The 143301-nt window shown below is 43.7% G+C and overlaps 7 protein-coding genes and 1 long non-coding RNA gene across 16 annotated transcripts; 3 read left to right on the forward strand and 5 right to left on the reverse strand.

Moving 5' to 3' along the window:
* Positions 1–8118: 8118 nt before the first annotated feature.
* LOC111857308 (uncharacterized) lies at positions 8119–21401 on the reverse strand. 4 transcript variants are annotated; one of them, XM_072714690.1, is made up of 15 exons: positions 21282–21383; positions 19012–19594; positions 18112–18138; positions 17356–17568; positions 16252–16329; positions 15784–15933; positions 14714–15016; positions 13978–14055; positions 13026–13181; positions 12158–12460; positions 11230–11307; positions 10240–10395; positions 9374–9676; positions 8643–8720; positions 8119–8409 (listed from the first exon to the last, which is right to left on the reverse strand). In XM_072714690.1, exons 3-15 carry the CDS (start codon positions 18128–18130, stop codon positions 8237–8239), a joined length of 2088 nt encoding a protein of 695 aa, XP_072570791.1. In that variant the 5' UTR covers positions 18131–18138; positions 19012–19594; positions 21282–21383; the 3' UTR covers positions 8119–8236. The 4 variants fall into 4 exon arrangements, with proteins under 4 accessions (XP_072570791.1, XP_072570789.1, XP_072570790.1 ...); XM_072714688.1 differs by lacking the exon at positions 19012–19594 and having other exon boundaries at positions 21282–21401; XM_072714689.1 differs by lacking the exons at positions 19012–19594; positions 21282–21383 and adding an exon at positions 18320–18968.
* Positions 21402–24201: 2800 nt separating this feature from the next.
* LOC111857337 (tubulin beta-4B chain-like) lies at positions 24202–26381 on the reverse strand. Its single transcript, XM_023838068.2, has 4 exons — positions 26198–26381; positions 25725–25833; positions 25510–25620; positions 24202–25381 (listed from the first exon to the last, which is right to left on the reverse strand). Exons 1-4 carry the CDS (start codon positions 26252–26254, stop codon positions 24321–24323), a joined length of 1338 nt encoding a protein of 445 aa, XP_023693836.1. The 5' UTR covers positions 26255–26381; the 3' UTR covers positions 24202–24320.
* Positions 26382–32724: 6343 nt separating this feature from the next.
* On the reverse strand, positions 32725–37607 carry cdk9 (cyclin-dependent kinase 9 (CDC2-related kinase)). The gene is made up of 8 exons (XM_023838011.2): positions 37518–37607; positions 37225–37338; positions 36881–36962; positions 36588–36678; positions 36328–36494; positions 35162–35333; positions 34094–34242; positions 32725–33761 (listed from the first exon to the last, which is right to left on the reverse strand). The coding sequence occupies exons 1-8, from the start codon at positions 37556–37558 to the stop codon at positions 33396–33398; spliced, it is 1182 nt and encodes a 393-aa protein (XP_023693779.1). The 5' UTR covers positions 37559–37607; the 3' UTR covers positions 32725–33395.
* A 437-nt stretch (positions 37608–38044) lies between these two features.
* On the reverse strand, positions 38045–50744 carry fpgs (folylpolyglutamate synthase). Of its 2 annotated transcripts, none has more exons than XM_023838075.2 (15): positions 50720–50744; positions 45249–45377; positions 44066–44119; positions 43910–43974; positions 43264–43378; positions 43099–43176; positions 42495–42556; positions 41954–42056; positions 41768–41845; positions 41504–41651; positions 41343–41426; positions 41000–41150; positions 40791–40866; positions 40537–40603; positions 38045–40436 (listed from the first exon to the last, which is right to left on the reverse strand). In XM_023838075.2, the coding sequence occupies exons 1-15, from the start codon at positions 50726–50728 to the stop codon at positions 40057–40059; spliced, it is 1599 nt and encodes a 532-aa protein (XP_023693843.1). In that variant the 5' UTR covers positions 50729–50744; the 3' UTR covers positions 38045–40056. The 2 variants fall into 2 exon arrangements, with proteins under 2 accessions (XP_023693843.1, XP_023693842.1); XM_023838074.2 differs by lacking the exon at positions 50720–50744 and adding an exon at positions 45967–46157.
* A 31-nt stretch (positions 50745–50775) lies between these two features.
* LOC140592138 (uncharacterized) lies at positions 50776–81007 on the forward strand. 4 transcript variants are annotated; one of them, XM_072714692.1, is made up of 25 exons: positions 50776–50891; positions 56958–57402; positions 57975–59284; positions 59466–59492; positions 60112–60324; positions 61354–61431; positions 61750–61899; positions 62649–62951; positions 64428–64505; positions 66961–67116; positions 67708–68010; positions 68401–68478; positions 69551–69769; positions 70188–70490; positions 70881–70958; positions 72062–72280; positions 72806–73108; positions 73499–73576; positions 74672–74890; positions 75415–75717; positions 76104–76181; positions 76756–76911; positions 78812–79114; positions 79754–79831; positions 80483–81007. In XM_072714692.1, the coding sequence occupies exons 4-25, from the start codon at positions 59486–59488 to the stop codon at positions 80653–80655; spliced, it is 3876 nt and encodes a 1291-aa protein (XP_072570793.1). In that variant the 5' UTR covers positions 50776–50891; positions 56958–57402; positions 57975–59284; positions 59466–59485; the 3' UTR covers positions 80656–81007. The 4 variants fall into 4 exon arrangements, with proteins under 4 accessions (XP_072570793.1, XP_072570795.1, XP_072570796.1 ...); XM_072714694.1 differs by having other exon boundaries at positions 75418–75717; XM_072714695.1 differs by having other exon boundaries at positions 70191–70490.
* Positions 81008–98423: 17416 nt separating this feature from the next.
* Positions 98424–110986, forward strand: LOC111836265 (uncharacterized). The gene is made up of 15 exons (XM_072714696.1): positions 98424–98496; positions 98678–98704; positions 99312–99524; positions 101590–101667; positions 101985–102134; positions 102564–102866; positions 103259–103336; positions 103952–104107; positions 104699–105001; positions 105392–105469; positions 106095–106250; positions 106842–107144; positions 107797–107874; positions 109204–109359; positions 110866–110986. The coding sequence occupies exons 2-15, from the start codon at positions 98698–98700 to the stop codon at positions 110949–110951; spliced, it is 2145 nt and encodes a 714-aa protein (XP_072570797.1). The 5' UTR covers positions 98424–98496; positions 98678–98697; the 3' UTR covers positions 110952–110986.
* Positions 110987–117414: 6428 nt separating this feature from the next.
* LOC111836269 (uncharacterized) lies at positions 117415–123406 on the reverse strand. 2 transcript variants are annotated; one of them, XR_011992260.1, is made up of 5 exons: positions 123243–123406; positions 120068–120123; positions 117746–117832; positions 117538–117576; positions 117415–117453 (listed from the first exon to the last, which is right to left on the reverse strand). It is a non-coding gene; the product is annotated as an uncharacterized lncRNA (long non-coding RNA). The 2 variants fall into 2 exon arrangements; XR_011992259.1 differs by lacking the exon at positions 120068–120123.
* A 1170-nt stretch (positions 123407–124576) lies between these two features.
* On the forward strand, positions 124577–127639 carry zgc:55461 (beta-tubulin family protein). Its single transcript, XM_023797375.2, has 4 exons — positions 124577–124743; positions 125117–125225; positions 125330–125440; positions 126463–127639. The coding sequence occupies exons 1-4, from the start codon at positions 124687–124689 to the stop codon at positions 127521–127523; spliced, it is 1338 nt and encodes a 445-aa protein (XP_023653143.1). The 5' UTR covers positions 124577–124686; the 3' UTR covers positions 127524–127639.
* Positions 127640–143301: the final 15662 nt, after the last annotated feature.

A 143301-nucleotide genomic window follows, 5' to 3' on the forward strand; every position in this document is an offset into this window, starting at 1 on the left:
CCGTGTGTACCATGTATGCCCCGTGTGTACCATGTATACCCCGTGTGTACCATGTATAGCACATATGTACCATGTATACCCCGTGTGTACCATATATGTTTTGTGTATACAGTAAAACCTCCAGATTGAGGAACAACTTCCCAGAAGCTGCGAGTCTGATAAACTCTGCATCTCAGAAAATCAATTATTAATAGGACTGCAATCATATTACTCACCAGGGCATCACTGCAATTGTTAAATTCTGCCATTTGGCACTTTCTGTGAGTTCTGTGAATTCTCATCCGTGGTACAACACACTGCTACAAATCATCAATTTCACATGCCAGGGCATTGCTGCAATAGTTAGCTTCACTGCTGCACTTTATTACTGTGAATTTCTACGCTCGCGTTGCTGCTTCCACAGCCAGTGTTACTCACCACAGCACTGACTTTGCACAGACCTCAATACTTTCTTCTACAATCACGCTGTTCACTTTATATTCATAGTTGGAGATATTCTCCAAATGTTATTATTTATCCTAATGTTACTGTTTTATTTGTTTTGTCTATTTTATTCACTGTATTATTATTTTGGATTTTATTTCTGATTTATCATTGCTACCTATACTGGCACCTGAGCACCTGATTTTGTTCCCATCATGTACAACGTTTTGCAATGACAATGAAACAACCTTTATCCTTCACGTACTTTTTTAATGACAATTTGATCCTGGTGGATATACCTGCTACCTCGGAAGTCCAGGATTGTTTGTTCAAGTCCATCCCAGCAATGTCATTGCAGAATCACTGTTTTTGTTGGGTCAACCTCCATACTTCAGTTTCTTCCACAGTTAAATAGACATGCAGTTTAAGTGAACTGACGGTCGTCACATTAATATTACATTTGTAAATCTAGGTGTGTGCAAGAACCTTATGAGAGGTGTCCGGTCCTAATGTTCCACTCTTCCTGGAATAAGGTACTGGATGGTAAAACACTGATCGGCTCATGGATGGATCATCTGACAGGATACAGGGTAGGATTTAGGTGCCACACACTATGTTGGAAGAGCCCAAATGTGTGTGTGTGTGTGTGTGAGGGGTGTTTGCTGAATACAGCAAAGTCTTTCTTGTGGTGTGTAACAGTTTTATTGCTCAGCAGAATGTTGTGGAACCTACACGGGTCAAATGATGGTGTCTTCTTCTGGGAAACCAGCTCTAGGTGGGAGCTCTGTTTGTAGCACACACTAAATAGGGAATCCACAGGTGGGGGAAAGTTCTGGGGTTTTTGAGCCGCTCCAAGTCAACCTGATTCCTTTGGGCTGGACTTGTTTGTCTCTCAGAAAGGAAAGTCCAGGCCAGGTTTTGGAAGGATTGCCATAAGGCCTCTTAACGGCTTGTTGAGCCTTTTGTGAGCCCAAGACTTCGCATCCCAGCCACACAGCACCTAGTGTCGCTGCTGTGCTCCACCTGTGTCCTACGCCCACCCCAGCTACCCCACCCAGCCTCAGCCCACGGATCAGGTTTGGAAGGAGTTTAATTAAACTCCTAAGCACTGCCAGCGCAGCAGGGGGGCCCAGGATTGGACGGCCAGTGCGTCCGTCCAGATGGCAGGGATAAGCCCTCAAGGTGCTTGGATCACCAGTCCTGCAGAGCCTCTGAACACGAGGGAGGGGTCAGCGCTGGGGAGGAAGGACAAGATAACTGGAACGTTGTTTTCTTAAACTTGCCAGGTGCTGACGCGCACGACTGGACACGCTGGAACATAGATCAAAGAAGAGCACTCCTGTCATCAGCCATACTACCTGCAGTTCAGACCAGGTAACTCACTGGAAGCAGGTTTTGGCCTGGCCAGTACCTGGATGGGAGACTAGCAAGGAAAGCTGGAGTGCTGCTGGGAGAGGTGTTGGTGTGGCCACCACACGTCAGTGTGGATCCCAGTGCAGTGATAAGGACACGATGCTGTAAAAATGGTGCCGTCTTCCAGATGAGATGTAAAACTGAGGTTCTGATTGTCTGACATCATGTAAGATCCCTGGTGGCTCCCTGTTGCTCCTGTAAAGTGCTTTGGGTGTTGAGAAAAGTGCAACATTCATTCATCCTGGACTAGTACACAGTCGTCATCATCTGCAGCTGCATTTGCCACAGGAAGTCAGACACTGAATCCTTGGTTCATCCAGCTCCTGGGAGTGAGAGAGAAGAGACCAGCATCACACATGAACTACAGATGACAAAATATCTATTTTCAATTTTACCCAAATAGTTTTACAATTAAACTCTTTATCACTTTAAGAGTACATCAGTGTTAGTTACATCTCTTGGGGTATACAATAAATGTTTGGTCTCTCCTGGGAACAAGTAAATTTGATTACTGGAGCAGCTGAATCCCATCATGAATTGAAACTACAATTAACTATTAGGCACAAAACAGTTCAGCTGTGTCCTGATGAGAGAGAGAGAGGTTACCTGGAATTATGGGAGGAGCTTAAAGGGGTGTGTGTTATAGCAACACTATAGCTGATGGGCTGGGAAACAAATGCACATGAGAGCTTTTAACAAATTCATTATAATACATTTGTATCCTGCTCTGTGCGAATGCCGTTTCCCCATTTACAAACCAGCATGGGAAAGAGCCCCAGAGGTTCAGGGAGGAGGAGAGAGAAGCAGGAATCGATGTCAGGCAAAGATACTGTAGCTAACCAACCTTCATTTGAATCCCAAGTTTGTCTGCTCTGGTACAAAGCTTGAAACTGATTCTGTAATCGTATGAGTCAATGGGATTTTGGAACAGAATTCCATCTGTGTTTAAAGTTAAAGAAAAACAGCCGACAGTCATGACAATGACCATGCAGATGAAAAGTGATTAAGATGGAAGATACCCCAAGGCAGATCTAGGGAGCTTCAGAAGGATCTGCTTTGCTCTAGCTGGGTGGATGGATGAACATGGTGTGCATCAATCTGAACATAGCAGTCTGGTGATTTTTGGACCAGAAGTTTGCAGGTTGACATGCAACAAGGGAGCGGCTATCATGCCCTCTAAAGGAAATTAGATACAATAAACTCTGAAGAACAATTCAGCTAAATAAGTGGGTAAAATTACAAGTTTAGATGACCTGCGTTTAGATGATGTTTTTCAAAGGGTGACTGTAATTTAAATAATGAGATGTTGTTGAGAAGGCTGTTCCCCAATTTACCCGCAATTTCCATTGCAGCAATTAAAATCGCACAGAGCCCCCACATAAACGCTCAATGGGTGGGTAATCACGCGTACCTAGCGGGATATGGGCAGAGGGTCGGGTCAGTGACGGCCTTTCACACACCAATAAGGTCCTAATGACCATTCAGTCTGAGCTGCCAAGCCATTTTATGGCTGCGATTAGGACCGGTTTCTGATTCTTCTGGCACCGATGACCGTACGGGTCCGGACGGCTTGTGTCAGCATGGGACCGGACTGAGTTACGACGCACTGTGTGCATCGGAAGAGCCGGCTCCCACGTAACAGGGTGGGGTCGGGGGGGGGGGTAATGCAGGGCAGGGCATTTGTGACCTGGAATCCTCTTAACAATGACGTGAAACCACTGGCAGGATTTACGAACACCGGGGCAAACGGCCTCAGGAGGCTTTCGTCACGCCATCTGTACGGCCCGCGGCCTTCAGCATCAGACTGGATCTCAATTCTGGCTGCTGAGGACCAGAAAGCTCTGCTGAAGGCAGCAAAGACAATGTACAGCAGAGGGCTGATCTCAAAGGAGCTCCACCAAAGCACTACATCAAGTGAACATCCTCAAAAACACACATACCTGGTGAGACTGGATATAACATTTACATTTATTTATCCAACGTTTTAGTCCAAAGTGATGTGCAAGTGAGACAAATAGCAGATTACAAACATACGGCTGTCAGGGAGGCGACCAGGCCTGAGTGCAGCTCGCTGAGCTTCCAGTGGAAGCCCAGGTACATGTGTAAGCAGTATGGGAGCAGGAGCTACACAACAACTTCTAACCAAGCAAGAACATAATAAGACTATTCACTGAGCCGGAAGTGTAACATAAAAGAGTATTCTGGGAACATGGATCGGAATGGGACGAGTAGAAGTATTCTTGGAACAGATGGGTCTTCAGGTGTTTCTTGAAAGTCTGACTGCTTCTGTCACACTAACACCCTACACAAAAGGAGTAAATATGATTTACTCAAGGGCTGGGCTGAGTTGTGGTGGAACAGGGTGAGCCTGACAAGTAGACGGGTTGGTAATTTAGTAAATAATACTAACATGCCATGTGCAGTGAACAGATTCCTTTTTGGAGGAATTCTGAGATTAACAAGAGAACAAAGGAGGCTTCTACTTTCAGTAGTCAAATTTACTTCAAAAATTCTCACAGTCGTCCATTAACTGACATATCGAAATTACTAAAGATGATCAAAAAATGAATTTGAATCATTAACGAAGAAATCTACTGAAGATGTAGGTCCAAGAGACAATAATAACGAAAAGACTATTATTAAAATATCAATAGTAAAGACAAGTCCTCTGCTAGGACTAAGGCTAAGTCCACTGTCTCCCAAAAAATAACGGGACACCAGGCAGCGTGGCTATGCCGCCCCCTAGCTGACAGGGGTGGGAACGCCGACAAGCGGTACTGTGCGACTCACACATTAAAAAGTCATACTTGGGAATGCACAGTAGACGTTCAAGAATTGTAATAAATAATATTATTGGATATTAAATTTGTGTGTGGAGTTTGCATGTTCTCCCCATGTCGTCATGGGGTTTCCTCCGGGTACTCCGGTTTCCCCCCACAGTCCAAAGACGTGCTGAGGCTAATTAGAGTTACTAAATTGCCCATAGGTGTGCATGTGTAAGTGAATGGTGTGTGAGAGTGCCCTGCGATGGGCTGGCCCTCCATCCTGGGTTGTTTCCTGCCTCGTGCCCATAGCTTCCGGGATAGGCTCCGCACCCCCCACGACCCAGACGGATAAGCGGGTTGGACAATGAATGGATGAATATTAAATTTTACAAGTTACAATATTCAGAGGTGGAAATTTCAGGTCCAGAAAGTACAAATCCAGACCGTGATTTAGTTTCAACCAACCAGTTAAGCATAAAGAGTCACAGTTACAGAGTACTCCACTGGTTGGTTGAAACAAAATCCTGGTCTGGATTTGTACTTTCTGGACCTGAAATTTCCACCTCTGATAATATTAGAGTAATTGAAGAGGCAAAGGGTATTAAAATTTGCCAGATAAATGAACATTTTTAATGCAGTTTATATGTTTAACGTAGTTCATTTGCACCGTTCTTAATATCGGTGTGGGAATCAGCTGAAACCTAAACTTTTGACGTTAATGTCTATGTGGGCTGCATGCAGAGAAGCGATACCTATTTAGCACTGCGCTTCTCACCTGTGAGGATATAATGATTCGTTCTAAACATCTCTCACAAAGCCTTACCTTGTCCCATTCATACAGTTACATTATAGTATAATAAAAAACAGAAAGAGTATTGCAGTACAGAATAGGACTATATCACCTCTACTTCTTACCAATAGAAGCACAGAGGCATGTCAAAACTTAGCATTATGGCGCCACCTGGTGGACAACAACGGGTTGTTTAACTGAAGCCGCCAGATAGATTTTTAAACTGAAAAATCCATAGGGTGAGAAATTAATGTAAGTAGTTGGTACTGCACGTAAAATGTGTATTTGTTGCCAAGGGTTTTGTTTAGTAGTCAGTAATGACACATAGGCTAAAAAATGATTTCGGTTAGAAATCACGCCTGGTTCGTCCATCCAGCACATGTTTAGACCTCTGTCATTACCTAATTTAAACACTAGTTAACTGAAGAATAGCCGAACTGTCATTTGGTGATTTTTCTCCTGCGATTCTAAGTCATCATTCATCAGTTAGTGATAGTGAGCGTTCCTATACCCTTCAGTACCCCTGTGTTCATTCCCAGCTTCATGGGTGCGAGAATCGGGCTCTGTAACTCCCGACTCCGGCATTCCACGTTAGCGAGTTTTAATTTAGCCTATATTTTGTAGTTCGTTATTCTAGTTTCCTTTTAGGTTTCATACCTTTATTTTCATGTTAACTTTTTATTACTCTCGGAGTAGTTCTGTGTTTTGGCAAGCTCGTGTCAAGTAGTTTCTCGACATATCTCGAGAAAACCATAACTCACAGACTAACAGTCACAGTAATCCATATTGGGGTCCGGAGTTGCTGTCTGTTTGTTTTAGCTGCAGAACCAAATATCCTGGATGTCAGGAAATGTTTTCCCCTTATATTTTGGCGAAGAAGCATTTGAGATGGCTGAAAATCATCTGGATACACAATCATATGCGCATAAACTAGTGTTATTACTATTGAGGTGACGTCATCGTTTCAAATCAGCGCGCGACAGGGAACATGGGGGAACTGAATTTGCCGTAACACCCATTACGCCAGTTAAGCGCCTTTGGCGCAGTAGAATGAAGTGTTTGGCTCATTTTGTAAGTGTGTTTTTTTAAGTCTGTTTATTTACACAAGTCATGAAGTGTTTGCACTTGAAAAAAAAAAAGTACTTTTATTTTCTAAAGCATTTCTGGTATTTGGTGACGGACACGCATCCCTGTGTACATTTTTTTTTGTCGTTGACGGTTAACGAGTGTCGACTATGGTTGACAAAAAATACGAAATGGACATCCCTAGCTAAATGTGCGATCATTCAGAATACCATTTCATATCTGGACGTGATTACACGGATACATTTCCAGTGGTGTCCGAGCGCCAAGGGGCAAAGACTGCCCGTAGATTCAGCGGCGGGTTCTTGCTCTGAAGAGTTTGAGTGAGCGCGAGCCCCTGTAGTCACAGAAGAACCCCCCGGTGAAAATGCATCCCTTATAAATACCACCCAAAAACAATGAACTTCACCGCAGCCAAAAAAAAACATTCGTTAGTTGAAGAACGGTACTGGCTTTCATATTTTTAGTTTTATTGGGAAGTGCTGCCTGATGTCCATGTTAAAAATGTAAAAATAGCACGTAAAATGTCAAGCTTTCTAAGTTATCAAGTTCCATGACAGCTTTGATTGAAAACCTGAATTTGTGCAGAATTCAGAGAAATGTAACACTTCGTGTTTGTTTTTAATATATTTTGTGTGATACACTTGGACATATGTAACATAAACAGAAAGACTATTCTTGTTTTATTTTTGCTTGAATTAACTTTTACTAATTACGTAGAAATTCTAAATGTGTGTGTTGTGCATAATAATGAATAACATTTATCTTCTTTATTAATTTGTTAAATAGACCTTAAGAGCAGTGGGTGCGAGGGCATCGTCTTACCTGCCAATGCGGCACTGAGCACCTGGCATCTGCAGGCCCATAAAATGGCAGCTTTTGAAGACAAAGCTCTTCTACACTCCAAGGCATCTGGTGCACATAGCTTGATTAATACTGCTTCAACCGAGAGAGCAGAATAGGACGACCCAGTGCCACCCCACCTCAAGTGAAGTGGAGACCAGTGCCCAAGGCTCCCCCTGAGATCGGCTTTAGCCACTGGGAGCCACTGGGAGCCGCTGGGCCCGGCTCAGCAAAGCCAGAAATGCCAACAGATGCCGTGATGCAGCGAGTGTAAGAAAAGCAAAGTGCACCTGCATGCAGAGCCCTGAGCCTCGACCCCTGGGTGCTTTTTCCAAATTTCCCAGAAATAGAAGAGGATTAAAACTCTTGGGATTTTCTTATTTTGAATTCATTGGAAGAGCTGTTTGCATTATTTTAAGTTGTGATGTATATTAATTTAGATTTTCTTGTGACTATTTTTATACAGTTTGATATTTTGTTGACTAATAAATATAGTATCATTAAAAGTAACAATGAAATGACCAGTACGCTGTTTATATTTGAATTGTCATTCCTTTTCAGTGTATTGATTGTGGTGTACTGAATACAATTTCAATTTATATATTTGATTGTCATTGTGTTTATTTCATTGGTAAATTTATCTATTATTGTAGTAATACAGTGTTGCCATTAGTATTGTAATGTTGCAAATGCCTGCTGTCCACTAGAGTGGGCATCTGAATGACTTCTAAAATATTACACATAGAGTTAGAAAAATATTAAAATATGTTCTTTTTCCATGCAGATAAATATCACTCATAATTCAAGCATGAAAGAGTTCATTCTTTTCACCTGGGAAGTAATAACACATATCAGAAGTTATCAAGTCGAGAGACGACAGGTTGTAGGCAGTGGTTTACTAAGAGAGGGGCTGAGTATGTTAGTATGTCCCCTTACTCTGTGATGGGAGGACATTTCGCTCATAGTAGCCAGGGTTGGTGATGTTCCCCGCTGGCCGGTACCGGGCCACAACGAAAACCTTCCCCTTGCCGTCCGTCGCCAAGCCAATGCCCATTTCCTGAGAGTCCTTCCAGACCACCTGAGTGAAGTGACCTGTGAGACAGAGAGCGCCAGCATCATCTCCTGAATCTGCACACAGAGTCACAGAGGACCTGCTCCTTCTCTGTCTGTGGTTCCCATTCCTGATTTGGGCAGCAGTTGAGGATTCATGTGACTGCATGATGATACATTTGCATAAACTCAAAAATCTCAGCCTTGATTTCATCAATAAGTGTCTGTATGTGTGTGTGTGTGTGTGTGTGTGTGTATGCGTGTGTGTCCTTCACCTGTTTTCTTCTGATATCCAGGCTCGCTGAAATCATAGTCCTTGATCTCGCTGTACCAGGACTCCACTGCGTCTTTTCCTGTCAAAATGCCAAAATGGTGCCATTAAAATACCCCTAAACCATCAGCTTCTGTACATTCCCAGCTCTCTGAAATTGCATCTCACCATTTCCCTCAATAATAAATTAAATAATAAGAAATTAAGTATTTCTAATTCATTTCTTATTAAAACATAATGGAAATCCGTGACTAACAGGCAAACCGATAGCAATAAATGAATGAAATATGCAGCATCTGTTTTCTTTTACTGAAATTCATATTTTGCAGATTGTGCTACAGCCAAGGCTAACAGATGCTATATAAAGTGATAATAAATTAGGGTCACCATTCATTCTGGGTTCATTAGGTTCTTGTTTAATCTCGCAGAGACCAAGAACACTGCAGTTTATCCTGCTGTCAGCATGCAGAAGTTGATTTTTGTTTTAGTTCTTTTTCAGTTAAGGATTCCATAAAGGGACCACTAACTAGATTTCTTTATTCAGTGGACTTTATTCCATGTTACCCAATCAGGCTTTAAATCTCTTATGAAAGTCAATGTGACACACTAGCCTAACAATCCTACCCAAAGCCACGTCCTCATCCCCCACAAACTTCCCAACCCCCATAACCACACCCACTGTATCAAAACAGCCCCACCCCCAAGAGCACAGTCCCGCCCCCAAGCCCATCTCACCTGATACTGCAGCTTTATTGGATGACCACTTATAATAGATGTTCTCGCCCAGGTCAGTGTCGCTATGCTGCAAAGCGTTTTGCTGTACCAGGTGTTCGGCCCACTTCTGCGTCTCCCGGCACAGGTCCAGGTCCAGGCTGAGTGGGGGTGCTCCGTGTTGCTGCCGCCGAGCATTGTGGGCCTCCAGCGCCTCCTTCTGGAAGTTGCTGGTGTTTGCAGACAGTCCAGCCGTGCGGATTTGGCTGGTGGTGTCCTTGGTGGTAAAGGTGGGGGGCTTTCTGTCACTTTCACTCACTTTTCCCCCTAAAACCCAAGGACACATTCCTTCATTTAGTAAGGACTTGTGGTGGGGGGCAGGTGGGGACCCCGTGACAGGTTTGTTATAACACACCCCATAACCGCATGACTCCATGTTCTGCTGCATTTGCCCACATTTCCAAATCACATCCACATCACATCATGGTCATACAATGTTTAACAACTTGTCTCGTGTTTTTCTCTGTGTGTAAATAAATATACTTTTAATCATTTATCTACTTTTCAATGACTGGTATTTAGTAAGTCAGAGTAATTTTTTATTCACTCATTCAGTGACAGGAGTTATTTATTTATTTGTTCATTTATCATGCAGTATTATATTCAACTTGTAATATTTTCCACTTATGATGGGTTCATCAGAACATAACCCCATCCTATTTTGAAGAACATGTATATAAAGTTGTGTCTTAAATAACTGCTGGTTAAAATGCATTAATGGACCAATGTAGATGTGCAGATAAGAGAGTAAAACAAGAGCCATTTACGGCTGTCACTGATGACCCCCTTGTTTGGTTCAGTGCACGCTTGCTGCACACTTATCCCCTTACTCTGTGGTGGGAGGACATTTCGCTCATAGTAGCCAGCGTTGGTGATATTTCCCGCTGGCCGGTACTGGGCCACCACAAACACCTTCCCCTTGCCGTCCGTCGCCATGCCAATGCCCATTTCCTGAGAGTCCTTCCAGACCACCTGAGTGAAGTGACCTGTGAGACAGAGAGCGCCAGCATCACCTCCTGAATCTGCACAGAGTCACAGAGGACCTGCTCCTTCTCTGTCTGTTGTTCCCATTCCTGATTTAGGCAGCAGTTGAGGAATCATGTAACTGCATGATGATATATCTGCATAAACTCATAAATCTCAGCCTTGATTTCATCAGTAAATAGGACTGTTTTATTCCAGTGATCCAGTGTGAAATGCTAGTATGCCTTAGCCCATGGCAAAACTCGGATCAAATGAAAAAATTCCCAGATATTCAAAGTGGTCTCACATTCGCTCAAGCACAAATTCCCAGTAACAAATCATGGCAATAAAATTTTTTTTCTGTTTGCTCATATGGTAAAATGTGTATTATATAGTTTTCTTTATTTTGCTTAAATGTGACTTGTAAATAACCATGGCTATTCGTACGCAATGTAGCTTAAGCTATTGCAAAAGATGACTGCATATGAACACAAACCCCACATCTATTACTGTACTGCGATGGGTACAGATTAGTAATTAGGCCATTTGTGCTGAAAGTATTGTTTACCATGTTGAAATAGATATGTGAGTTATTAGGGGTACATGTGTGTATGTAAAGTCTGGATAAAGGTGGGAGGGGGGGTCGCCATGGTGGTACTTAAACCTGCCCACCCCCCATGGCACTGAACTTTATTACCTGGGGACCCCAAACAGGCAAGGATTTGGTTTCTGCTACCAAATCATAATAAGATGGATCAGTGCTACCAGTGAGAGACTGAAGACTGTGTGTGTGTGTGCGTGTGTGTGTGTGTGCGTGTGTGTGTGTGTGTCCGTGTGTGTGTGTATCTGTCCTTCACCTGTGTTCTTCTGATGTCCAGACTTGCTGAAATCATAGTCCTTGATCTCACTGTACCAGGACTCCACTGCGTCTTTTCCTGTCAAAATGCCAAAATGGTACCATTAAAATATACCTAAACCATCAGCTTCTGTACATTCCCAGCTCTCTGAAATTGCATCTCACCATTTCCCTCAATAATAAATTAAATAATAAGAAATTAAGTATTTCTAGTTCATTTCTTATTAAAACATAATGGAAATCCGTGACTTACAGGCAAACCGATAGCAATAAATGAATGAAATATGCAGCATCTGTTTTCTTTTACTGAAATTCATATTTTGCTGATTATGCTACAGCCAAGGCTAACAGATGCTATATAAAGTGATAACAAATTAGGGTCACCATTCATTCTGGGTTCATTAGCTTCTTGTTTAATCTCGCAGAGACCAAGAACACTGCAGTTTATCCTGCTGTCAGTATGCAGAAGTTGATTTTTGTTTTAGTTTTTTTTCAGTTAAGGATTCCATAAAGGGAGCACTGACTAGATTTCTTTATTCAGTGGACTTTATTACATGTTACCCAATCAGGCTTTAAATCTCTTATGAAAGTCAATGTGACACATTAGCCTAACAATCCTACCCAAAGCCACGTCCTCATCCCCCACAAACTTGAGAAGGGTCCAGCTGCAAACGCCTGTAGAGTGGAGCTCCACCGGAAATACGTGGCCTCAACTCTGTGTCACAGCGAATAAACCCTAACCTTAACCTTAACCCTAACCGGAGCTCCACTTTACGTCCTTAAAGATCACGTATTTCCGGTGGAGCTCCACTCTACAGGCGTCTGCAGCTAGACCCTCTTGACAAACTTCCCAACCCCCATAACCACACCCACTGCATCAGAACAGCCCCACCCCCAAGAGCACAGTCCCGCCCCCAAGCCCATCTCACCTGATGCTGGAGCTTTATTGGATGACCACTTATAATAGATGTTCTCGCCCAAGTCAGTGTTGCTATGCTGCAAAGCGTTTTGCTGTACCAGGTGTTCGGCCCACTTCTGTGTCTCCCGGCACAGGTCCAGGTCCAGGCTGAGTGGGGGTGCTCCGTGTTGCTGCCGCCGAGCATTGTGGGCCTCCAGCGCCTCCTTCTGGAAGTTGCTGGTGTTTGCAGACAGTCCAGCCTTGCGGATTTGGCTGGTGGTGTCCTTGGTGGTAAAGGTGGGGGGTTTTCTGTCACTTTCACTCACTTTTCCCCCTAAAACCCAAGGACACATTCCTTCATTTAGTAAGGACTTGTGGTGGGGGGCAGGTGGGGACCCCGTGACAGGTTTGTTATAAAACATCCCATAACTGCATGACTGCACGTTTTCCCGCATTTGTCCACATTTCCAAATCACATCCACATCATATCATGGTCATACAATGTTTAACAACTTATCGTGTGGTGTTTGTTTCTGTGTTTAACCTAATATACTTTTATTCGTTTATCTACTTTTCAGTGACTGGAATTTAGTAAGTTACAGTAATTGTTTATTCACTCATTCAGTGACAGGAGTTATTTATTTACTTGTTTATTTATCATGCAGTATTATATTCAACTTGCAATATTTTTCCACTTATGATGGGTTAATCAGAACGTAATCCCATCCTATTTTGAGGAACATCTATATAAAGTTGTGTCAAATAACTGCTGGATAAAATGCATTAATGGACCAATGTAGATGTGCAGATAGGAGAGTAAAACAAGAGCCATTTACGGCTGTCACTGATGACCCCCTTGTCTGGTTCAGTGCACGCTTGCTGCACACTTATCCCCTTACTCTGTGGTGGGAGGACATTTCGCTCATAGTAGCCAGCGTTGGTGATGTTCCCCGCTGGCCGGTACTGGGCCACAACGAACACCTTCCCCTTGCCGTCCGTCGCCATGCCAATGCCCATTTCCTGAGAGTCCTTCCAGACCACCTGAGTGAAGTGACCTGTGAGACAGAGAGCGCCAGCATCACCTCCTGAATCTGCACACAGAGTCACAGAGGACCTGCTCCTTCTCTGTCTGTTGTTCCCATTCCTGATTTGGGCAGCAGTTGTGGAATCATATGACTGCAGGATACATTTGCATAAACTCATAAATCTCAGCATTGATTTCATCAGTAAATAGGACTGTTTTATTCCAGTGATCCAGTGTGAAATGCTAGTATGCCTTAGCCCATGGCAAAACTCGGATCAAATGAAAAAATTCCCAGATTTTCAAAGTGGTCTCACATTCGCCCAAGCACAAATTCCCAGTAACAAATCATGACAATAACATATTTTTCTGTTTGCTCATATGGTAAAATGTGTATTATATAGTTTTCTTTATTTTGCTTAAATGTGACTTTTAAATAACCATGGCTATTCATACACAATGTAGTTTAAGCTATTGCAAAAGATGACTGCATATGAACACAAACCCCACATCTATTACTGTACTGCGATGGGTACAGATTAGTAATTAGGCCATTTGTGCTGAAAGTATTGTTTACCATGTTGAAATAGATATGTGAGTTATTAGGGGTACATGTGTGTATGTAAAGTCTGGATAAAGGTGGGAGGGGGGGTCGCCATGGTGGTACTTAAACCTGCCCACCCCCCATGGCACTGAACTTTATTACCTGGGGACCCCAAACAGCCAAGGATTTGGTTTCTGCTACCAAATCATAATAAGATGGATCAGTGCTATTAGTGAGAGACCGAAGACTGTGTGTGTGTGTGTGTGTATGCGTGTGTGTCCTTCACCTGTGTTCTTCTGATATCCAGGCTTGCTGAAATCATAGTCCTTGATCTCGCTGTACCAGGACTCCACTGCGTCTTTTCCTGTCAAAATGCCAAAATGGTGCCATTAAAATGCACCTAAACCATCAGCTTCTGTACATTCCCAGTGCTGTGCAATAACATGTCACAATTTCCCTCAATAATAAAGTAAATAATAAGAAATTAAGTAATACTAATTTATTCCCTATTAAAACGTAATGGAAATCTGTGACTATCAGGCAAACCGATGGCAATAAATGAATGAAATATGCAGCATCTGTTTTCTTTTACTGAAATTCAGATTTTGCAGATTGTGCTACAGCCAAGGCTAACAAATGCTATACTGTATAATAACAATTTAGGGTCACCATTCATTCTGGGTTCATTAGCTTCTTTTTTAATCGGGCAGAGACCAAGAACACTGCAGTTTATCCTGCTGTCAGTATGCAGAAGTTGATTTTTGTTTTAGTTCTTTTTCAGTTAAGGATTCCATAAAGGGAGCACTGACTAGATTTCTTTATTCAGTGGACTTTATTCCATGTAACCCAATCAGGCTTTAATTAAATCTCTTATGAATGTCAATGTGACACATTAGCCTAACAATCCTACCCAAAGCCACGTCCTCATCCCCCCCAAACTTCCCAACCGCCATAACCACACCCACTGCATCAGAACAGCCCCACCCCCAAGAGCACAGTCCTGCCCCCCAAGCCCATCTCACCTGATACTGGAGCTTTATCAGATGTCCACTTATAATAGATATTCTCGCCCAGGTCAGTGTCGCTATGCTGCAAAGCGTTTTGCTGTACCAGGTGTTCGGCCCACTTCTGTGTCTCTCGGCACAGGTCCAGGTCCAGGCTGAGTGGCGGTGCTCCGTGTTGCTGTCGCCGAGCATTGTGGGCCTCCAGCGACTCCTTCTGGAAGTTGCTGGTGTTTGCAGACAGTCCACCCGTGCGGATTTGGCTGGTGGTGTCCTTGGTGGTAAAGGTGGGGGGTTTTCTGTCACTTCCGCTCAGTTTTCCCCCTGAAACCCAAGGACACATTCCTTCATTTAGTAAGGACTTATGGTGGGGGGCAGGTGGGGACCCCGTGACAGATTTATTATAAAACACCCCATAACTGCATATGCAGGCAGGCACTCTGACTCTTGGCCGGACACTTGGTTGCGTCCTAATCTCCTCCAATTCATGTTCGCAGTCATAATGCACATTCCTTTATGAATTACCAGCATGGCTACAGTTACATAAACCAATCAGCGCCTTAATTTAAATAATAAATACTGCAGTTATTTCTAGGGGTGGATAGTTCAGGTCCAGAAAGTAAAAATCCAGACCAAGACTTTGGTTCAACCAGCAAGCTGAGTATATGTGGTTTAAATCTCTTATCTCAATGTGGGGCAGTATGTAAGCAGTAGTGTCTTAATGGTTAGGGAAGCGCACTTGTAATTGATAGATCGTAGGTTTGAATCCCTGACCTGCAAGGCACCACTGAGGTACCCTGAGCAGCGGACCACCCCCAAGCACTGCTCCCTCGGCGCTGAATTAGCCGCCACCTACGATGTCACATATGGGTTAAATGCAGAGGACACATTTCATTGTTGTGTGCTGTGGTGCATCAACAATCATAACTGAATTCTAAATAAAGAGTCATAGTCATAGAGTACTCAACTGGTTGGTTGAAATAAAATCTTGGCCTGGATTTTTACTTTCTGGACCTGAACTATCCACCTCTGGTTATTTCTCTGTGTAAATATAAGCCAGGACCCCCCCCCCCCCCGCTTTGTAGAGCTACCTGGTGGTAAGACATTCCTCTCAAAATAGCTTTGGACGTTCATGTTCCCTGGAGGCACATACTGGCCAACCACGAAGATGGTCGTCCCGTCGGTTGCAATGCCCACCCCCAGCTCCTTAGTATCCTTCCACACCACCTGGGTGAAATGACCTACAGGGGGTAACAGGGGCAGTTACAGTACTGGGCAAAAGTCAAAGTCAGAGAAAGTGATGTTTGAATGATCTTCATGTTACTGTAAAATTATGATTTTATTTCTGTCAAAGTGTGTCAGCTAAAACATTTCAAAACCTCTCTGAAAGTCACCCCAGGCTTTGGAGCAACCTTCCAATACACCCATGTATTTTTTGACTGAATCAATAACTGACTGAGTTAATGAAGTAATTATGTTAATTATGTCATTTGGTGAGAGCTCCCCCAGCTCCCCCAGACCCGTCCTGTTCAGACTGGGACATTCAGGCTGAGCGGTACCTGTGTTGGGGGTAAATCCAGGCCTGCTGAAGTTGTAGTCTTTGATCTCATTGTACCAATTTTCCACTGGCTGCTTCCCTGCAGATGCAAATATTAAAGTTAAATCGCTGATAAATAATCGCCAGGAACCGTCCAGGAAGTTCCTGCCTTATTGCATGGACCCCTTTGACTGAGCTGATACAATTTCTCTTTGGTTGATTTTTTCATGTTTCTCAGGGGTGGAACGTAAATTGTTTTGCTAATAGCCAACTAGGCCATTTAAGTAGTGAATGGTGTGATTGTGTGTGTGTGTGTGTGTGTCTGTCTGTGTGTGTGTGTGTGTGTGTGTGTGTGTGTGTGTGTGTGTGAAGGGTATGAGTGTGCCCTGTGATGGGTTGGCACCCCATCCTGGGTTGTTCCCTGCCTTGCACCTGTAGGCCCCAGACCCCCCGTGACCCTGAATAGGACAAGTGGTTTCAGAAAACTGATGGATAGTTGATTGGATGGATTGATGGTATTTGAGTAAAAAAAAACATATTCAACATGTATGCACATACTATGTATATTATGTTTGATGTACCAGTTGCACTAAAGAAAATGATATTTGTGGACATAAACATTTGAATAATTATCTGAGGGGTTCAGAATCTTGGAAATGTGGATCTGAATCTCAGTGTATCGCAGGCTGATTCCCCTCTTGGGTTTGAAACAGTTTCTTGTCCCGGATAGACCTAAGTATGCTGCTAACTGCTGCCCCCTACTGGAGGTGTCCTTCATAGCATGTTGGAGGATAAGAAAACTAAAAAAAGAATCAAGCGCCTGTTAAACTGGTGGCCTGCGAGTTTACTGGTTTCTACTTTAACCCATTAATCACTGGATTAAATGGCTCCATTACTTCTTCACTACCTGATTTGCGTTGCTAAGAATGTGTATTCAAGATACTGTCAAGATACTACAAGACACTCATTTTTGCTAATGATCATTATTAGTATTAATCAGTATTGTATTATTGTACAGTTATAATTATAAAAAAAATAGTTTTTTTGCCAAATAGTGGTGTTTAGCTCAGCATCATCATGTGCCCTTTCCTTGCCCGTCCCCTCCCCCAAAAAGTGGAAGTGTCACCTGAGATCTTCATGGGCCTGGAGCTCTGCATACAGAAGATGTTCTCTCCCTTGTCTGACTGGGGGCTGTGCTTCAGCATCCGGATGGCGAGCAGGTGATCGGCCCAGCTCTGCGCGGAGACACTCAGCTCCCTGCTCAGCGTCAGTGGTGGTGCCCCGTGATCCTGCCGGTACGCGTTGTGGGCCTCCAGAAACTCCCGCTCAAAGTCAGTGTCTGAGGAGAAGGGGAGTGTGACCAGGGGGCGGGGCACTGAGTCCCAGTGCTGCCACACTCAAGCACCACTTCATCGCTCTCACCCAGATGGATGTTTCAAACCTCAGCACATATTTTTAACTTGCAAACAGTGAAGGACAATGCTTGCTGGACCTCACCTTTCATATGTGCCAGTTAAATTAATTCTGAACAAAACAGAAGTGCTTTTTTTATGAAGGAAAGATCATTTATGGAATCATATTTTCTGGGATGATTTTGAAATATCTTTCAGATTTGTATTTTATAATTCTTTTTAAATCTTTTCAGACTTTTATAGATCTTCTGAACTTCTCTTGAAGTCTTTTATAGATCTTCTAAGACACCTTTTGCAGTCTGAGATCTTCCTGAATGGGATGATTAGACATCAAGTGAGCAGGTGACTGATGCATCTGCATTTTGGCAGCGGATGAAAACAGAAAGCTGAGAATTCAGATGCTAAGAGATGAACACAGAAGAGCAGAAGAGAGCGAGTAAGAAATGTAAGGGGGAAGGGAAAGAACTCACCTGCCATATTCTTCCTCATCTTTGTAACTAGAAAACAAACAAAATACATACTTTTACTGAACTTTCACTTCTGGAAATCTTCTGCCTGCCAGTTTGAGGCATTATTTTTAAAAACTCAAGCTTAAGCAGTGGCTGACAGGGAAGCAGCAGATCCTGCACTGCTGTCATCTTCCTGAAACGCTGTCTAACTGCTCCGTGTGATACACACCTGCCCGCCTGTCCGAATGGCTGCCCGTCCAGCGCTATGCACCCCTGATCTGTTGCCGTTCCTCTTTGTCTCGCTGCCACAAAGTTATTTATCGAGGCCCAGGAAGCCCCTCCCTGGGGGGCTGTTTGTGACTCGCTTCAGCCCCATCCCACCTTTCTCCCTATCTCTCTCTCACACACATGTGCAGACTGACACACCCCTGTGCATGTGCTCAGAGAATGGCCCAGTGGGCGTCCCCTCCTCAAAACCAGTTCAGCTTCTGAAATTCCAAAGAATCTGGATATTTTTGTTTTCAATATTTTTTCTCCATGAACCATTGTGACAGCGGCAAACATATGTGTCACTCATCAGACAGTCAGGAATATGCTGACAATGGTGATATGAACAAGGAGCTGTAGCGGTATGGAGCAGAAAGGCCCAGTCAGGTGATTTTATTTATGACATGGGCCTAGTGTGCAGCTTAGAGCATCACCTACCAACACCATAGTAGTAAAAAAGTGATGGTGTAAAGTCTACAGGGTGTGAACTACTGTGTTACTACTGAGTCTGTACAGAACTTAATGGAAAGAAAAGTCAGCCAACACAGAATGTGACTGGTAACTAATGTAAGTAAGCGATTGTGTCACACCTGTCCCCGGTTTGCTAATCAGTGAAGTGAGGATGCTCTGGGCTGGGTTCAATTATAGCCCAACCTTATCATCATTGCAGCATAGGGCTCAGTTGCTTCCTGTTCAGAGGTTTGTCTTATGGGGCTTGCTGGTGTCCTGTCTTCTGGCTTTCCTACATGTGTAGTCCTGTTTCCTCTGTGCCTGTCAGTAGTCAGCAGGTACTGGCTTGGTGGGGCCAGTGGCTTGGGCTTCATGGTGCTTGTTGACTGACATTTTGCCATGGGGCTTCTGGTTAACCAGTTTCTGTGTTGGGGATCCATGATTCCAAGTGGCCAGCATCCCACAGCTGATGTGCTGTGCTGCTGGTGTCCTTCTTTGTGGGTTTTTAGTGTGTCGTCGGGTTTTGTGGTTTTGCCCCTTTTAGGTTCCCAGGTTCCTGGTCTGGGTTCTGCAGTCTTCTGTGCTTGAGTCTACCTTCTGCGTTACCTCATCCTGGAGGCTGTCCATCCAGTTAGCAGCCCAAGTCCCCCAGCTTTCCTGTTTCCAGCAGTGTTGGGACTGTTGGTCTTGGGTGTCAGGGGGCTGAGACCTGGCATGATTGATTTGGCAGCCCAGGTTGAGCCCTGGGGCTGCTGTTAAGTGGCTGCAAACTTTGACACACAGCCACCTGCCAAACAAGAACACAGTAAACGGACACTCCTCAATGATCACTGGCTTCTGTGATTGCATCCTGCCCACGCAGACTGACTTTGGCTTAGCCTGGCTCATGGTGATTACAGCTTTTCTCGATTGCTTTTGAGCATTTCTTAAATGACAATTAGAAATTGCAAAACAACAAGTGTAATCCCCACTCCATAATGACATTTATGCACACAGCACATCATTTCTCATTGCTTCACAAAAATTTCCAAATGTTTCAGTTCATATAAGCAAATGGATTTGTACTAATGTCATCATTTGTCAAAGTTTTCAGTTGCATCCGTCTTGATTGTTAAAATAGATTATGTAGTTTAATAATTTTACACCCTAAACTATATATGTGTGTGGTCATGGGCTTGGTCACCACATGCACACTAGTCAACGAAACTTTCAAAAAGATTTAAAAATACATTCTATAAACTGCAGTGATACAGCATTGTTGTGCTTTTGGTTCACACAGTACATGTGTTTGTTTTCATTTTGTTGTTCTTGTATTGCTGGTTTACTATTTTTGTATTTTGCTGTGTGACTAATTTGCTATTGTACTGTGTCTTGAGATCTTAAAACGTTACATGCACAAGCGAGTGCTTTCTCTGGCCAGTGAACTTTACTTACTGTAATGTAGAGCCTTGCAATATTGAAACCAGTGTCTTTGACATGAAGAAGTATCAGTTTGCTAAAGAAAAATGATCAGTCAATGACAATGAGAATGTGGGAACTGACTATTATTCAGCATTGTGGAGCTCAGGAGCAGACTTACACTGACATGCTGACAATATATCTAAGCATTTTGACTCTCATAGTTAAAACAATGCTGATTGTACTTTTCATTTTGGTGTCACTGACTAATTCATTGGTGGAATTATTTGCTATTCAGACATCAGTTAATTGTTTTGGGTGAGTTATAGGCTTTTGCAGCTAAACCATAGTGTTGTGCTAAATGCATGAACTGTTTTGAGAAATGCTCTTATAGTTTTGAGAATGTTTCATGAAATGTGCCAAAGTAATCGAGAAACAACGTATTATCCTTCAAGAACACTAAATGACTGCAAAGTTACTACGACAATCCGTTAGCTAGTTTTACTTACACATCTATCCCTCATCATCCTCAATGTGAATCGGGTTGGTAATTTCGATGCCAAGTTGATGGCTTTTGTAAGGTTTGCAAAACATTATGAAAGATGTCTTGCTGAATAGCTGTGGCAGAACTGTAGCAAACAGTACAGCGAAAGCAGCTGCAACACGGCTCATAGTACATTAGCAGTGGCTGGAAATGCTGCCCCCCTTTAAAACGTGGACTCCACCTGACTTTAAAGGAACCTTTAGCAATAATGGCATTTGCCTCAACAGCTGAAAATACTATGACAAGGGCCATAGATAGATAGATAAATGGATGCATACTTAAAAAACTTAAATATAACTTTGTCATTGGACAAATACATCTACAAGAATAGCATAATCTGGTTTAGCATCTACTGGAAGTGCAAAGAGTAACACAGTAAGATGAGCTGAAACCATTCATGCCATTTGGGTTTTTTTCTTCTTCTGAGGTTCATGCTGTTTCCTTCTATACCGCTTTGATCAGACCTGAGAAATATGATTTCAAACGATCGTGGTCTGAGGCATGCAGGGCGACGACTCTCTCTACCACTCACCTGAAATGTGAAAGGCCATGTTGTCACTCCGGTGTGAGAAATGCGCCACAGGACCAGTTTTTCATGAATGTCAATAAAGCTGTCACACAGGAAGTAAACTCTGTGGCGAGTTCCTGTCTGCAGCCCCAGATATAGAACCCAGAAGCATGAGAAACAAGAAAAAACAGAACTACTGCCTGCAGGGAGGCATTGCGCAAGTATAGCGCATGCAGCGTCGTGTCAAGATTTAATGAATAATATCATTGCTAACCCTAACCCTTACCTGGCAGCACGGGGGCTCAGTGAGTCATGCAACTCCAGGGCTATGGGTTTCAATCCCAGATCCAATCTATATGTGTGTGTGTCGAGTGCTCTGTATTCCACTAATATGTCTAAGAACATGTATTTTATGCAAGCTAGTGTCTCAATATTGGTCAGTGTGTGACTACGTGTGTGTGAGTTTACGCCTTGGAATCCCATCCAGGGGTGTCCCCTGTCTTAAAAGATATTTGGAATTAGGTATTAAGTCACATGTCTGTGGGACCGTGAGCAAAGCCCTCAACCCCCAGTTCCAGGGCTGCTGTACACTGGCTGCCCCAGTGCTGTGATCCCCAAGCTTGCTCTCACCTGCATATGTGTCTGTGTCTCATGGAGAGCAAGAGGGGGTCGGCGAAGGGACAAATTCCAATGTACTTGTGCAAATGAAGCATCATTTCATGTTGTGTAGCTCCTGCCCCAATACTTCTTACACTGGTACCTGAGCATTCATTGGAGCAAAACTCCAATTGGAGCTCAGCCTAGTCAACTCGCTGACAGCCATGTCTTTGTAACATACTATTTGCCTCTCATGTGTATCGCTTTGGACAGACGTGTCCAATAAATAAAAGTAAATGTCCTCTGCCTTGCTTGCTGGCAGAGGATTCAGGTTCAGGTTCCAGATGTTCACAAAAAAATTAAACAAATCAACCAAACAGAGCACCACATATATATAAGATATAGACACACTTCCATTAAAAGGATTAGATGGTGAAGGAGTGAACTGAACCTTTAAAGATGCAAACCAAATTTGGGTGTTCTTGGGTTTGACTTCACAGACCTGGATTTGAGCATTTTCTGCCACTCTTCTCTGCAGATCCTCTCATGCTCTGTCAGTTTGGATGGAGACTGTCAGTGGCAATTTTCAGGTCTCTCTGGAGATGTTTCAGTTTGGGCTCTAACTGAGTCACTCAAGGACATTCAGAGTGGTCCCAAAGCCACTCCTGCATTATCTCTGCTTTGTGCTTCCTGTCATTTCCCTGTTGGAAGGTAAACCTTTAGCCCAGTCTGAGGTCCAGAGCAGGTGTTCATTAAGGATGTCTCTGTACTTTGTTCTGTTCATCTTTCCCTGAACCCTTAATAGTGTCTAAGTCCCTGCCACTGAAAAATGTCCCCAAAGCATGATGCTGCCACCCCCATAATTCATCACTGGGAAACTGTTTGGAATCTTCACCTGATGTGTATGTGTCTGTTATTAGCTGCTTTTGCATTGTGCCTGGTGATCTATAGTAAATTAGTGGAAGAACTGAGGAGTTTCTGTTTCAGGAGCAGCAATTAGCATCTCTGTTCAGGTGTCATTTGTGTTGATTTTCTGATACTCTGAGGGTGTACTCACATTTGGCCCAGTTGCCCTGTACTCTACCTGAACATGATTGCCCCTCTCCCCATTCCCTTGCTGGTCTGCACTCACATTGCACTTAATGATCCTGGCCCAAGCATGCTTTCATCATCAATGTGTGACTTTTTGTGTTAAAGAAAACAGGAAGGAAATTGCTATTTCACAGCAGAATGGATTTCATGATTAATGTCCTTATTTCGGGGCTTATTTGCAGTCGCTTTAGGCATGGTGAAACACATAGATTTATCACAATTATACAGCACCCCCACACCGAGGAAGGCGGGTCCAGGGCCAAAGGGCCCCATCAACCGGGACCACCAACCCAGCGGACGGCCCCCCACACACCGGAGGGGCCCTAGCCCCCCCAGCCCATCCCCCGGCAGGACAGACCGCTGCCCCCCCCCCCCCCCGACACTGCAGGATGATCTAAGGGGAGACATTTAAGAACAGAACACAGGTGGTCTTTCTTGCGATCAATTTCTCTTATAGCTTCCTCAAAAAACATGTTAAAATCTCTATCATTCACTAAATTAAATATTAGCTTACAAACAGCTAAACTGTCATTGTGCAATTTTCTTCTTGCTAGTCATCAGTTAATGACTGAGACCGATTGTTTCCATTTAAAACAAAACACACTAAAGTATTTTACCAGTAGCTTTGCAACCAAAAACAACTTACCAAGCATTTTAATTACAGAACAAGAATCAGTGCAACTACTTAAATCGGGTATTAATAATGTGCGGTTGGGAAACTGCGGCATAGTATTTCAGCAATTTTACACTTTCTACTACTAGTTGACATATATCCCATTCAGCCAGATGCAAGACTGAAGGATACTCATTGATAATCATTGATACTGGATTGAACTGACTTCACCATGACTGTACGGTAGCAAACACTTAAAATTTCAGCTTCCACAAACTACTCATCACTGGATGAGGAAAATGTAGCAGCTGCCCAAAACAAGGTTAAAAACATTTTTTCCAGGAAAAAAAAAGCATTACCCATAGCCTAATCAGCCAAGAGGATAAGGAGGCAAGGGAATTCAGGGCACTTGTCCTTAAAAAGAAAGTGTGTGCAAGAATTTAACCAGTGACATGAACCTTCTGTCATGAAGAGAATCTAGGACCATATACCAGATTCCTGCACAACCTCATCCATTACAAGCAAATGCTTTTATGTTGAAAGGAAGAACTATGAGCAGTATGAAAGAGACTCAAGCCCAGCTGCCAGTTTTACTCATGGCTGATCTTAATCAAAGGAAACGAATCACTACACAGTAACCAATTACGAATTAATTCACATCTATTTTATTTAACTTTTTGAAAGATTTAAGGTTGACAGCATATAAAGAAAAAAAAAATTGAAAGAGAAAAACCCAACCAACACTCAGAAGCCAGATTCCTTCATGCCAGCTCCTCCTCACCCTCCTCCTCAAACTCCACATCCTCCTCAGCAGTGGCATCCTGATACTGCTGATACTCAGATACCAGGTCATTCATGTTGCTCTCCGCCTCAGTGAACTCCATCTCATCCATTCCCTCGCCGGTGTACCAGTGCAAGAAGGCTTTGCGCCTGAACATGGCGGTGAACTGCTCGGAGATGCGCTTGAAGAGCTCCTGGATGGCCGTGCTGTTGCCGATGAAGGTGGCAGCCATCTTTAGGCCACGAGGTGGGATGTCGCAGACAGCCGTCTTCACGTTATTGGGGATCCACTCCACAAAGTAGCTGCTGTTCTTGTTCTGCACATTCAGCATCTGCTCATCCACCTCCTTCATGGACATGCGTCCACGGAAGACCGCGGCCACAGTCAGGTACCGACCGTGACGTGGGTCACAGGCCGCCATCATGTTCTTGGTATCGAACATCTGCTGGGTGAGCTCAGGTACGGTGAGGGCACGGTACTGCTGGCTCCCCCTGCTGGTGAGGGGCGCAAACCCAGGCATGAAGAAATGCAAACGGGGGAATGGGACCATATTGACAGCAAGCTTCCGCAAGTCAGCGTTCAGCTGGCCAGGGAAACGCAGGCAGGTGGTGACGCCACTCATGGTGGCCGACACCAGGTGGTTGAGATCCCCATAGGTGGGCGTGGTCAGCTTCAGTGTGCGGAAGCAGATGTCGTAGAGCGCCTCGTTGTCGATGCAGTAGGTCTCGTCAGTGTTCTCCACTAGCTGGTGCACGGACAGAGTGGCATTGTAGGGCTCGACGACAGTGTCCGACACTTTGGGGGAGGGCACCACGCTGAAGGTGTTCATGATGCGGTCGGGGTACTCCTCACGGATCTTGCTGATCAGCAGCGTTCCCATGCCGGAGCCTGTGCCCCCACCCAGGGAGTGGGTGAGCTGGAAGCCCTGGAGACAATCGCAGCTCTCTGCCTCCTTCCTCACCACATCCAGAACTGAATCCACCAGTTCTGCTCCCTCAGTGTAGTGACCCTTGGCCCAGTTGTTGCCGGCACCACTCTGACCTGTTAAGCAGCAGGTACAGGATAACTTAACGGTGTTAAGCTTCTCAAATACATGCACGTTGAAAGACTTAAGATACTTGTAGGAAAGACAAGAAATACTTGTAACTCCATGACCATGTTCTACTCACCGAAGACGAAGTTGTCAGGTCTGAATACCTGCCCAAAGGGTCCAGACCGAACAGAATCCATTGTGCCCGGCTCCAGATCCACAAGGACGGCACGGGGGACATACTTTCCCCCTGAAACATAAGGGCAGGCGATGGGCAATACAGACAGGCAAAGTAATGCCAGAAATCCCCCTCCACTTGCCCCAGTAAAGAGCAGCGGCGCGGCGGCCACTCACCGGTGGCCTCGTTGTAATACACATTGATCCTCTCTAGCTGGAGATCGCTGTCGCCGTGGTAAGTGCCGGTGGGGTCTATGCCGTGCTCATCGCTGATCACCTCCCAAAACTGCGGACAAATAATAGCCACTTCATCAGTCCGACACGGCAACGGAGCGACCCGGGCTCATCCCGGCTAAAGGGCAAAGCCGCGCTCCGGTCGCCATGACAGCCAGCAACAAGCGGCTGAACAGCCCAGTACACAGCGGTCACCCAACTGCCCGGCGAGATTAAAGCGCTTTAATAAGCGCCCGAACTAGTGCTTCACAAGCATCCTACTTACGCGAGCAGACACGCCAGCAATGAAGGAAACTGCTGCACGGCCAATAAACAATTAACTTCAGTCTTTTGACTTTTTGTAATCAGGTTGAAACCCGATTAAGGGAGATAAAACTCATATTATTCAACTGTTTTCGCGGGCTTTATCAACAAACCTTGGCTCCAATTTGGTTTCCACACTGACCAGCCTGCAGATGGACAATCTCCCTCATTTTCAATAGAAAACGGAATTAAGCTTCACTTTAAACTCGCGTTACACAGACCACCGGCTCAGCCACAAGCCCGTTCACAGTGAAGCGAATGTACTTCTATAACGGACTAAAAGCCGGGACTCATATACCGATCTCGTGAGATTGCCGGTGACGACGGCAAAATATAACTGGTTCATTATTCTGTCAATCACACAGCTTCAAATATCACTGGCTACGCACACTGCCTGTTTTGGACACTCCACACTGGAGTTGAAAGAATTGATGCTGTTGGTGTTGCCTCGGCAGCGCCAGTAGACAACATTGGCAGAGACATGAAACGTTCACCGGTATTCCTGAAACCTTATACGCACGCTAAATTACTGTGCTACATGCAAACATCTATCGGTCTTTGACAGTTGGCGTCACACTCGCTATAGCCGCAGTGTATTGTGGGTCGAATCGCCATTGTGGGTGTATACAACTCAAGTGCCAGCATTTCCGTGCAGCATTATCTTTGGTAAGATGGGACACTCGTACTGTGTGAAAGGCTGTCATACTAAATCACATGGTAGAAATGGCAGAAAGGTGGACCACAACATGAGATTTTTTCGGTTTCCCTCTTGGAAAAGAGGATATGGACAGCAGGCAGAGGAGGTAACGAAGAGGCCTCGGGTGGCCTGGGTCGCAGCGGTGAGACGGAAGGAGATCTCTGTCAACAAGATATATCCCTTAATGCGTGTTTGCTCTCGGCATTTTCATAAAGGCAAGTAAGATGTTTTTTGTTTAAGTAGTATTACTGAATGTGCATTTTTTTTGTCTTCTAAAGTTGGTATTTTCACATTGGTTAACCTACGCTAGCAAGCTAGCCTCATTACGGAGAGTAGCAGAAATTGGTTAATCTGTTCGTGTTAAACTAGCGTTACAGAGTCGAGTGAATGCTTTTTAAAGACAAAAGTAAACAGCAAAACTGTAATGACACGTTTATCAGTGCATGTATGTGTATATTCGCGTGCATGGATTATAAGCCACAATGCTGGATAAGGCTGTCACTGTGTGCTGTGCCCTGACAAACCAATGGCCAACTATTGTTTAAGTTTAGAAACATTTGCAAGTATTGTTTCTAACGTTTCACATGATGTCTGGAAGGACCTGTATAAACTCATTGTATACTGAGCCTGTATTCTGCTTGCCACTTAACTTTATTGGTCATATTTAAAATAAAATATATGTCCATGTAATTACATTTTTTGTGGTGTTCCTTTTCCTTTCTTAAACACCTAAATTACTAGTGTGTTTTGGTAATGAAAATTGATTATTAGTGTTTAAATAAAACATTACATTTTTGTGGAGGAAAAAAAACACCGAATATGAAATATTAAGTTTGTTAACCAAATGTGTTTAGGTCGGCGATACACTCAAAATGGCGAATGGGGGCGTGTCAGACAGTGCAGCCTCGTTACTGACAAAGACCGACCGATGACTTCTTTTCATCGCACTTCACACAATTGCTTCCTGGCGTTGCGTAGTTGCCTAGAAATACTGGTAATGTCCTGTTGAGACTTGCCTGGTTCAAGCCGCTTGAAAGTAGATAGGATCTTCGAAATTATAGTACACTTTTGTTAGGCTAACATGACTATATAATCATACAATAATAGATATTGGTGCTACTACATTTTCCTACAATCTTATTGACCAAACAGCCAACTGTCACTGTGCTCTGACATCATTCTGGCACTTTAAGGAAGGACTGTCAATGTGATCAGTTTTTCTTATTGGACAAATTCACCCCAATACAGTTTGGCCCTGAAAGGCTGGAACCTCACTAAGGGCAGCTCCTCAGCCTCTTTTCAGCTGTGCAGCCCCAGACTCCAAACTCTGTTTTGGCATCTTTGGTAACGTCCCATATAGTACACAACACTTCACATGCTACAATGCTGTATTTGACATGGGTGGCTGTTTGTAGCAGTGTGTGTGTGTGTGTGTGTGTGTGTGTGTGTGGGGGGGGGGGGGGCGGGGGGGTGCAGTGAAACAGTACCAGAAACAGACCCATCACTCAATCCATTTAAATCAATCAACCCTGCCTGACCCTGATTCTCCACCAATAGTCTGCCTTTTGGCCCTTGCTTAAACTCACCATCCTATACAACAGGTGTGTACACATTTCTTTAAATTAGCAGAATAGTGGGAGTCTGGGTATTGACATGCCATTGGCTCTTCTCTACATTCCCTAGGCAGCTGCTTTATGATACAAAAATGCTCAGTTGACATACTCCTATTTTAACATGTAGGAAAACATATTCAAGGCTTAGATTGGACTGCTAATATTCCTTTAAGAAAGCATAAAATTCAAGCATGATAATGGCTACAATTTGTTGACTACGTTTTAAGTAATCCATGAAACAACAGTGTGTTGATCTTTGTCTGAGGTGCACCTACATTCTGAAACACCTTCAAAAATGTTCCAGATTTCACAGCACAGTGCAGAATGACGTTCTGCCTGTGCATGTTTGTGCATATGCACGTTTGGGCTGGAATCTAGCCATCCCACTCTACCCAGGACCAGACAGCCCCAGTGCCGCGAGGCGTGATTGATGAGACCATTCTCCGAATGTTTTTACAGAATTCAGTGGGAGTTTAGGCGCCTTGCGCATTTTAATACCAAACAAAACATTAGTCTCTCAGTCCCGGGGCTCCGTGGTTCTCAGAGGAATCCATTAGTCATCCCTCCACAGCACAGCAGCCTGCTGCGAGGCTTCAGGACACGGAGGGATGGGGGGCGGAACTGTTGTCTAATGACTCCATTCTGAGGTTCATCATAACTCAATTGAACTCAACCCCTTAGATGATCAAACACAGCACAACGTACAGCTACTCAGTACTGTATTCTTTCCCCATTGTTTGTGTTTCTTTCACTAGCTGATTTATCCACATTGAGGATCTGAATGCACGTGTTCCAGAGGCGGACATCTGTGTTGCTGTTCGCATGCAAAAGAAACAGTACAGATAATGTGGTCTGTTACTTCTGGGTGCATGAAGTCAGGAAAGAATTTTGGGTGCAATCGAGAGGGAATTTTATGAAGACCAATATTGTGAAGAATGACCTCTATTCATGTGACTTAAGTGCTGCTTTCCTCTCTGAAATTGATCGCTTGTGAATAGCTGCATCGTTATTTTTCCCATTGAAAAAAATCACAGTTGTCCCTGATGCTGCTCAGACAAAAGCTTGGCCCATTTCACATCACTTCTTCGTTATTTTACACAGACAGGGTTTGAATTCAGGGGCTTCATCCATTTAAGGCTGCATTCAAAGACGGAATGCATCACAGCGGTGCGACAAGGCTGTCCCATTTCGAAGACTCCTTCAAATGCAGTCTAGAAATGCGTCCTTCTATTCTCACTCCGCAAAGGATGCACCTGATGGATCCTTCACAGCCTAAATTGTCCCAAGACTCATTGAGGTAAAGAGTGTGTCCCAGGTAGGCAATGGAAGCTGCGCTTTGCCAGTCTAGGGAAAGGACAAGAACAGCTGGTGATGCAAATAGGAAATTATCCATGGGCCAGGCCATCCCATTTGCAATGCTTTCTGTTTGGTCTTCAAACAACGCAGCCTACAAAGGCCACATCCTCATAGATCACATGCTTTGAAGGTTGCAGCCCCTGAATTGAGATACAGCCGATGTGTGTTATTTTGCCTTGGTGGAAAGAAGCTGGTTGCTGGTATGCAGCAGACATAGTTACCATTATTGTTCATTACCCATGCAGTAACATCCCCATACCTGTAGGGGATGCTCTCTCCCCACCTGCAGATTGCAAAACTCATGATTACACTCATATCGGCATGCTAGGTGCTTGAATACGTGGCTATGGGGCACAGTTGTCACCAGTAGGGATGGAAGTGGTGAGAGATGCTTAATGTTTGTTATGGGGGAAACAGAGGATCGTGGTGAGAGAATATGAGACAGTAAGAAAGATGACTTACATTTCTGGTTTCCCTCTCAGATCGCATCAGCTGTCACAAGCATGATCCATTTAGGGAACATGAGCATTTTATTGCTATGGGAATTCTGTGTAAATTAAATCAATCTTCATCTATTGAATTAATCATATCAGCTGACTGCTCTGTCTTATCCATTCTCTCTCATTTTAGCTCTCCATAACTGCTAAGTATATCAGTTGTGGGTTGAATTTTTAATTAATGAGCTGTTGGGCGCAAGGTGGCGGGTAGGAGGGGGTCATCAGTTGCAGTTTCCCAGAGTCCTCTGCCCCAGAACCCCCTGGCAAATTTAAAACCTCTCTTCCTCAAAACGATGTTATGATTGCAATTTCCAGGGTGTAAAAAGTGAGCTGGTAATCAGAATCTTGCAGGCTGCGACTCCCACACAGGGCACTACAGCTGTAACCTTGAGCAGTAAGTGGGCTTCGCAGAGCTGCTTAAATGTAGATAATGAGGTCAGGGAAGCTACATGGTTCGCAAATGATTGTCGGAAGCCGGTGTGCCATGTTACAGCTGCCGTTTACACTGGGGGTTCCCAGCCCTCAGGCCGTGGACCGGTACCTGGCCATGGACAGAGCCCAACTGAGCTGTGGAAACCCTTAGAAAGCAAGGGGAAAGGTAAATGTAGGCCAACTGCATTGTGTTTGTTTTTTATTTTCCTGGAAATATCAAACTACATTACATAATCACAAGGAAACTTATATTAATGTAGAAGTTAAATGTTCAACAAACCAAATTCCTCTTATTAAAAATTTTAAAATTAAATATACAATGGAAACATTTTACTTGTGTCATAACCTGCAAGGTCCGCGGTCGTTTTTAGATGAAAAGCTAACTCGCTAGTGAGAGAAAAAATGAATGCGAAAATGAAGAAACAAACAACTTTAACTTTTTCACCTGGGCTGCTGAAAAAAGATCCACGGTCAGTGAAGATAATGTTCCTATCCACACACTTATGTGAGGCTGGATTTTCTGCTTCGACAAACACCAAAGCAAGGCTCCGCAGCAGACCGGACCTTAAAATCACGCTACACCTGTCACCCTAACCCTAATGCTATGATCACCTTCCCTCCAGAAAACAGGCTTGCATTGATTAGTATTGATTAGTTGGTTAGTATTGATTTTTGTGTGTGTTATACAGTATACTGCTTAAGGTTGAATTTTGCTCTTACTAGGCCAGGGTTTCTGCAGGTTTTCTAAGAGTAAATTTAAGACTTTTTAAAGACCTTTTTAAGACCAAATAAAGAAAATTTAAGGAAAAAAAAAATATCGTAGGGAAATTCATACGAATATATTATAATCATAAGAATTATGATATCATATTATAATCATAAGAATCATAAGAATATACGTATTCTTCGGCCTTCCAATCGCACTACATGTCTAAATAGCGCGCTTTAGAAGAAAGGGTTCATCTGCGCATGCTTGTCAAGTTCTTCTTCGGGTTACTGACAGATGAAGCAGCACATAACGCCATCTACCGTTCAATGAATATTGAGCGATCTAAGCCATGTAGCACAGAAATTACGCTTTCGCTTCTCTTTAAAATCAAAACACACGAGGAAACAATCCCTCACAAAAATTAATGCCATGATCATATGAATTTAAGACTTGCTGGTCTGATTTAAGACCTTTTCAAGGCCTTAATTCACGGAAAAGTGATTTAAGACTTTTTAAGACTTTTTTAAGACCCGCGGAAACCCTGTACTAGGCTTTACATAGCTTAACATGACAGTAGTCGTAGATTACTATCAGTTCTGTTGCACTCCTCCTTCTCTCCCCCCCCATGTCAGTCAGCAGTATGACAACTACTGTCTCGTCTGTGTAGTCAAAAAGGTTGGGGACCCCTGCCATACACATACATCCAGGCGATTAACCTTGCAGACGCTCACGCCCTCAAACACAAACTCAAAGTAAAAACATCGAAAGGGCCAGCGACAGGCTTTACACCAATTAACGTGAATTATTTGTGAACATCCAAGTCGAAAAAGACAGAACATACCTGACAGGACAAAGCATTAACATTGACACCATTATAACTACATAACTGGTAAGCAATACTAACAACTTTAAACTGGTGGGTGAAGACGTCCATCTGTTACCACTTTGTAGGCTCAAGCGGTGGGATAGTGGGATTACCTTGGTTTACCGGATGGTGCCACTCGGACCGGGCCGATGGCAGTATGGGATCGCCGGGCCCTTAAAATTGCAGCAAATAAGGCCAAAATGACTCCAGGGACTGGATTCAAGGGAGTCCATATGTCAGCCTCCTAGATGTTTAGTCATTTCCATATTCTTAAATACATTACAGCTTTAAACCATCTAGATACGTGGATCTAAATTCTATAACTGTTAAACTCACAAGTGACATTTAGCCACAATAAACCACTGTTGGATTGGCTGATATAGATTTGTTGCAACCTGAATTTACCTTTTGACAAATGTTAGAGAACACACACACATGAACGCACACAAAGAAAAACCCAGAACAGCAGGGTGCACTTCTCAAGCTTCTTTTTGCATATTTTATTTGCATGCTGGAATCCATCTTCCATTTCAAAACAATTCTTTTTTTCCCCCCACACATGGACAAGTTTCACCTGCTTCACAACAGGCGATCATTGCATGCACAGTCAATGTCAAATGGTCTCCAACTACAGTTTTTCTACACATTTTAAAATGTAAAAAAAAAAAAAAAAAAAAGATAAATTATGTGTCAAAGCACCCAGGGTTGGTAACAAAGGGTAATGGTTTTCACAAAAAACCAGGAGATGGGAATGTTCTTGGATCAACAAGGGCTGACTTCAGCCTGGCCGGCCATAAAATCCAGCCGGCTTGGTTTTCTTTCTCTCGACCAGACGCTCGACAATCCGTTCCATTGAGATGCTTTGTCTCCAAGCCTAGCAGGGGGCTGTCACTGGATCACAAAGGTCATGACAGAACACTGCCACTCAAATGATGCTTCACAGTTCATGCCAATGATGCCCCTAAACACTAAACGGGAGGCCCAGGTGGGTACGATTTGGGGAACACAAGAGACACCATACTGACTGCTTCAGTTTCACCTGCAATAACTGCCACCTGATAGAGGACGGTTCTACAAAACTATCCGACAGATACCCACATTTATGCTTCCCTCCAAATTGAGTCTGCTAGGGGACTGCCCAATCAAAAAACCCGATCAAACTCAGACTGACTGGTGGTGGCAGGGTTGCGGTTCTGATTGGCTGGCTGCTGGGGCATGTGGCCCCGCCTCCGGGGCGGAGCTAGGTATTCAAACATGGATGTGTTGTGAGTGGAGAGCATGTTCTTCAGGTCGGAGGGCATGGGATCGGTCCAGAAGAAGTCGTGGTTGAGGGCGTCATCGCTGTCTGTGCGTTGAGCGGGGTCAAGAACGAGGAGTTTATCGATGAGGTCAAGCGCGTAGGGGTCCTTCACATAGGCCTTTAATCTCTCCTTCACCTTTCTTTTCTGCCCTTTAGGCAATTCCATTTTTTGGTACAGTTCGTATTTTTTGTCCACGCTCGGCCAGACCTAGGAGGAAGATGGTACAACCCGGTAAATCGTAATTCTGTATTTCCAACAACAAATACATCATGAATATTGATTTGTATAGGTTCCAAAATGCCTCTATGATTCTAAAACACACACAGCTACACCTTCGACCCAATTGAGCAGCACTAGAACATGACAGAAACCTTGAACACACTGAGCCCACTGAGGCGAAGGTACTGAGGACTCCAGCAGCACTGAGCACTTACACCCTATATATCAGTAAAATCACCCACACCTTCAAAGGGTTTAAATACTACTTGCTATGTAATGCAAAGCAGTAAGTAGCATGCAACAAACGGCTTTAGTAGGACCTCTGCAGTGATGGAGCCACACAGCTGGCTGATGAGTGTGAGCTGGTGCTGCTCCGTGTTGCCCTGCATGATGGGACTGCGTGTCCACATCTCAGCCATGATACAGCCGCCACCCCACAGGTCGATGGGGGGGCCATAGTCTCGTTCCCCTGATGGAGAGAACAATACAGGTGGAGGGAGATGGACAGACCATTTACTTAATGATAGTTACTGGTGTTTCAGGAACAAACCTGACATGTTCAGTGTCATTAACAATGCCATAGGAAAGACTTGACATATTTTTAGTTTTTTGCAAAGGGCACAAATGTAAAGGTCACATTTCACCATTAAAATATTTTATATTATACTTTGCTAGGATAACAATAAAACTGACACTTTATTGATTCTTTTTTTTGGCTACCCCATCTTGCTCTCCACGACACAAAGACCCATATGTAGGTGAGAGCAAGCCGGGTAGCAAAGGACAACCACCTGCAGTGGTGCCCATGGAGCTGGGCAAAATCTGGGCAAAGACAAATGGAGTGTAGGACTGGACGATATGGCAAAAATTTATATCACGGTATATTTCTTAATTTTGGTCGATACGATATAATTCCGATATCGATATGGACAATATTAAAAAGCCTCAGGAAAAAACTGCCGAGGACACACACAATGGATGTCTGCAAACTGAATTTGCAAAGTCTATAATACCTCCAGGCTCCTCCTATTAAAATTATATAATTTTTTTAAATAAAAACAGTACAAAAAAAAATAAGGTTCACTTTTTATTTGTATTTAGCCTTTACAAACAAGAAATGTGAAATAAACTATCAAATAAATAAAACTCTCAGACTCAGCTTATTAACAATAATATATTTCCATTTAAACTAAAACAGGCTGATTATTCATATACTGTATATTATATGATACAGTATATATGTATATCGAAATATCGGAAATGTGTTTAAAAATCGTATCACCGTTATTGAAAAAAATTATATCGCGATATATATTGATATCGAATTATTGTCCAGCCCTAATGGAGTGACATTAAAATGCAGGACGGGGGCGCCCGGGGCCACTTACCCAGCAGCAGCTCCGGGGGGCGGTACCAGAGCGTGACCACGCGGTTGGTGTAGCGATTGCCTTGGCTGTTCTTGGCCAGGCTGAAGGCTCGCGCCAGGCCGAAATCGGCCAGCTTCAGCACCCCGTCACGTGTGATCAGCACGTTGGCAGCTTTCATGTCACGGTGCAGGATCTGAGGGAGAAGAGCATGGGTTACGCTGAAGCTGTGGTGGACGTGTCCATAAAACACAAAGCACTCCATTTGCCATCTGTGCGAATATCCACGTAAAAACACAGTAATTCTTACATACATTAACCTCGTGTGGGATCCCCATGTGATCAGCTGTTTCTGGTTGTTGTCATTAGTCCTCTGTATTAAGTCCGCGTTTCACTTTGTTTCCCCAGTCCGGTCATTGTAACGTCATTGTGTTTTTCTGCCTGTTCTCAATTAAACCCTGTGTTTCCCGATCGCTTGAGTCCTGTCCCTGCTTCCCCAGTCCAGGCTCGGGAGATCGTGACACCCCCAAGCCACGCCCCAACACTGCACCAAGGCTAGACTATGCCATGCGGTCCATTGTTTATTTTTATTATTACTCTGTATTCGTTAATTTGTTCGTGAATAGCAAACTTTTAGGTTGTAACATTTGTACAACTTTTACGTAACTTTTTGGTGAGCAATGGCTAACAAAATGATATAAAGTACAGTGTATTACCTGATACAGTATTTTCAATAAAATAGCATTATCACCAACAAGCACTGCGACTACAGCAAATGCGAGGCTGACACTGAAGCGTTACCTTCTGTTTCCGCTCAGAGACGTGCCGTGTGACTCATTTCCTGGCGCGTACAATTTATATTAGGTCAGCGTTCACGGTTCGACTTCTGATATTCAAATCGAGTTCTACGTCAAACTGGTGTGTTCGACTTTCAAGAAATTCGAGTTCTAGTGAGTTCGAGAACCGAGGTACCACTGTACTTCATGTCAAAATGGCTGCTATGAAAAAAGGCCCTTTGGTGATATGAAACAATGTGATGCCACCTATGACTTCTAGGCAGCAACTCATGGTTTCAAATTAACAATGAAAAAAATATCTTGCTTCTTCACTCCAGAGGAGCAGAACCCCATAAGTGTGTGTGGTCAGACATCTTTTTAAATAAAGCTTTTTTTGAATGGACAGTTCCCAACCTTGTTCCTGTGGATGTAGTACAGTCCGTTGAGAAGCATCTGCATGACCTTCTTGATCTCGGCCAAGGTGAACTTGACGTTGGCGTTGCTCAGCAGCCCCGCCAGGTCATGCTCGCAAAAGTCGAACACCAAGTAGATGCTGCCCTTGTACCGATTGAACTGGGTGGCTGGAGGGGCGGGGGAGCACCGGCCGTGTGAGGGTACGGGCGACAGCGACACACGGAGACAGCACATCTTTGCCAGACAATGCGCGGACTCACCTTTGGTCCTGCAGATCTCAATGAGGTTGACGACATTCTCGTGTTTGAGAAGCTGCAGTATCTTTATCTCTCTCAGCGCGGTGATGGGAAACTGGACAAAGAGCAGAACAAACAGTGTTATAAGAACCCATGAAGGTATCAATACTGGGGGGGGGGGGCAAACTGAACACTGTCAACATCAATAGATTGCAATATCAAGCATGTTCTAAGGCTAGAGTGATGATAGGGGGGGGGGCGTTGCCCAGATAAATAAATTTTTAAAAATCCATCATCAAAAATTTGTCATCACTCACCCCTTCTTTCTCGTTCTCCATCAGGACTTTTTTCAAAGCCACCTTTTTCCCGGTCTGCCTATGCTTAGCTTTAAACACCTCCCTAAGGGACAAAGAAAAGAGCCGCATACATTATATACATCGGCCTTCCCGACACAACAAACGGCTATAATAAGGCCCACTGAAGAAATCCATTCGCTCTTTTTTTAAAATATCGCTTTTAAATGCCAAGGTAAACGGGTAGTGACTGTCTATCCTTGCAATTCGGCTAGCTGGCGTTCCCGATCAAACCCCGAGTAAGGCTTCTTATGATAAGCCTAAGCTATTTAACATTCACTAACATCAGTTCTCAAACTGCCCCTTACCCAAAGGTGCCCTGGCCGATCTTCGCCAGCTTTTCATATTTGGAAAACTCATCGCAGAAAGGGAACTCCACTCCGTCGTAATACTTGGACATAATGGCAGTCTCCCGGTCAGGCCTGGAAGGAAAGTACAAGAAACACGTTTTACGAGAGCTCGACTCTCACACCCACCGTATAACGACAGGCGCGAGTCACTCGTCCTCTCTCGATTCATCAAAGTCACCAGAACAGAATCAATAAGCCATAACACAACTCAAGTACACACAGAAAACGTTATATCTGCGAAATATTCATACTTTTCAGCGCCGCCGGAGCTTCCGGTTTTGTCCCGCTGCATCCCTGTTTGCTTGCCGGATACTTATTTTACGGCGCATGCTGGGATTTGGAGTTCTTTATGGTGACTCAATGCATTGCGCATGCTCATAAAACCCTAACCCCCCCCCCATAAAGGCGAAGCAGTGATTATCGCAGCGGTTATACAGAGTGTTATAAGACGGGAATAAATAAAATTTTTGTCCGGCGAAGAGTATTTTGATCATCTTCTGAATTACGAATGACTAGAATAGTGTACATGTAGTACAACACTGAAGGAACGTTAAGGATTTTCACCATTATCTGGTAGAAAAGAAAAGCTGCATAATATTATTAGGCGAAAAGCATGCATTTAAGTATGGACGATAAGGACATGTCCCTACAATATTGTGGCAGTATCTTGTGTGTTTAGAAGGGCGCAGGGTTCGGGGCTGATTTGGTCCCTATCAAAATGTTGAAACCAAACCTACACCCTAAGATTCTGCAATTAAGAATGATCACCATTAGAAAGTGAGGATTTATATTAGGGTTTATTTAGCAGTAGTTTTTATCCAGTGCGACATATATTTTTGAGACAGTAGTGGCAGGCAGTTCCTATAGCCATTGGAGGTTAAGGGTTCCACAGTCAAATTATCCTACCAACCCTGGGATTTGAGCAAGGAATCTTTCATTCACATGAATGGTGACCTAGCCTTCTGAGCCACACACCACCAGCACATGGAATCAATATCGCTGCAGGTATACAAGGTGAATATAAAATGGTCACAACATTTTTCAAGGTAGCTTAATCAAAGTTAATCATATTTAGTCAAATAATGTGCTGGGGATATAAAGAATTAAGTTAAAAAAAAATCTTTTCACGACAACAATTGATCACAATACTTAAGTGCTGCTGTTGCTAAGAATAATAATAAATATGAAATGTGTGTATGGGGGGAGGGGGTCATTTCAAATGTTAAACAGTTAAAATGTTAGAACATTTAGCATTACCAAGTTGCACACAGATTTACAGGTTTGAGAAGCAAGCAAGTCATTAAATAACAGCATATATGTGTGGTACAGAAGCCAACTGAGAAAACAAACTTCTCATTTAATTAAAGTCAAAATTGTGAGTCTTAAAGTCTGCTGTCTATTCACTAAATGTAGCCACTATTAGAAAAGATTCAGAAATGCAGGAGTTTAAAGAATGAGTGATTCCTTTAGAAGAATCCTCAGCTTGCCATCAAATCATGTGATTTTCAACTACTTGAATGCATTTTGCATTATATACCAAACAATGTACAATTGAGGTTCAGATCTCATTTAAGACTATATTGCATAGGTGGATGGCAAGCTCACACCTGCCAGATTTCTTCCAGTCAAGAAGCAGCAGCCCTCTGAGGACCAGAGCAGCCCAACTGTGGCCTACAGTCCCACTTCAAACTCGAGAACCACCATTAAAACTAGACAAGGAAGCTGCATGTTAGTTTGAGTTTGGCTACTCTATTTGGTACAAAGACAGAGGATATGTAAATAGATAAAACGATGCTAAACACAGTAAATCGGTACATGTCACCAACACCGGACAACAAATATACCATGATGTCAAAATAAATGACAAAGCAGCTAATGAAATAACACCAAGATATTTAACCTTTCTTGCCTGTCCCTATGCCCCTGGCATTTGCTCTCCCCTGCTTCCCTCTGGCCATCCCAGTGCCTTCAATATATGACAGACTGTAAAATAAACCCTTAGTCTTCAGGATTTGCTCAGGGTGACAGCAAGCCACAGCCAGGAAGGCCGACAACTGCAGTAGATACAGCTGGATAATTGTGCTCTACTGCCCCCATCTGGTATTTTCTACTTGCACAGTGTGCTTCACGGGTATATAGGTGTATGTAAAGTGTTCTCAATGTTATCAGGAAGGGCGCTTTAGAATATTAATTGAACCTTTTAATGCTGCTTCCTGTGTCCAGCTAGGCACAATCACAAGACATACAGGACAGTATAAAAGAATAATAGAATAAAAGAAGAAAAGATTTTTTTTTCAGGCACTGCTGGTAAAGATAAACGTTTTGGTAGGTTTATGCTATTGAGCAGTCCTCCAAAGGGCCTTTTGTGGTATTAAATTATTTCTGTCCGAAATACTTTAATCAGAAGTAAAGCACACCTTCAGCTTTGACATTCCATGTCAAATAACCAGTGAAAATTCACTCAACCTGTATCTCAATATTACAGGTCACTACATCTAGGATTTGAACCGCCAGCTTTTACAGTCTCTCCACCTGCTCCCTGGTGAGGGAAAAAAACACTTTGTACATGTATACTTCTTATATACATAAACAGACACAGAAGAACCAGGCGGATCACATCTCCATAGTGTTTGTAAACAATTATCACTTCAAGTATAAAAGCTGGGCCGGAAACCCAGTCTGTTGTACTTTAAGGCACTCGGTGAGACAGAAGATGGAGCAAACACAGGCCACGGGTCACACCCATGCTCAGGTCCTCAGTGAGGGGGGGCGGAGCTTGGGGAACCACTGCTAGGCAGCGGAGGAGGGGTCCAGGTGCTTCAAAGCCCCGCCCACCAGGTGCAGACTGCCGGTAATGAGTACATGGACAGCGGCCGCCTCGCGCAAAGGTTCCGCCTTCTCCGCTGCATTGGCCGGCACCATGGAGGTTGGCTGGCTGGAGCTGACCAGCACAGGGTCCCTGCCCTGGGCGATCCACCGGAGGGCACTGAGGATGCAGGGGAACACCAAGGCGGAGGCCATCTTCCTCTCCACCACTAGGGGGAGCCCTCCAGGAATGAGAAACTCTGTACCCGGCCTGGCATCCTGCCTCACCAGACTCCTCCAGCTTCTCTGGTTGTCGAGGCAACGGGTCAGCATGCCTTCCAGTGTCACATTGAAATTCTGCTGGTCTGTACCAAGATTTAACACATTGAAACAAATGAACAAAACAACAGCAACAACAACAGCAGCAGCAACAAACAGTGTTCAGCGCCGGACAGAATCAGTCACCTGCACTGCTGGATGCGGCAGCCTCCGTGATGTTGGGACAGAACACAGCGAGATCGAAGTGGCACGACTAAGAAAGCAGAAACGCAGATACGTGTAAACCAGAGGTGCACTGCAAGCATGCAGATATGCAAGCATCAGCTTCTCTACAGAGGACATATCAAGTCTAACAAAGCCTTTGATGGAAAGCTCCCAGCTGCAGGGATTTCTGAGGGAAGCTGGCACATCATGACCTAACCATGTCCAGCTTCACTCACCACAAGAATTTTGAGCAGGGCGCCCGAGTCCCGTTCTCCTGAGGTGTTGAACAGCAACACCCTGATAACGGGCCCCCTGGTGGACAAAAGCAGAAAGACAAGGAGGTTAAGAACAGCTCTTAGGCCTCCCTGAGTAAATATCACATCTCCTGAGCAGACAGTGTCCTCTGTGGTTCAGGTGCCCCCAGGGACATGCCGCGCTCACTGACCCGGCAGCACACTCCTGCTGGGCGGCGGCCTCACGGAACCAGTCCACGCAGGCCAGGATGCTGCGCGTGGTGTGAGCCCCATCCAGAAAGTAAGTGAGCGGCCCATGCTGCAGGGTCTGTGTGCGGCCAGGCCACTCCGTGTCCTCCAGCCCTGCAGAGGGAGATAGCAAATCAAAGTATCACGTCACACATTCAAGTATACAGCACCACCGAGCGACACCAAATCACTACATACATTCATGTATTCATGTTTACAGCATCACCTAGTGGCACCTCATGTCATACGGCTTTGTGCCACATACAGTAATACCATCATCACCAGCAACACCATCCCCATACTGACCCTTGACCATGAAGGTGCTGGGCTGGAAAGACGAAGCCTGGGAGATGCTGCCGTTCTCTACAGGAGGCGAGGGCTGCAGGTGACCTGGGAGATTATACGTCATCTTTAGCAATAAGCCAGGGAGGCGGAAGTGGCCACCACATGCAGAGAGAGACACAGACCAGTCTGGCAGCGCTGCTGTAGCCAGCAGCGGCTGAGCTGGAGGGCGAGGGAGGCGTTGGAACGCTGATGCCTGCCTGCCAAGCCCAGACGCAGGGGGCCCACCTCTGGCTGGTACTCCTCCAGGTCAGGGCACATGCTGAGCGAGCACTGACAAGAGGGAGGGAAAGAGGGCCGGGGAGACACACAGCCGTCACATGAGAGCTCAGTGAGGAAGAAGGACATGCCCCCGTCACACCTGATAGGCTGCCGAGGGTGTCACTCACCCCAATTTCCATGGCCCTGTCCTGCAGTACAGCCATGGGCCCATCAGGCTGCTTCACTGTGAATGCTGGGACACCTGGCTGTGGGGGGAGGGGGAGACTAGCTGTTCAGGGCTGCATTCCCACCCCACAAACATAGTAACCCAAAACCCCCAAAATTCCCTCCCCACAGACACACAGCTGGTTCACCTTAAAGATCCCCCCTTTCTGCCAGGCTATCTTCTCAATGGTGTCTCCCAGGATGCTTGTGTGATCAATTCCCAAGGATGAGACTCCACACACCCAAGGCTTCCTGTCAGGGTGCACACAGGCACAGAGAAACATAACCATTACGCAACTAAACTGCAGGCAGTGACTCTCCAAAGCACACTAACCACCATTACAACACTATTTAAAGTCAGAAGTCCAAAGTCTAAGGTCTGCACAGACGCATCTCTAGGGAAGTCGCAGGAGATCCCGCACGCACCATCTTATTGGTGGGCATGGTGCCAATATTGGCACGATAACAGTCTGATGTTACCCTTTGGCCACAGCATGGTAAACAAGGCCGTGTGACTCTTATGCAGTTATTAAAAACACGGGGAAGGGTTCCCAGTATACAAACACATGGCTCCCCAGTCTCACCGTGTGAGAGGAATGAGTGCAACACCCACGAGGGTGGGGAGGGGGACACTTTACACATTGTCTGAAAGTAACACATTTTGTTGCTGTTAGTGCCTGTTGCACCTACCTGATTATGTTTGTGCAATCATAGGCACCCCCGATGCCAACCTCGATCACGGCTAGATCCACCTGCATCACAGGAAAGGCGGCTGTTAGGCCCATAATTACACGCATGCAGGTAGGCATGTCAGCAGGCAGGCAGACACAGATTATGCATCTATATTTTTATGGGGACTTTCCATTCATTTCTATGGGCAAAACCTTAATCACAACTACGACAACCTCTACCCCTACTCAGCCCCAACTGTAACCATATGTAACCAAACAAAACACTTTTGGCATTTTTAGTTTGATTGCATTCACAGATTTTTATGTAACTGAGGTGCCCCTTGTGGGGACCAGTAAAATGTCCCCAAAAGGTCAAAATAACATTTTTTTTGCACTGTGGGCACATCTGGTCCCCAGAATGTAATATATACACGTCCAAAGACACACGCACAAAAGCGTATATAATTCAGCCCGATCCATGCCAGTAGCTCACACTGACATGGGGAGAGGGGTGGCAGGGCTGGGGGAGGGGATGCAAGAGGGGCCGGTTACAGTGCTTGTAAGTAGCTCCTTTGAATCACAGCCAAATGTGCTGGCTGATAGAGAGAGACTGGGAGACTCACTTTCTCCTGCAAGAAGACGTGGAAGGCTAAGATGGTGAGGAATCGGAAGTAGGCTGGCATGCTCCCCCCGTGGGCATCCTGGGTGGGGGGTGGAAGAGGAGGCACAGTCATAACGGGACCATCAGCGGGAGCCACGCGAATGATGGGCATCGCCGCCAATCCTACCTTTGTCTCGTCCAGCCTCCCGTACACCTGCCAGAAGTACTTGGTGAAGAGCTCTTTGCTGATTGGCTGGCCGTTAATCCGAATCCTCTCCCGGACCTGCACCAGGTGTGGGGAGCTACAGGGGCAAATTTCAGCATTAACGAGCGGAGAAGAGGTGTTCTCTGCAAGTGTCTGGTTTCACGTTTTGTCGTCACATGTGTTCTACCGTTGTAGCGCAAGGCCACAGGGCAGGATGTAGGAGAACATACAGCCACCTCCACCTCATGTGAGAGCTGGGTTCTGTTCGTATCCCATACGTAAGTTTCTGGACACAACAAGAGACATCAACATAGATGCCTTTAAGGCGGCTTTTCTCATCCTATAGCAGTATTTCCCAATCTGGTCCTCGGGGACGCTAAGGCAGTCCACTGTCTGGCAGGGAGCTGGGAGAGAGTAAAAAATGTGGACCATCTGTGGGTCCCCAAGGACCGGGTTGGGAAGCGCTGCCCTACTAGGTACAATCTTGTTTGCGCAGGTCAAATCCATGCAGCTCATCTAAACAGTCATATTCCACAGAGAATATAGGACTTAAAAGCTGAGGGGAGGATTTACCAAAAGGAGTGTATAGCTGGTAACTGCCCTCAGTTCCTGTTACTAAACATTTTACCTGTAGAATCCAGTGCGGAAGCCATAATTCTTAAGAATGCGTTCAGTGAATGCACATGTGGATCCCTGACAAGGAACACAGACAGGACTGTAAGAATACGCACAGCTTTGCACAGCAAATATGATGTGGCGGGACTGAGCCCTCCCACACACGCACCTTGCCCTTTGTGCCAGTAACGTGGATGATGTTCAGGCTGTCCAGCTCCTCCACCTGCAGAGCAGAGCCGAGTCAGGATGAGGATGACGGGATGGACAAGGCATAAGCCGCAGTTATAACACAGGCAGGGTACCCATTCTCCCCATGTGATGAGTATTTAAATGCATACACACTGCTCTCTGTATATAAACTCTTGTGTCCAGAGAGGAGTACTGCAAAGCAGGTTTGCTGGCTTAGTGAGGTGAGGTTTTACATACTATGAATCATAGCCTGGTCTTTAAACAGGGTGTATTGGCATGGTAATTTACACCACATGCATAACTCGCTCCAAGCAGGTCTTTGTGCAGACTTTTGGCTTAAACCAGGCACAAGTCCCACCCTATCACCACAATACAGCCTTTGACTAAATTGTTGGAATGGGTGATACCACTGATTTTCTTTTCTATGCGATACAGATGAAATGAAATGTTTTTAATCCAATATCAATATTAGGTGCCGGTCCCTTTACGGCTCCTTGCCTGTTGCAGGTTAAACGTTAACTTACAGAGTTGATAATCACCATCGTAGTACCGTTTCACATTGATTGCGGCAAATGGGGTTAGTTAACTCAGCTCTACAGTTAACTCTGGGTATGTAAAGCTCACTTTGTAGTACACCCCACTCGTGTCTAAGCCCCCTGTTTCATGCTGTCCTGTATTTTGTACGGCAAGTACTGTGAAAACCTTCCCCCATGTCACCTGCTGTTGTATGTTGCACCATGATCCAGGGGGATCCTGCTATTTTGTGTCACTGTATAGTTGCATATGCATGATATTTCAATGAAGCCCCTTTGACTTGGGTTCATGATAACTATGTAAACGTTATGTACACAGTCTCCACACTATCCCCAGAATCATACCAAAAGTAAAAAAAAAAATTATATATATATATATATATATATATATATATATATATATATATATATATATATAAACTTTTATCAGGGTCTTACTGTAGAGGTAAAGGTAAACTTGATTAAAAAATATGTAATATACCTGCCACATGAACGTTAATTCTACAGTATGATCATCCATGAAAGACAATTATGAAAAGTTAATGCATAACTGGCAGCTGACCCAATGCAGCAGGTGCAGGAGGACTTTGGCTTGTTTGGGATGTTGCGTGGCACAGTGGGGGGTGTTACCTCCAAGCCCGAGCGCTTGAGGAAGCCCCTCATGGCCTGCAGCTGAAGCTGGGGGTGTCCGCGCTCGCGACGCACTTGCTCCAGAGCACTGGCGTTGGTCTGCAGCGTGTTTAGCGCGCACACGGCGTCCTGCGAGGTGTGAACGCGTATAGTTACAATTAATATCAACTCAGAAACGCGTTAAAAACTGCGCTTCATTACGTACTTAACGAGCTTGGAAACTTACTCAACAAGTTAACAAGTCAACAAGTTAATACATATGACGCCCAATGGCGACAGAAAAAAAGCCTACCTGTCAAACACGTGGACCGAAAACAGGAGATGAGATCGCGACGCGTCAATAACTAACCAGCTTGTGCAATCTAGTCCATTACGCCCAGGATTTGAACATTAGAAATAACTAGAATTACACCCCGTACAGACACAGCCATTTCACAGCACATCAGTCACACTGTTAACGATGCGAAACCTCTCAAAATTTCAGTCCACATCTGATAAGCTGATGTAATACTACTCAGCAGTTGCAACTGGCCGTCGTCTTCAAAACTAAGTCCAAAAGTGTAAATATGTCCATCTTGTTAGCTATATATACTGTAAGCATCTCGGAAAGCGTCTTATTCCTTAAGTGACAGCATTTTTAGAAAAAGATTCAAGTTCAGAATAATATCGTGTATATTTTACTGGCCAACATGAGGTTTTATCCGCCGAGATCCCCCACCTGGTACTCCATCCTGGGGAGCCTTGCTGTCTTAGTGCTCGAAGTGCTCGCCGCAGTTAAGGTTGCCCAGCTTCGGCGGCTGAGAAGCACCGCGAGCACACGCTCCCAAACGCGGGACGGGCGCGCCATCCTCGGGTTGCTCGGCACACAGGAACAGGCCAAATTTGGTCGCGTTCCCCCCGCGCGACCGGCACACAACTCGCTTCGCTATTGGCTCACGCTGTCTTTCCGTTGACGTCACAATTTTTTCAGGTGACGAAGAACAAATGCGACGATGGTAGGCTCTCCGCACGTGTGCAGGTGGACTACCTGAAGCTTTTCAGAATATTCAAATTGGTGTTGTCCAATAGTGATTTTTTTGGTAAACAATCTGATCATTATAACAAAATATTACATTCATAAATACCGATATGCTAAATCCCCCCCTTCATGGCCTGCTCTTAAAAACGAGCTATCCCTGTTGTGTACATCTCTGAACTTAATAAATAAGCCCCAAGCAATTAAATTGCATACATTTTTAGAGGAGTTTGATTTTTCTTAGCCCCCTTATTTAAGTTATATATCTTGTTTATAAAACTTCACCTCTAAAGCTTTCATGATCCCCCTTGTCTACCTTTTTTCCTGCTTTTGTTTCTTGTTCTCTATTATTTATTTTATTTTATTTTTTTAATATATATGTTTAGTTAAAATTATTGTTGGTTTGATTGTTAAATACCAACTTCACCGTTGCAATGATGTATTTTCTTTAAATTAAGGTAAAAGAAAAAGGAGGTGTGACATAATGTGATGTAAGACACTGTTTCGCTTGTCTATTTGAGATTGTCATTGTCATTGTTCTAAATAAAGTTTATTGAAGAAAAAAAAAAAGGTGGACTACCTGAAGTGAACGGGCAGTTTCTCTTAATTGTATGGTATCGATAATGGGGTTTTGAGCCTTGAAATTGGTGTCGGTTTTTAACTGAAGCTGAATTGCATTTCAATTCAGAGAAGTGCGAGCTTTTGCCAATTCAAAATCATTTATGTACCAACGTTTTCTGTATAATATTACAATTGAAAAGGAAGTTAAATATTTAGGTATAACAATCACAGAAGACGTTACGGCAAGAGAACGGTTAATTGTGGGAAGCATTTAAAAAAAGTCAATTTTTAAATAATTGGTCACAAAAGGACATTGCATTTTTTTGGACGAATTTTCGGCATAAATCAGAACTGCTGTCAATTTTTTTACTCATTATTTGTGTCAAAACACTACAGACAATTAATAAAGCATTATTATTTTATTTGGAGAAACCAAACACCATTACGTTAGAAATGGAGATGTAGTATGTAAGCTGCTAAAGCCCGCCCACCCGTTAAATCAGTGCCAAAAGTCAGAAGGAAAAAAGCATTCCAAAAGCAAAAAATAAATTAAAAAATCAAGAAGCAAAAAATAAAAAATTCAAAAGCAAAGAAAAACATTCCAGAAGCAAAACAAATTATAGTAGAAGGAAAAAAAAAGATTTTATTCGACTTTTTTGATATTTGGAAAACATTTCCAATCTGATACTTAATGATTTGCTTGCGGTTTTCAAAATTTTGATTAATACTTTTGGCACAAAATTAACTCCATATAGTTTCTTCTCGCTGAGTGTGGTTCAAACGTAACTGAACTTAATGTAATGAATGGCAGCATCAATATGAAGTGGTAGTTGTTGGGTAATGGACAGTCTGATTGGTTTAAGCTTCCCTAGAAAATATTTGATACAGTTGAATAGGTGCTGACTATCAATTAAAATGTTATTTTAAAACGCCTAAATTACAGATCAAATTATCTTCGTTTTATTGTCAGTTTTAACCCTCTTGAGTTGTTGCAACTGACCCAAGGTGTTCTGTTGCACTCACCCACATATCCTTTGTTACCTTAAAAATGAATGGGTTTGATTTTACAGATGAAAAATTGTACCAATAGCAAACTTATGCTTAAATTTTCTGCAGAATGTTTTCCTTGCCCAGTTAAAAGAAGAATTATGGAGATGTTGTTTACAAAAGAAAAGGTTAAGAAAACAAGAAAGAGATGTATGGGTTTCCCAGTTTTACCTATAGGTCTTAGAGGTACACTATAAGATTATAAATGATGTGTACCCCTGCAACAAGTTTTGGAACTGCAGATTTAAGTTGAATCTGAATGATTGCACTTTTTGTGAAGATCACTCTGATTCTTTGGAACATTTATTTTATGAATGTAAATTCTCTTAAATTATTTTAATGGATGGTAAGAAAATAGATTTTTTTTGTCTGAATAATATGATTCTGCTTGCAAAATATTACATAAGATGTATGTACATAGATAAGTAGATATCTTAAAAACACTCCCCTTTTCATTTAATTTAAAATGATCTTGTTATATACTTTAAGTCCTTAAGTAAAATGCACAAAAGGAATGCAAAATTGGTATAAGGTAATGCAATTTTATTTTGTAGAGTAAATCCTTGCATCTGTTTTATTTTTAAATTATTGCTCATATTTTTTGTATTTGTGTTTTGTATTTGGTTTGTAATAATTGCGAATGTAATCTGTATTAAGTGTTAAAACGCCGATCCAGGAAGGAGGCAGACCCCGAAATGCAGGAGACTGGTTTAATAAGACTGACAGACCCGATAACACACAATGCTAAAAGGGAAATCCGTGAGAATAGTCGGGTCGGGCACTGAAGGGTCGAAGCCGGGGAGATCAGTCCTACAAAGAGGGACAGGACGATGAGACGACGGGATGGATCGGGCAGGGCGAGTGGAGCAGGCGGGGACGCAGGGCAGGTGAGACGGCAGGGCACGACGACACAGGCAGGGAAAGGAAAGGAGAGGAGAGGAGAGGAGACACGAGACAGAGAAATGCTTTGTAATGTTCCAGTACATGGCAACAATACTTCGCGACTTGCTGTTAGTGCATTCAAGCTTTAAGTATTAGACCGGTTAAAGAGGATGATTGTTAACTGCTGTGCTGCCCTGCCCCTGTGGGCGTGACAGTAAGAGTGATTTTATTTTTAAAAAATGCGAGTTAGAGGGGGGATTGAGATATATAAAAATAAAACGATTATAAAAACTATTTGGAAAAAATATTTGATTTGATTTAGACGATTGAAATATCGTACCTAGTGACATCTGGTGGCCAAATAGTGCCCCATGGACGCCACAGTATGACACCTGTCTTGACGAGACCCACAAAAACAGAATGCACGTGATGTTAGGCTATTAAAGACAATTATGGCGTCACATATCCCAATAACGTGTGTCGCTGCGTTCTGTAACTGTATCTGTTTTATATTGACGGGGAAACAGGCAAGGGGGCAATGAGAATCGGTGAAATTATACTTATAACATAGATAGACTTCATCCGCCAATAGCGTTCGCTGTCAGAAACGGCATGACTCCGCCCCCAAACTGTCAAAACCTCCCCCGGGCAGAACGCGAGCGCAGAAATTTCCCTCGAGCGCAGAGAGCAACCGAAGGATATTATGATGAACGCACATGCAGCTCTTTGTCCTGTGCTCGCGAGTTTCACTTTAGCGCTAGCGAGTGGCATATTTCCGCGTGTGAGTTTTGACTTTGCGCTCGCGAGTGGCATATTTACGCGTGTGAGTTTTGACTTTGCGCTCGCGAGTGGCATATTTACGCGCGCGAGTTTTGACTTTGCGCTCGCGAGTGGCATATTTACGCGTGTGAGTTTTGACTTTGCGCTCGCGAGTGGCATATTTACGGGCGCGAGTTTTGACTTTGCGCTCGCGAGTGGCATATTTACGCGCGTGAGTTTTGACTTTGCGCTCGCGAGTGGCATATTTACGCGTGTGAGTTTTGACTTTGCGCTCGCGAGTGGCATATTTACGCGTGTGAGTTTTGACTTTGCGCTCGCGAGTGGCATATTTACGCGTGTGAGTTTTGACTTTGCGCTCGCGAGTGGCATATTTACGCGCGCGAGTTTTGCCTCTAATGTGACGCCATAACTATGTTTAAAGCAGGGGCGTCGTTTGGCCTATTTTAGGGAAGCTGATGTTTTAGCCCCTCCCTACAAATAAATGCATATTTATTATTCATTAATAGCTTTTTGTGTTATATATATACTAATATCGTATGCAGTATACAATGCAATCAATTACAAACGTAACATCGCATCTCCAAATTCACATTGCGGGCTACGCTTAGGACACGGGGGAAGAGGTTGCACTAATTAAACCAGTATTTCGGTTGATTACCAAAAATGTACCAACATGTGTAGGGTACAGCTATAGGTTGCACCGGGCGGGACTAAGGAAGAGAAATGTACAAGGAGAACGAAGGCATATATTGAGACAACTTTTTATCCAAAACGTGACATTTATGAAGCTTTACGAAACCCGATAATATGAAAAAGCAAAGTATATTTTTCAGTATAAGCAATACAGTGCCGTTGTACTGAACACATTTGGCAAAACAGTAATTTCTCATATTACATCTGGATGTCTAAAAATATCCTTTGAAAAATAACCTAAATTTTACCGAAATAGTCCACATCATTATAATCATAACAATCATTCTATGTGTACAAAACTGAAAGGAGGTATTTACCAATTTCAGCAGCTAAACGAATGGAAGGTTTTATACCCCTTTAAATTTTTTTTCTTTCAAAAAGAACAACTGAGATTATAGCCTATCCTAAACTCACAATCAATTTAACACTTATACGAAGTTTTAGAACCCAACGATCACGCACAGTTCCCGTGAATTTTACCGCTGAATTTTACCTCAGGCATCCTCCCGCCTTTTCCACCGAATTTAAAAGCGCGTTTCGCGCGATGTAGTTTGTAGTTTTTTCGTTGCTGCTAAGATCGAATCTGGCTGAACTGCGTTCCTTTGTTATTGAAAATTAGAAAAAAATATATCTAAATGAATCCACTGCAAAATATGTCTACTATGGTAAGCTTGTATTTGTTAAGGGGGGTGAATCCTAGAATGGCCCTTGGTGCAAATTATGGTTCTGTGCAAAATATACATGAGGTAGTACAGCCATGGAAAAAATTAAGAGACCACAGCACAATTTTTTGTCTCACTAATTTCTCAATTTATCGGTGTGTGGCTGTGAATAATATATATTTTCTGCAAACTGAAGCCTGGTTCTTCCTCGTTTATCATTAAAAGGCATCTTCCTTGCTTTATGGGACTTAAGCCCTGCTTCAAGGAGCCTGGTGCAAACTATCCTAGCAGTGCACTTCACACCTGCACTTAATGTTTGCCATTCCTTTTGAAACTCACATGATGTCATCCTCCAATTCATGAGAATCTGTTGCATAAGTTAATGGTCATCTCTGGCATCAGAAAATTGCTTCTGCCCTGGCTGGTTTTTGGTCATTCCCAGTGAGCTTCACCTCATTCTTGTGTACTGCTGTCTTAGAAATTTTGAACCTGGAAGCAACCTGCTCAGTGTAGCCTTCTGCCAGCAGAACCACGATTAAGCCAGGATTTAAAAATGCAGATTTATTTAAAAATATGGAGTGGTCTCTTATTTTTTTCTGTTGGTGTATGACAAGATGCAATGATACAAGTGCAAACTGGAGATATATAGTGAGCAAAATAAGCAGTTTGGGCAAACAAATGAGCAGACAGTGCAAACAAAAACAGTGTTCAGTTAAGGTATCAAGTTGGGTGTGGAGGGGGGTGGGGTGGAGAGTCGATGCTGTAAGGTACTGAGCACAGTGACATCTGTGGGGATGAAGGTATGGCCAACGTGAGGGTGTTTGGTAATGTTATGAATAAGATAAGATAAAAAAAAAATTCTTGAGGGAAAGTGTTCCGTTATGGCATAGTTCTCACTGTATATGATTAAACAACAGAGCATAAAATACCAAGAATAAAGAATACAACACAATACAATACACAAAATAATAGGGTTCTTTCAGCTATGCTGCTTGGATCCCTAAAATAAGGAATATAAGTAAAATACAATATAGTTGTCATTCAGTATCCGCAATTTGGAACTTTCTGGAGTTTTTTTGTCATATATTTTTGATTTGCAGTTGGTTGAATCCACAGATGCGAAATCCATGGATATGGATGGCTGACTGTACTATAGTATAATGCAAGTGTACAGACAAAATGCTTGTTAGTGATGCAGTTAGGACAGTGGCTACGTGGGATTGCAGGGTTTGATCTGATGCACAGCACAATGCCATGAAATGGTATCTGTGGTGGTGTCACGCTTATATGAGGTTCTTTGAACATTATGAACCAGGATGTTTGGTTTTCAAACGGAATGCAGCCACATCTTCTGCTCTTCATTCCTTCCTTAACTGCAAAGCCTCCTACATCCAGTGCCAGAGGCTAGTGCCAATATGTTAGCAGAGTAATGGCAGGAAAAGAACTAAACCACACCAGGTCCACAGCGCTTTGTGGGGGTTGTTTACCTCAAGCTTGAATGGCACTCACAGGTATATCAACTTTTTCTGCCAATTTGAAGAGTGAAACCAAACTTCTCTGGAAAAGACATACCTTTTTAAAATTTAGTTTCCTTCTTGCATTTATCTGTTTGTTTCTTTCTGAATTTTCCTTCCTTTAAAGTCATAAAATTGTTTTTAAATGTACATACAGTGCATTCAGAAAGTATTCAGACTGCTTCAGTTTTTTTACACATTTTGTTGTTTTAGCTTTATGCTAAAATCATTTGAATTTATTTTTTTCTCGCATAAATCCAAACTCAGTACTCTATAATAACAAAGTTAAAAGAGTATTTCAATTATTTTGCAAATTAAAAATAAAAAACTGAAATATCACGTAAGTATATTAAGGGTGTATTCAGACCCTTAAAATTTAGCTCTAGTGCATCCCATTCCTGTTGATCATCTTTGAGATGTTTCTACATTGTTTGAGTAAATAAGTAAGTAGAGCTTTATTGTCATTGTCATCCCAACAATACACAATAAGTATACAGTGAAACGAAATATGCATGTGTTTAATTCAATTGATTTGACATGATTTGGAATGGCACACACCTATTTATTTTAGGTCCAACAGTTGACAGTTTGTATCAGAGCGAAAACCAAGCCATGTTGAAACAGATCTGGAGATGGCTACAAAGAAATCTGTAGCATTGGAGATTACCAAGAGCTCAGTGGCCTCCATAACTCTTAAATGGAAAAGGTTTGGAAGATCCTTCCTAAAACCAGCTGCCTACCCAAACTGTGCAGTCAAGAGAGATGGGCCATGGTAAGAGAGGTGACCAGAAACCTCCAGAGATCCTGTGTGGAGAAAGGAGAAACTTCCAGAAGGACAATCATCACTGCAACACTCTACCCGTCAGGTCTCAGTAAAAGCCTCTGTAAAAGACACGTGAAAGCCCTTTTGGAGGATTCTCAGACTGTGAGAAACAAGATTCTCTGGTTTGAAGAAACCAAGATTGAACTGGTTGGCTTCACTTTTATTTGTCATGAATAGAGAAAATCAGGCACTGGTCATGACCAGAGAAATACATTTACACTGTTGTCCGATATGCAGTACAAGTAAGGCAAATAGCACACTGCAAACCTAAATGCTGTCAAGGAGTCAATTAGGCATAAGTGCAGCTAGGCTGAGTTTTCAATGAATGCCAAGGACCAAGGAAAGGGCCTTGGGGAACACCGATCGATACCTGATGTCATTTGGACACTTGTACACCAAGCCACTTGGAATCATCTGTCTGATAGGTATCAAAGTCAAACCTGAATGAGAGAATAGAGACTAGCCGATAAATTCTCAGTCCATGAAGGGTCAAGTGATAGTTTGTTAAGCCACAGTGTTACACAAGTCTACTTAAATGTTGTGGGGGATATGATGATTCTAAGGGAAGAGTTAATCAGCTGGGTAAGTGCAGGAGTTAGTGGAAGAGCAATGATCTGGAGGAGATGGGAGGGGTAAGGGTCCAGGGCACATCTGCACTGGTGAGGTGTGTGAAAGAGGGAAAAGGACATTGCATGGAGGGATCCATGTGGGTGGTGGGTGCAAAGAACTGTCTGTCGATGGCTGCACCTTCTCATGGATGGTGGCAAAATCACCAGCAGTCAGAGGGGTGGGTAGAAGGGGAAGAGGAGGGTTAAGGAGGTCATTGAAAGTGAAGAATAACTTGCAGGTGTCTGGTGGTGGTGATCTTCTCTTGGCTTTGGAGATGGAAGTAAAAAATTTCAGATGAATGTAAATAAATTGCAGACACTTTAGGGTGGGAGAAGTTTACTATTTATTTTGTCTGTGTGCGCTGGGGCACCCAGCATGCAATGGAGAAGAGCCTCCCTTCACAAATCAACATCCATTTTTATACCTTTTCTGTGCGTGACGTCCCTACATGAATTAGCCAGATGTTTCTCGTTAGTCTCTTTGTCCTTTGTTAGCTTGGTTCTGTCTTGTTGCCTTTTTAGGGTTCTTGGTACAGTACCCTTCAGTTCTGTCCTTAATAAAACTCCTAAAATTTCCTGTAAGGGCCTGACCCGCTCATATACAGTGATCCCTGTACCCACAAGCGTAATTGGTTTGAAGACACAGCTCGTGGGTACAATTTGTTGTGGGTACAAAAATTTTTTCCCATGAGGAATAATGGGAAAGGGATTAATTGGTTTTCCAGCCCCAAAATACCCCCATACAAAACATTTATAAGGCACAATAATTGAGCTTTTAGTGACAATATAAGTAATATTGATTGAGAATATCATATTTTTCGGCATATTAGACACACCTTTCATCTTTAAATGCATAAAAAACTGCGCTATGGCCGTACACGAAAGAGACCCATAGGCTAGCCTAGGCTGCTCGGCATAGCCTACAGCGAGCATAAAAAATTGTCGCTAACAACAAGCCTAAATATTACAGTAAATTGTGTTACTAATAAAAATGTAGAAAAAAAGGCAAATTATCAGTGCTATCACAAATTTACAAAAAATTGCTTACGATACGGCAATCAGTTAGCCTATGCGTGAAGGATATGTACCTCTTTCCCGTATTGTAATTCACATCTGTACGTACGTATCTTCCATTAAGGACTGTTTTACCTGACCACCGCTGACCTGCGTGGGCAAGTTTTCCTTGTTCCCCATTGTTTATGCATATGGAGATAATGAGGCGGACGGGCTCGCAGTACCGCTCGTGGCTTCAATCATTGCTCGTGGGTACAGCAAAATTTTATTATATAAAAATGCTCGTGACTCAAGTTACTAGTGGCCTCAGACACTCGTGGGTACAGGTGCCACTGTATCTTTGTTCATATACTGTTCCATGTATGATAAATGTGAAAAAGGGAATAAGCATTTCAAAGAAATAAAAGTTAATTTAATGAAATGGGATGGTTGACAGAAGCATATCTGGTTCTTCGGTGAAGTTTCCTAGTAAGCCTGGTTGATGAAACAAAATAATATGCAGTTTGGCAGGGTTGATGATGGTAAGTGCATGGTTTTCAAATGTAGAGTATCTGTAAGGAGGATTGGAAATGATCGATCTGTCTCCTTTCCTGCCCAGTGAGACAAGAGTCAGAATGTGAGGTGCTGATGTGTAGCAAGGGCAGGAATGAAGTCAGCCTCGTTTCATGGCAAGTCGGCAATTATACAATCTGATGTCGAGGAAGGTGGTGCCAGAGGTCCTACGAACACTGTGGGTTGTAAAGGTTGTATGTCCCCCTTGGAATGATGGCAATAGGCGCCAAGAGCGGACAACCAGGATATACTGGAACCACATATCATAAAGGCAATGATAGTGAAAACGTCATCTTGATTCCTTGCTCAGTGGACTAGTGCAGGTAGACTTGCTGGTCATTACACAAGAAGGATCTTGGTCAGGCATGAAGTGGGACCAATTTTCAGCCCAGGAGTTTTATATCCAATCACAGCCCATTTTGTCCTCGTTCTGGGGGAACTTTGATAAATGATCCTGCAGTTCAAGTCTAATTATCCTGATAAATTTATTACTGATATTTAAAAAAAAATAATAACATATAGCATATTGAACTGTTTAAGCAGTCTGACTTTCTCAGCCCTGCCTGGTATATTTATACTGTCCATCGTTTGAGAAACTTCCAGTAACTGTGATTCGCAATAACAAGCGATTAATTGTGGCACCTCTGCAACCGTGCACTGCGCTCAAGCGATCAGACACATGTGTCGCCGTATTTGTGTGTTTATCTATGCAAAGCAATCATGGTCTGTTGTACATGTGCAAACCGGCTGGTTAACATTCTAAAGCATTGTTGTAGAATTTTAAACATGCAATTATTTCATGCAATTATTGTGACTGACACAACAGCAAAACGGCCAACCAGGAATTCTCTCCCGATTGACCATGCCAGGCCTGGTCTTGACACAACAGATGGTTCTCACAGGTCTGGCACCTACGCACTGATGTATTGATAGTGCTCAGGGATGAAGCAAGTAGTACAATTAACAAAACAAAGGCAGAGACCACAGCCTGGCTACATAATCAAATTGCTATTCACACCATTAAATTTTGATGTAACAAAAATTTTATAATGCATATTTATAATGAAGATTCCTACAAGCAAAGGCACATGAGCAAGGTATGTTTTGTGGTTTAGTTCACACAACATTAGAAAATCGAATAACCAAACTGATGCAGTATGAAGGCTGGGATGTTAGTGTTAGTGTTACACATGCTATGATTCCAGATTTATTTTTTCCTATTACAAATTTGCCATAAATGCTACATAATCAAATTGCTAATTATTCCCAACTAACAGACAACAAACTCGACAATAAGAGAAAAAAGTGTAAAATCAGGCATTGAAATTTAGTAACTTTATTTGATCAGCTCCCTAAGATACTACAGTAATACTTGTTAATTAAAGTTAATACAATTAATGATAACAGTAACAAAAGCAGTTACTATGATGATTTTTGTTTTTTTACAATGCAATTGTATGCATGAAAAATTGATATAAAAAGTGCACAAGATGTATTAGTAGTACTGTACACAGGTTCCAGGTTAAAACTGATAATCGTTTATTTGATCTTTTTCCAGATCTGGCAACGGCCACTGGTTTGATGATGGCTAACAGGATCATTAATGAAAGTGGCCTCAGTGTCCAAACCCTGGAGTTATGGAATTTCTTTCCGTATAGATGCCTCCTAAGTCCTAAGAAGTGGGATGGTGGCCACTTGGAATCATGGATCCCCAACACTGAAACTGACTGATCAGAAGCCCCATGGCAAAATGTCAGTCAACAAGCACCATGAAGCCCAAGCCACTGGCCCCACCAAGCCAGTACCTGCTGGCTACTGACAGGCACAGAGGAAACAGGACTACACATGTAGGAAAGCCAGAAGACAGGACACCAGCAAGCCCCATAAGACAAACCTCTGAACAGGAAGCAACTGAGCCCTATGCTGCAATGATGATAAGGTTGGGCTATAATTGAACCCAGCCCAGAGCATCCTCACTTCCCTGATTAGCAAACCGGGGACAGGTGTGACACAATCCCTTACTTACATTAGTTACCAGTCACATTCTGTGTTGACTGACTTTTCTTTCCATTAAGTTCTGTACAGACTCAGTAGTAACACAGTAGTTCACACCCTGTAGACTTTACACCATCAGTTATTTACCACTCTGGTGTTGTTAGGTGATGCTCTAAGCTGCACACTAAGGCCCGTGTCCATCATAAATAAAATCACCTGACTGGGCCTTTCGGCTCCATACTGCTATAGCTACTTGTTCATATCTCCGTTGTCATCATATTCCTGATTGATAACACATCAGTCATTGAGCGACAAATGCTGTATGTACTGAAACATTTGGAAATTTGTGTGAAGCAATGAGTAATGATGTTCTGTGTGCATGAATGTTATTATGGAGTGGGGATTACACTTGTTGTTTTGCAAATCTTAATTGTCATTTGAGAAATGCTCAAAAGCAATCGAGAAAAACTGTAATCACCATGAGCCAGGCTAAGCCAAAGTCAGTCTGCGTGGGCAGGATGCAATCACAGAAGCCAGTGATCATTGAGGAGTGTCCGTTTACCGTGTTCTTGTTTGGCAGGTGGCTGTGTGTTAAAGTTTGCAGTCACTTAACAGCAGCCCCAGGGCTTAACCTGGGCTGCCAAATCAATCATGCCAGGTCTCAGCCCCCTGACACCCAAGACCAACAGTCCCAACACTGCTGGAAACAGGAAAGCTGGGGGACATGGGCTGCTAACTGGATGGACAGCCTCCAGGATGAGGTAATGCAGAAGGTAGACTCAAGCACAGAAGACTGCAGAACCCAGACCAGGAACCTGGGAACCTAAAAGGGGCAAAACCATAAAACCCAACGACACACTAAAAACCCACAAAGAAGGACACCAGCAGCACAGCACATCAGCTGTGGGATGCTGGCCACTTGGAATCATGGATCCCCAACACAGAAACTGGTTAACCAGAAGCCCCAATGCAAAATGTCAGTCAACAAGCACCATGAAGCCCAAGCCACTGGCCCCACCAAGCCAGTACCTGCTGACTACTGACAGGCACAGAGGAAACAGGACTACACATGTAGGAAAGCCAGAAGACAGGACACCAGCAAGTCCCATAAGACAAACCTCTGAACAGGAAGCAACTGAGCCCTGTGATGCAATGATGATAAGGTTGGGCTATAATTGAACCCAGCCCAGAGCATCCTCACTTCCCTGATTAGCAAACCGGGGACAGGTGTGACACAATCGCTTTCTTACATTAGTTACCAGTCACATTCTGTGTTGGCTGACTTTTCTTTCCATTAAGTTCTGTACAGACTCAGTAGTAACACAGTAGTTCACACCCTGTAGCCTTTACACCATCAGTTATTTACCACTCTGGTGTTGATAAGTGATGCTCTAAGCTGCACACTAGGCCCATGTCATAAATAAAATCACCTGACTGAGCCCTTTGGCTCCGTACCGCTACAGCTACTTGTTCATATCACCGTTGTCATTACATTCCTGACTGTCTGATGAGTGACACATATGTTTGCTGCTGTCACAATGGTTCATGGAGAAACAGTATTGAAAACAAAGGTATCCAGATTCTTTGGAAGTTCAGAAGCTGAACTGGTTTTGAGGAGGGGACGCCCACCTGGCCGTTCTCTGAGCACATGCACAGGGGTGTGTCAGTCTGCACATGTGTGTGTGTGTGTGTGTGTGTGTGTGTGTGTGTGTGTGAGAGAGAGAGGGAGAGAGAGAGAGGATGGATAGGGCCATGGTGAATCGCAAAGGGCTCCTGAGGGAGGGGCTTCCCGGCCTTGATAAATAACTTTGTGGCAGCGAGACAAAGAGGAACGGCAAAAGACCAGGGGTGCATAGCGGTGGACGGGCAGCCATTCGGACAGGCGGGCAGGTGTGTATCACACGGAGCAGTTAGACAGCGTTTCAGGAAGATGACAGCAGTGCAGGATCTGCCGCTTCCCTGTCAGCCACTGCTTAAGCTTGTGTTTTTAAAAATAATGCCTCAAACTGGCAGGCAGAAGATTTCCAGAAGTGAAAGTTCAGTAAAAGTATGTATTTTGTTTGTTTTCCAGTTATAAAGCAGAGGGAAAATATGGCAGGTGAGTTCTTTCCCTTCCCCTTACATTTCTTACTTGGGCTCTTCTGCTCTTCTGTGTTCATCTCTTAGCATCTGAATTGTAAGCTTTTTGTTTTCACCCGCTGCCAACATGTGGATGCGTCAGTCACCTGCTCTCGAGATCTTATCTCACCCCATTAAGTAAGATCTCATGAAAAACTGAAGAGATCTATAAACGAGTTCAGGAAAAACACAAATGATGTATAAAAGTCTTAGAAGATCTATAAAGGATTTCAAGAAAAGCTCAAAAGATTTATAAAAGTCTGAAAAACTCTATTAAAGATTAAAAAAAATATGTGTAAAACTACCATGTACGTGGTTCGCCAATATAAAAATCTGAAAACGATTTCAAAAGGATGTAAGAAAAGATGATTCCATAAACTTTCCTTCATAAAAAAGCAATCCTACTTTGTTCAGAGTTAATTTTACTGGCACACATGGAATGAGAGGTACAGCAAGCATTGTCCTTCACTGTTAGCAATTTAAAAATGTGTGCTGAGTTCTGAAACATCCATCTGGGTGAGAGCGATGAAGTGGTGCGTGAGTGTGGCAGCACTGGGACTCAGTGCCCCGCCCCCTGGTCACACTCCCCTTCTCTTCAGACACTGACTTTGAGCGGGAGTTTCTGGAGGCCCACAACGCGTACCGGCAGGATCACGGGGCACCGCCACTGACGCTGAGCAGGGAGCTGTGTGTCTCCGCGCAGAGCTGGGCCGATCACCTGCTCGCCATCCGGATGCTGAAGCACAGCCCCCAGTCAGACAAGGGCGAGAACATCTTCAGCATGCAGAGCTCCAGGCCCATGAAGATCTCAGGTGACACTTCCACTTTTTTTTTTTTTTGGGGGGGGGGCACAAGGGCAGGGTTAGGGCAAATGACGGTGTAGAGCTACAAGCAACTATTTGGTGAAAAATATCTCGAGCAAAAGCTTTTCAATTAATACTAGTAATGATTTTTAGCAAAAATGAACTAGTATCTGGAGTACACATCCTTAGCCACTCAATGAAGGTAATGAAATAGTAACCATTTAATCCAGTGATTAATTGGTTAAAGTAAAAGCAGTAAACTCGCAGGTCACCAGTTTAACAGGCGCTTGATTCTTTTTTTAGTTGCAGATTTTCTTATCCTCCAACATGCAGCTATGAAGGACACCTCCAGCAGGGGGCAGCAGTTAGCAGCATACTTAGGTCTATCCGGGACAAGAAACTGTTTCAAACCCAAGAGGGGAATCAGCCTGCGATACACTGAGATTCAGATCCACATTTCCAAGATTTTGAACCCCTCAGATAATTTTTCAAAGGTCTATATCCATAAATATTGTTTTCTTTAGAGCAATTGGTACATGAAAAATAATATACATAGTATGTACATACATACTGAATAACAGGTAGAACAAGGCTGGAAATTAAGCTCTCCAGTTAGCCTGAGGTGTGCAATTTGGACAAAGGGCAAGTACAAAAAAATGAACAGTAGTTCACCAGCTAGTAAAAAATATATAATGTTGGACTACATTTTTTACTCAAATACCATCCATCCATTTTCTGAACCCACTTGTCCCATTCAGGGTCACAGGGGGTCTGGAACCTACAGGCGCAAGGCAGGGAACAACCCAGGATGGGGTGCCAACCCATCACAGGGCACACTCACACTATTCACTGCTCCAATATCCCAGTTGGCTATCAGCAAAAATTTTCAGGTCTGCCCCTGACGTACATATAAAAAAATCAACCAAGAACAAATTGTATGAGCTCAGTCAAAGGGGTCCATGCAATAAGGCGGGAACTTCCTGGACGGTTCCTGGCGATTATTTATCAGCGATTTAACTTTAATATTTGCATCTGCAGGGAAGCAGCCAGTGGAAAATTGGTACAATGAGATCAAAGACTACAACTTCAGCAGGCCTGGATTTACCCCCAACACAGGTACCGCTCAGCCTGAATGTCCCAGTCTGAACAGGACGGGTCTGGGGGAGCTGGGGGAGCTCTCACCAAATGACATAATTAACATAATTACTTCATTAACTCAGTCAGTTATTGATTCAGTCAAAAAATACATGGGTGTATTGGAAGGTTGCTCCAAAGCCTGGGGTGACTTTCAGAGAGGTTTTGAAATGTTTTAGCTGACACACTTTGACAGAAATAAAATCATAATTTTACAGCAACATGAAGATCATTTAAACATCACTTTCTCCGACTTTGACTTTTGCCCAGTACTGTAACTGCCCCTGTTACCCCCTGTAGGTCATTTCACCCAGGTGGTGTGGAAGGATACTAAGGAGCTGGGGGTGGGCATTGCAACCGACGGGACGACCATCTTCGTGGTTGGCCAGTATGTGCCTCCAGGGAACATGAACGTCCAAAGCTATTTTGAGAGGAATGTCTTACCACCAGGTAGCTCTACAAGGGGGGGGGGGGGGGGGTGGTCCTGGCTTATATTTACACAGAGAAATAACCAGAGGTGGATCGTTCAGGTCCAAAAAGTAAAAATCCAGGCCAAGATTTTATTTCAACCAACCAGTTGAGTACTCTATGACTATGACTCTTTATTTAGAATTCAGTTATGATTGTTGACGCACCACAGCACACAACAATGAAATGTGTCCTCTGCATTTAACCCATATGTGACATCGTAGGTGGTGGCTAATTCAGCGCCGAGGGAGCAGTGCTTGGGGGTGGTCCGCTGCTCAGGGTGCCTCAGTGGTGCCTTGCAGGTCAGGGATTCAAACTTACTATCTATCAATTACAAGTGCGCTTCCCTAACCATTAAGACACCACTGCCTACATACTGCCCCACATTGAGATAAGAGATTTAAACCACATATACTCAGCTTGCTGGTTGAACCAAAGTCTTGGTCTGGATTTTTACTTTCTGGACCTGAACTATCCACCCCTAGAAATAACTGCAGTATTTATTATTTAAATTAAGGCGCTGATTGGTTTATGTAACTGTAGCCATGCTGGTAATTCATAAAGGAATGTGCATTATGAGATATGGACACAACCAAGTGTCCGGCCGAGGGTCAGAGTGCCTGCCTGCATATGCAGTTATGGGGTGTTTTATAATAAACCTGTCACGGGGTCCCCACCTGCCCCCCACCATAAGTCCTTACTAAATGAAGGAATGTGTCCTTGGGTTTTAGATGGAAAAGCGAGTGGGGGCGACAGCAAGCTCCCCACCCTTACCACCAAGGACACCACCAGCCCGATCGGCTCAACTCAATTGTCTGCAAACACCTCCGACTTCCAGAAGGAGGCGCTGGAGGCCCACAATGCTCGGCGGCAACAACACGGAGCACCCCCACTCAGCCTGGACCTGGACCTGTGCCGGGAGACGCAAAAGTGGGCCGAACACCTGGTACAGCTTAACATTTTGGAGCATAGCGACACTGACCTGGGCGAGAACATCTTTTCTGTGTGGTCATCTGATAACATCCCACCGTCAGGTGAGATGGGCTTGGGGGCGGGGTTGTACTGTTGGGGGCGGGGTTGTACTGTTGGGGGCGGGGTTGTACTGTTGGGGGTGGGCTTGTACTGTTGGGGGCGGGGTTGTACTGTTGGGGGCGAGGTTGTACTGTTGGGGGCGGGGTTGTACTGTTGGGGGTGAGGTTGTAATGTTGGGGGCGGGGTTGTACTGTTGGGGGCGGGGTTGTACTGTTGGGGGTGGGGTTGTACTGTTGGGGGCGGGCTTGTACTGTTGGGGGCGGGGTTGTACTGTTGGGGGTGGGGTTGTACTGTTGGGGGCGGGGTTGTACTGTTCGGGGCGGGCTTGTACTGTTGGGGGCGGGGTTGTACTGTTGGGGGCGGGCTTGTACTGTTGGGGGCGGGGTTGTACTGTTGGGGGCGAGGTTGTACTGTTGGGGGCGGGCTTGTACTGTTGGGGGCGGGGTTGTACTGTTGGGGGCGGGGTTGTACTGTTGAGGGCAGGGTTGTACTGTTGGGGGCGAGGTTGTACTGTTGGGGGCGGGCTTGTACTGTTGGGGGCGGGGTTGTACTGTTGGGGGCGGGCTTGTACTGTTGGGGGCAAGGTTGTACTGTTGGGGGCGGGGTTGTACTGTTGGGGGCGGGGTTGTACTGTTGGGGGCGAGCTTGTACTGTTGGGGGTGGGGTTGTACTGTTGGGGGTGGGGCTGTTCTGAGGTAATGGATGTGATTATGGGGGTTGGTAAGTTTGGGGAGATGAGGGCTTGGCTTTGGGTGGGATTGGTTAGGCTAGTGTGTCACATTAACTATCATTAGAGATTTCAAGCCTGATTGGGTAACGGAATAAACTCCATTCAATAAAGAAATCTAATCAATGCTTAAACAAGAAGCTAATGAATGAATTTATATAGCATCCATTAGCCTTGGCTGTAGCACAATCTGCAAAATCTGAATTTCACTTCTGGAAAACAACAGTTTTCCCCTATCTAACAGCAGCGTTGGCTTGCACCTCTTGGACCAGGGTTTGAGTGTACCCCAGGGTGTATATACATGGAGTGGAGTTTGCATGCTCTTCCTCTGGTGTCATATTGGTTTTCTTCTAGCCTCCCCCCCCCCATGCTGTGGGTAATTGGAGTTACTAAACTACTTGTTGATGTAAGTGTGCTCTGCAATGGGTTGGTGCTCCATCCTGGGTTGTTTCCTGCCTCATGCCTCTAGCCTCTGGGATAGGCTTTGGACCCCACCCCATGACCTTGAGTAGGTTAAGCAGTTGCAGAAGATGGATGGATAACTCATTCATTTATTGCTATAGTTCACTTTGTTACTCATGGATTTCCATTATCTTTTAATAATAAATAAATTAGAAATACTTCATTTACTATTATTTTCTTGGTTATTATTGAGGGCAATGGGGACATATTGTTATTGCACAGAGCTGGGAATGTACAGAAGCAGATAGTTTTGGTGCATTATAATTGTAACTTTTTGGCATTTTAACAGGAAAATACGCAGTGGAATTGTGCTACAGAGAGATCAAAGACTATGATTTCAGCAAGCCTGGATATCAGACGAGCACAGGTGAAGCCCCCCCCACGCACACACAGGTCAGGTCAGGTCAGGTCAGGTAAGGTTGGGTAGCATGTGCTGATGTTGCACGTTGCTGCAGTCACCACATGGCGAAACTCCTCGGCATCCCAGCTGGTGACACACGGTCCAGTCCCATCCTCCAGAATTAGCCATCTATCTGCCGCAGCCAAGTGTTACGTGGGTGTCCCCTTGGCCTGGTCCAACCACTCGGATCCTTAGCAGCTAGGATCCTGCGAGCCAGATCACCCTCAAGGAAACACGCCACATAGCCATAGTGCCATAACTGACACTCCCTCACAATGCATTTGGGTCTCTTCTAGCAACCGCTTGTTCGACGCAAAGTCAAACCAGCGGTACCCAAGGATTCTGTTAAGAGTCACTGTACTGAAGGAGTCCAGTCTTCGTCTCAGCTCACTGGATAGTGTCCATGTCTCACAGCCATACGGCAAGACAGGGAGCATCAGAACTCTAAAGACTTGGACCTTTCTCCTCTTGCAAAGATATTGGAAATACCACCCACCCCTTTCCAGCGACCTCATGACCCCCGATGCTCTCCCAATCAATCTGCTGACTTCATAGGAAGAGTCACCAGGGACATGAATGTCACTACCGAGGTAAGTGAATCTCTCAACAAGGTGGACATTCTCCCTGCAGACAGACATACTGCTGATGCCTGTGCCTAAGAAGTCATTAAAGGCCTGGATCTTGGTTTTTATCCAGGATACTTGGAATCTCAGACACTCAGACTCCTCACTCAGTCTCTTGAGAGCCCCGATCAGAGCCTCCATTGACTCCGCGAAGATCACAGCATCGTCAGTAAAGTTAAGATCAGTAAATCTTTCTTCACCAACAGATGCCCCACAGCTGCTGGACCCCACGACCCTGCGCAACACCCAGTCCATGCAAGTATTGAACAGAGTTGGAACAAGAACACACCCCTAGGGAACCCCAGAGTCAAATGGGAAGAACATGGAAGTTCTCCCTCCACTCCGCACAGCACTCACCGTACCAGTGTACAGGCCGGCCATGATGTCCAGCAGCTTCGGGGGGATCCCGCAAAGTCTAAGGATGACCCACAGGACAATTAGAGTCAAACACATTACGGAAATTGACAAAAGCTGTAAAGAACCTCTGCCGATATTCGCGCTTGTACTCAATGTGAACCCTCAGTGCCAGAAGTTCACCCCGGATACCACAGATCCCTGCGGCCTTCCCTACCCTTCCCAGAGAGACAAGATGTTCCATGTGCCTACCCAGATGGGCCACCACAAAGTTGGACCCAAGTGCCGCCATGCAGCTGACAACGACCACACCAGCCCCGATCCCCAACAGGCATGACTCTATCAGCTCTCAGACAGTTTCAATTCTTCCAAAGATGAGGCTGCCGAAGGCTGTCCCACATCCCCTTCAAGATGCGGGTGGCTGCAGCAGAGCTACTCTGGCAGAGAGCAGAAGAGTATCGTGGCTGTTTAGACTGAGCTGCTGTGAAATGGAATTACAGTGGTTGGACTACCAATCCCACCACCAACGACCCAAAAACTTTTCCTGAAAGTTGGAGGACCCCTTGCAGGGCCGTATACAGTTTAAATCATGCCCACACACACACACATTTCTAATTATATCTTTATGTGGACTCTCCATTAATTTCTAGGGGGAAAACTCTAATCCCAACAATGACAATTGTAACCCCTACCCAACCCTAACCTTAACCATAAGTAACCAAACAAACTACAAGACTTTCAGAGTTTACATTTTGATTGCCTTCACAGATCTTTGTGAGGACCTGAAAAGGGGTCCCCACAACGTGAAAATGACAGGTTTTAATCACATTGTGGGGGACATTTGGTCCTAACAATGCAAAATAAAATGAATCCACAAACGCGCGTGGATGTGCACGGACACACAAACATACACACACGCGTGCAGACACAAACACGTGTGCACACACACACACACACACACACACTCTCTTCAGTTTCTCACTAGTAGTACTGACCCATCCTGTTATAATTTGGTACCAGAAAATAAATCCTTGGCTGTCTGGGGATATTTTACATGTTCATGAGCAATACTTTTTTGCAGTTTCTCATATTACATTGCGCATGAATAGCACCGCTTATTTAAAAGTCACATTTAAGCAAAAATAAGAAAATTATATAAAATGCATTTAAAAATAAAAGCAAACAGAATCAGTGTTACTGTCATGATTTGTTACTGAGAATTTCTGCTTGGGCAAATGTGAGACCACTTTGAAAATCTGGGAATTTTTTCATTTGATCCGAGTTTTGCCATGGGCTAAGTTTATGCAAATGTATCATCATGCAGTCACATGATTCCTCAACTGCTGCCCAAATCAGGAATGGGAACAACAGACAGAGAAGGAGCAGGTCCTCTGTGACTCTGTGTGCAGATTCAGGAGGTGATGCTGGCGCTCTCTGTCTCACAGGTCACTTCACTCAGGTGGTCTGGAAGGACTCTCAGGAAATGGGCATTGGCATGGCGACGGACGGCAAGGGGAAGGTGATAGTGGTGGCCCAGTACCGGCCAGCGGGGAACAATATCAACACTGGCTACTATGAGCGAAATGTCCTCCCACTGCAGGGTAAGGAGACCAGTGAACAGCAAGCGTGCACCAAACCAGACAAGGGGGTCATCAGTGACAGCTGTAAATGGGTTTTGTTTTTACTCTCCTATCTGCACATCTGTGTTGACCTATTCAAGGATTTTTACATGCAGTTATGCAGGAAACTGCCATTAGGGGGTAGTATTTAACACACAAATTCATGTAGGTGCTCCTCGACTTAGGATGGGATTATGTTTTGATGATCCCATCATCATTAGAAAATATTGTAAGCTGAATATGATATTATATGACAAACAAACAATTTAATAAATAACTACTGTCACTGAATAAGTAAATAAATAATTACTGTAATAACAAAATACTAGTAATTGAAAAGCAGATAAATGAATACAAATTAATTAGTTAAACAAAAAAAATCAACATGTGACACATTGTTTAACATCGTATGACCATGATGTGATGTGGATGTGATTTGGAAATGTGGGTAAATGTGGCAGAATGTGCAGTCATGTAGTTATGGGGTGTTTTATAATAAACCTGTCACGGGGTCCCCACCTGCCCCCCACCACAAGTCCTTACTAAGTGATGTAATGCATCCATGGGTTTCAGAAGGAGGAGGGAGTGGGAGCGACAACAAGCCCCCGACCCCTACCACCAAGGACACCCCCAGCCCAACCGGCCCAACTGCACTCTCTGTGACCACCGCTGACTTCCAGAAGGAGGCGCTGGAGGCCCACAATGCTCGGCGGCAGCAACACGGAGCACCGCCACTCAGCCTGGACCTGGACCTGTGCCGGGAGACGCAGAAGTGGGCCGAACACCTGGTACAGCAAAACGCTGTGCAGCATAGTGAAACTGACCTGGGCGAGAACATCTATTATAAGTGGACATCTGATAAAACTCCAGCATCAGGTGAGATGGGCTTGGGGGCGGGACTGTGCTCTTGGGGGTGGGGCTGTTTTGAGGCAGTGGGTGTGGTTATGGGGGTTGGAAGTTTGGGGAGGGGATGTGGGAGGAGCTTTGGGTGGGATTGTGTATCACATTGACTTTCATGAGAGGTTTAAAGCCTGATTAGGACACAAGAGAAATAACATGGAATAATCTCCATTGAATAAAGAAATCTAGTCAGTGCTCCCTTTATGCAATCCTTAACTGAAAAAGGACTAAAACAAAAATACTTAATTTCTTATTATTTCCTTTATTATTGAGGGCACTTGTGACACGTTATTGCACAGCACTGGGAATGTACAGAAGCTGATGGTTTAGGTGCATTTTAATGGCACCATTTTGGCATTTTGACAGGAAAAGACGCAGTGGAGTCCTGGTACAGCGAGATCAAGGACTATGATTTCAGCGAGCCTGGATATCAGAAGAACACAGGTGAAGGGCACACACACACACACACACACACATGCGCACATGTAGGGTAAACATATCCTTATGGGGGCCACTCATTCATTTCAATGGGAAAAATGCTAACGCTAACTATGACAACCTTAACCCCTACCCTGCCCTAACCATAACCATAAGTAACCTAACAAAATACAAGAGTTTTTGCATTTTTATTTTTTTCATAGCAGTCACCGATTTTTATAAAATAGAGTTTTCCCTTATGGGGACCAGGAAACCGGTCCCCATAAGGGAAAAAAAAACAGATATTTATCACGTTAAGGGGACATTATGTCCCCATAAGGATAGGTGCCACACACACACACAGTCTTCAGTCTCTCACTAGTAGCACTGATCCATCTTATTATGATTTAGTAACAGAAAACAAATCCTTGGCTGTTTGGGGTCCCCAGGTAATAAAGTTCAGTGCCATGGGGGGGGTGGGGGGGGTGGGCAGGTTTAAGTACCACCCTGGCGACCCCCCCACCTTTATCCAGACTTTACATACACACATGTATCCCTAATAACTCAAATATCTAATTCAACATGGTAAACAATACTTTCAGCACAAATGGTCTAATTACTGAACTGTTTGCATGTTCATATGCAGTCATTTTTTGTAGTACCTTACATTAAATTGAGTGTGAATTGCAGCAGTTATTTAAGTTACATTTAAGAAAATATAAGAAAACTATATAACATGAATTGTAAAATAAAAGCAAAAAGAGAAAAACATTACTGTCAAAATTTGTTACTGGGAATTTGTGCTTGGACAAATGTGAGACAATTTTGAAAATCTGGGAAATTTTTCATTTGATCTGAGTTTTGGCATATACTAAGACATACTAGGATTCCACAGTAGTTAACTGAAATAAAAAAAGTCCTATTTACTGATGAAATCAAGGCTGAGATTTATGAGTTTATGCAAATGTATCATCATGCAGTCACATGATTCCTCAACTGCTGCCTAAATCAGGAATGGGAACAACAGACAGAGAAGGAGCAGGTCCTCTGTGACTCTGTGCAGATTCAGGAGGTGATGCTGGCGCTCTCTGTCTCACAGGTCACTTCACTCAGGTGGTCTGGAAGGACTCTCAGGAAATGGGCATTGGCTTGGCGACGGATGGCAAGGGGAACGTGTTTGTGGTGGCCCAGTACCGGCCAGCAGGGAACATCACCAACGCTGGCTACTATGAGCAAAATGTCCTCCCACCACACGATAAGGAGTCCAGTGAACAGCAAGCGTGCACCAAACCAGACAAGGGGGTCATCAGTGACAGCCGTAAATGTTTTTTTTTTTTTTTTTGCTTTCTTATCTACACATTTACGTTGGTCTATTAAAGGATTTTTACCTGCAGTTGTCCTGGACACTGCCAGTAGAGGGCAGTATGTAGGATCCAAGATTACATAGATGCTCATCGGCTTAGGATGGGGTTACATTCTGATGAACCCATCGTAAGTGGAAAATATTGTATGTTGAATATATTATATGGAAAACAACAAGTACACAAATAACTGCTGTCATTGTATAAGTCAATAAATTATTTCTTTCACTAAATAAATTTGGAAATGTGGGTAAATGCGGCAGAATGTGCAGTCATGTAGTTATGGGGTGTTTTATAATAAACCTGTCACGGGGTCCCCACCTGCCCCCCACCACAAGTCCTTACTATGTGATGTAATGCATCCATGGGTTTCAGAAGGAGGAGGGAGTGGGAGCGACAACAAGCCCCCGACCCCTACCACCAAGGACACCCCCAGCCCAACCGGCCCAACTGGACTCTCTGCAACCACCGCTGACTTCCAGAAGGAGGCGCTGGAGGCCCACAATGCTCGGCGGCAGCAACACGGAGCACCGCCACTCAGCCTGGACCTGGACCTGTGCCGGGAGACGCAGAAGTGGGCCGAACACCTGGTACAGCAAAGCGCTGTGCAGCATAGTGACACTGACCTGGGCGAGAACATCTATTATAAGTGGACATCTGATAAAACTCCAGCATCAGGTGAGATGGGCTTGGGGGCGGGACTGTGCTCTTGGGGGTGGGGCTGTTTTGAGGCAGTGGGTGTGGTTATGGGGGTTGGAAGTTTGGGGAGGGGATGTGGGAGGAGCTTTGGGTGGGATTGTGTATCACATTGACTTTCATGAGAGGTTTAAAGCCTGATTAGGACACAAGAGAAATAACATGGAATAATCTCCATTGAATAAAGAAATCTAGTCAGTGCTCCCTTTATGCAATCCTTAACTGAAAAAGGACTAAAACAAAAATACTTAATTTCTTATTATTTCCTTTATTATTGAGGGCACTTGTGACACGTTATTGCACAGCACTGGGAATGTACAGAAGCTGATGGTTTAGATGCATTTTAATGGCACCATTTTGGCATTTTGACAGGAAAAGACGCAGTGGAGTCCTGGTACAGCGAGATCAAGGACTATGATTTCAGCGAGCCTGGATATCAGAAGAACACAGGTGAAGGGCACACACACACACACACACACACATGCGCACATGTAGGATAAACATATCCTTATGGGGACCGCTCATTCATTTCAATGGGAAAAATGCTAACGCTAACTATGACAACCTTAACCCCTACCCTGCCCTAACCATAACCATAAGTAACCTCACAAAATACAAGAGTTTTTGCATTTTTATTTTTTTCATAGCAGTCACCGATTTTTATAAAATAGAGTTTTCCCTTATGGGGACCAGGAAACCGGTCCCCATAAGGGAAAAAAACAGATATTTATCACGTTAAGGGGACATTATGTCCCCATAAGGATAGGTAAACCCACTCGCACACATACACACACACACACACACACACACAGTCTTCAGTCTCTCACTAGTAGCACTGATCCATCTTATTATGATTTGGTAACAGAAAACAAATCCTTGGCTGTTTGGGGTCCCCAGGTAATAAAGTTCAGTGCCATGGGGGGGGGGGGGGGGTGGGCAGGTGTAAGTACCACCCTGGCAACCCCCCCACCTTTATCCAGACTTTACATACACACATGTATCCCTAATAACTCAAATATCTAATTCAACATGGTAAACAATACTTTCAGCACAAATGGTCTAATTACTGAACTGTTTGCATGTTCATATGCAGTCATTATTTGTAGTACTGTACCTTACATTAAATTGAGTGTGAATTGCAGCACTTATTTAAGTTACATTTAAGTAAATATAAGAAAACTATATAACATGAATTGTAAAATAAAAGCAAAAAGAGAAAAACATTACTGTCAAAATTTGTTACTGGGAATTTGTGCTTGGACAAATGTGAGACGATTTTGAAAATCTGGGAAATTTTTCATTTGATCTGAGTTTTGGCATATACTAAGACATACTAGGATTCCACAGTAGTTAACTGAAATAAAAAAAGTCCTATTTACTGATGAAGTCAAGGCTGAGATTTATGAGTTTATGCAAATGTATCATCATGCAGTCACATGATTCCTCAACTGCTGCCTAAATCAGGAATGGGAACAACAGACAGAGAAGGAGCAGGTCCTCTGTGACTCTGTGTGCAGATTCAGGAGGTGATGCTGGCGCTCTCTGTCTCACAGGTCACTTCACTCAGGTGGTCTGGAAGGACTCTCAGGAAATGGGCATTGGCTTGGCGACGGACGGCAAGGGGAAGGTGTTTGTGGTGGCCCAGTACCGGCCAGCGGGGAACATCACCAACGCTGGCTACTATGAGCAAAATGTCCTCCCACCACACGATAAGGAGTCCAGTGAACAGCAAGCGTGCACCAAACCAGACAAGGGGGTCATCAGTGACAGCCGTAAATGTTTTTTTTTTTTTTTTTGCTTTCTTATCTACACATTTACGTTGGTCTATTAAAGGATTTTTACCTGCAGTTGTCCTGGACACTGCCAGTAGAGGGCAGTATGTAGGATCCAAGATTACATAGATGCTCATCGGCTTAGGATGGGGTTACATTCTGATGAACCCATCGTAAGTGGAAAATATTGTATGTTGAATATATTATATGGAAAACAACAAGTACACAAATAACTGCTGTCATTGTATAAGTCAATAAATTATTTCTTTCACTAAAAAAATACTAGTAAATGAAAGGAAAGTAGAAAATTGAATGCAAGTATATAGAAACAATCACAAAACAACACGTTGTTAAACATTGTATGACCATGATGTATTGTGGATGTGATTTGGAAATGTGGGTAAATGCGGCAGAATGTGCAGTCATGTAGTTATGGGGTGTTTTATAATAAACCTGTCACGGGGTCCCCACCTGCCCCCCACCACAAGTCCTTACTATGTGATGTAATGCATCCATGGGTTTCAGAAGGAGGAGGGAGTGGGAGCGACAACAAGCCCCCGACCCCTACCACCAAGGACACCCCCAGCCCAACCGGCCCAACTGGACTCTCTGCAACCACCGCTGACTTCCAGAAGGAGGCGCTGGAGGCCCACAATGCTCGGCGGCAGCAACACGGAGCACCGCCACTCAGCCTGGACCTGGACCTGTGCCGGGAGACGCAGAAGTGGGCCGAACACCTGGTACAGCAAAGCGCTGTGCAGCATAGTGACACTGACCTGGGCGAGAACATCTATTATAAGTGGACATCTGATAAAACTCCAGCATCAGGTGAGATGGGCTTGGGGGCGGGACTGTGCTCTTGGGGGTGGGGCTGTTTTGAGGCAGTGGGTGTGGTTATGGGGGTTGGAAGTTTGGGGAGGGGATGTGGGAGGAGCTTTGGGTGGGATTGTGTATCACATTGACTTTCATGAGAGGTTTAAAGCCTGATTAGGACACAAGAGAAATAACATGGAATAATCTCCATTGAATAAAGAAATCTAGTCAGTGCTCCCTTTATGCAATCCTTAACTGAAAAAGGACTAAAACAAAAATACTTAATTTCTTATTATTTCCTTTATTATTGAGGGCACTTGTGACACGTTATTGCACAGCACTGGGAATGTACAGAAGCTGATGGTTTAGATGCATTTTAATGGCACCATTTTGGCATTTTGACAGGAAAAGACGCAGTGGAGTCCTGGTACAGCGAGATCAAGGACTATGATTTCAGCGAGCCTGGATATCAGAAGAACACAGGTGAAGGGCACACACACACACACACACACACACATGCGCACATGTAGGATAAACATATCCTTATGGGGACCGCTCATTCATTTCAATGGGAAAAATGCTAACGCTAACTATGACAACCTTAACCCCTACCCTGCCCTAACCATAACCATAAGTAACCTCACAAAATACAAGAGTTTTTGCATTTTTATTTTTTTCATAGCAGTCACCGATTTTTATAAAATAGAGTTTTCCCTTATGGGGACCAGGAAACCGGTCCCCATAAGGGAAAAAAAACAGATATTTATCACGTTAAGGGGACATTATGTCCCCATAAGGATAGGTAAACCCACTCGCACACATACACACACACACACACACACACAGTCTTCAGTCTCTCACTAGTAGCACTGATCCATCTTATTATGATTTGGTAACAGAAAACAAATCCTTGGCTGTTTGGGATCCCCAGGTAATAAAGTTCAGTGCCATGGGGGGGGGGGGGTGGGCAGGTGTAAGTACCACCCTGGCAACCCCCCCACCTTTATCCAGACTTTACATACACACATGTATCCCTAATAACTCAAATATCTAATTCAACATGGTAAACAATACTTTCAGCACAAATGGTCTAATTACTGAACTGTTTGCATGTTCATATGCAGTCATTTTTTGTAGTACCTTACATTAAATTGAGTGTGAATTGCAGCAGTTATTTAAGTTACATTTAAGTAAATATAAGAAAACTATATAACATGAATTGTAAAATAAAAGCAAAAAGAGAAAAACATTACTGTCAAAATTTGTTACTGGGAATTTGTGCTTGGACAAATGTGAGACGATTTTGAAAATCTGGGAAATTTTTCATTTGATCTGAGTTTTGGCATATACTAAGACATACTAGGATTCCAAAGTAGTTAACTGAAATAAAAAAGTCCTATTTACTGATGAAGTCAAGGCTGAGATTTATGAGTTTATGCAAATGTATCATCATGCAGTCACATGATTCCTCAACTGCTGCCTAAATCAGGAATGGGAACAACAGACAGAGAAGGAGCAGGTCCTCTGTGACTCTGTGTGCAGATTCAGGAGGTGATGCTGGCGCTCTCTGTCTCACAGGTCACTTCACTCAGGTGGTCTGGAAGGACTCTCAGGAAATGGGCATTGGCTTGGCGACGGATGGCAAGGGGAACGTGTTTGTGGTGGCCCAGTACCGGCCAGCAGGGAACATCACCAACGCTGGCTACTATGAGCAAAATGTCCTCCCACCACACGATAAGGAGTCCAGTGAACAGCAAGCGTGCACCAAACCAGACAAGGGGGTCATCAGTGACAGCCGTAAATGTTTTTGTTTTTTTTTTGCTTTCTTATCTACACATTTACGTTGGTCTATTAAAGGATTTTTACCTGCAGTTGTCCTGGACACTGCCAGTAGAGGGCAGTATGTAGGATCCAAGATTACATAGATGCTCATCGGCTTAGGATGGGGTTACATTCTGATGAACCCATCGTAAGTGGAAAATATTGTATGTTGAATATATTATATGGAAAACAACAAGTACACAAATAACTGCTGTCATTGTATAAGTCAATAAATTATTTCTTTCACTAAATAAATACTAGTAAATGAAAGGAAAGTAGAAAATTGAATGCAAGTATGTAGAAACAATCACAAAACAACACGTTGTTAAACATTGTATGACCATGATGTATTGTGGATGTGATTTGGAAATGTGGGTAAATGCGGCAGAATGTGCAGTCATGTAGTTATGGGGTGTTTTATAATAAACCTGTCACAGGGTCCCCACCTGCCCCCCACCACAAGTCCTTACTAAGTGATGTAATGCATCCATGGGTTTCAGAAGGAGGAGGGAGTGGGAGCGACAACAAGCCCCCGACCCCTACCACCAAGGACACCCCCAGCCCAACCGAACCAACTGGACTCTCTGCAACCACCGCTGACTTCCAGAAGGAGGCGCTGGAGGCCCACAATGCTCGGCGGCAGCAACACGGAGCACCGCCACTCAGCCTGGACCTGGACCTGTGCCGGGAGACGCAGAAGTGGGCCGAACAGCTGGTACAGCAAAACGCTGTGCAGCATAGTGACACTGACCTGGGCGAGAACATCTATTATAAGTGGACATCTGATAAAGCTCCAGTATCAGGTGAGATGGGCTTGGGGGCGGGACTGTGCTCTTGGGGGTGGGGCTGTTTTGAGGCAGTGGATGTGGTTATGGGGGTTGGTAAGTATGGGGGAGATGAGGACGTGGCTGTGGGTGGGATTGTTAGGCTGGTACATCACATTGAATTTCATAAGAAATTTAAAGCCTGATTGGGTAACATGGAATAAACTCCATTGAATAAAGAAATCTAGTCAGTGCTCCCTTTATGCAATCCTTAACTGAAAAAGGACTAAAACAAAAATACTTAATTTCTTATTATTTCCTTTATTATTGAGGGCACTTGTGACACGTTATTGCACATAGCTGGGAATGTACAGAAGCTAATGGTTTTGGTGCATTTTAATGGTACCATTTTGGCATTTTGACAGGAAAAGACGCGGTGGAGTCCTGGTACAGCGAGATCAAGGACTATGATTTCAGCAAGTCTGGACATCAGAAGAACACAGGTGAAGGACAGATACACACACACACAGACACACACAGACACACACACACACACGCATACACACACACACGCATACACACACACACACACACGTTAGCGTACCGCCCTAAATAAGGACCTTTCCATTCATTTCTTGGGGAAATACCCTAATCCCAATCACGTCAACCATAACCCCTACCCAGCCCAAGTCTTAATCATAACTAACCAAACAAACACTGTTCTTTTGGCATTTTTTATGTATTAATTGCAGTCATTTTTTTTGTAAAGTTGAGCTCGTCCATTTGGGGGCCTGAAGAATGTCCCTAAAAGTAAGGAAGTTTCAGATTTTATCACACTTTGGGGACATTTTAGTCCCCAAATGTGAGCCATGCATGCAAACACACACACATACAGACACTTAATGATGAAATCAAGGCTGAGATTTATGAGTTTATGCATATGTATCATCATGCAGTCACATGATTCCTCAACTGCTGCCCAAATCAGGAATGGGAACCACAGACAGAGAAGGAGCAGATCCTCTGTGACTCTGTGTGCAGATTCAGAAGGTGATGCTGGCACTCTCTGTCTCACAGGTCACTTCACTCAGGTGGTCTGGAAGGACTCTCAGGAAATGGGCATTGGCATGGCGACGGATGGCAAGGGGAACGTGTTTGTGGTGGCCCAGTACCGGCCAGCAGGGAACATCACCAACACTGGCTACTATGAGCAAAATGTCCTCCCACCACAGGGTAAGGAGACCAGTGAACAGCAAGCGTGCACTGAACCAGACAAGGGGGTCATCAGTGACAACTGTAAATGGGTCTTTTTTTACTCTTCTGTCTGCACATTGAAGGATTTTTACATGCAGTTATGCAGGAAACTGCCATTAGAGGGTAGTATTTAACACACACATTCATGTAGGTGCTCCTCGACTTAGGGTGGGAATACGTTTCGATGATGCCATTGTCAGAAGGAAATATTTTAAGTTCAATATGATATTATATGACAAACAAACAATTTAATAAATAACTACTGTCACTTAGTAGGTAAATAAATAATTACTGTGAACAACTAAATAGTAGTAATTGAAACCAGAGCATGTGAGCGGAGTGGAGCGGTGAGAGTTTCCGCTCCTCGCTCATGAGGCTATTGGCTCCGTCCGCTCCTCCGCTCTAATTCGCACTAAGCTGCTCCGCTCAGCACCGCTCCTCGCTCCACGAAAATTTCTTCCCACTTCAGTCAAATTGCTCCACGCTTCCTCCAATTTAAAAGAGGGACAAATAATCTGCATGCCTAACAAATGTCACCTTAAACCGAAGCCTTATATCATAAAGAAATATGAGCAAACGCAACATTGCCAGTCAGAACAGAAAAGATTTATTTTAAAACAACATAAAGGCACAACGGACAGGTTTGGCAATGGCATTCCACACAAAAATAGGCTTAACAATAAAGGAATCAGTGGGCTTAATAGCCTAAAGAATATACAGGCTAAACATCTGTCACGCCCTGCTCCGTCCGCTCCCGATGTGTGCCACGCCCCCTCATTATCCACGTGTGCTTCCCCGATCGTGCCCAGCTGTTCCTTGTTATTTTGGCTTGTCTTCTGTATTTAGTCCGCGTCTGAGTACGTTACCCCAGATCCGTCATTGATGTTGGTTGGTGTCTCTGGCCTGTCCTTCCGAATAAACCCCGTTTGCCTGCATTCTCGGCTTGCTTCGCCTGCTTCCCGGTTCGCTCGCTCACCCTGCACAACAACATCCACGTTTTAAATTCCTCATTTTTTTTCTGTTGATGCTGCTGCGTCTCTCTATAAAATAAAATTTCACTGACAGCGTTACGTGAAATTAAAAAATCCTATTAGACCTACTTTGAATGACAAAACTAATTTATTTGATTCCCAATATTTACTTTATAGGCTTTTACACTTTTATTCACTTTATAGACTTGATATGCTACAACCATATAAAACTTGCTTACATTTTGTTCTGGCCTCCGCGTGTTCGCGTAGCACACTCTCATGTTTCCGAGAAAGGTATCCTTTTAGATTCCAAAGTGAATCTTTACTCACTGAAACAGTTTCACCACATTATTGTTCTTGCTCTACATTATTGTCATCTATACGTTTTATAAGAATAGTACACTTGTATGATCTATCAGTTTCCTTTGTGAAATACTTTGCGAATTCCATCTCGGCCAATTTGTGTAACAGTCTTGATAATTGTACAGATGAATTCTGGGTAGATTTGGGCACGCCTCAGAGTCGTAGTATGAGCGAAATTGGAGAGAGATAGAGCGACCGCTCCAGCCTTAATTAAAAAACCGCTCAGCGCTCTGACCAAATTCCGCTCTCTCCGCTCCTCGCTCACGCTCACGATCCACTCCACTCAGCTCACATGCTCTGATTGAAACTGAGATAAATGAATACAAGTTTATTCGGTTAAACACAGAAACAAACACCACACACCATATTATTAAACATTGTATGACCATGATGTGATGTGGATGTGATTTGGAAATGTGGGTAAATGCGGCAGAATGTGCAGTCATGTAGTTATGGGATGTTTTATAATAAACCTGTCACGGGGTCCCCACCTGCCCCCCACCACAAGTCCTTACTAAGTGATGTAATGCATCCATGGGTTTCAGAAGGAGGAGGGAGTGGAGATGGCAACAAGCCCCCGACCCCTACCACCAAGGACACCCCCAGCCCAACCGGCCCAACTGGACTCTCTGCGACCACCGCTGACTTCCAGAAGGAGGCGCTGGAGGCCCATAATGCTCGGCGGCAGCAACACGGAGCACCCCCACTCAGCCTGGACCTGGACCTGTGCCGAGAGACGCAGAAGTGGGCTGAACACCTGGTACAGCAAAACGCTTTGCAGCATAGCGACACTGACCTGGGCGAGAACATCTTTTGTAAATGGTCATCTGATAAAGCTCCAGTATCAGGTGAGATGGGCTTGGGGGCGGGACTGTGCTCTTGGGGGTGGGGCTATTCTGATGAAGTGGGTGTGGTTATGGGTGTTGGGAAATTTGGGGGGATGAGGACGTGGCTTTGGGTGAAATTGTTAGACTATTATGTCACAATGACTTTCATAAGCGATTTAAACCCTGATTGGGTAACACAGAATAAACTCTATGTAATTAGGAAATCTAGCCAGTGCTCACTTTTTGCAATCTTTAACTGAAAAAGGACTAAAAGAAAAATCAACTTTTGCATGCTGACAACAAGATATACTGCAGTGTTCTTAGTCTCTGCGAGATTAAACAAGAAGCTAATGAACCCAGAATGAATGGTGACCCTAATTTGTTATCAGTTTATATAGCATCTGTTAGCCTTGGCTGTAGCACAATCTGCAAAATCTGAATTTCAGATGCTGCATATTTAATTCATTTATTGCCGTCAGTTTGCCTGTTAGTCATGGATTTCCATTATGTTTTATTAAGGAATCAATTAGAAATACTGAATTTCTTATTATTTACTTTATTATTGAGAGAAATGGTGACATGCAATTTCAGAGAGCTGGGAATGTACAGAAGCTGATGGTTTAGGTGCATTTTAATGGAACCATTTTGGCATTTTAACAGGAAAAGACGCAGTGGAGTCCTGGTACAGCGAGATCAAGGACTATAATTTCAGCAAGCCTGGATATCAGAAGAAAACAGGTGATGGACCCACACATACACACACAGACACAAATACATACAGACACACACACACACACACAGTCTTATTAACTAGTCGATTATTAAATTAGTTGCCAACTATTTTAATAGTCGATTTTAATCGAATAGTTGTTGCAGCCCTACTTTCAGCACAAATGGCCAAATTACAAAACTGTCTGCATGTTTATATGCAGTCATTTTTTGCAGTCGCTTAAATTACTTTGCGTTTAAATAGCAACAGTTATTTAAAAGTTACATTTAAGCAAAAATAATAATACTAAATAGCATGCATTTTAAAATAAAAGATGAAAACAAAACAGAAAAAAATGTTATTGTCATGATTTGTTACTGGAAAGTTATACTTGGATGAATGTGAGACCATTTTGAAAATCTGGGAATTTTTTCATCCGCGTTTTGCCATGGGCTAAGGCATACTAGCATTTCACACTGGATCACTGGAATAAAACAGTCCTATTTATTGATGAAATCAAGGCTGAGATTTATGAGTTTATGCAGATATATCATCATGCAGTTACATGATTCCTCAACTGCTGCCCAAATCAGGAATGGGAACCACAGACAGAGAAGGAGCAGGTCCTCTGTGACTCTGTGCAGATTCAGGAGGTGATGCTGGCGCTCTCTGTCTCACAGGTCACTTCACTCAGGTGGTCTGGAAGGACTCTCAGGAAATGGGCATTGGCATGGCGACGGACGGCAAGGGGAAGGTGTTTGTGGTGGCCCAGTACCGGCCAGCGGGAAATATCACCAACGCTGGCTACTATGAGCGAAATGTCCTCCCACCACAGAGTAAGGGGACATACTAACATATTCAGCCCCTCTCTTAGTAAACCACTGCCTACAACCTGTCGTCTCTCGACTTGGTAACTTGGAATATCTGTGTTATTACTTCCCAGGTGAAAAGAACTAACTCTTTCATGCATGAATTGTGAGTCGAATTTATTTGCTCTCTTTTCTTTTTTCATGGAAAAAGACAATATTTTAAAGTTTTATCTGTAAGTCATAAAGATGCCCACTGTAGTGGACAGCAGGCATTTGCGACATTACAATGCATTACAATTACAATGAAATAAACACAATCACAATCAAATATATAAATTGAAATTGTATTCAGAACACCACAATTAATGCACTGAAAATTGATGATGATTAAAGTCTTCAAATATAAACAGCGTAATGGTGATTTCATTGTTACTTTTAATGCTACTGTATTTATAAGTTAACAAGATATTAAATTGTATAAAAATAGTGACAAGAAAGTCAAAAGTAATGTACAGTACATCCCAACTTAAAATAATGCAAACAGCTCTTCCAATTAATTAAAAATAAGAAAATCTCAAGAGTTTCAATCCTCTTCTATTTCTGGGAAATTTGGAAAAAGCACCCAGGGGTCGAGGCTCAGGGCTCTGCATGCAGGTGCACTTTGCTTTTCTTACACTCGCTGCATCACGGCATCTGTTGGCATTTCTGGCTTTGCTGAGCCGGGCCCAGCGGCTCCCAGTGGCTAAAGCCGATCTCAGGGGGAGCCTTGGGCACTGGTCTCCACTTCACTTGAGGTGGGGTGGCACTGGGTCGTCCTATTCTGCTCTCTCGGTTGAAGCAGTATTAATCAAGGTATGTGCACCAGATGCCTTGGAGTGTAGAAGAGCTTTGTCTTCAAAAGCTGCCATTTTATGGGCCTGCAGATGCCAGGTGCTCAGTGCCGCATTGGCAGGTAAGACGATGCCCTCGCACCCACTGCTCTTAAGGTCTATTTAACAAATTAATAAAGAAGATAAATGTTATTCATTATTATGCACAACACACACATTTAGAAGTTACGTACGTAATTAGTAAAAATCAATTCAAGCAAAAATATAGCAAGAATAGTCTTTATGTTTAGGCCACTTAAAATTAATAAATTGTTTTACATGACTCAAACTTCTAAAATATTGGTGAGTAGGGGATTTTATATTTTATATTTTTAGCGAAAAGACGATCGGCAACAGAGATATACTAAAACTAGAAAATTAAACTTTAATTTGTCAGTAGGCCTATCTCAACATTTTAAACTCTCAACAGTTCAAACAATTACAAGAAAAGAGAAACCTTCAAAAGAAATGCCTAGTCTAAGTGTTTAATGGTCTTGCCACAGAATGGCCCAATAAAAGCGTCCTCCTGACAATAGCAAAACAACAGCACTTCCATTGTTTCATGAGGGTCACTATTATTGGACCACCCTACAAGAGACTACTTGCTCACAGTGCACAGGATATCAGGATTTGACGATCTCTGACAGTTTTTGAGGTGAAAAAAACGGATTTTTTGAAAAATATAAAATATAAAAAAAATCGAGGCGGCAGCAAAAAATTGAGGCGGGCGGCCATGTAAAACAATTTATTAATTTTAAGTGGCCTTATGTGACATATGTCCAAGTGTATCACACAAAATATATTAAAAACAAGCACAAACTGTTGCATTTCTCTGAATTCTGCACAAATTCAGGTTTTCAATCAAAGCTGTCATGGAACTTTATAACTTAGAAAGCTTGACATTTTTGCGTTCTATTTTTGCATTTTTAACATGGACATCGGGCAGCACTTCCCAATAAAACTAAAAATATGAAGTTTTAACTAATAAATGTTTTTTGGTTGCGGTGAAGTTTATTGTTTTTGGGTGGTATTTATAAGGGATGCATTTTCACCGGGGGGTTTTTCTGTGACTACAGGGGCGCGCGCTCACTCAAACTCTTCAGAGCAAGAACCCGCCGCTGAATCTACGGGCAGTCTTTGCCCCTTGACGCTCAGACACCACTGGAAATGTATCCGTGTAATCACTTCCAGATATGAAATGATATTCTGAATGATTAACACATTTAGCTAGGGATGTCCATTTCGTATTTTTTGTCAACCATAGTCGACACTCGTTAATCGACTATTAACCATCAACGATAAGAAAAAAAATGTACAAAGAGATGCATGTCCAAAAAATGCTTTAGAAAATAAATGATTTTATTTTTTTCAAGTGCAAACACTTGTATAAATAGTCATAAACAAGTTGCCAGACAATGCAATGAAGAAAACAGACTTACAAAATGAGCCAAACACTTCATTCTACTGCGTCGAAGGCGCAATCAAATTAAATTAATTAATTTGATTGGTCGCTATGCGAGCAAATATTTATCTGCAAAGCACTAGGCAAGTTAGTGCCAAAATTATTTATGTGCGCAAGTGTGAATTTGCACTCGCAGGTTGGTATTTGCAAGAGGATTTGGATTTGCAATACAGGTTTTGTAGAAAACCATTCTATCTTTGTAAAAAATATTTTTATGAAGATGTTTGGTTTCGCATTTACAAAAAATATTGACGTGTATTTGCAAAATGTTTTTCACGTTCATTCACAAATCTTCATATACAAGTACAGATCATGTGACGCGTATTTCTGTTCAGTATTTTGCGAATGAAAATTGTGTTCAGTTTCATTTTACGGGTGCAAATAGGAAAGTACACATACAAGTGTTACGCCCAGCTCGTCCGATCCTCGTGTGTGCCACGCCCCCCTCATTACCTCGTGTGGCTACCCGATTGTCATCAGCTGTTCCTTGTGCTTTCCTATCTGTCTGGTGTATTTAGTCGGTGTCTGTACCTGTAGCCTATTCCCTAGTTCTGTCATTGACGTTGTCTGACGTTCGTAATGTCTATAGTGCTCGTCTTGTCCGGTTTTTGTCTCCAGTCCCGTGAATAAACCCCGTTTGCTCGTATCACCTGCTCCTCTCACCTGCTAACGCAACACAACAACAAGTATATATGGCACTATTCTGACTCCATACATATGGCACCATGGCCATGTGAATGCATAGAAATGTGTCCAGAGTCAAGGCTACTAAGCTTTAGTATGGTAATTAACTTTAATGGCCTTTAACAAGACTGAAATGCAGAAACAAAAATACCAATACCACCATAAGTAATAGTGGTCAATAGGGTTAGGATTTGGAACTTTTCACTGAATCTTGCATTAAACAATAATTGGACATATTTATTTTTATGGCCAAAGATTAAAATAAGGTGTAAAGGTTGCAAAAAAACAGCAAAACTCCTTGATAATTTTAGCCAAATGATAATTCTTGCTGATCAATGTTTGGCCCTAAATAAGGCAATAATAGTAAAATTAATTGAATTAAAACATTTAGCCTACTGTCAGGGTGCGGGGCGGGCGAGCCGGAAAGCAGGCGAGCGAAGCCGGGCAAACAGGGTTTTAATCGAGACGGAGGGTAAACAGGCAGGAACATCCACAGACATTACAATGACGGATCTGGGGAAGACTGACTCAGACGAGGACTAAATACAAAAGACAAGCTAGACATAACAGGACTCAGGTGATCACAATCAGGGCTGAACACGAGGTAACGAGGGAGCGGATCATGACAGAACCCCCCCCCAAAGGCGCGCACACCGGGTGCGCCCGAGAGGAGGCGACGGACGGGACGAGACCGGAGAACAGGACCTGGAAGACAAAAGCAAAAACATGAACGAGACACCGGAAACAGGACAGAGACACAGAACAGGAACAAGGACCAACAGAAAGACAGGACCTGACAAAGAACAGGAAACGCAGACAGGCAGACAGAGAAAGGAGACACAGAGGGGACAGAAAACGGAGGAACAACAGGGCGAGGAGTGAACACAGGAGGGAAAAAGGGACCAGAAGGGAACGGAGGAAACACAGAGGGACGAGGAGCAGAAACAGGCAGGATGGAGGGAAAGGGAGGAGGAACCAGGGGAGCCCGAAGGAACCCAGGCGGGCGACGGGCAGCGGCCGGAGGGGCCGCAGGCGTGAGGGAGGAGGGAGCAGGAGGGGGCCAAGGGAACGGGACGAGGGAGTGACGGAGGGGACACGGAGGGAGCAGGAGGGAACACCGGTGCAGGCAGGCAGGAGGGGGAAGCCGCGGTAGGCGGAGGCGCAGCCGGAGCCGGGGAAGGCGCCGTCCGACGCCCAGCCGGAGCAGGGGGGCCCGGAGGCGGCCGACATGGAGCCGGAGGCGGGACCGAAGACCGGCACCGAGGAACCAGGGGGGGACCCGGAGGCGACCACCGACCCCGAGCCGGAGGACCCGCAGGCAGCCACCGAGCCACCGCCAGGGGCCGAACGGGCGAGCCAGGGGGCAGGGCGGGCGGGACCCGGGCCCGACGCCTGTGTCCTCGTCCCTTGCGGGACACTGAAAGGCGGGGTCCCGGGGGGCGTCGGCCTTGTCGGGGCAAGGGCGAAGGAGTCATTAGGGCTGGGGGAACTAGAAGCAGGGCCTCTGATGAGGCAGCAGGCGCGGCCGCAGGCAGTGCAGCCGGAGCCGCGGGCGTGGCTGCAGGCGGTGCAGCCAGAGCCGGGGACAGGACTGGCTGGAAGGGAGAGCCGGGCAGATCAGGCGCCGGCGGGACAGGCGAGGCAGGCAGATCAGGAGGGGGCGCCTCGGTAGGTGCCTCGGCCGTGCGGCCAGTAGGAGGCGCCACGGGCAGAGCGGCTTCCTCCGCTGCAGGCGGAGGCGAAGCCAGGCCCTCGGGCGGAGCTGCAGCGGGCACCCTCAGTTCTCGGCCAGCAGGGGGCGCCGCGGCGGGCGCCGCCATCACGCGGCCAGCAGGGGGTGCAGCCGCGGCCACTGCCATCACGCGGTCAGCAGGGGGCGCATCCGCGGCCACCTCGGGCAGTACCGCAGGCAGAGCAGTGGCAGCTGCAGGAATCGGTGCAGCTGGAGCTGCAGGCAGGACGGGAACAGGCGGGTCAGGAACAGGCAGGTCCGGAGCAGGTTGGACCGATGAGCAGGGCTGGATGGGCAGACCGGCGGCCTCAGGCAGGGCCACGGGCAGAGCGGCGGCCTCAGGCGGGGCCGCGGGCAGGACAGGAACTGCGGCCTCAGGCGGGGCCGCGGGCAGGACAGGAACTGCGGCCTCAGGAGGGGCCGCGGGCAGGACAGGAACTGCGGCCTCAGGCGTGTGGCCAGCAGGGGGCGCCTCGGCGGGTGCCGCCGTCACGTGGTCAGCAGGGTCACCTGGGCAGGCATCGGCAGCAGCAGGCGGTGCCACGGGCAGACCGGTGGAAGCTGCAGCAGGCGGTGCCGCAGGCAGAGCGGCGGAAGCTGCAGCAGGCGGTTCCGCGGGCAGGGCTGCGGCAGTAGCGGCCAGTACTGCTGGCAAGTCCGGAGTAGGCAGGTCTGAGATAGGCGCCAGGACCGGCGCCGGGCATGCAGGCACTGCCCCTTCAAGGGCCTTGGGGATCTGGGGAATCGCCTCCCAGACGGCCCTGGCCCCTTTAAGGGCTAGCCGCGTTCCCCGGAAGGGGGAAGCTGCCCGCAAAGGTACTTCCAGACAGGCAGCGGCAGTGACTTCCGGGGTGACGGCGTGAGAAGCAGGAGAGAGAGAGCATGCCCTTAGGAAGATCACCGGCTCTTCTCCCGGTTCTCTCCTCTTCTTCTTTTTCCTCCGGTTGTGGCTGGTCGGTTGAGGCGGGGCGGCCGTGGAGCAAGCGAGCGGCTGGGGGTACGCGTTTCCGGGTGGGGGCGCCTCACTCAAGAGGTCCCCACTCAGGCTGGCTAAGTCCCGTGCCATGGGGTCCTCCTGGACCTCTGGTTGGGACAGCCAGTACATAACCTCCTGCAGCAGACCGAGCCGTTGGCGCTCGGTCTGCTGCGCTGTGTTTTCGACGAGATCCGTCATTGTGTCAGGGTGCGGGGCGGGCGAGCCGGAAAGCAGGCGAGCGAAGCCGTGAAGTCGGGCAAACAGGGTTTTAATCGAGACGGAGGGTAAACAGGCAGGAACATCCACAGACACTACAATGACGGATCTGGGGAAGACTGACTCAGACGAGGACTAAATACAAAAGACAAGCTAGACATAACAGGACTCAGGTGATCACAATCAGGGCTGAACACGAGGTAACGAGGTGGGCGTGGCACACATCAGGAGCGGACGGAGCGGATCATGACACCTACCTCAAAATATTTCTTAAAAGGCCACAGAACAAAGATAAAATAAAAAGTCAGCCATTTCAGTAGACTTTTAGTCCTTCTGAGATGGTTGGGCATACTTTTCAGAAGACCGCATCTTTGCCAAAAGTTGATGATTACTTTTCAGGTAGGCATAAAAGTCCCTGCAGGTCATGTGTTTAAAATTGTATTGGGTACACAGTGAATCAAGCAGACAAGTGATTTCCTCTGCTTGGTCCACTGGGTTTGCATCAGTGAAAAAAATCGCTCAACATTTGCATTGTGAGCAGGTATGGCAAAAAAAAAAAAAACCAACAAAAAAAACTGTGCGATCTTAAGCAGCTCTGAATGAAAAGACACACATTTGGACCGTTCAAAGAATTTGGTCCACCTCCGGTGTGCTTGTAGACCACTGAAATCTCCATCTCTGTTGCTCCTCTCAATAAATTTCCTTAAAATGGGGCCCTGATCAAAGCACTTTACATCATCAATTTTCACCCCTTTTTCAGCTAGGTGCTTCATACAGCGTTTTACATCATTCCAGTCTGGCATCTCACTCAGATCCATCCACATAAAAGAGGAAAACTCCTCCACGGGCGCCATCCATTTCTCTCGATAATCTAGACACGCACTGTACAAGCCCAACACCTGAGCAATGAAATAGGCACACGTGTGCCCAAATCCATCCTTCTGCTTCTGTGCCAACATGCTCTTAACTTTAAGAGGCATGAAGTTCTTGATCTTGCACACATGAAGCATGGTGTGGATGCTGTTAAAAATCTTCCTTACTTCCACAAGTGATTTTTCCTGTGACTGAAAGAAAGCTTTCAAGGTTGGATACATCTGGAGCAGTCTCTCAATTCCTGGGGATAATGACAGCCATCGTGTCTTGCTGTGAGATAGGAGACTATTTTCTACATCAGCAAACTCACAGTACTCCTTCAGACTCTCTGTGCGTACAGTGTAGATGTGGAAGTAGTGATAAATTTTGAAAATGATGTTCTCATTGTCAACATCTAGTGTGTCTGCCCTATGGTGAACAACACGACTGTTGAATATGTGTGCTGGGCAGCCCACTCCAATTAGAGACTTGCTCTGCAAGGACTTTTTTAAGTTTGCAAAAACATTCTTTCCCTCTTCATGATGCCGGATTCCCCCAAACATCGTATTGCAGTTGTCGCCTGTAAATGCAATACATTTAGAAAATATCCCTTTTTTATCCCATGTTTCTTTGAGGTATTGCACAATAGTGTCAGCTAATTCATTTGGGGTGCTTTTAACTTCAAGTAATTTATATTGCACGCCACCATTTTACAAATCAAAATACTGAATGAGCAGAGGGAATACTTTCACAGCTCCATGATTGCTACCATCAGTGGACACTGAGCAGTAAGGAATGTCTTCAAGTGCTTCCAACTTCGACAGAATGTGGGGTTATCACGGCATTAACAATCATTTCTGACAGTGCGAGCACTTGAGAATTTTTGAGCTGTCGCAGAATCTGTGAAAACCTTTCATAATAAGCCAGATGTGCAGTCCATTGCCCTGTAGCTACTGCAATGCTTTACCGCAGGGGTGCCCAACTGCAGTCCTGGAGGGCCGGAGCCCTGTGTAGCTTAGTTCTTTCCCTGTTCCACCATAAATGATTCAGTGCAAGAACTGTGTAGTAATTAGCACAAGGAGTTGAATCAGGTGTGTTAAATGAGGGGAAACCCAAAAATGTGCAGGGTTCTGGTCCTCCAAGACTGGAGTTGGCCACCCCTGCTTTACTGTTTTGTAAACAAAGGCACCCTCTGCAGCAGTAACAGCACTGTCTGTTTTACTCCGTACTCCGTTAATTTACTTGATGAGCTCTCTCCCGTCGCTGCAGTACTCAGCTTCCCATGCATGATTAGTTCATCCGTGAATTTACATTTATGTTTAGGCATTTTCTAACTACAGATGCAGGGCGTCATGTGCTGTTGTATAGAGGGAAGCTCGCGGTGCTGAGGACAATGATTGGTGCTATCGAGGTGTAGACTGACCACTGATGGCATGAAGAGTGAGTTTGACCGACCAATGGCGGTAATGCGCTTTCTGAAACTATTACTTTGCTCCTCCCCCTACTCACTATGTGAGGTATTTTCATTTTCATTTTATTTTTTGCAGAAAATACATCCCATATTTAAGTGCTTCCCTGTTAGTCTTTCCCCAGTTCTGTCTTTGACATCTATCCTTTGTTTTGCCTCGTGATCCGTACTGTTCTCCCAATAAAGTAAATCCCTCGTTCTCCGATTCTTCGGTTCCTTTCTCCTGCTTCCCTGCTTCCCCTTTGGCATGACAGAATACAATACAATACACAATACAATAGGGTTCTGTCAGCTATGCTGCTTGGACCCCTAAAATAAGGAATATAGGTAAAATACAATATAGTTGTCCCTCAGTATCTGCTGGGGCTTGGTTCCAGGGCCAGGGTTCTGCAGATGCCAAGCCCCTTATATAAAATGGGATGGTATATTTGCATATTACCTATGCACATCTTCCCGTATACTAAAAATAATTTCTGGATTACTTATAATAACTACTACAAGGTAAATGCTATGAAAATATTTGTTATACTGTATTGTTTGACTTGAAAAAGTCTTCATAGTACGTACACATCAGCAACAACATAACATTTTCTTTCTTTCAAAGCTTACAGATTGAGGAGGCTACTGTTTGCCTATACATCACTTCATTCGCGTGGATTCAGCATAATGCTTTGACAGCGGCAAATTCAAATTCTGCATTTTGGAACTTTCTGGAATTTTTCTCTTTTGTATATTTTTGATTTGCGGTTGGTTGAATCCACAGATGTGGAATCCATGGATATGGATGGCTGACTGTACTATAGTATAATGCAAGTGTACAGACAAAATGTTGGTGATGCAGTTAGGAGTATGGCTATACGTGGGATTGCAGAGTTTGATCTGATGCACAGCACAATGCCATGAAATGGTATCTGTGGTGGTGTCACGCTTATATGAGGTTCTTTGAACATTTTGAACCAAGATGTCTGGTTCTCAAACGGAATGCAGCCACGTCTTCTGTTCTTCATTACTTCCTTAACTGCAAAGCCTCCTACATCCAGTGCCAGAGGCCAGTACAAAACAAATAATTTTCCTTTCGTAGTCAGTTTTTAAGGTGCTGGAAGCTAATCTCTAAGCATAACGTCACATTACAGTCCTATTTGGTACAACAGGTGCATTCTTATAAATAGAAAATCATTTTTTCTATAAAGAATGGTTCAATAAGGATATTTGGTCAATTGTAAATTTAATGCATAATGATACGTATATGCTCAGTTATTTGTTGAGAAATAAAACATTAACTGTTCCCAGGAGATGGTTGTAGAGTTATAGAGAGAAGATTAAGAAAATAAGAAAGAGATGTTTGGGTTTCGCAGTTTCACCTATAAGGTCACAGAGGTACACTATAAGATTATAAATGATGTGTACACCTGCAACAAGTTTCGGAACTGCAGATTTAAGTTGAATCTGAATAATTTTGTGAAGATCACTCTGAATCTTTGGAACATTTATTTTATGAATGTAAGTTCTCAAAAATGATTGGATAGATATGCACAAGTGGTTGATAAAAAATGCATTACCCAATATAAGTAGATACATACATAAGACCTTAAAAACAAAAAATGTTTTTAGCCCCTCCCTCCAAATAAATGTGTATTTATTGGTAATGAATAGCTTCTTATATTATGTATAATAATGTTGTATACATTCAAGGGCGTAACTTTGGCTGGAACATTGGGGGGGGTCGAGGTCTCCACCCATTACAGGGGAAACATGATTATTGGGGGGGTTCTATTGGTTATATACGCTTAGGACACGGGGGAAGAGGTTGCACTAAACCAGTATTTCAGTTGATTACCAAAAATGTACCAACATGTGTAGGGCACAGCTATAGGTTGCACCGGGCGGGACTAAGGAAGAGAAATGTACAAGGAGAACGAAGGCATATATTGAGACAACTTTTTATCCAAAACCTGAAATTTATTTATCTTTACGAAACCTGATAATGTGAAAAGTAAATTAGATTTTTAAGTAGCCAATACAGTACCGTTGTACTGAACACATTTGGCAAAATAGTAATTTCTCATATTACATCTGGATGTCTAAAAATATCCTTTGAAAATGACTTTGAAAGATAACCCAAATTTTACGGAGGTAAATAACCTACATAATTATAATCATAATAACAATCATTATATATGTGTACAAGACTGAAAGATTGTATTTACTCATTTCAGCAGCTAAACGAATGGAAGGTTTTACACGTCTTCAAATATTTTTTTATTTCAAAAAGAATAACTGAAATTATAGCCTATCCTAAACTCGCAAACAATTTAACACTTGCATGGAATTTTGAAACCCAATGATCACGCACAGTTCCCGTGAATTTTATCGTTGAATTTTACCTCAGACGTCCTCCCGCCTTTTCCAACGAATTTAAAAACGTGTCTCCTGCTATGTAATTTGCGGCGCGTCTTTTCGTTACTGATAAGATCAAAATCTGGCTGAACTACGTTCCTTTGTCATTGTAAATTAATATTTATCTAAATTAACACACTGCAAAATACAGTAGGTCTGCTATCTTACGCTTGTATTTATTACAAGCTTGTACGTTAAGCCATCCTGATTTTCAAATCCTAGAGTGGCCCTTGGTGCAAAATATGGTCCTGTGCAAAATATATATGAGGTAGTTTGACAAGATGCAATGATACAAGTGCAAACCGGAGATATATAGTGTACAAAATGAGCAGTTTGTGCCAACAAATGAGCAGACAGTGCAAACAAAAGCAGTGTTCAGTTAAGGTATCAAGTTGTGTGTGGAGGGTGGTGGGGTGGAGAGTCGATGCTGTAAGGTGTTGAGCACAGTGATATCTGTGTAATGTTATGATTAAGATAAGGTAAAACATGTTTTCTTGATGGAATGTGTTCTGTCAAGGCATAGTTCTCATCGTATATGATTAAACAACAGAGCTTAAAATACCAAAAATAAAGAATTCAACACAATACAATACAATACACAAAATAATAGGGTTCTGTCAGCTATGCTGCTTGGATCCCTAAAATAAGTAAATAAGTAAAAAGTAAAATACAATATAGTTGTCATTCAGTATCCGGAATTTGAAACTTTGGAGTTTTTTTCTCATATATTTTCGATTAGCGGTTGGTTGAATCCACAGATGCGAAATCCATGGATATGGATGGCTGACTGTACTATAGTATAATGCAAGTGTACAGACAAAATGCTTGTTAGTGATGCAGTTAGGACAGTGGCTACGTGGGATTGCAGGGTTTGATCTGATGCACAGCACAATGCCATGAAATGGTATCTGTGGTGGTGTCATGCTTAAATGAGGTTCTTTGAACATTATGAACCAGGATGTTTGGTTTTCAAACGGAATGCAGCCACGTCTTCTGCTCTTCATTCCTTCCTTAACTGCAAAGCCTCCTGCATCCAGTGCCAGAGGCTAGTGCCAATATGTTAGCAGAGTAATGGCAGGAAAAGAACTAAACCACACCAGATCCGCTTTGTGGGGGTTGTTTACCTCAAGCTTGAATGGCACTCACAGGTACATCAACATTTTCTGCCAATCTGAAGAGTGAAACCAAACTTCTCTGGAAAAAGACATACCTTTTTAAGGTACCGGTATGTCTTTTTTCTTTCATCTGTATTGCATATCAGAGTTAATCTGCTGATCTCTTCTTTCCGTATATTGGTCAATGATCAAATGTCGGTGTCTTTTCTGTTAACTCAATTTTCCTTCCTTTAAAGTGATAAAATTGTTTTTAAATGTACACACACATACAGTGCATTCAGAAAGTATTCAGACTCCTTCACTTTTGTTTTTTCACATTTGTTATGTTTTAGCTTTGTACTAAAACATTTTAAACTCTTTTTTTTCTTGCATAAATCCAAACATAATACCCTATAATAACAATATGAACAGGGTATATATATTTTTTTGTAAAGTATTTAGACCCTTAAAATTTAGTTCTAGTGCATCCCATTCCTGTTGATCATCTTTGAGATGTTTCTACATTTTGGAGTCTGCATGTGGTTAATTCGTTTGATTTGACATGATTTGGAATGGCACACACCTGTTAATTTTAGGTCCCACAGTTTACAATTTATATCAGAGTGAAAACCAAAGCATGTTGAAACACAGATCTGGAGATGGCTACAAAGATATCTGCAGCATTGGAGATTACCAAGAGCCCAGTGGCCTCCATAACTCTTAAATGGAAGAAGTTTGGAAGATCCTTCCTAAAGTCAGCTGCCTATCCAAACTGTGCAGTAAAGAGAGATGGGCCATGGTAAGAGAGGTGACCAGAAACCTCCAGAGATCCTGTGTGGAGAAAGGAGAAACTTCCAGAAGGACAATCATCACTGCAACACTCCACCCGTCAGGTCTCAGTAAAAGCCTCTGTAAAAGACACGTGAAAGCCCACTTGGAGGATTCTCAGACTGTGAGAAACAAGATTCTCTGGTTTGAAGAAACCAAGATTGAACTGGTTGGCCTCACTTTTAAGTGTCACGAATGGAGAAAATCAGGCACTGGTCATGACCAGAGAAATACATTTACACTGTTGTCCGATATGCAGTACAAGTAAGGCAAATAGCACACTGCAAACCTAAATGCTGTCAAGGAGTCAATTAGGCATAAGTGCAGCTAGGCTGAGTTTTCAATGAATGCCAAGGACCAAGGAAAGGGCCTTGGGGAACACCGATCGATACCTGATGTCATTTGGACACTTGTACACCAAGCCACTTGGAATCATCTGTCTGATAGGTATCAAAGTCAAACCTGAATGAGAGAATAGAGACTAGCCGATAAATTCTCAGTCCATGAAGGGTCAAGTGATAGTTTGTTAAGCCACAGTGTTACACAAGTCTACTTAAATGCTGTGGGGGATATGATGATTCTAAGGGAAGAGTTATTCAGCTGGGTAAGTGCAGGAGTTAGTGGAAGAGCGATGATCTGGAGGAGATGGGAGGGGTAAGGGTCCAGGGCACATCTGCACTGGTGAGGTGTGTGAAAGAGGGAAAAGGACATTGCATGGAGGGATCCATGTGGGTGGTGGGTGCAAAGAACTGTCTGTCGATGGCTGCACCTTCTCATGGATGGTGGCAAAATCACCAGCAGTCAGAGGGATGGGTAGAAGGGGAAGAGGAGGGTTAAGGAGGTCATTGAAAGTGAAGAATAACTTGCAGGTGTCTGGTGGTGGTGATCTTCTCTTGGCTTTGGAGATGGAAGTAAAAAATTTCAGATGAATGTAAATAAATTGCCGACACTTTAGGGTGGGAGAAGTTTACTATTTATTTTGTCTGTGTGCGCTGGGGCACCCGGCATGCAATGGAGAAGAGCCTCCCTTCACAAATCAACATCCATTTTTATACCTTTTCTGGCCCCTAGTCCCTTCATGAATTAGCCAGATGTTTCTCGTTAGTCTCTTTGTCCCTTGTTAGCTTGGCTCTGTCTTGCTGCCTTTTTAGGGTTCTTGGTACAGTACCCTTCAGTTCTGTCCTTAATTAAACTCCTAAAATTTCCTGACCTGACCCGCTCATATATCTTTGTTCATATACTGTTCCATGTATGATAAATGTGAAAAAGGGAATACGCATTTCAAAGAAATTAAAAGTTAATTTTACTGAACAGAAAAAAAATGTCCTTTTATATAAGTGTTGCTTATTATACCATAATTGCTGTTGCTGAGTAGAGGTTGCAAGGGATACAGTCCATGTAAGGATGTGGTCCAGTTCGTCTCTATGTTTGTGAATATGAGGAGTACAGAACTGAGTCAAGCCTAATGAGATCAGGAGGGTGAGGAAGTTGGTAACCTGTAGTTTCAACTTGGTAACCTCAAGTCCCCGAGGACGATAAGGAGCAAGCCGTCATCAGGGATGGCTAACAGATATCTGGTTCTTCAGTGAAGTTTTCCAGTTAGCCTGGTGGGTGATACATAATAATATGCTGTTTGGCAGGGTTGATGATGGTAAGTGCATGGTTTTCAAATGTAGAGTATCTGTAAGGAGGATTGGAAATGATCAATCTGTCTCCTTCCCTGCCCAGTGAGACAAGGAGTGTGGGGGAAATAAATTGGCAGACAGTGCAGCTAGAGTGGCGTGTTCTGTAAGAGTCAGAATGTGAGGTGCTGATGTGTAGCAAGGGCAGGAATGAAGTCAGCCTCGTTTCATGGCAGGTCGGCAATTATACAATCTGATGTCGAGGAAGGTGGTGCCAGAGGTCCTACGAACACTGTGGGTTGTAAAGGTTGTATGTGTCGCGTATTTGCGTGTTTATCTACGCAGAGCAATCAAGGTCTGTTGTACATGTGAAAACTGGCTGGTTAACATTCTAAAGCATTGTTGTAGAATTTTAAACATACAATTATTTTCTTTCAGACTGACACAACAGCAAAACGGCCAACCAGGAATTCTCCAGAGTCTCCCGATTGACCGTGCCAGGCCTGGTCTTGACACAACAGATGGTTCTCACAGGTCTCGCACCTACGCACTGATGTATTGTTAGTGCTCAGGGATGAAGCAAGTAGTACAATGAACAAAACAAAGGCAGAGACCACAGCCTAAGGGTATATTCACATCAGCCGATCCGTACCGTGCCGTACCAATTTATAACACAGTTATACATTTTTAGAATGGTTTCCATTGTTAATTTAGTAGTTATCAAGGTAAAAACACAGTTCAAAGTGTAAAAACCCAGAATAATAAAGTTATTTTACATTTTTCCTTTATACGTAATAAAAGTATTATGAAACCTAATGAAAATCAATTTAACCCCGGCCTGTCCTGTAAAATTTCTTTCAATACAGCTTAATAAAAATAGGACAACTTCAATAATTTTAAAGTATTAGAAAAAGACACAAACATTAAATTTTGATGTAACAAAAATTTTATAATGCATATTCATCCCTAGACTGGGCTCGATTTGAATAGTAAAGCAAAGGGGGGTACCAATGAAAATCGTCTTTAAGGTACCTCAGCACGAACAGCAAAACATTTTAAAAATGTTTTTAGACCAAACACAGTTAGTAACATGGGAAAAACATCAATTTGGTTGATTTCAAGAACTTTATGTTTTTTTGGACATCCCTAGTGTCCAGGGTAAAAATAAGAAGCTTTTGAATGTGTATGTAAATAGTGATTACATTTTTAACCCTTGTTTTATTTCTTGTGTATTTGTTTGTCACTTCTGTCTATGATATGTCAGAAAACTTCAGTTCATGCGAGTCACCAGGACCGTATTCTGCTGTGTCCCGACACGTCTTCAGAAGATTCCTACAAGCAAAGGCTCATGACCAAGGTATGTTTTGTGGTTTAGTTCACATAACATTAGAAAATCGAATAACCAAACTGATGCAGTATGAAGGCTGGGATGTTAGTGTTAGTGTTACACATGCTATGATTCCAGATTTATTTTTTCCTTTTACAAATTTGCCATTAATGCTACATAATCAAATTGCTAATTATTCCCAACTAACAGACAACAAACTCTACAATGACACAGAGAAAAGTGGAAAATCAGGCATTGAAATTTAGTAACTTACTAATATTAGTAAGATACTAATACTAGATAATTAAAGTTAATACAATTAATGATGATAACAATAACAAAAGCTGATGATTAATGATGATTTTTGTTTTTTACAATGCAATTGTATGCATGAGAAAATTATTTAAAAAGTGCACAGGATATATCAGTAGTACTGTACACAGGTTCCAGGTTAAAACTGATCATGTATTTGATCTTTTTCCAGATCTGGCAACGGCCACTGGTTTTATGATGGCTAACAGGATCATTAATGAAAGTGGCCCCAGTGTCATGGACTTTTCTTCCTTATAGTTGCCTCTTTAGATGACTCACATGTTTCTCAGGTTTAATGATAAAACTGTAATGCAGTGAACTGAGACGAACTATGAATGATAAGGAGCATTGACGTGCCATTCAATTTGATGTGAGCATTTTAGATAGTTAGTTAAAATGTTTTCAGCACACTTCCTATCCCACTGTTTTCATGATTGTTGAAGTTCAACTGTCAAAAGGACTGAAAGGATGTATTGTTGTTGAACTTTTATTGTACTGGCTAAGAGCTTTACATTGTATTAAAAAGGTATCGGTTGGTGTGCATTTATGTCAGATTAAAGTACACCATTCTTTTATCTGCTTAAGTGAAAGGTAATTCAACCTATTTCAAAAACTAACCACTTAAATACCACAGAAGACTGCAGAACCCAGATCAGGAACCTGGGAACCTAAAAGGGGCAAAACCACAAAACCCGACAACACACTAAAAACCCACAAAGAAGGACACCAGCAGCACAGCACATCAGCTGTGGGATGCTGGCCACTTGGAATCATGGATCCCCAACACAGAAACTGGTTAACCAGAAGCCCCAATGCAAAATGTCAGTCAACAAGCACCATGAAGCCCAAGCCACTGGCCCCACCAAGCCAGTACCTGCTGACTACTGACAGGCACAGAGGAAACAGGACTACACATGTAGGAAAGCCAGAAGACAGGACACCAGCAAGCCCCATAAGACAAACCTCTGAACAGGAAGCAACTGAGCCCTAAGCTGCAATGATGATAAGGTTGGGCTATAATTGAACCCAGCCCAGAGCATCCTCACTTCCCTGATTAGCAAACCGGGGAAAGGTGTGACCAGGGATGGATTACGGACCGGGCCAGCGGGGCCGCTGCCCAGGGGCCCTTGGGGTGCAGGGGGGCCCCTAGCCCAAAACAATTTGCAACGCTTATCAACAATGTATTTTCATTTGTCTATTTTAGAGGGCCTACATTCTTTGATCCTCTGCCTACAAGGGCCTCTGATGGAAACATGGAGGGAGGGCGTTTGGCTGCCAAGGGCCCTTTAATTGTGGTGGTTGTGGTGGTGGTGGTGGTGGGGGGGGGGGGGGGGCCCTCGCAAACGTTTTGCCCAGGGGCCCCACAACCCATAATCCGTCCCTGGGTGTGACACAATCCCATACATTAGTTACCAGTCACATTCTGTGTTGGCTGACTTTTCTTTCCATTAAGTTCTGTACAGACTCAGTAGTAACACAGTAGTTCACACCCTGTAGCCTTTACACCATCAGTTATTTACCACTCTGGTGTTGGTAGGTGATGCTCTAAGCTGCACACTAGGCACATGTCATAAATAAAATCACCTGACTGAGCCCTTCGGCTCCGTACCGCTACAGCTACTTGTTCATATCACCGTTGTCATTACATTCCTGACTGTCTGATGAGTGACACATATGTTTGCTGCTGTCACAATGGTTCATGGAGAAACAGTATTGAAAACAAAGGTATCCAGATTCTTTGAAAGTTCAGAAGCTGAACTGGTTTTGAGGAGGGGATGCCCACCTGGCCGTTCTCTGAGCACATGCACAGGGGTGTGTCAGTCTGCACATGTGTGTGTGTGTGTGTGTGTGTGAGAGAGAGAGAGAGAGAGAGAGAGAGGGAGAGAGAGAGAGAGGATGGATAGGGCCAAGGTGAATCGCAAACAGTTCCTGAGGGAGGGGCTTCCCGGCCTCGATAAATAACTTTGTGGCAGCGAGACAAAGAGGAACGGCAACAGACCAGGGGTGCATAGCGGTGGACGGGCAGCCATTCGGACAGGCGGGCAGGTGTGTATCACACGGAGCAGTTAGACAGCGTTTCAGGAAGATGACAGCAGTGCAGGATCTGCCTCTTCCCTGTCAGCCACTGCTTAAGCTTGTGTTTTTAAAAATAATGCCTCAAACTGGCAGGCAGAAGATTTTCAGAAGTGAAAGTTCAGTAAAAGTATGTATTTTGCTTGTTTTCCAGTTATAAAGCAGAGGAAAAATATGGCAGGTGAGTTCTTTCCCTTCCCCCTTACATTTCTTACTTGGGCTCTTCTGCTCTTCTGTGTTCATCTCTTAGCAGCTGAATTGTAAGCTTTTTGTTTTCACCCGCTGCCAACATGTGGATGTGTCAGTCACCTGCTCTTGTGATCTTTACTCACCCCATTAAGTAAGATCTCATGAAAAACTGAAGAGATCTATAAACGAGCTCAGAAAAAACACAAATGATGTATAAAAGTCTTAGATATATAAAGGATTTCAAGAAAAGCTCAAAAGATTTATAAAAGTCTGAAAAAAATCAAAGATTTTAAAAAATATGTGTAAAACTACCATGTACGTGGTTCGCCAGTATAAAAATCTGAAAACGATTTCAAAAGGATGTCAGAAAAGATGATTCCATAAACTTTCCTTCATAAAAAAGCAATCCTACTTTGTTCAGAGTTAATTTAACTGGCACACATGGAATGAGAGGTACAGCAAGCATTGTCCTTCACTGTTAGCAATTAAAAAATATGTTCTGAAACATCCATCTGGGTGAGAGCGATGAAGTGGTGCGTGAGTGTGGCAGCACTGGGACTCAGTGCCCCGCCCCCTGGTCACACTCCCCTTCTCTTCAGACACTGACTTTGAGCGGGAGTTTCTGGAGGCCCACAACGCGTACCGGCAGGATCACGGGGCACCGCCACTGACGCTGAGCAGGGAGCTGAGTGTCTCTGCGCAGAGCTGGGCCGATCACCTGCTCGCCATCCGGAAGCTGAAGCACAGCCCCCAGTCAGACAAGGGCGAGAACATCTTCAGCTTGCAGAGCTCCAGGCCCATGAAGATCTCAGGTGACACTTCCACTTTTTTTTTTTTTTTGGGGGGGGGGGGGGCACAAGGGCAGGGTTAGTGCAAATGATGGTGTAGAGCTACAAGCAACTATTTGGTGAAAAATATCTGGAGCAAAAGGTTTTCAATTAATACTAGTAATGATTTTTAGCAAAAATGAACTAGTATCTGGAGTACACATCCTTAGCCACTCAATGAAGGTAATGAAATAGTAACCATTTAATCCAGTGATTAATTGGTTAAAGTAAAAGCAGTAAACTCGCAGGTCACCAGTTTAACAGGCGCTTGATTTTTTTTTTAGTTGCAGATTTTCTTATCCTCCAACATGCTATGAAGGACACCTCCAGCAGGGGGCAGCGGTTAGCAGCATACTTAGGTCTATCCAGGACAAGAAACTGTTTCAAACCCAAGAGGGGAATCAGCCTGCGATACACTGAGATTCAGATCCACATTTCCAAGATTTTGAACCCCTCAGATAATTTTTCAAATGTCTATATCCACAAATATTATTTTCTTTAGAGCAATTGGTACATGAAAAATAATATACATAGTATGTACCACAGCATGTGAGCGGAGCAGAGCGGTGAGAATTTCCGCTCCTCGCTCACGAGGCTGTTGGCTCCGCCCGCTCCTCCGCTCTAATTCGCACTAAGCCGCTCCGCTCAACACCGCTCCTCGCTCCACTAAAATGTCCTCCCGCTCCAGTCAAATCGTTCCACGCTCGCTCCAATTTAAAAGAGGGACAAATAATCTGCATGCCTAACAAATGTCACCTTAAACCGAAGCCTTATGTCATAAAGAAAAATGAGCAACGGCAACATTGCCAGTCAGAACAGAAAATATTTATTTTTAAGCAACCTATCGGCAACAACGGACAGGTTTGGAAATGGCATTCCACACAAAAATAGGCTTAAAAATAAAGGAATCAGTGGGCTTAATAGCCTAAAGAATATACAGACACGTTTTAAATTCCTCAATTTTTTTCTGTTGATGCAGCACGTCTCTAAAATAAAATTTTACGTTACGTGAAATTAAAAAAAATCTTATTAGACCTACTTTGAATGACAAAACGAATTTATTTGATTACCAATATTTACTTTATAGGCTTTTATACTTTAATTTACTTTATAGACTTGATATGCTACAACCATATAAAATTTGCACGCGTTTTGCTCTGGCTTCCGCTTGTTCGCGTAGCACACTCATGTTTCTGAGAAAAGTGATTCCAAAGTGAATCTTTACTCACTGAAACAGTTTCACCACATTGTTGTTCTTGCTGTACATTCTTGTCATCTATACGTTTGATAAGAATAGTACACTTGTATGATTTATCAGTTTCCTTTGTGAAACACTTTGTGAATTCCATTTCGGCCAATTTGTGTAACAGTCTTGATAATTGTACAGATGAATTCTGGGTAGATTTGGGCACGCCTCAGAATTGTAGTGTGAGCGGTATCGGAGCGAAACTGGAGCGAGACAAAGCGACCGCTCCAGCCTTAATTAAAAAACCGCTCCGCGCTCTGACCAAATTCTGCCCGCTCCGCTTCTCGCTCACGCTCCTGTCCGCTCCGCTCACATGCTGTGGTATGTACATACATATTGAATAACAGATAGATTAAGGCTGGAAATTAAGCTCTCCAATTAGCCTGAGGTGTGCAATTTGGACAAAGGGCAAGTACAAAAAAATGATCAGTAGTTCACCAGCTAGTAAAAAATATATAATGTTGGACTACATTTTTTACTCAAATACCATCCATCCATTTTCTGAAACCACTTGTCCCATTCAGGGTCAATGGGGGTCTGGAACCTACAGGCGCAAGGCAGGGAACAACCCAGGATGGGGTGCCAACCCATCACAGGACACACTCACACTATTCACTGCTCCAATATCCCAGTTGGCTATCAGCAAAAATTTTAAGGTCTGCCCCTGACGTACATATAAAAAAATCAACCAAGAACAAATTGTATGAGCTCAGTCAAAGGGGTCCATGCAATAAGGCGGGAACTTCCTGGACGGTTCCTGGCGATTATTTATCAGCGATTTAACTTTAATATTTGCATCTGCAGGGAAGCAGCCAGTGGAAAATTGGTACAATGAGATCAAAGACTACAACTTCAGCAGGCCTGGATTTACCCCCAACACAGGTACCGCTCAGCCTGAATGTCCCAGTCTGAACAGGACGGGTCTGGGGGAGCTGGGGGAGCTCTCACCAAATGACATAATTAACATAATTACTTCATTAACTCAGTCAGTTATTGATTCAGTCAAAAAATACATGGGTGTATTGAAATTTGCTCCAAAGACTGGGGTGACTTTCAGAGAGGTTTTGAAATGTTTTAGCTGACACACTTTGACAGAAATAAAATCATAATTTTACAGCAACATGAAGATCATTTAAACATCACTTTCTCCGACTTTGACTTTTGCCCAGTACTGTAACTGCCCCTGTTACCCCCTGTAGGTCATTTCACTCAGGTGGTGTGGAAGGATACTAAGGAGCTGGGGGTGGGCATTGCAACCGACGGCACGACCATCTTCGTGGTTGGCCAGTATGTGCCTCCAGGGAACATGAACGTCCAAAGCTATTTTGAGAGGAATGTCTTACCACCAGGTAGCTCTGCGAAGGGGGGGGGGGGGGGGGTCCTGGCTTATATTTACACAGAGAAATAACCAGAGGTGGATAGTTCAGGTCCAGAAAGTAAAAATCCAGGCCAAGATTTTATTTCAACCAACCAGTTGAGTGCTCTATGACTATGACTCTTTATACTCAGCTGGGCCTCAGTATTTATTACCATCTCAACTAAGGCTCTGATTGGTTTACATAACTGTAGCCATGCTAGTGACTAATAAAGGAATGTGCATTATGACTGCGAACATGAATTGGAGGAGATAAGGACGCAACCAAGTGTCCGGCCAAGAGTCAGAGTGCCTGCCTGCATATGCAGTTATGGGGTGTTTTATAATAAACCTGTCACGGGGTCCCCACCTGCCCCCCACCACAAGTCCTTACTAAATGAAGGAATGCATCCTTGGGTTTTAGGTGGAAAAGCGAGTGGGGGCGACAGCAAGCTCCCCACCCTTACCACCAAGGACACCACCAGCCCGATCGGCTCAACTCAATTGTCTGCAAACACCTCCGACTTCCAGAAGGAGGCGCTGGAGGCCCACAATGCTCGGCGGCAGCAACACGGAGCAGCCCCACTCAGCCTGGACCTGGACCTGTGCCGGGAGACGCAGAAGTGGGCCGAACACCTGGTACAGCAAAACGCTTTGCAGCATAGTGACACTGACCTGGGCGAGAACATCTTTTGTAAATGGTCATCCAATAAAACTCCAGTATCAGGTGAGATGGGCTTTGGGGGCGGGACTGTGCTCTTGGGGGTGGGGCTGTTTTTAGGCAGTGGGTGTGGTTATGGCGGTTGGGAAGTTTGGGGAGGGGATGTGGGAGGAGCTTTGGGTGGGATTGTGTATCACATTGACTTTCATGAGAGGTTTAAAGCCTGATTAGGACACTACAGAGATAACATGGAATAATCTCCATTTAATAAAGAAATCTAGTCAGTGCTCCCTTTATGCAATCCTTAACTGAAAAAGGACTAAAACAAAAATACTTCATTTCTTATTATTTCCTTTATTATTGAGGGCACTTGTGACACGTTATTGCACATAGCTGGGAATGTACAGAAGCTGATGGTTTAGGTGCATTTTAATGGTACCATTTTGGCATTTTGACAGGAAAAGACGCAGTGGAGTCCTGGTACAGCGAGATCAAGGACTATGATTTCAGCAAGTCTGGACATCAGAAGAACACAGGTGAAGGACAGATACACACACACACAGACACACACACACACGGACACACACAGACACACGGACACACACAGACACACACACACACACACACGCATACACACACAGACACACACACACGTTAGCGTACCGCCCTAAATGAGGAACTTCCATTTATTTCTTGGGGAAATACCCTAATCCCAATCACGTCAACCTTAACCCCTACCCAGCCCAAGTCTTAATCTTAACTAACCAAACAAACACTGATCTTTTGGCATTTTTTATGTATTAATTGCAGTCATTTTTTTTGTAAAGTTGAGCTCGTCCATTTGGGGACCTGAAGAATGTCCCTAAAAGTAAGGAAGTTTCAGATTTTATCACACTTTGGGGATATTATAGTCCCCAAATCTGAGCCATGCATGCAAACACACACACACACACACACACACACACATACAGACACTTATTGATGAAATCAAGGTTGAGATTTATGAGTTTGTGCAAATGTATCATCATGCAGTCAGATGATTCCTCAACTGCTGCCCAAATCAGGAATGGGAACCACAGACAGAGAAGGAGCAGGTCCTCTGTGACTCTGTGCAGATTCAGGAGGTGATGCTGGCGCTCTCTGTCTCACAGGTCACTTCACTCAGGTGGTCTGGAAGGACTCTCAGGAAATGGGCATTGGCATGGCGATGGACGGCAAGGGGAAGGTGTTTGTTGTGGCCCAGTACCGGCCAGCGGGGAACATCACCAACGCTGGCTACTATGAGCGAAATGTCCTCCCACCACAGAGTAAGGGGATAAGTGTGCAGCAAGCGTGCACTGAACCAGACAATAATATAAGTGACAGCCGTAAATGGATCTTTTTTTACTCTCCTATCTGCACATCTACTTTGATGTATTGAAGGATTTTTGCCTGCAGTCATGCAGGAAACTGCCATTAGAGGGTAGTATTTAACACAAAAATTCATGTAGGTGCTCCTCGACATAGGGTGGGAATACGTTTCGATGATCCCATTGTCAGTAGGAAATATTGTAACTTGAATATGATATTATATGACAAACAAACAATTTAATAAATAACTACTGTCACTGAGTAAGTAAATAATTAATTGCTGTGACTTATTAAATAGTAGCAAATGAAACGGAGATAAATGAATACAAGTTTATTCGGTTAAACACAGAAACAAACACCACACAACATATTGTTAAACATTGTATGACCATGATGTGATGTGGATGTGATTTGGAAATGTGGGTAAATGCGGCCGAATGTGCAGTCATGTAGTTATGGGGTGTTTTATAATAAACCTGTCACGGGGTCCCCACCTGCCCCCCACCACAAGTCCTTACTAAGTGATGTAATGCATCCATGGGTTTCAGAAGGAGGAGGGAGTGGAGATGGCAACAAGCCCCCGACCCCTACCACCAAGGACACCCCCAGCCCAACCGGCCCAACTGGACTCTCTGTGACCACCGCTGACTTCCAGAAGGAGGCGCTGGAGGCCCACAATGCTCGGCGGCAGCAACACGGAGCACCGCCACTCAGCCTGGACCTGGACCTGTGCCGGGAGACGCAGAAGTGGGCCGAACACCTGGTACAGCAAAACGCTGTGCAGCATAGTGAAACTGACCTGGGCGAGAACATCTATTATAAGTGGACATCTGATAAAACTCCAGCATCAGGTGAGATGGGCTTGGGGGCGGGACTGTGCTCTTGGGGGTGGGGCTGTTTTGAGGCAGTGGGTGTGGTTATGGGGGTTGGAAGTTTGGGGAGGGGATGTGGGAGGAGCTTTGGGTGGGATTGTGTATCACATTGACTTTCATGAGAGGTTTAAAGCCTGATTAGGACACTACATAGATAACATGGAATAATCTCCATTTAATAAAGAAATCTAGTCAGTGCTCCCTTTATGCAATCCTTAACTGAAAAAGGACTAAAACAAAAATACTTCATTTCTTATTATTTCCTTTATTATTGAGGGCACTTGTGACACGTTATTGCACATAGCTGGGAATGTACAGAAGCTGATGGTTTAGGTGCATTTTAATGGTACCATTTTGGCATTTTGACAGGAAAAGACGCAGTGGAGTCCTGGTACAGCGAGATCAAGGACTATGATTTCAGCAAGTCTGGACATCAGAAGAACACAGGTGAAGGACAGATACACACACACACAGACACACACACACACGGACACACACAGACACACACACACACACGGACACACACAGACACACACACACACACACGCATACACACACAGACACACACACACGTTAGCGTACCGCCCTAAATGAGGAACTTCCATTTATTTCTTGGGGAAATACCCTAATCCCAATCACGTCAACCTTAACCCCTACCCAGCCCAAGTCTTAATCTTAACTAACCAAACAAACACTGATCTTTTGGCATTTTTTATGTATTAATTGCAGTCATTTTTTTTGTAAAGTTGAGCTCGTCCATTTGGGGACCTGAAGAATGTCCCTAAAAGTAAGGAAGTTTCAGATTTTATCACACTTTGGGGATATTATAGTCCCCAAATCTGAGCCATGCATGCAAACACACACACACACACACACACACACACACATACAGACACTTATTGATGAAATCAAGGTTGAGATTTATGAGTTTATGCAAATGTATCATCATGCAGTCAGATGATTCCTCAACTGCTGCCCAAATCAGGAATGGGAACCACAGACAGAGAAGGAGCAGGTCCTCTGTGACTCTGTGCAGATTCAGGAGGTGATGCTGGCGCTCTCTGTCTCACAGGTCACTTCACTCAGGTGGTCTGGAAGGACTCTCAGGAAATGGGCATTGGCATGGCGACGGACGGCAAGGGGAAGGTGTTTGTTGTGGCCCAGTACCGGCCAGCGGGGAACATCACCAACGCTGGCTACTATGAGCGAAATGTCCTCCCACCACAGAGTAAGGGGATAAGTGTGCAGCAAGCGTGCACTGAACCAGACAATAATATAAGTGACAGCCGTAAATGGATCTTTTTTTACTCTCCTATCTGCACATCTACTTTGATGTATTGAAGGATTTTTGCCTGCAGTCATGCAGGAAACTGCCATTAGAGGGTAGTATTTAACACAAAAATTCATGTAGGTGCTCCTCGACATAGGGTGGGAATACGTTTCGATGATCCCATTGTCAGTAGGAAATATTGTAACTTGAATATGATATTATATGACAAACAAACAATTTAATAAATAACTACTGTCACTGAGTAAGTAAATAATTAATTGCTGTGACTTATTAAATAGTAGCAAATGAAACGGAGATAAATGAATACAAGTTTATTCGGTTAAACACAGAAACAAACACCACACAACATATTGTTAAACATTGTATGACCATGATGTGATGTGGATGTGATTTGGAAATGTGGGTAAATGCGGCCGAATGTGCAGTCATGTAGTTATGGGGTGTTTTATAATAAACCTGTCACGGGGTCCCCACCTGCCCCCCACCACAAGTCCTTACTAAGTGATGTAATGTATCCATGGGTTTCAGAAGGAGGAGGGAGTGGAGATGGCAACAAGCCCCCGACCCCTACCACCAAGGACACCCCCAGCCCAACCGGCCCAACTGGACTCTCTGTGACCACCGCTGACTTCCAGAAGGAGGCGCTGGAGGCCCACAATGCTCGGCGGCAGCAACACGGAGCAGCCCCACTCAGCCTGGACCTGGACCTGTGCCGGGAGACGCAGAAGTGGGCCGAACACCTGGTACAGCAAAACGCTTTGCAGCATAGTGACACTGACCTGGGCGAGAACATCTATTATAAGTGGACATCTGATAAAGCTGCAGTATCAGGTGAGATGGGCGTGGGGGTGAGACTGTGCTCTTGGGGGTGGGGCTATTCTGATGAAGTGGGTGTGGTTATGGGGGTTGGGAAATTTGGGGGGATGAGGACGTGGCTTTGGGTGAAATTGTTAGACTATTATGTCACAATGACTTTCATAAGCGATTTAAACCCTGATTGGGTAACACAGAATAAACTCTAATCATGAAATCTAGCCAGTGCTCACTTTTTGCAATCTTTAACTGAAAAAGGACTAAAAGAAAAATCAACTTTTGCATGCTGACAACAAGATATACTGCAGTGTTCTTAGTCTCTGCGAGATTAAACAAGAAGCTAATGAACCCAGAATGAATGGTGACCCTAATTTGTTATCAGTTTATATAGCATCTGTTAGCCTTGGCTGTAGCACAATCTGCAAAATCTGAATTTCAGTTAAAAAAAGACAGATGCTGCATATTTAATTCATTTATTGCCGTCAGTTTGCCTGTAAGTCATGGATTTCCATTATGTTTTAATAAGGAATCAATTAGAAATACTTAATTTCTTATTAATTTTTACTTTATTATTGAGAGAAATGGTGACATGCAATTTCAGAGAGCTGGGAATGTACAGAAGCTAATGGTTTAGGTGCATTTTAATGGAACCATTTTGGCATTTTAACAGGAAAAGACGCAGTGGAGTCCTGGTACAGCGAGATCAAGGACTATGATTTCAGCAAGTCTGGACATCAGAAGAAAACAGGTGAAGGACACACACACACACAGACACACACACACACACACACACACACACAGACACACACAGGCACACACACACAAACACACACACACACAGTATTCAGTCTCTCACTAGTAGCACTGATCCATCTTATTATAATTTGGTAGCAGAAACCAAATCCTTTACTGTTTGGGGTCCCCAGGTAATAAAGTTCAGTGCCATGGGGGGGGGTGGGCAGGTTTAAGTACCACCCTGGCGACCCCCCCACCTTTATCCATACTTTATATACACACATGTATCCCTAATAACTCAAATATGTATTTCAACATGGTATATAAGACTTTCAGCTAGGGCTGCAACTAATGATTATTTTGATAATCGATTAATCTGTTAATTCTATTTCTTTCGATTAATCAATTATTCATTGAACGAATACAAATACGGCTGATTCAAAGACAAGATCGAGACCTTTGATATTACTATAAATGTCTATCATGAAGAAATGAAACAGTGGTGTAGTAGTAACAAGAAATTTAAGGTGGGTAAACTATATGCACAGCAGTAAAAACATTGGGTAACTATTCATATCCTTAACAGTGATCTCAAAAAAGGTGAGTAAACGCTATTTTGTAAATTTAAATGGTGTGTAAACTGCGCTTATGTGCATTTGCCCTCCACTACACCACTGAATGAAGGATTGGCATCTCCTTTTTCTTTTATGGCGGTCGGCATCCAGCTTAATGGTGCTTTACTGCCACTGCAGCTTTGGTAAGCTTACTGCTCCCAAATTAGGGGGTAGCTACTGTACTTATGTATATATAGTAACGTAGACCCAACTAGTCGATTATTAAATTAGTTGCCAACTATTTTAATAGTCGATTTTAATCGAATAGTTGTTGCAGCCCTACTTTCAGCACAAATGGCCAAATTACAAAACTGTCTGCATGTTCATATGCAGTCATTTTTTGCAGTCGCTTAAATTACATTGCGTTTAAATAGCAACAGTTATTTAAAAGTTACATTTAAGCAAAAATAATAATACTAAATAGCATGCATTTTAAAATAAAAGATGAAAACAAAACAGAAAAAAATGTTATTGTCATGATTTGTTACTGGAAAGTTGTACTTGGATGAATGTGAGACCATTTTGAAAATCTTTGAATTTTTTCATCCGCATTTATTGATGAAATCAAGGCTGAGATTTATGAGTGTATGCAAATATATCATCATGCAGTTACATGATTCCTCAACTGCTGCCTAAATCAGGAATGGGAACAACAGACAGAGAAGGAGCAGGTCCTCTGTGACTCTGTGCAGATTCAGGAGGTGATGCTGGCGCTCTCTGTCTCACAGGTCACTTCACTCAGGTGGTCTGGAAGGACTCTCAGGAAATGGGCATTGGCATGGCGACGGACGGCAAGGGGAAGGTGTTTGTGGTGGCCCAGTACCGGCCAGCGGGAAATATCACCAACGCTGGCTACTATGAGCGAAATGTCCTCCCACCACAGAGTAAGGGGACATACTAACATACTCAGCCCCTCTCTTAGTAAACCACTGCCTACAACCTGTCCTCTCTCGACTTGGTAACTTGGAATATCTGTGTTATTACTTCCCAGGTGAAAAGAACTAACTCTTTCATGCATGAATTATGAGTCGAATTTATTTGCTCTCTTTTCTTTTTTCATGGAAAAAGAGAAGAAGTTTTATCTGTAATATTTTCAAAGTCATAAAGATGCCCACTGTAGTGGACAGCAGGCATTTGCGACATTACAATGCATTACAATTACAATAAAATAAACACAATCACAATCAAATATATAAATTGAAATTGTATTCAGAACACCACAATTAATGCACTGAAAATTGATGATGATTAAAGTCTTCAAATATAAACAGCGTAATGGTGATTTCATTGTTACTTTTAATGCTACTGTATTTATAAGTTAACAAGATATTAAATTGTATAAAAATAGTGACAAGAAAGTCAAAAGTAATGTACATCCCAACTTAAAATAATGCAAACAGCTCTTCCAATTAATTAAAAATAAGAAAATCTCAAGAGTTTCAATCCTCTTCTATTTCTGGGAAATTTGGAAAAAGCACCCAGGGGTCGAGGCTCAGGACACTGCATGCAGGTGCACTTTGCTTTTCTTACACTCGCTGCATCACGGCATCTGTTGGCATTTCTGGCTTTGCTGAGCCGGGCCCAGAGGCTCCCAGTGGCTAAAGCCGATCTCAGGGGGAGCCTTGGGCACTGGTCTCCACTTCACTTGAGGTGGGGTGGCACTGGGTCGTCCTATTCTGCTCTCTCGGTTGAAGCAGTATTAATCAAGCTATGTGCACCAGATGCCTTGGAGTGTAGAAGAGCTTTGTCTTCAAAAGCTGCCATTTTATGGGCCTGCAGATGCCAGGTGCTCAGTGCCGCATTGGCAGGTAAGACGATGCCCTCGCACCCACTGCTCTTAAGGTCTATTTAACAAATTAATAAAGAAGATAAATGTTATTCATTATTATGCACAACACATACATTTAGAATTTATGCGCAATGAGCACAAATTAATTCAAGCAAAAATGAAGCAAGAATAGGCATAATATGTCTTTTTGTTCATGTTACATATTTCCAAGTGTTTCACACAAAATATATATAAAACACGTAATGCTACATATATCCAAATTCTCCACAAATTCATCTTTTAAATCAAAACTGTCATGGATCTTTTAAACTTTTGTTTTACAAAAAACTGGGATCAGTCATAAAAAAAAAAAAACTGACGTGTTACTTTTGCAACGTTACCATGGACATCGGGTAGCTCCTCCCAATAAGACTAAAAACATGAAAGCTACAACTGTTCTTGAACTAACAAATGTTTTCCGGTTCAGGCCCTTCTTGTAGACAGCCCAGGTACATGTATGATGTCATAATTTCTACGTCAGTCCCACAGTTGCAGACTTGAGAAACTTATTCTTGCTGAAATCCACCACTGTCTCTTTTGTTTTTGTCACATTCAACTGAAGGTGATTCTCCCCACATCATCTCACAAAGTGGTCAACCAGGTCCCTGTATTAGTCCTCCCATCCACTGTCCACACACCCAACTATGACCGTGTCATCAGAAGTAATCTGCAGATGACATGAAGAACATGAAATGTGGTGTTGGGTCTGTCCAGGGAGGAGTATGGCAACTGCAGCAGATATGAGCACATAAGTGGTCTGAGGTATGACGTATATGACAATATATATATATATATATATACCAGCACTGCATAAAAAAGGGGCACGTCGAAAAAATCTCTCTTTATTTTAAAGTTAATCATCTTAAGGTGCGTTGTTTGCATGACAATACAATTAGATAAAAGATAGCTCAGTTCCAGTCACCAGTTTTTGCTGGGGGCTCAGAACCAGTACCGCAAGCGTCATGGGGCAGAACCACTGGCGCTGAACCCTGCCCTCAGCAAGGAGGCACAGGAGTGGGCAGTCCAGCTGGTGGCTCCGAAGAGGAGCACCAAGACCTACGGCCAGAGTGCGTGGTACCACTGGGGCTCCAGCCTGGCCACGCCCACAGGGACCCTTGGCTCCTCCCCCTGGGCCAGGCTGGGACAAAACAGCGAAACAAAGGGGAAAGCAGATTGTGACTGACCCTACCTGGTTGTTGGGGGTGTTGAGGTGGCCGACTCCTGGCATAAGGAAAGGTGTTCAGCTTCTCTTCTCCAAGCTATAGGAACAGCACAGGTACAGCTTCCCTCTCCCTTGCCCCCTCCCCATTCAGATGTGTAGATGTCACTGCAGTTCTGACCCCCCCCCCCCCCCCATCTCTCAACCAGGAATCTGGCCAGTCATATGATGTGGAAGTCCTCTAAGAAGCTGGGTGTCGGCCTGGTCACTGTATGGCCCTCTTCTACCCTCCCGGCAACGTCACAAAACTGGGTTTCCATGACAACGTCTCGGCCAAGGTGACGCAGGAGTAGACCCTGTGGCCTGATGGATGATGAATCAGTCTCTGGTGCTTGGGATTGTGGGTTTTTGTCCCTTTTAGGTCAAAAACAATATATTTGGTGTTGCTAGTAGTTTTGCAGGTTAGTTGCCTCTGCATGGAACCTTCCGAGTTTCTATCTTTATCTGTCTTTATCAATATCTTACTTAACTTTTGACAAAAGTGTCTGCTAAATAAAATAAATGTAAATGTGATACCTGAGACGCCAGCCTACTACGTCGTGTGTTAATCGTGCCTCGTTTAAAACCCTATATTAAAATTTTGTTCTTCATTCCTTTTAGTCTCGAAATGCTTCTTTGCCGATTATTTCTTAAATCTGTTAACGTTTCGCCCCCCAGCACACTTTTCCCGCTATTCCGCCAGTTCTCCAGGGCAGCCACTGAGTGGCAGCGATGAGTAATTGTTTAATGGCCTTCTATCGGAAGAATGCGTGACTTTCCAGCGAACAGAGTACAAATGTTTTCCAATCTGACCGCAGGAGTATTTGCATCGCAATTATGATATATAGTTAAGTACACGATTTGCTTTATTATACCAAAGGGGACATGCATTTCAGAGTTATGAAATGGTTATCATTCGCTCATTTGCCTTTTTGAAAGAGATTTTGTATAAATTGTGAATAGGACTTCTTATCTGTTTGACTGTCACCATTATGAAAAAGTTCCGGGAGCTAAAATTTCAGTTAGTTTCCTGTTGTACTCGTTGACCTTCAGCTGTGATCATACATTTAATTTTCTGTACCATTACTGTTTTATTTTATGTATTTAAAAAGTCACTATGTTTATTGTGTAACTAGACCGCGGGGGATTGAGCCAGTTCTAAAGTGAAGTAGGAACAAATCAAATCAAATTAAATAAAATCAAATAAAGAAGCACTATTAATTGTGAATTTTTATTAAACTTTTGAGATTTAGCTGGTACTTTGTGGCTATGAATAGGCATTATTATTCAGATAGTTTATTAGCTAAAAAAAATATAATTTATCATCTAACAATGCATCTAAAAGTCTGGTATGAGCAGATGTAATGCTCTCTCTCTCTCTCTCTCTCTCTCTCTCTTTCTCTCATGTCCAGTGACTAATGCAGCAATCCTGCTGGCCATGGAGGGCTGCAACAGCTGGTAGTGACCACAGAGGCTTATGAGAAGGGGCTGCCCTTCTGTCACCCATTAACCCCTCCAGGGGCCCCGAGTGCAAGATCAGGCTGCCACATCGTTCTGATTGGTTTCCATTTTAAACGACACACACCCATTGGACAGGCCGACTGTTTGAACCAGAGGCAGCAGTATCTCGACTGTTATTCCCTCAGCATGCTGCAAAAAAAATGTCATGTGGCCCGCCGCACTGGTTCTAAACCTGTGCATGGTGGCAAAGCTCTTAAAAATCACTGTTTTTGTGAAATACTCTCAAGCAGATCTTTTTGCTTAACATTGAAATTCTTTCAGAGAAAAAAAGGCCAAGAGCCAAAATCTATATGAGCAATTTTTGGCCTGTGAGATGTAAACTATCATCCAAAACAAGACCAGAATAACTTCAGACAGTGTGATGTGGCCTTCTTCATGTTTTCATAACATGTAACAGTAAACCGAGGTGCAGAATTTGCTCTTGAGTACGCTATTAGGAAATATAACTACTTCATCTGAGACTGGGTGTATTTTTCAGTGGTGTACTTTATACCCAACCCCCAAAAAAGTCAGCTGTGGATATGGAGAGCAGGGTTATAAAGGGACAAGCCCAGAGGGATTAGTATCCATCCTGTCCTCCATGCATGGGCCAGGACAGTTGGGGATTTGTCTCATCAAGCCAAAAATCAATACACAATTCAGAAATTAGTGCCAGACGTGCTTCTGAAATGTCATTTGCATCTGTGCCTTTCGGTAGCTGCTCATCAATCTGGCCTCCAGCTAAGACTGCACTCTATCCCTGCCCCCCCACCTCCGCATCGCCACATAACCTTAGAAAATACAACCCTGGGCCCTTTCCCAGCCATTCTTAGTGGGGGTTGGGGGGGGGGTACTCCACTGGCTTACTTTCCGCCCCTGTGTGTCTAAATTTGGAGGTGTCACTCGTATCAGTCGCTGCTTCTCTGTGACACTCAGGCAGATAGAAACATGAGTTTCTGATAGTCCCGACAAACTGGCTCCATTTTACTGCTAACAATGATTTTTACTGTTTTTATTTAATGTTGGTGTGACTGTGTGTGTGATTGGTATGTGTGCCCTCTGATGGGTTGGCACCCCTCCTGGATTAGCCCCTGCCTTGCAGCCACAGCCTGCAGAGGACAAGCAGGTATAGAACATGGAAGGATGATTTAACCTTTCTAAAGAAAGAACTTTGCCACTGTTTTATATTATATAACTATTATCATGTATCAATTAATTAAAAAGAAGCATGACTGTCTTTGCCGAGATACATGATCTGTTAAACATCCTCATGTTAATTTCATGTCCAGGCTGAGAATGACATTAGTTTTAATGGTGCAATAATATCAGGTATGTAACATGATGACATCGGCTAAATTAGGGCATTGTGCACTGAAATATACCCGCCAGCCACACACCCCCCCCCCCCCCATCTCCCCCTCAATTTAATTATGCCCCTGATCAGTGTCCAGCTGATGTTGCCTCTGTCACACACTTGTACCCCCTCCCCCAACTCTCCTGGGCTCAGCTTTTGAAAGAGTATGTTTTTCCCATCTGCCGCCGTGTCAGGCTGCTTCACACACAGATCCCGACCCATCAGCACTGATCCCCCATCCATGGGGACAGCCAGCATGGGGGATGGATACAGTGATGAGATGTGATGAGGCAAACAGTGTGGATTATGGGTAATGTAGGCAGTCGTGAAATGCTGGTGAAGTCATATTTTAACAGGTACTTAACCCAGTGCCTACAGCAAGAACATCCAGAGGAATAAATGGCTAAAATTATAAATCACATTAGATTAAAATGGCCAAGCAATAAAATAGTAATTGAGGTATTGCTGGTGCTGGAGGCCTCTGTCTACTATCCAGCCACACTGTCCCATTGTCCCTCGAAACATTAATGAGGAAACGCTACACCCCCCTCCCCCCCCCCAATTCAGAATTCCTGTAAGAGACAAAGGAAGGAAGGCATCTCCCTGGAGATCAAATGAAACTGGGGGAGGGACATTCTGGATACAGAGGAACATTCTGTGTGCTTAAAACTCTCCAGTGCAGTTTCCATTCCCTTTACAGTGCAGTAGTGAAATTCCCTTCTTGTTCAACCTTCACCGGAAAACAAACAGGCAAAAAAGCCACAAGATCAGGCAGCACAAGTGTGTGTGAACCATTAGAAGATGGGAATCCCCATATAATTCCAGATACCGTGTCGCTCTGAGAGGCGCGATCTGTGTCTCACTGAGAGCTGGCTGTTGTGTCTGTGGCTGCGTGTGTGTGCCTTTCCTTTTACACGATGAAATCGGAGATCATCTCGAAGGCACATGCAAATTCCCTTTGTCAGTCCGTGCTTTCCGTGCTTGGAGTTTCCGTGCAGTTAGCATTTCCATTAAAACTTCATATAATGAGACTCTGGTCCACCAGATGGTGTCAAATGGGTGGGGGGGGGGGGCAGTGAAGTGGCAGGTGGCACATGGAAATGATGGTGACCAGGCCAGTGCATGTCACTCAGTGCTGGAATTTGTCAGTGACAAGCGTATGGTTACTTGTCATATTCATGCTTGTAACATTGCAGGGAGCTCAGTCAGCCGCAGAAGCAGTTAGCATCATGGTCGCTACACTATGCCTGATACTTCAGAAACATCCCTATTTCCACATTTGCAAACTTTCTCGATATTACTTTCCAGCTGCCACAGTGAGATATCCATGATATGCAGAAACATGTCAGGGAGTATTGGACCCAGAACAATAGATGAGGTGATTTCAGATTTCCGGGTTTCATAGCGTGAGCACTATGTCCTGTACTTGAAGAATGATGTACTTACATAAAATAAACTTCTGTCATATAATTAATAATTAATTTTACAAAGGACGTCTAGCCTGTCACATGCAATTAGTGCTGGTAATCATGGGAGACCAAACATGGTGATTTCCATCCACCATCAGGGCACCTGCTCCTTCATTACTATAATTACCACTGTAAAAGGCACTATATTTAAAAAGAAAATAATATTTTAAATCATATTTTTAAAAACAACATGTTTGTAAATTCAGTGTGAAGTGGGAGCCATATTTCAGGGATGAACGCATTACCGTGGTCTCTCCTGCCTGCTGCTACCCAGGTAACAAAATGACGTCCTTTCAACGTCATCTGAACGTCGACAAATGTTGTGAAAACATTTTTTATTGACGTCATGTGGACGTTATTTTGTAGGGTCCTCGGTACAGGAAAGACGACGTCATTTCCGACGTCCTCACCACATCTTCATGACGTCCTTTCAACGTCCTCTGAACTTTGACAAACGTCGTGAAAACGTTGTTTATTGACGTCATGTGGACGTTATTTTGCAGGGTCCTCGGGACAGGACAGACAACGTTATTTCCGAAGTCCTCACCACATCGTCACAACGTTAACATTTTTATATAGGCTTGTTTATATATATATAAAACAAACCATTATATATGCAATATATAATTCTAAATAATTATATTATAATATATATTTAAATCCCGTGACCCAGATGGATAAATCAGTATGGATAATGGATGGATGGATATATATTTAAAAATAAATAATGCATTTATTCCATATTCCAGTCATCTCATTTTATTAACATCAAAAACATTAATAACATTATAATGTTGTTATTAAATGTTAAAATCAACATTAACAACCAAATTAATCCGCTTCAGGTCCCTGCTCCATTTCCCCAGTATCTCTCACTGCAGCATCATCCTAGGAGAACACAGAAGAAATAGTTACAGAACACCATACAGTAGTTTACCTCTAAAACTGAATACATTCGTTAGATAACCTTGTATGGTATGAGTGGGATAGGTGTTATGAACCATGCATGTACTGTAAGAACACACCTATGTCTTAATGACATTTACAGTATGTAACTATTCAGTGTTAAGATAATCATTTACATTTACAGCATTTAGCAGATGCTCTTATCCAGAGCGACTTCCATTTTCTAAATTCAGGGACAGTCTCCCTGAGGCAAGCTGGAGTTAAGCCTCATGCTCAGGGACCCAATGACAGTAGTGCCAGACGTGGTACTCGAACCCACACACACACACACACACACACACACACGTCACCTGATGTAAATATGTAAGATCTATTTCCTGTTTTGTCTGATCATAAGTATACTTCAGTTTTGCTTAAAACATGTCATGTCAAAGTTATCTCATTTGATTGCATGACTCATGTCTACAGGGTCTTTATATGTCTGTTTTTTAGGTCTTTATTATTATTTATTATTTCTAGGGTTATATATACTTACATAAAATCACATTGTATAGCTCCAACACCTCAAAGGATCTTTTCCCTTTCCTCCCCTTCAAACTGTACTCTCCCCACAAGGCACTGGTCCCTATTTTCCTTTATTCCTCAAATAATTATACTGTGTATACTATGTAATTAAACACTTACATTCGGGGGGAGCAGGCAGTGCAGCTCCATGCTCTTTCTCTGTGACAGTATCATCATATAAATAGAATTATATAAACGTGATTCATTTTCAATATGAAATTTTTAAAAATACAATTCTAGTACCTTGTGAACTTCCCCTGTCCAAAGAAGAACTCATAGTACCTAGTGGGATATCCGCAAGATAAAGTTTCACTAATTAGGAAATAACAGCCTTATGCTCTTCAATGAAAACTTTGCAGTGACTTTTGAATTTCTTTTGACAAGCTAATCAGAGTTATGCAGGGTTTGTTACACTTGGTTTTCTTTGTATCTGTCCTTTTTCATGTTTTACCCCATTTACTTTTTCCAGCCAAGACGATGGTATTACATCAACCGAATTTTCCCTCAGAAAGTGAACAACTGCAAAACGCTGATCAACCTAAAATTAAAAAATAAAATGCATCTAACAACTTTTCAGTGATAGAATTGTTTGTTAAAAGCAATTAAAGCACATTTACCAAGAATCAGAGATTATGTAGAATGGCAAGCACAAATCTAGATCCATGATTCTCTTCAATAATGATTGTCCTCTGTTCCAAGCAATCTTCAGATACAATTTTCATTCGTGTGTTTCTCACATGCCCTCTGTACACTCCAATCAAACGAGAGTCACAAGGGCTGAGAAATAACGGCTCGACCTGTTCATAGACTCTATACTGGAGCATTCTTCCACTGTTCTTCCTCTCAGAAACAACTGAAACCACTTCACAACAAGATGTTTCTTTTAGCATGAATGTGTTGTTGGGATACTTTAGACCAACTGCATCTTCATTAGTTTGTCTGCTTTTGGTTTGAATTAAAACTCTGCTCTCCTCAATTCTTTTCATGACTTGAGTAAGAGGACGTCTTCCAGAGCTAATTAGTTTTTTAAGCTCCTGTAGATAGTTCTCAAAACGAAAGGCACTGTGACTATCCAAACATCCAAATTCTTTTGCATCTTCCATGATGTGAATCAAAGAGTGGACATTGTACGCCAAGAAGCCTTCCCCATATAAAAATCGCCCTTGTTCCACAAAAAACACAAGTAATTCTTGCACATACGAACTTTAGCGTTGAGCGAGTTTTGAGGAGACAAGCATGCATAGAGCTACGCTAAAGGCCAAGAAATGCTCAAACAACTGGTCTGGAAGAATTCCTTTAAGAACCACCTTTCCTGTGTACAAAGCGAACTGGCGAAATTCTGTTGTTTTCCATCTTTCAAGTTCTTCCAAACCACGTGGCTTCCTTGCAAAACATCTTGGCATAGCACTCCTTAGCTGATTTAATCTATGACGAACTTCTTTTATCTGCACAGGAGATAGTCTTACTGTGGAATGGCCTCTTGTCCACAGGAACAGCAATTTTCTCATAACTCCTAGACAACACTGATGCATGTGGTCAACAGGAAAACACCTGATCATGTCAATTGGAAGATTCCAGAAAGGGGAAATCTTTTCCTCTTGATGATGTTCTGCATACGTTTTGTTCTCTGAAAGTCAGATCAGTCCGCAGCGTCAGATTTGTCACCTCCTGATAAATCATTCTACCAAGCCATCTTCCCCTTTGTGTACATCTATCACAGCCATAATAACCAGAGTACTGCTTTACACATTTCACCATGGCCTTTGCTGGGTCATCACAAATAATGCACGTAATGTGTACTGCTAGATTTCTCCCTTCCAACTCGATTCCAGTTTCTAATAAATTAGCCAGATCATGAACCGTATCACTAATGAAGTCCATAGATGTAGGTTTTGATGAAGCCACTGCAAGTGATAATGGAAAGACAGACACTGGGTCAAGATCAATAGAGCACAAAACTGGCCAGAGTGCTCGGTTGTTGCTTTTAAACAGTGGTAGCCCATCCACATTTAAAGAAATTTCCAAAGCATTCAAGGCCTTTAGCATGGCTGAAGGGTAGGACTGCAAATGATCTAGGATTCTTTGTCTGACATCAAACTTAACATATTCTACCCCTGACACATTTTGTATTTGAATTGTCTGTGTGTCTCCCATTAATGTTCTTGCGGTGGTAGGCAGATCAGAATGTCCATGTTTTACCGGTACTTTCAGAAGAGAGTCAACTGCATTGTGCTTCACATTAAACATAGCCACCCATCTGGTTAATTCTTCCCTCAGAGAACTACTGCCTGAATAACGTCCTTCACTTTCTGATTCTGAATCGCTCACATCTGCAGCATTATTAACTTGATCTTGAGAAGGAAAATCACGACAAGAAGCAGTTTCTAAGGTACTACTGTCAGAATTTGCAGTAAGCATGTCTGGGTCCTGAAACAAATCCAGCTGTCCTTGACCTAGTTCACCATCAACATCATGGTTGCTTCCACAGTCAACAAAGTCATCTCTTCCATCTGAAGTGTGCTCAAAGTGGGTTTTTTTATGTGATCGAGACACTCTTTCCCAAATCCGATTCTACTGTCGTTTCTTGTGTATGGTTTTGAAGGAAACAGACCTGAATATTTGTCTCTGAAAAAAAATAACATTACTACCACTTAAGATGCAAGTTTAGTTATAGTAGTAATTAATTCATAAGAATAAAATTTAATAAACTTTAATGTTTCTAATAGCTTTGCCTTTCAAAATAACTTTTGCAAGTAAATGAAAAATAACTTACCTTCTCAGTACTCATTTTCTCCTGAAAATGTGTCAATATGTAGAGAACTTTACAGTCTAACATAAAAGAGACAAAATAAATAGGCTACATAAAAATGGCCCCACATTGCAATATCCTTAAACAAGAGGTTATCTATTGCAGTTCTATTGAACCACTTCCAGGATGCCTATAGTATATACTTTTACATGAGATGGGTCAGATTTGGTGAAGCATATGCAACAAATCAAACTCAATTTGTGCCCTTTGTTTATACATACATACATATAAACTAGAGATGCATTTCTGCAAGAAAATGCTGTGATTCCTCAAGTTTTGTAGTGAAAACTGGCCCAGTAGAAAGTCATATTAAAATGTATTGACGTGAATTATGGAGGGCTAAGAGTGCCAAAATTAAATAAATAAATACACCAATAATTAATTAATTAAATGTGTCATGAATTGTTTAAAATGGGAAATATAAAGATAAATTATTACTTAAATGTGTCATGAATTATTTAAAATGGGAAATAAAAATATCGTTAATTAAATGTGCCATGAATTATATCTACCATTAGAAATAAAATCATTATTAATTAATTACATGTGTCATTTACAATTATTTCACTATTTATTTAATTTTGGCACTTTTGGCGCTTTCACCACATCATGAATTAATTTTATCTGTCAGTGTGACCCATCAAAGTCAGTAGGCGGGTCACTGCGGGTCGTCAACCGAGAGTAACATCTGATTGGTTACCCTGTACAGTAAGTCAAAACAAATAGATCCCAGATAATGGATCGGTACGGGACCCGTCAACATACTCCGAGACAATAGATGGCAGTATTTGTTTTTACATTGCTACCTATAATAATCAAGAAGAAGAAGAATTTCGCAACGGCCTTAATTGAGCTACTACGTATGCGCACGCTTGCGACTTCTTTGTGGCATCGCGTCACATTTCATCGTTTGTTGATTTTTGGTGATAATGTCGACAGAGAGGAAAGAGAATTAACAGGATAATGATGGAGTCCTTCGACTTTAAAACATTTTATTTCGCATTAGGCCTTTAATGCCAAATGTGCTTCAGAAGGAGCGACTTAAATACAGGGTATGGCCATCAATTTTACAGTCAAAGGTGACATTACTTTAATGTTACCCAGTTCGATGTGCTGTGAAGTTACTTAAACTAAGCCTGCTTTTTTTCTCCTTAGTCATTTCTTTTTTTATATGTATCAGTGTAATTACTACACACTCGTGTCAGTTACAGTATTGCAGCTGTGTCTTGTGGTGCTAAATGAAGCAAATTATATTTGTTTCTGACAGACGACCGATTGTTTTATCTTGGGCCAAACCGCACAACATAAACATTGTTTATGCTGTGCAAATAAAAGTTCTTAACTATTATTTTGGAGTAACTTTTTTTTTTTTTAGAAAATGCTGTACATATATCACAGCCCCTTGATAAGCAATATGGGTACACAAGATTGATATACACCTCAATTTTATTACAATTTCTAAAGAAAAGGCATCTATTCAGCAATACCATTGGGAAAAACTTTATGTAAGATTACTGTCAGGCACTAATAGCAACGCGCACACAGATGCAAATATTACAATCGGCAAAACAATATGGTTTAAATACCACAATAAAGTGACGGCTGAACTATAAATATAAACATCAATGACCCATCTCACAATACGTGACCCATGAATAATGATACACGAAATCCATGCCCTGAATCACGGTCTACCGCAAAATGTGAATACATGCGCAGTATTGGGCCTGGTCCATGATTGGTAGCGCCATGTTGGAAATGACACAGCTTCAGACCAAAACAATCGGCTGCACAAGATCCAGATAGATCATTGTTTGTCCCGCCTACTGACTTTGATGGGTCACACTGACAGATAAAATTAATTCATGATGTGGTGAAAGTGCCAAAATTAAATAAATAGTGAAATAATTGTAAATGACATGTAATTAATTAATAATGATTTTATTTCTAATGGTAGATAATAATTCATGGCACATTTAATTAACGATATTTTTATTTCCCATTTTAAATAATTCATGACATATTTAAGTAATAATTTATCTTTATATTTCCCATTTTAAACAATTCATGGCACATTTAATTAATTAATTATTGGTGTATTTATTTATTTAATTTTGGCACTCTTAGCCCTCCATAGTATATGGGGAATAAACGAGGGGTGATAAAAGCAAGTAAAAGAGTGCGGGTCGAAAGAGACAGATGTGTGTTCAGGAGGTGGCCTCTAAATGGGGAAAACGAATAGGCTATCGTATCGGCGATACTTTCCCTGTGTTTACTTGGTATCGCATCGATACCAAATTTTGTAGTATCGCACACTAGTGATGCGCGGGTCGTCTCGTAACCCGCGGACCCCGCGGTAACCCGCAGGTCGGGTTGGGGCGGGTAAAGAAATTGTCACTTTATTTGCGGGGCGGGTCATTAAAAACAAAATTAAATAAAAAATCCATGTACGTCGCGTGCAATTCCCTATAGCCTATATTAAATATTTGGGAATATCTATTTTCATATTTTATTAAGTTCTTTGATAAGGTTACGTCACGTGACAAGTCACGAAAGCGCCAAGCGGTAGTGATGCGCGGGTCGTCTCGTAACCCACGGACCCCGGGGTAGCATAGGTTGCTAGGTCAAAACAGATGTATGGGCTAAGCAGAGGTATTGGCCTGAGCCTCGTCTCGCGAGCTTTATCGCTTCTCGGCGTGTGAATTATCGGGTGTGGTGTGTGAAATTGGGTGCGTTCGATTTGGGTTGTATGCGGCTGATGTGACATGGAGCGAGATCTGCCTGCGGCTGCAGGGGTGGAATATAAACTCACTGCAGCCAAGTCGGACAACTTGTCCTAGTGTGCGTGAGACGACTGCAATGGCCGCACTGCCAGAAGGGTGCAGATAAAGCTATACAAATATCACCGCATGCACGTACATTTTACAATAGCCAACTCCTGATCCAAACTGTCAGCAGTGAAAAAAATAAACTGTGTATAGTGGCTCTGTGTAAAAAGATAGCTGTCAGGAAAACGATCAAATACATTTATTTCAAGGATTCAAAGACTAAAATCGGACGTCCGCCTAACGTTGTGAATGAAACGTTACCTGGCGGACTAAAATCGGACGTCCGCTTAACGTTGTGAATGAAACGTTACCTGGCAGACCAAAATCGGACGTCCAAAAACGTCACGGTGGCGTCGCTTGTTAGCTGGGTAGACTGATATTTAGAATAAAGACACACACATTATTAATTCCCACATATTTACACAGGAAATCTAAATCTGGCAAAAAGCATCGTATTTATTGAACTGAATGTGTGCTTTCATCTGTGCGTAGTGTAACCGTGCCACGTCCCCGCCCCTTACAAGCAAACAAACAGCTTGGCAACGACGCTGTTCCGTTGAGTCTTTATCAGGTGACTGTGTAGGTCCCTGTCAGACTCATACTACTGTATAAGATGCAGATCAAAAGCATGCCGCTAAAACGCTGCTAATGTCCTCATAATTTCTAAAGTGACATTTTTATTTGTTGTTTTCAGCGGGAGACTGGATGAAGTTCCAGCATATAGAATGAATTTATTTATTTATCCTTTATTAGAGCTCTGGAGAAACTCTTCGCAAACAATGAAAAATTGGCAAAAAGAAAATAAAAAATTACGTGTGATTTCTTGCTTCGTGTAAAAATCCTAGGTAACACAATGAGGGGTGAAACTTAATAGCTTTTTAACATGACTTTACTATACAGAGTCCAGCTAAGTAGGCACGCAGAAAAACTACGTGGCTGAACCCCCCGAAATTATCTTAAAGTATCGCGCCATGTGCTTTACAAAACCACAGCGTGCTAATACAAAAAAAATGTCTAGCTGTATAAAATAAAGCGACAATTGTGTTCAATATGTATATGAATGTAGATAATAACTAATAAATACTCATTTGGAATGGCAAATGTGACAAGCTATTTATTCATGATACTTTGTCGTACAGTATATCCAGTCATACTCATAGTAACTATCATTATCAACATGTAGCAGAGTCACAATATACTCAGGGTAGCCCAACAAAAGTGTACTTTCTATAATTATGATGATCCTAACTACGTTCAAGTGGGTTGGAGCAGGCAAGTCCCGACAGGACAATACGAGTATTTCTAGGCAACTGCGTAACGCCAGGCAACTATTGTGTGAATTGCGTTGTAAAGAAGTCACCACTGGTGTTTGCATGTAGCACAGTAATTTAGCGTGCGTATAAGGTTTCAGGAATGCCGGTGAACGTTTCATGTCCATGCCAATGTTGTCTACTGGCGCTGCCGAGGCAACACCAATAGCATCACGATCCCTGTCAATTCTTTCAACTCCAGTGTGGAGTGTCCAGAACAGGCAGTGTGCGTAGCCAATGATATTTGAAGCTGTGTGACTGACAGAATAATGAACCAGTTACATTTTGTTGTCGTCACCGGCAATCTCACGAGACCGGTATATGAGCCCCGGCGATTAATCCGTTACAGAAGTGCATTCGCTTCGCTGTGAACGGGCTTGTGGCTGAGCTAGCGGTCTGTCTAACGCGAGTTTAAAGTGAAGCTTAATTCCGTTTTCTATTGAAAATGAGGGAGATTGTCCATCTACAGGCTGGTCAGTGTGGAAACCAAATTGGAGCCAAGGTTTGTTGATAAAGCCCGCAAAAACAGTTGAATAATTATAATATGAGTTTTATCTCCCTTAATCGGGTTTCAACCTAATTACAAAAAGTCAAAAGACTAAAAAAGTTAATTGTTTATTGGCCGTGCAGCCGTTTCCTTCATTGCTGGCGAGTCTGCTTGCGTAAGTAGGATGCTTGTGAAGCACTAGTTCGGACGCTTATTAAAGCGCTTTAATCTCGCCGGACAGTTGGGTGACCGCTGTGTACTGGGCTGTTCAGCCGCTTGTTGCTGGCTGTCATGGCGACCGGAGCGCGGCTTTGCCCTTTAGCCGGGATGAGCCCGGGTCGCTCCGTTGCCGTGTCGGACTGATGAAGTGGCTATTCTGTGTCCGCAGTTTTGGGAGGTGATCAGCGATGAGCACGGCATAGACCCCACCGGCACTTACCACGGCGACAGCGATCTCCAGCTAGAGAGGATCAATGTGTATTACAACGAGGCCACCGGTGAGTGGCCGCCGCGCCGCTGCTCTTTACGGGGGCAAATGGAGGGGGATTTCTGGCATTACTTTGCCTGTCTGTATTGCCCATCGCCTGCCCTTATGTTTCAGGGGGAAAGTATGTCCCCCGTGCCGTCCTTGTGGATCTGGAGCCGGGCACAATGGATTCTGTTCGGTCCGGACCCTTTGGGCAGGTATTCAGACCTGACAACTTCGTCTTCGGTGAGTTGAACGCGGTCTGAGTTAGGGGTGGGCGGTACAACGGTACCATTGTCATTACCGGTGTGGTTGTGCGCCTCGGGGGTGGGAGTGGGGGGGACAGTGGAGCCCAGCACCAATACATTTACACAAAAGTTGGAGGAGACTACACTCAGGAATTAATAAAAAATTAATAAAATGTACAATTATACAACTTTTGCATAATTATACACGTTAAACAAAAATAACTTGGTTGCATATATATACAGTATCAGATTAAAAAGTTATATTTATATCTACCAACCACATCATACAAAGTGCGTGGTAAAAGGCACAACTGCCGCCGTGTGGTGACTTTGTGCCAATTGTAGCTTCTTAAGCTTGGTATAGGCTAATAGAGTTAAAGTTTGGGAAAGAGGAATAAAAAAGACATGAGTGGAATGTCTGTACCACCCAAGGCGTCAACAGATGAGGAGACTCTTGTTCCAAAAAAGGGGGCAGATCAGTTATTTGGAACTGGTTCAGTTTTGTTGGAGCACATGAAAGTTAATATCAAGATCTTCAGGCTTTTTGCAAAGTAAATGTCATTAATAGTCTTCCATGTCTCCCAATTGAAAAATGATACATTCCATATACTTAATATATTATCAAAACTTGGAAAGAAGTAATATCGTGATATAATATACCGTCACCATCAAAGAAGTAGGGTGGTGTGGTGGCGCTGCTGCCTCACAGCAAGAAGGTCTTGGGTTCAGTCCCAGATCCTTTCTGCGTTGGCGACTGCCCTGGGTTGGTTCCCGCCTGCGCCCATTGTTCCCGGGATAGGCTCCGGTACCCCCCCCCCCCCCCGCGACCCCAGTTGGACTTTAACGGTTTGCGAAGATGGTTGGCTGACCATCCAAGAAGTGAAAATTACCATGGTAATTTCAGTTGCCCACCCCTAGTCTCAGTTACAAATATGCCACATGCTAAGTTTCTTGGCGTCCATGTGCATGCATGCGAGAAGCTTAACACCATTAAGTTATCCTGTACCTGCTGCTTAACAGGTCAGAGTGGTGCCGGCAACAACTGGGCCAAGGGTCACTACACTGAGGGAGCAGAGCTGGTGGATTCAGTTCTGGATGTGGTGAGGAAGGAGGCAGAGAGCTGCGATTGTCTCCAGGGCTTCCAGCTCACCCACTCCCTGGGTGGGGGCACAGGCTCCGGCATGGGAACGCTGCTGATCAGCAAGATCCGTGAGGAGTACCCCGACCGCATCATGAACACCTTCAGCGTGGTGCCCTCCCCCAAAGTGTCGGACACTGTCGTCGAGCCCTACAACGCCACTCTGTCCGTGCACCAGCTAGTGGAGAACACTGACGAGACCTACTGCATCGACAACGAGGCGCTCTACGACATCTGCTTCCGCACACTGAAGCTGACCACGCCCACCTATGGGGATCTCAACCACCTGGTGTCGGCCACCATGAGTGGCGTCACCACCTGCCTGCGTTTCCCTGGCCAGCTGAACGCTGACTTGCGGAAGCTTGCTGTCAATATGGTCCCATTCCCCCGTTTGCATTTCTTCATGCCTGGGTTTGCTCCCCTCACCAGCAGGGGGAGCCAGCAGTACCGTGCCCTCACCGTACCTGAGCTCACCCAGCAGATGTTCGATGCCAAGAACATGATGGCGGCCTGTGACCCACGTCACGGTCGGTACCTGACTGTGGCCGCGGTCTTCCGTGGACGCATGTCCATGAAGGAGGTGGATGAGCAGATGCTGAATGTGCAGAACAAGAACAGCAGCTACTTTGTGGAGTGGATCCCCAATAACGTGAAGACGGCTGTCTGCGACATCCCACCTCGTGGCCTAAAGATGGCTGCCACCTTCATCGGCAACAGCACGGCCATCCAGGAGCTCTTCAAGCGCATCTCCGAGCAGTTCACCGCCATGTTCAGGCGCAAAGCCTTCTTGCACTGGTACACCGGCGAGGGAATGGATGAGATGGAGTTCACTGAGGCGGAGAGCAACATGAATGACCTGGTATCTGAGTATCAGCAGTATCAGGATGCCACTGCTGAGGAGGAAGGGGAGTTTGAGGAGGAGGGTGAGGAGGAGCTGGCATGAAGGAATCTGGCTTCTGAGTGTTGGTTGGGTTTTTCTCTTTCAATTTATTGTTTTTTCTTTTTATGCTGTCAACCTTAAATCTCTCAAAAAGTTTAATAAAATAGATTGTGAATTAATTCGTAATTGGTTACTGTGTAGTGATTCGTTTCCTTTGATTAAGATCAGCCATGTGTAAAACTGGCAGCTGGGCTTGAGTCTCTTTTATACTGCTCATAGTTCTTCCTTTCAACATAAAAGCATTTGCTTGTAATGGATGAGGTTGTGCAGGAATCTGGTATATGGTCCTAGATTCTCTTCATGACAGAAGGTTCATGTCACTGGTTAAATTCTTGCACACACTTTCTTTTTAAGGACAAGTGCCCTGAATTCCCTTGCCTCCTTATCCTCTTGGCTGATTAGGCTATGGGTAATGCCTTTTTTTGTTCCTGAAAAAAATGTTTTTAACCTTCTTTTGCACAGCTGCCACATTTGCCTCTTCATGCAGTGGTGAGTAGTTTGTGGATGCTGAAATTTAAATGTTTGCCGCCGTAAAGTCATGGTGAAGTGAGTTCAATCTATTATTTTGTCGATGATGAATGAACAAAATAAGACCCGTGTTACACAAAACGGTACGAATGGTGTCCTTCCCAGCTGGATGAATGGAGTTTGTCTGCCATCTAGTGGTAGATGGGAAGTAAAATTACTGAAATACTACGTAGCAATTTTCCAACCGCACATTATTAATACCCGGTTGAAATAGTTACACTGATTCTTGTTGTAGTGTAATTCAAAGGTCGAATGCTTAGTGTTAGTTTTGTGACCAAACAAAAACTTATAATCGAGTATTTGAGTCTACTATGAAAATACTTTAGTATATTTAATACCCAATCCTCTTTCATTTATAACAATTTAGATTACTGATTTATTGAAAGGGTAGGAATGCTTGTTATCACTCCTTAACTGATGAATGAAGACTGTTAGTCTTGCCGGAGCATATAAATTATGCAGTAACATTTTAGGAATTCTGAATATCAACTATTTGATATAGTTAGTTATCGCAATGGTGGGGTAGTATAGTGGTTTGCACTATTGCCTTAAACCTCTGTGATCTGGGTTTGAGTCTCCTGGGTTGAGTGGAGATTGGGTTTTCTCTGAGTTTCCTTTAGGTACTCTGGTTTCCCCCTACAGTCCAAAAAATGCTGAAGCTGATTGGTGGTACCAAATTGTCTGCAGGTGTGCTTGTGTGAGTCTGCCCCTGTGATGGGTTGGTGTTCTATCCTGGGTTGTTCCCTGCCTTGCGTTAGTAGCGTCTAGAATAGGTTCTGGGCCACCCTTGACCCTCAAGACGAGCAGTGACAAACAATGGATGTATTGATAGAGATCTTTGCAGTCAGCTTGCTCTTACCTACAGAGAGCAAGATGGGGGAGGTGTCTCCTGAGTTTCCATGGCAAAGAATAAAAAAAGTATAATTTTCGGCGATGGGTTGGTGCCCCGTCCTGGGTTGTTACCTGCATTGGGCCCGTAGCCTCCAGGACAGGCCCCGGACCCCCCATGACCCTGAATAGGACAAGTGGTTTCAGAAAATTGATTTATTATTATTAATATTATTTCTGTGCTGAATTGAAGAATCAGTCATGAATTCTAACTAAAATTGTCTTTTAGCCTATGTGTCATTATGGACTATTAAACAAAATCATTGACGACAAGTACACATTTTACCTAGTACTTTAGTACAACCTACTTACATTATTTTCTCACCCTATCGATATTTCATATGGCAGCTTCAGTTAAACCACCTATTATTGTCCATCAGGTGGCGCCATAATACTAAGGTTTGATTTGTCCCTGTGCTTCTTTTGGTAAGAAGGAGAGGTCATTGAGTCCTATTCTGTACTGCAATGTTTTATTTTACTTTGTCCCATTCACATGTTGTATTAATGTAAGGCTTTGTGGGAGATGTTTAGAACAATGGAGCAGGTGAATCATTATATCCTCAAATACAATTCCATAGGTACTGGTTAGTGACATTTGGAAGGTTGCTGCTGAAAGAGTGAATAGATGTTTTTGATTGGCAAATGTCCCACCAAAAGGCCAGGAGGCATTTTAAACATATGCCTGTGATTGATCTTGGATTGGCCTACGTTGGATTCATTGTTTGATATGTGAAACAGACATGCCACTGAATTAAGATGAAAAATATATACTTAAAATTGAAGTGGTGATCATTTTTAGGTGTAGTGCTATTTTTAGAAAAACGAGGCTTTGTTTTTGGATATTTTATATACTCGGATGTAAGAACCCAGACTGAAATTCTCAGTAGGCTTGCCATGTAATGGTCAATAGGGGGCAGAAATTTTTGAATGTAAGTTATTGACAAGCCCCAGTGTATGAGAAAACAAACTGAAGCGAAATGGCAGTTTAATGAGTTTTAACGCCAAAGAAGCAACGATCGCCATGGCAACCGAGCACTTTCCGCATTAACCCGCGTGATTTACATTGTGGGGTGTTTTTTAAATGTGTGAAGGCAAGGCTTATTTTAGCAATACGATTAACAATCCCCAGATCAGTCATCATATCCTGAATGTAAACAGCTGGTGTGTGAAGATTTTGACAGATAACGTTTGGGAAGCTGTTGAAAGATCTCCTCTCTACATAATGCTGTTGCTTTATGGTTTTATTCTTATTTAGAATTATTACACCCAATGTGGTCCTCTAGCTGCATATAGTTGCATAGTCCGTGATCTTAAATTTGTAGGTTTGCATTACCAGATCTGAGGAGCAAGAGAAACCTTAATTAAACTAAGAACTTAAACCCAGTATCGGCTGAAAACACATATAATTGCACCAAGGGCGGGTCTCCGAAGCAGCACGGATTTCATTAATTAAAGAGACAAGGGCATCCGGTTCAATTTCATGGATCATTTACAGTGCGCTATTGAATAGGCAGCAAAGAAGGAGAGCTGTTAATTGAGCTGATAACCTGTGCTCTGTACTGGTGACGGTGGATGGAGAGCACGTCACAAGAGCAAAATCTGTCTGCTTAGTGACAAAAGGTACTCAGAGCACTGACTCTTGGAAAAGAGTGTGATCAGTGTAAACGACAGCTGTAACATGGCACACCGGCTTCCGACAATCGTTTGCGAACCATGTAGCTTCCCTGACCTCATTATCTACATTTAAGCAGCTCCGCGAAGCCCACTTACTGCTCAAGGTTACAGCTGTAGTGTCCTGTGTGGGAGTCGCAAGCTGCAAGATTCTGATTACCAGCTCACTTTTTACACCCTGGAAATTGCAATCATAACATCGTTTTGAGGAAGAGAGGTTTTAAATTTGCCAGGGGGTTCTGGGGCAGAGGACTCTGGGAGACTGCAACTGATGACCCCCTCCTACCCACCACCTTGCGCCCAACAGCTCATTAATTAAAAATTCAACCCACAACTGATATACTTAGCAGTTAGGGAGAGCTAAAATGAGAGAGAACGGATAAGACAGAGCAGTCAGCTGATATGATTAATTCAATAGATGAAGATTGATTTAATTTACACAGAATTCCCATAGCAATAAAATGCTCATGTTCCCTAAATGGATCATGCTTGTGACAGCTGATGCGATCTGAGAGGGAAACCAGAAATGTAAGTCATCTTTCTTACTGTCTCATATTCTCTCACCACGATCCTCTGTTTCCCCCATAACAAACATTAAGCATCTCTCACCACTTCCATCCCTACTGGTGACAACTGTGCCCCATAGCCACGTATTCAAGCACCTAGCATGCCGATATGAGTGTAATCATGAGTTTTGCAATCTGCAGGTGGGGAGAGAGCATCCCCTACAGGCATGGGGATGTTACTGCATGGGTAATGAACAATAATGGCAACGATGTCTGCTGCATACCAGCAACCAGCATGTTTCCACCAAGGCAAAATAACGCACAGTGTGTGGGATTCTGCAGCTCATTGTTCCAAGGCATTGCTCACAACATTTATAAAACAGGCAAAAAAAAAGTGACATGAAATGGGTGAAGCTTTCGTGCGAGTAGCATTCGGGACAAAAGTGTTTTTTTTTTTTCAATGGGAAGAATAACAATGCACCTATTCAAAAGCAAGCAATTTCAGATGGGAGAACAACCATTTAAGTCGCGTCACTAGGGGGTCATTCTTCATAATATTGGTCTTCATAAAATTCCCTCTCGATTGCACCCAAAATTCTTTCCTGACTTCATGCACCCAGAAGTAACAGACCACATTATCTGTACTGTTTCTTTTGCATGCGAACAGCAACACAGATGTCCGCCTCTGGAACACGTGCATTCAGATCCTCAACGTGGATAAATCAGCTAGTGAAAGAAACACAAACAATGGGGAAAGAATACAGTACTGAGTAGCTGTACGTTGTGCTGTGTTTGATCATCTAAGGGGTTGAGTTCAATTGAGTTATGATGAACCTCAGAATGGAGTCATTAGACAACAGTTCCGCCCCCCATCCCTCCGTGTCCTGAAGCCTCGCAGCAGGCTGCTGTGCTGTGGAGGGATGACTAATGGATTCCTCTGAGAACCACGGAGCCCCGGGACTGAGAGACTAATGTTTTGTTTGGTATTAAAATGCGCAAGGCGACTAAACTCCCACTGAATTCTATAAAAACATTCAGAGAATGGTTTCATCAATCACGCCTCGCGGCACTGGGGCTGTCTGGTCCTGGGTAGAGTGGGATGGCTAGATTCCAGCCCAAATGTGCATATGCACAAACATGCACAGGCGGAACGTCATTCTGCACTGTGCTGTGAAATCTGGAACATTTTTTAAGGTGTTTCAGAATGTAGGTGCACCTCAGACAAAGATCAATACACTGTTGTTTCATGGATTACTTAAAACGTAGTCAACAAATTGCAGCCATTATCATGCTTGAATTTTATGCTTTCTTAAAGGAATATTAGCAGTCCAATCTAAGCCTTGAATATGTTTTCCTACATGTTAAAATAGGAGTATGTCAACTGAGCATTTTTGTATCATAAAGCAGTTGCCTAGAGAATGTAGAGATGAGCCAATGGGATGTCAATACCCAGACTCCCACTATTCTGCTAATTTAAAGAAATGTGTACACACCTGTTGTATAGGATGGTGAGTTTAAGCAAGGGCCAAAAGGCAGACTATTGGTGGAGAATCAGGGTCAGGCAGGGTTGATTGAGTTAAATACATGTTTTGACATTCCCCAATAAGGATATTAATTGCTTTTCGTTCGGTACGTCTGAGGTGTTAAAAGGTCCTGGCTGCTCAGATGTTAATCCCAACAGTTTTGCAGTCATTTTCTGTGCCTCATCACTTAGATAATAAGTGATAAGTCAGAAAGCCATCTCAAGTCTAATTACCCAAGCAGCAATTCTTCAGCTCAAGCTTGACATATTGCCCTGGAGAATTCACACTGGGGTTTGAGTGATGGGTCTGTTTCTGGTACTGTTTCACTGCACCCCCCCCCCCCCCACACACACACACACACGCACACACACACACACACACACACACACACTCTGCTACAAACAGCCACCCATGTCAAATACAGCATTGTAGCATGTGAAGTGTTGTGTACTATATGGGAAGCTACCAAAGATGCCAAAACAGTGTTTGGAGTCTGGGGCTGCACAGCTGAAAAGAGGCTGAGGAGCTGCCCTTAGTGAGGTTCCAGCCTTTCAGGGACAAACTGTATTGGGGTGAATTTGTCCAGTAAGAAAAACTGATCACATTGACAGTCCTTCCTTAAAGTGCCAGAATGATGTCAGAGCACAGTGACAGTTGGCTGTTTGGTCAATAAGATTGTAGGAAAATGTAGTAGCACCAATATCTATTAATGCATGATTTATTATACTAAAGCCGGGCTGCTTATTCCCGCTCCTGGAGATCTACCACCCTGCAGAACATTGGTGCCTCCCTAATTTAACACACCTGACACACACAATCAGCTATGTTAACATGAAATGAGAAGCCCTGCACTACAATATATATACACTATTGTAGTGTTGCATAGACAGTACATTGTGTGTACATTGTGAACAAGGACTTGGTTAGAATCTGTTCAGTGCAGCGCTGCCTGATTCTCAGACTCCCCCTCCCACCCCCTGCTACCCATCCACTACCAACCCTGCAGTCAGGGTGCATTCTTGTGGAACGTGCCATCTGCCCCAAGAGATGAGTGGCAATCCTCCCTCTGATCTGACCCCTGTTCTCTGACCTCCCTCTCAGCCACAAGCCATGTAGGAGGGGTGACAAGGGGAAATGTCCCGTGTTCTGTTTTCATAAACGGAAATGAGTGCTAGATCACTGGAGCTTGCACCACTGCCTGCGTTTTCACGTCACATAGGAGCTGAGCACAGATACGTGGCCTTTCCACTTATTTTCAGACTTGATTTAGAACATATTGTGGAACTGGAAACGTGGGAGTTCTGCTCAAGGCTACCTGACAAGACAGAAAATAAAACTGAGATTTTAAAAGAAGCACTGATGATAGTTTCACGGTTGAGGGGATGGACTTACAACCTTGAGAAAGTCAATGCGAGGCAAAAGCTAAACCGAAACCAAATGTTCCATTGTTTTTAACTTTCCTAAGGTCTGTGCTGCAGTTGGAGACAGCCAGCGGGGGGCGGTAGTAGGCAGCGAGAGTGAATGAGCGCGTGAGTGTGTGTGTATGGATGTGTGTGTGAGACAGAGAGAGAGAGAGAGAGAGATGGCTAATTTTGTTAGTGAGGACTTCATCTGATTTAAAACCAATCTGAAAGGGACACCAGATGGAGTTTGTAAATCCAAATCCATCAAACCAACTCTTAATGAACGCATTTCAGCTTCATTAAAACTGTCAGTTCTGAAGTAAAATTAATATTTTTTGTTGCTGCCATGTAGTTGATTCCATTTCAGTGAACCAGATGGAGACATTAATTACAAAAAAGGACAAACTTTGAATTTACTTTAAGGAAGTTTTTTTTTAATTATTTAATATTTTTTTAATTGGCATGCTGTCTGGTAGTTACCTGAGTCATTGTGTTATTTCATTTACATCGCGATCTCATATCGAACCTAAATTCAGTGAGGAAACTAAAGGTAGCTGGTCAATCTTAGTAATATAGTGATATAGTGATACATTTCCAGTGTGATATGAGCTGGAATTTTATTTCTGTGAAATAAAGAATTCAGTTATATAATATTATATATTATGTCGTCATATATATATATATATATATATATATATATATATATATATATATATATATATATATATATATATATATATATTAGTGTAATATTTTTTATGGATGCACAAAGGTGATATGCACAAATTTCAGATAAGATGCAGTCATTTTCACGCAACGCACTTAACCTCCTGAATCTCCTCATTAATATATCCGGCCGTTTAAGCATCTAATTGGAGAAAACCGTCTGCTACCGAAAACCAAAATGAAACAATTTCTTCCAGCTGTAGATGATCAGATTTCATTTTAACGTTCTTACTCATAGATCATGCGCGCTTCTAGCCAGTCCCGAAAGCATCCCAGCGGCCGAATGGAAATGTCAGGTGAGATAGTATCGGAGCGCCATATCGGGAGGGGGGCGGACAACGGCCAAAGAGACGCCCGGGCGCCGGACCGAGTCCCCCACCCACCGCAGAACGGCGCCGATCGGGCAGCCACGGGGCTGGGAAAAGGAGCAGCGTCTCCAAACCGGATAACACATAATTAATCCGGTTCATTAATCCAGTTAATAATACATCATTAACGGTCTATGTGGTCAGTTCCAATTTAATAACAAATATTACACGCAAAGAGGTTTTTCTTACGCAGGGCTTATAAAACACAATCAGACATTAACAGAAATGCGAGAAGTCCATTTAAATAACATTAACATTTATCAATACTTATACGTATTACGGTCCTCATCTGACTATAGTATTTCAGTGGAGAAAACTTCAGAGAGGGAACGGCAAGGAGGTGAAGGAGTAAGGATGGAGGAAACGAGAGAAGTACAAGGGAGGGAAGAAAGTGGCTAAAACTGGAGAGGCGAATAGGAGTTAAAACGTGAAAAGGGAAGAATGAATGGGAAAAATAAGTAAGGGGCTGAGAAGAGGAAGTGAAAAGCAGAAAGTGACTTTATCGGCTCAATCTCTGCCCTCCATCTTTGTTTGGTTTCCGCACAATGCCACAACTCCGGTGCTGATTACTTTTCTGGAAACCCCTTTGGTATAGAAATAATTCAGATAGGTTTTTCATTTCCTGTGTCTGAGCACGCAGAAATCAACTGAAAAAATAAGTAAGCATGTCTGCTTGTGCGCGGTGCGCACGTATGTATGTACGAATATGTATAGGAAAACAATCATGCCGTTTTGGCAGCGGATTTTAGTTAGTGTATTTGAGTGTCGATTTCTGCATAACAAACTTATAGATACCGATCTGGGTCATTTTTAATGCCCCCCTCCACCAGCCCCTGTAGCAAATGCAGGCTGGAATAAATGAGCGGGGATCGTGCCCATATTTACAGTTCATGTTTATTCATTTGTAATCTGTGACCGGTGTTGTTTCAGGCATGTTCAGAAATTTCCTTGGAAATATTTCGGTTCATTTTGTTCTTGCAAATGCACTACACTGCTGTGCATTAAATCTCTGATTGAATATTGATCTGGTTCTATTCTTACAACAGGCCATTATTATTTTGTATTGTGCAGAAGTGTCGGATAAGCAAATACAGTAGGCCTACTACGTTTTGGGATTGAATCAGATTATCAGTTTTCATGATAATTATCTTTATTCTTTTTGACATTTAATTCTAAGTCCACATGTATTAAACAGTGCCGGATTTAGTGTAGCAAAGCTGTCTCTGTTTATTCAGAGAGTGACTCAATATTGAACTGAAACTCCTATTGACCATCTTAGGACATGCATCTGTTCTGTCTTGACCCTGCTGTTGATCTGGCAAGTTTCTTTTTTACTCATGATTCTGAAGTATATCTGACACCCCCTGCCAGAACAGGGGAGGACAGTAAGTAGTGAGGGTGTGACTATGACTGCGGTGTGGAATGGTCCAAATCGGGTTGGGTGGCCTGGGGAGGGTGACCATGGAAGCAGCTGCATCCTGGGGATATGCATCATGTGACCAGGGAAGTGGCTCCATCCGTGAGTCACGTCATGTGATTATGGAAGTGGCTGTGTAAAGGGATATGTCATTGTGACCAGGGAGGAAGCTGCATCCAAGGGATATGTCACGTGACCAGGGAACTGGCCTTATCCAAGGGATATGTCACGTGACCAGGGAACTGGCCCGATCCAAGGGATATGTCACGTGACCAGGGAACTGGCCCTATCCAAGGGATATGTCACGTGACCAGGGAACTGGCCCTATCCAAGGGATATGTCACGTGACCAGGGAACTGGCCCTATCCAAGGGATATGTCACGTGACCAGGGAAATGGCCCTATACAAAGGGATATGTCACGTGACCAGGGAAATGGCCCTATCCAAGGGATATGTCATGTAGGGTGACCAGATAATCTATGTTGGGGAGGACACATTGAGCTACTTCAGGTTTGATAAGCCACTTTAAAACTGAAAGGCTTATGTGCTTGGCTAAATAGTTCGGTTCTTCTTGTGCTCTGACTGGTTTGTTTCCATCCTTGAAAGTCTTATCCAGCTATTTCACATTAACATTGCTGACACATTGATTATTATAGGAGACTGACCAATCACCACACAGCAAGAACTCAATGCTTAAGTGAAATCCAGGTCCTTTTAATTGAAATGGTAGTTTACAAATCCTGTCCAAGTGTCCTCCCTGACTTGGATTATCTGGTCACCCTAATGTCAGCGTGTCTAGGGAAGTGGCCACATCTGATGGTTATGTCCTGTGACCAGGGATGTGGTCCCATCTCAGGGATACATCATGTGACCAGGGAAGCAGGCCTTTGCTGGGGGATGTGTCATGTGACAAGGTTGGTGCAAAGCTTCCTGTTTGGCTGGAGGTGCAGGTTAGCGGCTTGGACATGGATAGAGGGTCTCTGCACCAATTTTGGAGGTACTGGCGTGCTCTGAGGAGTGATAGGGAGACGATAATTCCACATGGCAGCTGCAACGTGGCAACGGGATATGAACGACATGTGTGGGGAACAACAGGCCCAGAGTCTTTGCTGTTTACATCACTGACGGCCTCTCTGTATGCACGCGGCCTGCTGCTCTGTACATCCATGCTGCTCACAGCAACATCCACACTTCTCCTGAAGTGCAGCAGATCCAGGACCTCACTTAAGGGTCCAACAGCTGTGATTCGATCAGATTTCAGCCTTGAAGCGCTGTAAAGGATAAATATGCATTTATATTCATTAGGGGAGCTACATTAGGAAGGGCACTATGTAAAAATAAACTGTACTGAAAGATTCTGGGAATCGTGACAATTTATTTCTCAACTACATTAAGTTATGTATTTGATTCCACCCTTCATTCTTCCCCTCTCTCTCTCACTCTCTCTCTCCATTGAATCTGCCAGCGTTCCTTATCTGATGGTATGCAGCCTCATCTCATGCTCTTACAGAGCATTTTGCTTTCTATAGATGCACTCTCAGGTGAATTATACCCATCGACCCATTTCCTAATATAAGCTTGTGGCTATTAATCACCATCGAGCCGAACATTTGGTTAACTTAATTTTTGGTGGGATTATGTGAGGATAATAGAGTAAGCAATTCAGTCATGTTAATTGTCCTGGTGTCAAACAGTTATTCTAATTTGTCTTTGGAAAGACAGACATAATACATCATTATGTCACAAAGACTGCAACATGGCACTGACTGTTTGGAATGTGTCTGTGTGTGTGTGTCGTGGGAGTGTGTTTGGTGTGTGTGTGCTTGCCTGTTGTGAGATGCTGGTTTTGTATAGATGTGTATGTGCTATTGGAGTCTGATTTCATGTCCATCTTTAGCTTCTGTGGGATTCTGGGATAGCATGCGTGTAGAAGGTGCGTAAGTTTGTGCATCCTGTTTCTCGACTCCTGAGCCCAGACCCCAATGGTCTCCTTAAGCTCCGTTCTGCTGCCAGCACCACCCCATCATCCCCTATCGCAGCTACTAATTATGCAAATTAGCCTCAGCCCACCCACTCCACTTCCGCGAGAGAGGGATGAAGGGTGTGATGGGGCTGAGAACTCGACCCTGCTGTGATGCAAGCCATCCATACTACTGCACTCACTCCAAATCCCTCACTGATCCTATCTGTTCGCAAACACAAACCATCCAACAAAAAAAAGCTGAGTTCTTTCGATTACCACGTTATGTTCCCTTACTGAAAATTCAACTAAACTGGGAAGAAGGGGGCCCACTCCTGCAGGAACACACACTCAGAGGCTCTCACACAGTCAGACGCTGTTACCTTCCCGCACTCTGTAAATGAAGTACAAATTGAACTGTGTAACAGGGAGACCAGGCGGTATGTTGGGAGCACAGTGCCATCAGGCAGCACTTTAATTACCAGATTAATCAGGAATCTGCTTCCCTAATACAGCCTGCCTTTGTGTTTCCCTTCTGGGCCGAGCAGCGTTCGGCTGTCAGATTTGGGCTGCTTCCTCTCGTGAGGCTGCTAAGGATCATGGGCCATGCAGGAACAGACCAATGACTCCTCCCACTGTTTGTAGGCCGGAGTGATGTTCCTTCATGAGGCGTCGTTTGTTTATCGGACGATTTTGACCATTTTTTTTTAGCATTTATTGCCTGAATTCCCAGTGGCAGGGATGTGCTTGACTTATCATTAACCAATCAAGAGCTTTGGGAAGTGACTCAGATTAACCAATCAATAGCTTTGGGAAGTGACTCAGACAGGAAACTGGCATGAATTTGTAAAAAAAAAAAGAAGCAGCAAATCAAAGAAGAGGTCTTTGTTTGTAAAGAGCAGAGGGGCTGGAGAAACAGCTGGCAAAACATTTACAGAACCAAACTTACGAGCAAAAAACGCATCATGGCAGATATGGGATCCACATGGTATTCCTCAAAGAATATTCATGGCTGTATGAACTGGTAAAAGTCAAATAGAAAAGTATATTTCAAATTGCCTGCAATGGAGAACATGTACATAAATAAATATATGATGCTTTTGACAGGAAGACAAAAAACCTCTTTCTCTCTGCGCTTCCCCCCCCGCCACCCCCCCCCCCCCCCCCCCCCCCCCGCCAAAGCTGTACTCCTGAAGTTCCGGTTAAACACATGGTATCAGAACAAGCAGCCCTCCCAAAAAAATGGGGTTCCTTTAAGATGGGTCCATATCACCATGGTGGCGTGGGGGGGGGGGGGGGGGGGGGGCTTGGCTGGGCTCCCCAGGCCTGATCTGCAGCTCTCCGTTGTAATCGCAAGCGCGCTGATTAACAAGCTGTGCAAACACGGAGAACCTGATTGCACCGCCCGGGTAAAGAAAACACAGGCAATCTGTGAGGAACTCACCCCCCCCACCCCCATCTGCCCCCCCACAGGCTCTGGGCTCCTCCAGTCAGAACGTGTGTGGGCCCTTGTCCCTTCCCAACCCCCCTAAACTCATCATCATTGTCCTGCTGCCAGATCCCAGGGCTCGGTTCCTCTGCGTGTTGTTTCCACGGCGACCCGCCCATGTTCGAACAGCCCATCATCCTCACGTCGTCTTAGCCCTCAAACCCACCCCACCCCCCCCCCCCACCGACCCAGAGTCAGCCAATTGCTCATATTCTCACCCATCCCTCAGCACATGGAGTCCAGAGAAGCGGGGGCCCACAGACACACTGGCGAAGGCCTTGCTGCAGTCGGGGGGGGGGGGCTCCGCCGGCTCAGAGCCTTCCGGGGGCCCCTGGTCGCCTGGCAGGCGGCTGTTGATGGGCGGGGAGGGAGAAGACAGAAGCAGGGCTTGACGCCCCCCCCACCCCAGGGAATGTGAGCTAATGTGACACATTGAACCCCACAGTAGGATGCACCTCATTTGTACCAGTGCTCCACAGAGGTGGTGGTGGGGGGGGGACAGGGGACAAGGGTCCCATGCTATGCTCTTTTTACAGGAGAAGCAAATTGTTTCTTGTGGCGTGGAGCCGGAAGCTGGGCCAGGCTGGGCCAGAATGACTCCGATGCCGGGGGGGTGAACCGGATTCTGTCTCACTAATGGTCCGTGAATAATGAGCTCCATGGAAGAGGAAGAGGAGGAGGAGGAGGAAGATAAGTGAGGATACACCAGTCGTGAAATGGTCACATAATGTCTGGGAGATGCCGCAGGGGGCTGTGGGGTTCCTGGGGGGGGGTGGGGGGTTCAGATTGGACGCCATGTTTGCCGCCTCCAAGCAGAACCAGATGGACCCATTTATGGCCAATTAGCTCCCATGACTGGGAGTGCAGGCCCATAGCTCCTCCAAGCTGCTCACATTCTGCTTTTAACACAGCCCCCCCCACTCCCCCCCCCCCACATCACGCTCACCTGGAGCTCTGGGTCGCCCAGATGAGAAGTTGGCAATGACTGCATCTGGGAAAAGAAGCAAATTAATAGGGAACAAGGAGAAAGTGAAGGACGTGCACTGCTGTTACTCTAATGGAGTGTTTCCCAGTCCGGTCCTCGGGGACGACCAGACAGTCCACGTTTTTGTTCCCACCCAGCTCCCGGGAGGTATGTGGACTGTCTGGGAGGGATAAAAACCTGGACTGTATGGAGGTCCCTGAGGACTGGACTGGGAAACAATGCTCTAATGCTTTATTTCAACAGGGGACCCCCCCCCCCCTCAACTCAGGTCTTAACAAGCTTTTTAATGGTTTGCCATTGTGCAACACTGTGTGTGTGTCTGTGTGTGTGTGTCTGTCTGTCTGTCTGTGTGTCTGTGTGTGTGTGTCTGTGTGTGTGTCTGTCTGTCTGTGTGTGTCTGTCTGTGTGTCTGTCTGTCTGTCTGTGTGTGTGTCTATGTGTGTCTGTCTGTCTGTCTGTGTGTGTCTGTCTGTTTGTCTGTGTGTACTGTACCCGTTCGCCTGTCCTTAACCTTTACCCCTCCTTATATGATGGTATGACAGAGACTCGGTAACACCTGGCTTCGGTGTTTCTTCTTGCTGAGTGTGTTTCTCACCATGTTTTGGGTTTGAACACAGGAGTGTTCTGTAGTCCCTGGGTTCTCTCTTTGTCATGAGAGGAGCACAAAGAAAGATAAGCACATTCTCAAAAGAATAAAATACAAAACCATACAATACAATAAAAGCAAAGAAAAACTTGAATCTTCATGATATATTCAGTACAACTGAAAAAAAACGGCACATATAATAATTATAAAACAACAAATCATACGACAAAATGACTATATGTATACAATGTGCATGTCTGATTATGGGAAACGAATATGAGGGTCTCAGTGTATCGAGAGAGGCCACAAACTCTCACCCTCTCCAAGCCCCATTCTGGGTGGTTCCAGAGGGCAGAACCTCTGCCCCAACAAAGTCCTTTCGGAGCTCATCTGGAGACCAGGTGCCTGGCCGGGGAAGCAGGTCATCGAAGGGGCAAAGCTCAAAGCCACCCAGGTCCTGCTGGTGTGCAAGGCAGCCATCGCCGGAAGCAAAACAAACTGCAGAACAAGCGAAACAGAGACAAAACAAATAGAGGCGTTAAACAACAGCAAGGATCTGGAAGCCATCTTTCCGGGAGAGAAACACGGACTCGGGCAGAACTCTGTACTTTATACCTCTGTTTCCCAGCGCAGAGGAAATAACATAAAGCCGAGAACAGTGTCATAAATCTGCCGGGAACGGCGCTAAAAATGCCCTTGAGGAACTTTCTAAAGGTCACTTTGGCCCCTAAAATTATTATTGCTATTATTGTCGTTTTTTTTTTAGGTAAAGTGGGCTGGAGAAAAGGGGGTAGCTGGCCTGACCTCCCCTCCCCTCCTCAGGCGGGATCAGCAGCGGGGGGGGGGCTGTGAGGAAATGAGGCAGGGAATTTGGAGATTATGAGTACGGAGTTGAGGTCTGAGGGCTGGGAACTGCTCAGCAGTCCAACACAGGGACATGCACGACACCCCCAACACTGTCCCCTCCCTGTGCAACTCAGCAGGATGGGATGCGATCAGAAGGTTGCCAGTTTAAATCCCACTATTAGTAACGTGGTTTCACTATCGGCTCCTTAAATAAGACCCTTAACCCCCAGTTTCTCCGGGGGTTGTCTGTCCCTGCTTCCTCAAGAAAACCGCACGTCACTTGGGTAAAAGCATCTGCCAAAACCAACAGTTATTTTGCCTTTTTAACAGCTTAACAAAACCCTGTCCCCCTGGGCTGCTGTCACCCTCTTTGCGTGTCCCGTCTCAGAGCCGAACCCTGGTCTTTACGTTGGTACCCAGCTTGGAATTACTCGGTTTAAATGGCATAAGCGACCCCAGGTGAGAATTTCATTTTCTGAATGCTGACAGGCTCTGCAAAATACTGAAGGTCACATTTGGCAGGAGAGAGCCAGTGCCAGCCCATAATAAGTAAAAAAAAAATCAAATCCATAATAATAAAATACTGGAAACCACAGGAAGCCCAGCTCTTATGTATTTAATAAGCATGTGTTAATATCTGGCTTTATCTAGCACTGCATTAGCATCCCATTCCAACCCCCCCCCCCCCCACTACTCTTTGTGTTAAGAATGTTTTTTTTATTCTGGTTCTGATTTAAACAGATCCCCAGGCAGTTTCCATTTGCAGTCCAGTGTTCTTGAATAAATGCTCACAGTGTAGCAGTCATCAGTATTGACTTAGTATACTCCCTTAAAGATCTGATGGTGTTTGGGTAGTATTCCTCCCTGGTGACCTTTGCTGGAGAC

This window comes from Paramormyrops kingsleyae, chromosome 7 (genome assembly GCF_048594095.1).
Source record: "Paramormyrops kingsleyae isolate MSU_618 chromosome 7, PKINGS_0.4, whole genome shotgun sequence".
Lineage (NCBI taxonomy): Eukaryota > Metazoa > Chordata > Actinopteri > Osteoglossiformes > Mormyridae > Paramormyrops > Paramormyrops kingsleyae.

Bases quoted from the DNA above. Each gene is read 5' to 3' on its own strand.
- LOC111857308 (XM_072714688.1), bottom strand. The intron at 15,934-16,251 runs GTACCGCTCAGC...TACCCCCTGTAG, and splicing joins TGGATTTACCCCCAACACAG to GTCATTTCACCCAGGTGGTG. The intron at 15,017-15,783 runs GTAGCTCTACAA...CTTGGGTTTCAG, and splicing joins GAGGAATGTCTTACCACCAG to GGGGAAAACTGAGCGGAAGT.
- LOC111857337 (XM_023838068.2), bottom strand. From the start codon at position 26,254: ATGAGGGAGATTGTCCATCTGCAGGCTGGTCAGTGTGGAAACCAAATT. The intron at 25,621-25,724 runs GTGAGTGGCCGC...CTTATGTTTCAG, and splicing joins GTATTACAACGAGGCCACCG to GGGGAAAGTATGTCCCCCGT. The intron at 25,382-25,509 runs GTGAGTAGAACA...GCTGCTTAACAG, and splicing joins ACCTGACAACTTCGTCTTCG to GTCAGAGTGGTGCCGGCAAC.
- cdk9 (XM_023838011.2), bottom strand. From the start codon at position 37,558: ATGCAGCGGGACAAAACCGGAAGCTCCGGCGGCGCTGAAAA. The intron at 36,679-36,880 runs GTGAGTGATGAC...CTCTTTGTCCAG, and splicing joins TGGAGAACGAGAAAGAAGGG to TTTCCCATCACCGCGCTGAG. The intron at 33,762-34,093 runs GTCCTACTAAAG...TCTTCCTCCTAG, and splicing joins GTGGCTCCATCACTGCAGAG to GTCTGGCCGAGCGTGGACAA.
- fpgs (XM_023838074.2), bottom strand. From the start codon at position 46,095: ATGGCGCGCCCGTCCCGCGTTTGGGAGCGTGTGCTCGCGGTGCTTCTC. The intron at 45,378-45,966 runs GTGGGGGATCTC...CACACCTCGCAG, and splicing joins TCCCCAGGATGGAGTACCAG to GACGCCGTGTGCGCGCTAAA. The intron at 44,120-45,248 runs GTAACACCCCCC...TCTGCTCTGCAG, and splicing joins TCAAGCGCTCGGGCTTGGAG to GTGGAGGAGCTGGACAGCCT.
- LOC140592138 (XM_072714692.1), top strand. The intron at 68,479-69,550 runs GTGAAGGGCACA...TCTGTCTCACAG, and splicing joins TGGATATCAGAAGAACACAG to GTCACTTCACTCAGGTGGTC. The intron at 72,281-72,805 runs GTAAATGTTTTT...CATGGGTTTCAG, and splicing joins GGGGGTCATCAGTGACAGCC to AAGGAGGAGGGAGTGGGAGC.
- LOC111836265 (XM_072714696.1), top strand. The intron at 105,470-106,094 runs GTGAAGGACAGA...TCTGTCTCACAG, and splicing joins TGGACATCAGAAGAACACAG to GTCACTTCACTCAGGTGGTC. The intron at 106,251-106,841 runs GTAAGGGGATAA...CATGGGTTTCAG, and splicing joins AAATGTCCTCCCACCACAGA to AAGGAGGAGGGAGTGGAGAT.
- zgc:55461 (XM_023797375.2), top strand. From the start codon at position 124,687: ATGAGGGAGATTGTCCATCTACAGGCTGGTCAGTGTGGAAACCAAATT. The intron at 124,744-125,116 runs GTTTGTTGATAA...CTGTGTCCGCAG, and splicing joins GAAACCAAATTGGAGCCAAG to TTTTGGGAGGTGATCAGCGA. The intron at 125,441-126,462 runs GTGAGTTGAACG...GCTGCTTAACAG, and splicing joins ACCTGACAACTTCGTCTTCG to GTCAGAGTGGTGCCGGCAAC.